Source organism: Aphelocoma coerulescens, chromosome 3 (assembly GCF_041296385.1).
Source record: "Aphelocoma coerulescens isolate FSJ_1873_10779 chromosome 3, UR_Acoe_1.0, whole genome shotgun sequence".
In the NCBI taxonomy this organism is placed as follows: domain Eukaryota; kingdom Metazoa; phylum Chordata; class Aves; order Passeriformes; family Corvidae; genus Aphelocoma; species Aphelocoma coerulescens.
In genome coordinates this window covers 73896651-74040829 of record NC_091016.1, presented here as the reverse complement: position 1 = coordinate 74040829, position 144179 = coordinate 73896651, and the positions used below count along the sequence as shown (strand labels likewise).

Here is a 144179-nt window from a genome sequence, read left to right as displayed (position 1 = left end):
TAAGGTTTGCTCTTTAAAATTAAGGCAGCACATAAATAATCTTGTGGCATTAAATCAAAGTAGTTGTCATGCTTGTCAAATGTCTGTAGTCTGCACAATTAAAGGCCCTCTAAGGGAAGCAGGGGTGGGGGGCAGTAGGGTTTGAAAGAGAATTTACAATGAAAAAGAATCTCCTCTTAAACAATTGACAGGATGTTAATGAGGTCAGAACAAGCAGAAAAGAGTGGATATTTTTGCTTGGTAGCTAATGCAAGAATGCTTAAGCTTTATCAAGAAGGAAATGGGAAGATTAAAAATCTGCTTGTTTCATACACATGGAGATTGGTCCCTCTTCAGTACTCTGTCCCACTTTCCCCGGGGTAGCTGTTAGAAGGTGACCTGTCCCTAGAGTTCTTCATTAAGATTCATCCCTTAATCTGAAATCTAATATTATATTCTTCAGAGTTTTTGAGAAGAGGGAGAGGGTTTTCATTTTTGTTTGTTAATGATCTGGGGTTTTTTAAATCTAAATCTAGAACTAACTTTCAGAAATCATTACAAAAAAATGTATTTGATCTTATTGATGAAAAGCAGGCAAATGAAATCTTTCATGGTTTGTCTTGAAAACTCATGTCTCTACTGGAAAAAAGAGGGCTTTCTTAATGTGGCAGCCCATTTTTCAACATATAGAATGAGCAATGAATATTTGTTCTTCTCATTTTTCTTGCCTCAGGGATGCTGGATGATAATACATTATGGAGCTGTTTTATGATCTTTTAAGGTGTTCGGGGACAAGTACATATTTAATCATTCAGTTGTCTGACTAGACATGGCAGAATTAAATGTGTTCCTAGAAGACATGCCTTCAAATACCTACTGAGTGTTAAACAGGAGAGTCTGTAGAAGAGGTGGTCATCTTATTAATAAATAACATCTGAAGAGGATCATCTCCCTTTCATAGGATTGACTTTTATCGTGTGGTCCCCTCCACTGGGGTTCTTACTCTTTGAAATGGCAGAAGAGAAAAGCTGTGTCTTCCATTCAGATTTTATTCTCTTGCTGGCTTGTTTCTTAAAAATTTCTCCCTTTCTTGGGATTTTATGAGGCAGACATTTCAAAATACTTTTTGAATCAGATAGATGGAGAGGAACACAGTATCTGTAGGAAAAAAAAAAAGGATTAAGTAAATACAGAATAATAGTTTGCATGTACAGAATTCAATGTTAGCTTTTAGGCTTTTCAAAGCACTATGTGAAATTGTTGCCACACAGGTTCTGTAAGCAAAGCTCTGCATGACTGATAGAAAATACTGAACTACTGCTGCTGCATGAGGAAAGGAATACTGTTTAGGTTTAAATATGCCCTTTAATTTTTTTTTCTTGTTTTCTCAAGAGGTCATATTTCATCTAAATATTCAGAAGACAAAGAAAAGAGAGAACAACCAGTCTGCAGTTGCAGATTTGGCTTACTAAAGCATAACTATGTTTCTGAAAATTGTTTCATGCTTGTTCAATTCCCAGGTGGCTTACTATACCTGTAAATATTAACACAGCTGTTTCCTAGGGAATTATACTGCTTTAAATCAGGTAATAAGACAAAATGTTGCCTGTGGAAAGGTCTTGTTCAGTACATTTGTACCCAAATGCCTACCAGAAGTTTGCATTAATAAATCTGCTTATAGTTGGAATGACTTGCTCACTCATACTAGCTCAGTGTTGTCCAATGTGGGGTAAGACAATTCTTGCAAGCTAAAGTGATCTGGTCAAATACAACGTAGAAAGCTCATTACTTTTTCTCTCAGATTAGTCATGAGAAATAAGTGGTTCAAGTCTGTGCTGTTCTTTGAGAATCCAAACCCTTTTTTTCAAAGCCCAAAGGCCTGCAGTGCCTCTGAACTAATTTAGCAAGAAGTTGTGTCATCTACCAAAAGATTTTCAAAGACACCACTCTATCCCTTCCCATGACAATAAGCGTCACTCCTACTTCATCTGGAATGAACAAAGTTGATTTAATCAATCTTAATCCTGAGACAATCTGAAAAAAAGAAATTAGATTGTCAAATGTTATTGGATTGAAAAAGAACACATGCCAGAGTATCAGTCTACAGATGTCACTGTCATCAGCTCATTGTCTTACAGTTCTTCCAAGCAACTTTTTTACAAAGTTGAACACAGAGCCTGTAGCCCCCTTTGGGACTCCTCTCTGTAGGACAAAAGTTTGTTCAAACCATCCTCAACAGCCCTTTGATTAGAGGCAACAAGGCCATCTGCAAGTTAACTTCAGGTCTGTTTCCTCTTTAAAATGGCTGCCTGCTCCTCCACAATGTTGGATAAAATGGTAGGCAGTATAATTAACTTGATCAATCACTAGTCTTTCATCTAAGAGGTCTTGAAGAGGTTTAGTTTTGGTATCAGAACATGAGTAGTTGTTTAAGAATAGCTAAATGTGTTTTTCTAAAAAAAAGGCAAAATCCAAGAAAACTTGTTTCAGATGAATGCTTTATGAAATACTTTCTACTAGGTAAGGTAGGGGAGGCTGCAAATGTGAGTGGGGAGATAGACAACCGTAGCTAAAGTGACACTTTTGTTGGGAGCATATTTGAACGTTGTTTATCTTTTTAACTCAAGGATTTATATATCAGGAAGGATTACCAAGTGGTTGTTTTGTGATGTTTCAATGCACAAATAAGTATGACTTTGAACTTCTGCTTTTTAATTTTGGCTACCAATCACTTTCTATCAAAACTGACTGTAATGGAAAAGTGATATTTTCTAAAATGAAAAATTTCATGCTTGTTTTCTTCTGTCCATGGCACCACTTAAGTGATGAAAATCTCCCAAGGATATATTCCACTACATTTTATCTTGTACATGAGGAATGCATCTTCAAGAGATCTACTTGAGCTTAGAGGGGCATATGAATCACAAAGTCCATTCTGGATAAGCATTTTTATTTTACTTAGGGGTTTGTTTTCATTTGATTGTTTATTTGTTTTGCTATGTTTGTCACTAAGCTTTCCTAAAGAATATGCTCTTTCTCTATGGTCAAAATGCATATTCAGTGTTAAGAAAAAGGGGCAGATATTTTGGAAACATTTTTAATTCAGGCATAAAAAATTACTTCTGGTCATCTATCTAAAATAATACAAAATAGAAAGCCTTAGGAAACTGAAGTTGTGAATTACCAGCAATTTGAATCCATAGGCTGCCTTTTTCAGGCTCCAAGGCCTCTAATCATTCTCCAGTCTCTCCTGGCATTGGCTCCTTTCTTTTCTTTTCCCTTCCTTTTTTGTCCTTTCATAAGTTATTTGAAGAGATCACCTTCTTAGTTATTTTCAAGTGCTGGTATTTTTAAAGGCCAAAATTTTTCTCTGAGGGTAGGGATTTTATCTTGAAAATATGGTCCTAGTAGAAGTTCTAGAGGCTATTTTTGTTTTCATTGTGTAATTACAGCTAGGCTTGTGGGCATGTTTAAATATGGTCCTGAAAAAATAGTTATCACTGGGCTTGGTGTATGAACAGCTGACACAGACAAGCACAATCTTGTGTCAGGCATATTGACATAAATTTTCTTAATTAATGCAATTTTTTAGAACTGGACAGGCCCATTGGGGATTTTCAACAGTATGAGATCTGTACTCTTAATTCCTAATCACAACTGCATTCTTCCGTGTTTGATGACAGATTGTCAAGTGAGCAGGTGCAAAAAAGCAAAAATAGATTATGTACTCTGTGTTTGTAAATGAGTGGATGTGTTTTGTCCTTGTTTTGATTGATGAAAGCTTTATTCCAGGAAAGGTTATTCTCAATTTGTTACTTATACCTTGGATGAGCAGCATAGACTAGAAAATGCTTTTCCAAACCAACTTTCTCTACAACCAGGGCCTGTACAAGTGAACTTTCAGGCTTTAAAGGGAAAGGGAAAGGGAGACAAGTGTCCAGCACAGATGTTCTCATCTGTGTGTTTTCAACCAGGAACAACCCCCTCCTTTGCAACCACACCTTCACAGGACATAGATAAACTCACTGGTTTCTGCTCTATGTTTCACCTCGGCTTAAGCTCTGAATCCATCCACAGCTGTGGTCTATGCACAGATTTAGAGGTTTATACCTCCCCATGTCAGTCCACTGGAATGAGGAACTTCCTAAAACACAATAAAAGAAGTAGGTCCATTGTTTGTGTTTTTGTGTAGAAGTAAATTAAACTTAGGACTCTGACTTTTTTTTAGTTTTTTTTTTTTTCCTGAAGCTGAAGAGATATTTTTTATCATTATTCATCATTTCTATAACCGGCCTTTTTGTTTTCTTTCTAAACACTGACTAAGTGCTCAGTCAATGACTGCAGTAAAACCACTTAATTTTGAAACTCAATAAGACCATAAAATTTAAATATATTTTTGATACTGTAGTAAAATTACATTTTATGAGCTTTCTGGAAAAGAAGGATGTTTCCTCAAGGTCCTTACCTCAGCTTCGTATTTTGACTATAATAACTTTTGTTCTCAGGATTTATTTTCACTCATACATGTTAAGTGAGCCAGTTCAAAGGATGGTTGTGTCACTGAGGTGCAAGAGTATGTATGAAGGGGAACAAGCTCAAAATTCCTGTTACTGTTGTTGAAGACCTTGTATCATGGGGCTACCACCCTGCTGTATAATTGTTTTCTTTTAATTGGTGTTCATCCCTGTATGCAAAAGCAAAAGGAAGTGGTTGAACTTGGTTATAACCAAGTATAAAAGCTATAGAAACTAGCAGCTCTATTTAGAGGCAATGTAGTTCAAGTCTAATTTGCAAAAAACCACGAAACCTCAAACATTTGCTCTTGTGCTGTATCATATAAACAGCTTTGAAAGATTTTTTTGTGTTCTGCTTTTGGCTTTATTTAGAGTATCAGCTGTTCAGATGCTCACTTTCAAGTCAGGTGCTTGAGGTGGCATTTTCCCTTTCTGGTTTGCCACGTCAAGCAGCTGAAGACTTATGTGAAGATGCTGTTTTTCCAGCAGGAGGACTCTGACAGTCTGGAATTCCCATTTATGCCCAGCTGGCTGCCTTACCAGCTGTAGTTTGATGGTTACTGCAATTAATTTACACATAATATAAAGGCTTCACTGTGCACTGCTGGGACAATTTACACCTAGCTGGCAGAACAATCACCTTTGTATTTACAGTGCTATTCCTGCACTGCCATGTCTGACCTTGCTGATAAATCTGTGTCAGACAAGTGTACAGGAACCAGTAATTCACCAGCTGTCACCATTGTCAAACTGAAATCAGAATTGATACCTGGATTGATTTAAAAGGGAAAATTCTTCATCTTAATGACTCAAAGTTAGCTTTTGGTCAGGGAGAAAAGAATAACATAGGGAAAATTGGCCTTCAAAGACATAATTTCCTGTGGAAGAGTGTATTATTTTTTTGTCTCCTAAGTATTAGTACTGGTTTAGTTAATTATAGGTTTATAATTAATGGCTTGAGCCTGAATGCAGATACACACACTTGTAAACTACCATCTACATGCCCATATTTAAAACAATCTAACTTGCTTTTCTCTAATGTAAACATTCTGGATTTGGAAGGAAGAAGTGCTGCAAATGATCACCTGGTGTCCTATAATATAATTAGCCAAGATTCAACAAGAAACTTGTGTGACTATATGGATTTGAAAATGCTTGTCTGAGAAGAATCAGTATTACAACCTGGTTTCCAGAACATTTGGGTAAGTTATAGACCATATTTATCAGCACTTGATCACTATGCAAAAAATGTAGAGCATCCTGGAAGTGAGAGAAGCAGCAACAGCTGGATACCTGACTCTATTCGTTAGGGTACTTGCCAAAGATACTCTTCATTTACACATGTGCTTCTAGAGTAGCTCTCCCTCTTCAACATACTTCTGGGACTTTTTGATGCAAACACTACTAAGGGAATCCCAGATGTATTCCTCAGGGTATGCCTACTGGATGCCCTCAACAGATCAGGCATCTTAAGAGGGTGGTTCGACCCACATATGATCTGCACTGCTTTCTAGATTGTATCTTACTGACAGGAAAGACCCTGATTTTCTCATTTGCTTAAATTTCTAACTTCTATGAGATCTCTGTGTGTTAGACATTTAACCCTGCATTTAGCTTTCTACATAATGCCCTGACAGAAACCTCAGAGGCATAAAATGTTCAAGAATCAATTCAACAGTGCTCAAAAAGGAGTTAAGTCTGACCAACTAGAGCCAGTTTGTGCTAGGTTTCAGACTCTTTGAGAAAAAAGCTCTTTCAATAGTTATTTCAGTGTTACCTAGCAAAAGGTCTGACCTTTGCAAGGGTTTCTAGATCACCTTTAAGACCTTAAATGTCACTAAAACCATTAAAAAAATCACTAAATACAGATGCGTAATTCTATTCTCAGAATCAAAATTCTGGAAAAGTGCTTGTCTGGGTTTCATATACTGGGAGTCACTGCTTTGCTATGTAGAATCTTTAATAGCTGACTTCAAAACAGAAGAACTGAATTGGTATAAATTATGAACAGAGTGGAAAAGCTATCAAAAATGCACAAAAATCTTGCATACAAAAAATGCATATTAATTTAAAATGCATTAAGTATTCAACATGTTTCTGATGGGAAATTATCCCATTTTATCCCAATACATTTCTGAAATAAATTTTATTTTTAAAATCATAATGCATGAGGATGGAGACTATTTTTGTTATAAGACCATGCTATTCTGAGAATGCCAGAAGAGGCAAAGTGCCTGCTTTTAATTTTCAATCCACTTTTCTGTTTAAGTGTGTTATTGCAATTATAAAATAGTAAATGGTTTCACAGAAAAATTTGACTGCAAGTTAATCCATCAAAAAAATTCAAAGTATTTCCCAGTTCTAGTAATATTCTTGAGTCTTGATAATACTATTTCATTCTTTTATCTTGTGGATGAATGAATTAACTCTGTATAAAAATTTCAAGTTTTGAAATATGTGCAAGAGAATCCCCAGATAACTGCGGTAAGAAGAAATATTGTGATGTAAGGAAAAGTTGTGGAAGACAGGTAATCCAAGAACAATGATATTTGAAATTATAAAGATGAAACAGAGATACTGTGTCATTGGGGAGAGGTTTTCTTTGCAGTCTTATTAGTCCCACACTTTGCTTCCTGCTATCTGAATAAGGTGGAAATCACAGAACTGATAGGTTGTCCTGCTCTTAGTTTAATTTCATAAAAATGCCTTTAAAAAAAAAAACAAACCCAAACATATAATGGAGTTCTATAGTGAAGCCCTTAAACATGATAGAAAACTTATTGTCCCACTGTCCCATTAATCAACGGTCACAGGTAGTATCTAGTATTTACAAAATTGAGCATCTTATAGAAATGTTAGAGTTCTGAAACCTCTGTAGAAAATTATAGGGATATTATTTTTTATGAACTTCCAAAAGATGGAGTTTTACTCTCCCATGTACAGACTGCATGAGTCATAGGGCTTTTAATTAATTATTGAAGTTCTTTCTTCAGAATTTGCTTTTCCTCTAGTATCTTATTGTATACTGGCTACCATGACATTTTTCCATAATGTACAGTAAGGATGCAAATTGTATTTCCTAGTCTCAAATTGCCAGTTTAAATTAAGTTGTAACTATGTGCCAGCCAACAGCTATTTCTGTTTTATCTATCAAATCACCTGTCTAAGGTCCCATTCAGCAACCACTTCCCTCAACTTGTTTTACATAAGCTGTGGAAAAGCTATCAGACACTGAAGTGTGATTTTTGCTGCTGCATTTTTGACCTCAACTAGTTAGTTGGATGCACCACACCTGTTCTGACAGAGTATTCAAAGTATTCCAAATGGAGCAAAGAGCTCACAGACTTCAGTAATGTAGCTAGCAATTATCCATTAGATGGTGCAAACACGTATTTTGTAGTGAAGAGAGGTTTCCTGTGCTATTTCTTGCAAACATTTTTGATCTAAATAAAGCCAGTAATTGATGGCTTTCTGATCAACTTGTGCCATCAAACTCAAGGCAAGAGCTTTTACTGAAACTTGATGAGCTGTTCCTGACTACACCTTGAATCTGGGGAGAAAGGAATGCAAATTCTCCCATGCAAATGGTGAGGGAACTGTCTGACTCACATTATGCTCCCAGTGAGTTGTACAGGGTCTCAGTGTGATGATGGTCAGACACACAGTTGTGACAATATATACATATATATATAATATATTTATAAACTAACGTTGCAATGTCCTGCACCTGGGTCAGAGTAATTCCAAGCAGCAAGACAGGGTCGAGACTGAAGGGTTTGGGAGCAGCCCTGAATAGAAGGACTTAAGGTTACTGGTGGGTGAGAGGCTGGACATGACCCAGTAAAGTGCCCTGGCAGCCAAGAAAGCCAATGGTGTCCTGGGCTGCATCCAAAACAGTGTGGCCAGCAGGGCAAGGGAGGGGATTCTGCCCCTCTACTTCACTCTGGTGTGACCCTACCCAGAGTTCTGTGTCCAGCTCTGGGGTCCTCAATGTAAGAAGGATGTGGACCTGCTGGAGCAAGTCCAGAGGATGTCCATGAAGATGCTCAGAGGACTGGAGCATGTGTTTGGGAACAGGCTGAGAAAGTTGGGGCTGTTCAGCCTGGAGAAGAGAAGGCTCTGAGCAGACCTGATTGTGGTCTTTCAATAGTTAAAGGGAACTTATAACAAAGAGGGAGAGATTTTGCCAAAGCCTGGAGTGCCAGGAAAAGGCACAACAGTTTTAAGCTCTTGTATTTACCCTATAACTGACAGTCTCCAGGGGACAAGGTGGTTTTGCACAAGGTTTATACAACCTCAGATGCATCAAAGAGCAGGACTGTCTTTCTGATGCTTGAGGATTTGCAGCTTCATTATCTTTGTTCTATCTCACCTAAGTACAAACTTGACTAGTTGCAATAGAATAATTCTGTTTAGAGTGATGTAGATGAAGTTTTGAGGCGTTGACCTACACACCATTGAGTCTACACTTTGAGTATACATTATGTGGAGAGGTATTCCCCTGAGAAGTACTAAAATGACCTCTTTAGGATTGTACCAATTTTTTTTCCTTGTGTTATACAACTGGAAAAGCTGAAAGGACAAAGTGATCACTCTCAAGTGTTAATTATGAACATCTTAATTGAATCTCCATTAATTTGTCTCTGTACTCACCATCTAATTCTCCAGGTTAGAATCTCCTGGCATATGTAAAATATGCACAGCAGAAGAAACTTCTGCAGAAATTTGCAGATAAATCAGGAGGTAAAGGTTGCATTAAGCTTTTCAATTAAAACAGACATAAATTTCTCTATTTCACACTTTAATGATCAAATGTAATCTTCAAAGGTTCTAATAGTTGTTAAATTTTTCTAGAACATTTATAAGCTAAAACAAACTGTTCCATTAGTAGCAGAACTAATGAAACTTGCTTTCCTATTGTCACCAGTCCTTGCACACCAGCCCACACCTTGTATATTTTGTCATGAAACCACCACAGCAAGAATGTAGCTTGTCTGGAGCTATGCACCTGCTTAAAGGATAAAGGATTTCTGTTTTTCTTCCTGTATGTTGCCTCCTGCCTCTTGGAAAAGACTTGGACTGAGCTCTTTCTGATTTTTCATTACTAAGGGGATAAATAGTGTCTTTCTTCTCCCTAGAATTAAATTTCTAATGGGGTGGAGGAATAATTTAATATCCTTAAAAACTTGTCTACTTTCAAATGTGAATGAAATAAACCCATTGAGGGGACAGTGAAAGTATAACCACTTGATTTTTATTTTTTTAAGAAAGCTCATTAAATTTGATATGGTCTTTAAAAACTTGAGTTGGAACCTGGTTTTGAAATGCAGCTTTAGGGACATCGCTTTACTTTAAATATGGTCTAAGAATTCCTAAGGTAAAATTCTAGCTTGTGAAACTTGGTATAATTTTTCTGTTCTTTATCAAGTGGAGAGAATTGGATGCCTTAGGAGGACTTTCAATTCAGATATTTTAATGTTGCTGAACATTTGCTTTGAGATGGAATTAACTCTGACTTGCTCACTTGTGACTCAAAAGGTTGCCTGTGTTGAGTGATTCAGATACTGATATTTAGTCAAACATATATATCCACAACCATTTAAGAGCTGTTGTTTGCTTTTTAAAATAACATTTAAAAAAAAAAAATTCCACTTAACCTCATCGCTGTAGGCTTGATTCAGAAAGATTTGTGTAGCAAATTTGTAGCAGTTAAGGTCAAAGCTAAGTTCTGAATTTGGGAGACATAGTTAGGGTACTGTTTGAGAACAGATCTGTGAGTGAGGGGACTTTACCACAGGTATTTTTGTAGGAAGGATTTCTTGTGCAACAAGTAGTGCTTCTGTGAGGTCTTCATGTTAGGGTTGCATGATTCTTGGCAATGATTCCTATTTCAGGTTGGTGGGGCTGCATTGATGATTAGTCTTTTTTACTAAAACCCCATAAAATCTGGTTTTGGTTACATTGAGAAACCAGAGATGCCTCTGACCTTAAAGAGTAATTTTTAATTCACAGTTCAGTTCTATTTTTTTTTATTTGAAAATACAGGATTTTAAATTAAGCGGGTCATAAAACTACAGTGATATTCCAATTTTTACAGGGATTATTCCTAATTTGAAGCAATCATATTATTTACAGATAAAGAAGATGCTAATCCTCTGCCTTCCTGCTAATGAGTGTGGTCTTCCCGAATATTAACTTAAGGGCTTCTTTTTGTCTTTTTTGCTGTGGTCACATGACTTTTTCTTTTTTGCTGTGGTCACATGACTTTTTCCTGTCCCCTATTTTGTCATGTCCCACCTTTCCACTGATGGATTTAATTATAACTGAACAGAAGCTTATTTCAGTTGCTTATAAAAATCACAAGGAAGAAGGGTTATGGTCTGAAGGAAGGGATAGGAGGGAAACTACTACACCTGGTGCCTGGCAGCACACCTGGGGAGGAGCCACAGGGATGTGGATGCTGTTGAAACTCTGGTTTCTCCAAGAAATTTATTCCTGCCTGAATCAGTGACTCTTCTAATTCAAATAACAGTTTGTGCTGCAGTAGTTACTTAAAATCAACAGTGACTGCATATGAAGTAAACTGATAAGAAAACCAAGGATTTAAAAGACAGAAAGATGAAAGAATCAGTTTTCCTGAAGCCTCTGCATGGTGAAATACAAGTGCTGGAACAATTGGCTGAAGCTTCTTGCAATTAGCTTCCAACAATTTGTAGATACACAGTGCTGTATATGCAGTTGTTATTTTCTCTGTGAATTTTTGTTTCTTGAAACAATACAGCAATTAACAGTGATAATACTCGGGGGGGGGGGGTTCTGTTTTTGTTCAAGAGAAAGCATCCTTTATTACTCTAGCAGGTGTATGAGCCATTTTGTCACAAAGTTTTCTTTGAAAAGGAATCAGCATATTCAGTTGCTTTTCAGAAGGCAAGTATGATTTGGAAGATAAAAGCAGTTACATACAAAAGACCTTCATTTACATTCGAGCATCATTGCTTGTACGAGTACGTGAAAGAAATCCTCTTTTTAATATGTATTTCAAAACTGAGGGAAGAAAAGCAATCGTACCCATGCATTTAAAATATGCTCATTAGTGTTGAGGAAGGAAGTAATTTAAAACAATGATGAAGTTTTAAATTCTCTTAAACCTCATTTGCTGATGCAATCTCTAATGACAGTGCTCAGATGGGACATGGAGATTTTAAAACTTCAATATGGATGGGATATGAAATTTTGGGTTTCTCACAAACTTCTGTCAGAGATAGATACAAATGAGATTGGAAATTTAGATCATGAGAGTGAAATGCTTGAGCAGGAGATATTCCAGACTCTGGAAGGAGAGAGATAGGAAGAGATTTTGACTTGGATGCCACTCTCAGACAAAAATATAGACTGTGATTTTAAGATTTAGGACTGTGTGTGATTAAAGAATAGGAACTGTATTTTCTTTCAGCACTTGCTAGAAGACAAAGATTTTATGTTAGGTGATGACTGTTTTTCCTTTTACTGCTGATGATGTTCTGATGTGGTAGTGAATTTTAATAGCTTGCTTTCTACCTTATCACTGAAGGAAGGAGCTACAACAGAGGTGGTGACTATCATACCACTCCAGTTGTTGACTCACCAATTCTAAGTGTTTATTTTGAAATAAAAGTCTCCTATCCTCATTAATATTCTACTTAGATATTTTAAAAGATGTCTTTCAGTGTCAGAAACTAATAGCAGTATAAGAAAACACAAAAAGTATCCCTTTTACCTTTTAAGTGTTCAGCGTTGTTAATATTGTTAGCACTGCCACTTAAGAATACACTGTGAATTCCTGGGCACAGGTTGGAAAAGGTGCCTATTTCCTTGTACTTTCCAGATGAATCAAAGTCTCACTTTCATCTGGTTTTATCCAGTATTAGCAGACTTTTAAGACATTGTGATTTTGGTTTGAATTAGCTGCTGCCACCTTACATTGTCCTCTAACTCAAAGCATTTTTTAACCCTCTTTCATTGCCATGCATATATTCAACGTCTTGATGATAATTTTAAGCCAAATTGAAAAATGATTTCTTATTTTTCAGCTTTTCCTCAAGTCAATGTGAATTTTGACATGGACCCTCAAGGTAATTGTTATCAGGTTATGTGTAAGGAAAGCTGCAGTACTATCCTGACAATATTAACAGGTAGATGAAACCTTTTAACTTTTCTTTTTACATAAACCTAGTTAATCTCTTTTATGCAGAATGTATTTATAAAGCTGACTTCTTAACCTTCTTTTCCTCTATTTGTGAGAAGAACAAGGTGTCTCATAAAATCTGGTTAAAGGAAAAAACTAGTGAAAGTACTGGCTTCAAAATGTGTAAGCATTGATATTCAGCATCTTTATTAGTATTCCTTTGCAATTCTTAATCAGTTTCTATTGAAGTAATGGAAAAATAATTTATTTCCCTAGAGGTAATCTAATATCTGTGAGCTCGCATAACTATTAACTAATAAAAAAGTGCTTGGCTGGCTAATGTAACACTATAATATGTTTATAAACACTATATGTTTGTATAGTTCAAATTCCAGTGTGATTGTCCTAATTTAAAATAAGTAAATTATTATTTTGTCATGCATTTTGTAACTGCTTTATATGAGTAAAATACTTTCATATAAAGGATGTTTGCATGTTAAATATGGTAATAATTTATCATGCTACAGAATCAACTCTTCAGATTTTATCTTTTGATTGAAAAATTTACTGCTCAACCACAAGAAGTTTAAACAGTGTTTCTCCCTTTGAAAAATGCAGAACAGGGAATTGCAGTGGTCTCTTCTTTAGCTAGAATGGATCTGTGCTTTTATGTTTCTTGGGTCACGTTTCTCTAAGTGGAAGGTTTACTGCTGGCTCCATAAGTGAAAATTAATATTATTCATCTGCTTTAAAGACAGTTTAAAAGTGTTTGTGCTATACATAAATGTGTACTCTTTATTTTTAGTGTGAAAACAAGAGAAACAATCTAATCAATTTTAAACTTCTGCATGTTGTAATTAAGGGAACAAGTCTTTCAATTAAGTGCCAAAATTTCTCGTGGTGTCTAACGTAGTAGATACAAAGTTCTGTTTTCCATACAGTATTAAAAAAAAAATTCAGTTTTACAGTTGAAACACATATGTAGTTTTTTATTTTTATTTCTGTACAGTACTATTATCATCTCCTAATGTATAATTCTTTTGAGCCTCTGCATAATAATTCAAAAACCTCTGTATATTCTAGGCCTGTGTTCAAATTGATTAATAGTTGCATCTTTGAAGAAATTTGATACCTGCACCCAACTTTTCTCTGTTCCAAAAGCTCTTAACAGAATACTAAATATGTGTAAAGCTTTTAATATTAAAAAATATTAAGGTTAAAAAACCCAAAAACCAAACCAGATCAGAAAGCATTTAAATAACAGAAACAGAAAAATTATCCAGCGTTACATCCGTTTACATGGGCATGCAACAGTTAAAATATGTAGTTCTGGGTATTTATAGCATTGCAATATTTTTCCAAACATACTTAATTTTTTGACCTGCTCCCTGGGTAGTCAAGCAGTAGAAAATTTCAGTTAAATTTAGTAATTATTGCACGCTGCATTTGTTACCAGTAGAACAAAGTAATTAAGATTTTGCTTTTATGTCACAGCTGAAAGACACCCACACTGCTGCTGAGCACATTTAACAGCAAACAACTGTGTCTGAAGCAGGCAGAAAACTTCCAGGAATGCTCATTCTCTTTGTATTGGCTCTTCATTCATCTTATTGCCTTTGCATTGCTCTACTTAATGCACTTTTTTGCACTGAGTGCTACTTAACACTGAGATTGTGAACTCAACAAAATTTATGAGAGAATACAGAAATGCACCTAAAGTAGATAAGACATAACATAGCATATTTGTACATATATAAGACAAATATTACTAAGTATTACATTTGTATATTCTATTTGTTAATGTTAATGATGTTTAACATGTTATAGAAGAGTGTTACTTTAAGACGAGTTAGTGTGTTCTGAGACTTGTGACTACAACACTGTTTTGAGGAACATTTCTGAAATGTGTGCATAGTGGGACTTTTAAAATAGCCTTAACTTAAACTGTGAAGTGGACTTGGTATGCATGTCCCATTACTTACAGTCTCTACACAATAAAAACATGGTTACATTAGTCTATTGGTTTAGACAACCAGAAATCGTCTCTGTAGAGATACAGCTTATTAGCTAAGCAGTTAAATATTTTCCACAGCTATTTTGTTTTTGTTTTTTTTCTTATTCTCAGTATTGACAAGTGGAGTCCTGAAACACATGGCACCCCCAGCTTTTTTTATGAACCTTGCGTGGATGAGTGATCTCCCGACTCCTTTTAGGTTGGATACTTAATTGCACAATCTCTAAAACATTCAAAAGACTTCCTTGTCTCAGGAAGAACCAAGTGGCACAGCTGATACTACAGGGCAGAGTATTTTCCTCTCTCCTCTCTCTTTTCCTATCTCAGTGCATCCCTGCACTGTCACAAGAGGAATTGGATAAACACTGGAATCTTCACTCTTGTTAAATGTTTCTCTTAATGTAAACTTAATTTTGCTCAGACTGGAAGCATATGTTTGCTCTTTGAAGACGTGGCAACTAAATCACTTTTTAATGTTAGTACTAAAACTCTGAAGTCAGTCAAGTGAGCTGTGTTGCACTGTCTTGAAAGCTGCTGTCACCCATTCATGAAGGTCAAGAGCTGTGTCTCTACTTTCATCAAACAGATTTTTTATGTTCACCAGGTGCTAAGTTAAGTAAAGTTCAGAAGTGTGAGTGGCAGGCACATGGGACAGACAGAGGATTTGGAGTACTGTACAGGCAAAAGTAATTTTGGATGACCTTTTGAATCTGTGTGTGTAAGCATACAACTTCATCATAAACTAGGAAAGGACTGTTCAGAAGAAGACAGTGTTAGTAGGTCTGAGATCAGGTCATCAGCCAAATCTGAAGCCCTTCAGCAGAGGGGAACATCTATTATTTTGTTTTCCTTTCTCAAGTGTTTTACTAGCAAGGACTGAGTAGTCATAAAAGTAAAAATATCTATGTCTTCGAGGGGAGTTTCAGTAATTTTAATAAACTGTCAAATATCTTGTAGAAAACTCTGTGTTGCTTTTATGACAGATAAAGCTTTTAGTGAAGCTGAGTATTTGTAAAATTTATTTTAAGAAATGCAACTTTTTCCACTTTATCTTAATAGCTGGAGCAGACTGAAACTGTTTTAAAAATAACTTACCAGGAAATAGTAACATTTATTGAATTTTACAGACTGGTATAATCTTAATCTAAACCACTCAACAGGAAAACTTTTATTTTCCGAAGTATAATGGGCAAGTACATTTAAGCAAGTACATCATTTGGTGCAAAACTCTATTGTTCCTTGAAGACTTTCACACTGGCTTTGTCTCTGCTCTTTTCAAAACTTCAGTGCTTCACTGTTAACAATGAAAAAAGTCAGACTTTCAGGAAGGGCAACTGAATAAATTTGATATTTTCATGTATACAGAAAAAGGTTCAAACATAGATCCTGAAGTTAAGCCTTAAACTCACTTTTGTAGACATCTAAACAAGGACTAGAAACATAATTGATAATGAGATTCATGGTGTGTTACATCAGATGACAGGATTCTGTCTGTTCATTCATATTTCACAGGTCACTGACTGACAGCAATTCACTGAGCTCCTTAATCAGTATTTAATAGACATGTCTGATCAAGAAGGCATAAAATATTGATGTGATAATGTTAAGAAATCAGAATTTGCCACATATTTGGTTAGCTTGTTTCAAGTCCTACCAATGTCTGATTTAAAAGATGCTTACTTTTAAATTGGAGTACTTTGGTATGTTTTTTAAGACTACATCAACACTGAAAGCTCAAAGTGCTGAGGAAATAAAGGATGATCTTTCTAAAAGTCATCCCTAGAAAAAATAGAGTTGGATATTTTGATGAGGATGGGAAATTTTGAGAGCTGGGTCTGCACAGGTGTAGAGTATCTTTGCAGAGCATAAAAACTTGATCCTAGATTCTGGCACTGAACCCCTGTACAAATACATAATCATGTTGTTTTATGAGGCAGTTTAGAAATGTTTTTATGCCGTCTTTAGAAGGGACCCCATTGGAAATGCTTTTTCTTTTAATGTAGATACACCTTTTTCAGGACAACTAAGAAATATTTTGCCCCTAGTTATAACAGGATATTGCATGTCCTGATGTTTTTACCCAGTGCTAAAAAACTGGGGCAGATTCTCAGTTAGATCAAGGGCAACCTTACCAAAATTATTGAGACTGTCTGATCTCCCAAAGAATTAGCTATTTGATTTGAAAATCTGACTGAGTGTCTAACCTAAAGATGTTGGGTATTTGCTTCTTTTCAGACTTCCATTTTTATCAGATTATGATTTTTTCCTATCATGTCTTTTAAATGATTGAGAAGCTCTGGGGAAAAAACCAACCAAACACCAAACCAAATAACTCAATACTGTTTACAGTGCTGCTTTGCTGATTGTTATCAACATTTTGACAACATGAGTAATATATTAGAAAATGTTTAGGTAATAACAAAGGGAATATTATAAGAAAACAAGAAAAAATGTCTGCTAGTTCACTAGTTGGAAAGGACTTTTTAACTTACTTCAAATAATAGAAAAGTTTAATCTACAAATTACAAAAACCAAGATACTGACTATTGGTCAGGTTCATTACATTACTTAATTTGTTCTGATTTAATGACAGATTTTTGAGTCTCAGATGTTAGACAACTACATCTCCTGTTTTCATTGTAAAGGAACAGAATGTTCTTGTGTACTCAAGGTATAAATTTGCCATTTGTATAGCATAGGTTAAGCAGTTTCCTGGTTTTGAGGGTTCCATAAATCATTTAAACCAAGGTACTGGTGAGCCAGTGTCCTTACGTGATTGTTTTAAAGCTACTGCCTATTGCTAGCTGTAATCTTTCCATTACACTGGGAACTAAAGAAGCTTGTTTAAAGAATGCTTACTGCTATCTTTTACCACAGAGAATACTAATTTGCCATTGGAAAAAAAAGATTAAAAACTACAGTGATTTGTCACCATCTTGGGATTTGCAGTTAAATTAAGTTTTGTGAGAAGAGAAAGGGATTTGGGGATAACTTTGGAAGACATGTAAGAGCATTAAATGGAACCTAAAGCAATCAACGGTGGAAGTTATATATGAGACTTATTGGTCACTATAAAGTAGGATGAGGATAATCTGTTATTTTCACATGTAGCATCAGGAGTTATTAATAATGAAATGGTGACTTATCTCCCCAAAGATGCATCAGTGAAAGAAATTGTCTTAAAAAACAGCCTGAGACATTTTACTAGCTGAAGGCCTAAGAGCAATCCTTTCCTAGGGAAAGCTGTTTATTTGCTAGCTGAGGGATTTCAGACAAAGGAGGAATGTATGTCTTTGCACTAGTTTCCCTGGCCAGCTACAGCTTTGCTGAGAGGTTACAGAGGGGCCCTTGTCAGCATTTTGTCTAGACTTCTTTATCCAGTTCTGCTGCTTGACAGAGGCTTAGAGATGAGGAGGTCTCTATTCTCAGGTTTTGCAGTTCTTAGATACCATTTCAGGAGGTATTTTAATGTTTTCTATTACTCTTCTGAATAAGACAGGTAAAAACTTAATCCACTTTTGATGATTATAGTTTTCAAAGTTTCAACCAAAGGCAACAATCAAGATACTTTTAGTACCATTTTGGAAATTTTAAAATTTTACTCTTGCATTTCCCATCCTTGAATCTTTACTGAAAATGTGATTTGGTCTTTAACACACCTTTACCTAAAAAGCTAGTTATGTGTAAGAAATTTGTCCTGTTACTCAGATAACTAATTGCTTAGATCAAGGCAGTTGGCCTGAAGGAATTTTTGTCTGTGGCTTGTGTTTTTCTTTTTCCTGCTGAATTTTTTAGTTTTCCTCTTGCTAGCTTACTTTATATTAAATTAAGTGGGGCTCTTATGCTTCTTTCTGTCTCTACTTTGTTTCTCTCAATGTTCATCAGTTTCATCAGAAGATGTTCAAAGAATCTTCTGCATCTTTTTCAGGTTTCCTGAGCCACTTTCAAATTAATTAGGCAGTGTAATTTCTCCTTGTGTATCTCAACACCTGATTCTTATTTTGAAATTTTTACATGGGCTGTGTAATACCTTTGAATAAAAGCATAGAACAATTTTAGGTTGGAAATATCAGGACAGGTTGTCTAGGAAAGGAAATAGGGCTTGCTGACATCTTACTTGTCTTTTTCTCCTAGAATGCTTTTCTTTTTGATGTAGCCCTAAGATATGATTGATGTTGGTTAGCTGAAATGCCTTAAATCATCTGCCTCATTTAAATGCCATACTCTGGAAATACTGACATCCAAAAGACAGAGCTTTTTTGACCTGAAAGCTAAAGCATAATATTTTATTTGTTGGCCCAATAAAAGGTATTGCATTATCTACCTTGTCAGTAGACACTGCTGTTCATAGTGCTTGGCCCTTATCCTAGCCCACATAAAATGCTCTTGATAAATTACTTATGAAAAGGCTGGATAGACAACAGGCACAGTGACAGCAGCATATTTCTCCTCCCTGTCTCGTTCAAACAGGAGAGATGGTATGTTTTGTTTCTTCCAGTATGGGATGTTTCAGGATGATTACTGTAATTGAATCTGGTAGCAGACGCATTTGTGGCTTTGCAGATGTTGTAAAATAGCGCTTAATTTTTCTGTCTTGAGTCTCTTGCAAGCGCCCCCCACCTCTTCCCATCCAGAGGAATACCAGCTGAGGTAATAGCTTTTATGTTTGTGAAGGAGTTAGTCCTCAAAGTGCACAACAGACCAGCTTTTTTATGTGTTCATTGGCTTCACACAGAATGTCAAGACAAAGCTGGGGATTCAGCACTGTCCAGACTGTGTTCTCATTCCTTGATACCTGGAGTTTCAAGGTGAAGATCTTGTCCCAAAAGTTGGCTCAGGTAAAACAGGGATTTCTACAGGAGCACAGAGGAGGAAGAAAGAGCTCACTGTCTCTGGCCCAGTGCAGTTCAGGAATATTCTGAACTGGTCATGAGCAGGGCTTAAAGTTCATGCACCACTCACTGAGGAAAACCCAAATCTGGGGCCCACTAAAATAAAACATTCTGTAGCCATTCCTCTGGAAAGTGAGTGAAAGATTGGACACTGTTTAGGCAGCCAATGGTTTATAAATTCAGAGACTGTGAAAAATGCTTGGATGCTACAATGAACTGCATTTTTACAGGTCCATGGAAGAGACGTCATTTCAGTATAGGCTATGCAGATTTGAACTGATACATGGAACTACTCTATCCTCATCCCTAAAGATTTACACCCTAACCAGCAAAATCTGAGGGCATAGGATGATATGAAAAAAAACAACAACCTGTTAGCTGCTAAGAAACCATGCACTTCAATAGGTTACAAAGAATAGAATCATTTAGGTTGGAAAAGACCTTTAAGATTGGGTCCAGCTGTTAATCCAGAACTCCCAAGTCTACCACTAAACCATGTCCCTAAGTGCCACATCTACACATTTTTTAAATACATCAAGGAGTGGTGACTCCACCACTTCCCTGGGTAGCTTGATAACCCTTTTGGTGTAGAAATTTTTCTTAATATCCAACCTAAACCTCGGCGTTCCCACTGGAGCTCTGTCTGGACAGCTGGATCAGTCATGGTGGGTGCAGAGCTTGGAGAGGCAGTGGCTTTCTGCTGAGTGGATGCTATTGCTCACTGATTGAGCTGTCTAGGCTTCAGTGCCTTTCCTGTGCCCCTTTCTGCTCAAGCTGTCATTCCATGCCCTTGCTGACACACCAAACCGTGTCTATGGGTACTCCCCAAGGACTTCTTTTATAGGGTTGGAGTGCTTGGTTGACATGGTTTCTGGCCTCCCCCAGGCCTCATTTGCCACTGTGGCACAAGCTGTGGTCTTCTGGCAGGTGTCTCTTTTCCCCTGAGGTTCCCCTAGATCAGGAAACACCCATGTGCACCACACTAGAGCTCCCCACTGCAGCACCTGAGAACAAATCTCACAGGGAAAAAACAAATCTACCTCCTTAAATCCCTAAGGTTTTTAAATTTGCGTATGGATGATGTTTTTCAGAAGGTATTAGTATTACAGGTGAAATATTGTTGACCTCTTCTGTGGCTTTTTGTCGTTCATTTGTTTGGGTTTTTGCTGACGATATTTTTGTTTCTTTCCCCCCCTCTACATATTATAATTAAACAAATGAAAAGGATGCAGAACTTTAAAACTCACCCTGCACTCACAGAAACTGTCTGAACATGCATGAAGTTGTGGGCCTCCTTGGGTTGGAAATGCAAAAACTCTTTTAGTACACAATGTGTTGATTTAAATGACATGAGACAGCCTTTAAAATAAGGCAGGTGCTGTATAAATGATTCTTACGTCCTGAAGTTCAGTATTGAGTTTTAGTAAGAAGTTTTTATTAAGGATCTTAGGGATGAAAGAAATGGGAATTAATTAAAATACTACTAAGAAAACATGACAGAGTGAGTTCATATAATAATGATGGGAAATAATCTGATTGGGTCCTGCAGAAACCTTGATGTGCCTTCAAAGAATCTCTGATCTAATTCAGTGTTGTAGGTTGGAAAGTCATGAACATTAAAAGGAGAGTACCTGTAATCTATGGGTATAAATGGGATACCATTTGAATACAAAAGAAAGGTTGTGACTTTCCTTTTATCTTCTCTTTCAGGCCTTTCTCAATTACTGTGCAAGAATGCAGAATGAATTAGAACACAGTCATTTATATTTCATTTGATTGTAGAGAGTACGTTTTGTGCTAAAGCCTTGGACTTACCTCTTAAAGTGGAATATAACTTCAGAACTACTGTACAGAAAAACCAAGCCCGTAGTAGGTAAATATTAGAAAATACTCATCTGCTCATGTTTTATTTCTTCAATCCAACTAGCCATTCATCTGTTTTCCACCTCTTGCAAATTTGGGGGAGAGTTTCAGATCATTTTTACTCAGAGAAGTAAAATATTAGCTATTACTCTTCTTTGGTGCAAGAAATGTTCTAGGGAGAATTTCAGTATGTATTTTAACAGACCAAAATCTTAGCGAGGAATGTTTATTGCAGAAAGTTCTGTCAAAAGAAAAGTCCTTTAACTGCACTACATAAAATGCCTCTTTCTGGTAAGATGTTGGGAAATATTTATTTTTTACAAAAATACATACAGTCATCTACCATGTCACATAACAAGTATGGTTTGTTTTTTTCCCTCAAAACTTTCAAATGCCTCTTTTATTTTTCCTGGAAATTATACATTTGCACTTATCTGAAAGATGTTGACGTTACTTTAGTACCGTAACTCTCTTACAAGGCAGAAGTGTTAGCCTTCTGTTGTGGGCAGGAGAAGTGGGCTACAGTGTAGCTATAAAGTGTCAGTAACTTCTATAAACTGAGTCACTGCAGTGTCACCATGATGCAAGATTGATGAATATATTCTTTTATTTTCATCTGTTGTGCCTATTCTCAAATACAGACCATATTGTCCTCAGGGATCACAGAGATGGATGTATCAGTGGTAAGGTTTTTCATCTCATAAGTGGCAGATGAAATTTTGAAAAATATGTATCAGTGGGTCATTTTGCTTCACTGTGAAGGTGGAAAGGAAGAAGATGATATTTTTATCCTTTAGAACAACCAAACAAGATGTTTGGCATATCAGGAATCCTATGACTAATTAAAACCAGTGATCATTTATGTAGAAGTTTTCTTTTCATGAAAGAAAGACAATTTTGAAAAATGAAAAGAAAAAGAACAAAGCTAGGAGCATAGTCCAACCTTTCTGATGCCTGAGTAGGAATAAGAGGTGTGTAAAATAAGTGCTCTTTTAAAGGGCAATTCTGTTAGTGTTTGGATTTAAAAAAGGATTTCAGTTTGGACAATGATTACAATTTTATGCTATTATGCTTAACAATTTCATGCTGAAAGTCTCATCTTATAAGCTCATGTATTTATAAAAAAAATTAAAAAAAACCAAAACCAGGTTACTTCTGCAAAATGCTTCTGAGGATGGGTTGTGGTAGGTTATCAGTCCACTGTGAACTATTGGTTCTCTCCTGTGCTAGAACAGACATGGCCTGTGGGTGCAAGAGCAGGGATCTATCAATGAAGAAGTTAAATGTCCACAATGGATCACACTGAAAATTCGGTTTAAAAAAGAAATCAGAAAATTTTAGCTCTTAGAGAAAGAGGGGGAAAAAAAAAAGAGAAACTCAGCAATAAGAGAAAAAAATCCTTAAAGTTTTCCACTTTAGTGAGGGATCTAAGAAACCCAGTCAATTCAGTGTTTATTCTAATTTGAAGCAACTGAAAAGATAAATCAATTCCCATACAGAGGTACTTAGAAATTGGGATTTCTGAAAGCAAGTAGCTTATTAAAGTAGCAGAAAAATGTAAACTACTAAAGAAAGGCAGAGTCTAAGCAGCAGTATTTCCATAACAAGGAATACACTGCTGCTTTTCAGTTTTCTTAAGGCAGGCAATTAGATATGGCCATCAAGAAGCATGACAACCCTTTAATGCTCCAGCCTTATGTTAGGATTTATAGATCAAATAGAGCAAGGTTGGACAGTTGAGAGAGGTGTGTGGCCTGCATTTTGGTCAAGTACTTGATCACAAATCACTTGTTTAGCCTGAAGATTTGTGGCTTTTCTGTAAAAGCTGTTTTCTTACTGGTGCTTCAATCTATACTGCCAGTGTCCCTTAATCCTCAATTTACCTACAGCTAGGCTTGTTCAGAGAATTTATGTTGTCCTTTTAGGAATGCTTGAACACTTACATTGTAATTCCCTCAAAATAATCCATCTATCTCATTGGCAGTTTTGAAGGTAAGAGTGTATTCTGTGTACCGCTAGATGAAGTTGGGATGGTTTGGGATCAAGTTGCATGGCTCTTTGACTATGGGGTGGTTTGGGTTTTGGGGCAGAAACAAGGAACAGCCCTCACAGAGCAGTAAGGAGACAAGTAAAGAGTTTCCTGGATGTCCAGAACCAGTGCATTTTCCCTTAGAAAATGCTTGCTGTCAAGGTGTTTGATGTCATATCCGCTATTTGGATCTCAGCTAGCAGTAAGTAGATCTTTTCTTACTATACCTGCTTGTTGGCCACATGAGTCATAGTCCATCTCTTTGCTGGCAACGTGGAATAGAATGGCAGCTTTGTGGATGGTGATCCATAGGTAATCACTAAGCAGAGCACATGGACTGACAAGCAATGCTAACACAGATTTGTCCTCATATGCCACATTTTGTCCTTACGGATGATAAAGTCTGTTTGCCAGTGACTAAACAGGACAAAACCATATGCTTTGATTGATGTATTTATTACTCAGTTGCAACTATAAAATTGCAGACAAAGTTTTCTGTGGAAGTGGGTTTGTTTTATACCTGGTATTGAGGGTTTCAACTTAGCAAGGACATTTTTGTACACAGTTGGTGTGTGTCTGGCCATTGATGGAGTCATTGTGGGCCTGGTAGGTCACAGATTTAGAGACAGTCAAAAGTCTATTATCATTTAATTTCATCTAGCATGGTCTCTATCATCATTTAATTTAGCTTCCAAATGAGGAGATTTGGCTAGTTTTCATTCCAAGGTGAAAATCTTTTAACTACACTTCAAGCAGAAGAAAGTTGCTCACTTTGTTTCTGACAGAAAATCCATCAGGGGAGAATGATTTTTGAAGTGGTGAGAACCAAACAGTCTGTGCCATCTTTACTCACCCTAGTAAGATTAATTTCTTGCAGATCTGTATGTTACACATCCCCAGGTGGAATACCAGTTCCAAAGGAAACCAGAAGCAATGAGTAAATCAGCTTCACTTCCTTGCAATGTTAGCAACATTTGGGTTTATGGCGCCCTTGTTAGCTACATCAGAAATGCCACATAAGTCTGAAGTCATGACATTACTTCCCCTAAAAACTGGAGAAAATCATTTGCTTTTGTAATGAAATATAATTTGTGGTGTGGGCTGTGCTTTCTAGATGTGGCCTAAAACAACTTTCATAGCACATAAAGTGTCTGTTTAGTGAGTGCAAGGGAACTAGAGGCCAAATGCATTACATCTTTTCAGCTGAATTCACTTTGTGATTCTAGAATGGAGGCTAGGCTTCTACTAACAAAGCTTGTCGTGAAGCTAAGAACAGACAAGATAAGCCCTTTGCTCTTTTTGCTACTCATTTTTGGGACTGAAATGTGAAGTCTGAACTTTTACAAAGGTGCAGAACAGCACTTCAGGATTTTTTGAATAGTCTATTCTTCTTAATGGGCTTTTAAAATACCTGTTTTGGGTGTTTTTCAAGTTGCAGCCTCTTTCAGCTTTTATCTAGCACTTCTGCTTTTACTCCACTCCTCCACTGTGATAGCCAGAGACTCTATATATCTGTGTTTCAAGGAATGGCAGACGAAATATCTGTTTTTCTTTTTTTTCTTTTTACCTAAGGCTTCACATTTTTTGTTAGAGTACCATGGCATTTACTTGTTTGTGTATCTTCACATTTCTTATTGCTAAAACCACTGTTCAAATTTAATCCTCATTTTGCACTCTTAGTAGCAGAGCCACATATGGGTTACTTTTTTTAATTGCCAGATATTTTGATGAAGCACTGACCACTTTTTCAAGAGAGCGTTGTCTCTGCTCAGGTTTAATATTCCATTCATCCTGATGGGAGTTTTCTCATCTCTTCTTGAAGGAAAAATGGAGTTATAGGAAAGAGACAATATCCTCTGCAACTGTAAATCATTGTAGGATTGATTTTGGAGGGAGGAGGAGATGGGGAGACAATGGTATAACGGTATTAGAGGTAAGACATTTGGCCATAAAAGGCAGACAAAATGGGAATTCTTTGCAGTGCAGTCTCATATATTGCTTCTTTCAGGAAAGATCTTTCTCACACAAAGGTGGCATCTGTAAGGGTTTGTACATGTCCAGCCTGCAGGTACTGCAGTGGGTGAGGAAACTGTGGCAGGAGTTGCACTTAGACCTGTTTGCCACCTAAATTCTGCCCACAAATGTGCCCCTGAGGGGACAGTGAGAGCTCAATGCATTAGAAAATGCCACTGAGTTGAATTAAATTCAGGAAAGGGTGATTTTCTCATCAAATTGTGCCAACCTGTACAGAAAGGCATCAGTATTCAGCCTGAGCTGATAACAGGTTTAAAAGATGTAGTATAATCAGCACTGCCAGGAGACAGCATAGACACATCATTCCTTGTGTGCTGCTGTAGAATAGAAATTACATTGTCCCAAAAGGCTCTGTTGAAATAGAACTTTGTGCTTTCTGCTTTATGAAAAATTTTGATACTTGGAGATCAGTGGACCAAAAGTTTCTTCTTTCTTATTTAATTTTTTGTACTTATCTGAGGAAGTAGAAATTTTAGTATAGCAATATTTGCTAAAAGGAGCTCTTGAACGTGTCCTCATACTCTAATGCCTGCAGCAGGACACAACAACTTAAACAGCCTCAGGGAAGGCTTTTAAATGGACTCCAGGATACCCAGTAGGCTCTGTTTTGAGGGTTTCTCTTGATTTTACTGAAGCTAAAGAAAGGAAAGTAAAAATTTAAAGGAAATACTTTCCTAGTATAGGTCTTTGAGAGGACCTTACATATGTGTCACTCTCCAGTCTCTGCTGAATGGATAGCGAGGGGATCAATACTGTCAGTTGGGATGCATGCAGAAATAAATAAATAAAAAAATGTGGAAGAGAAACAGTTTTATATACTTTAGTTAGAGGATCACAAAAGTTACAGAATCACATGAGGTATGTAGAAATCTGCACTGTTTCTTGGAAGAAGCATTGGCTGGGCCCTTTTTTCATTAGGTCCATTTATACTTCTGGTTAGGTTTTAAGAGTACAATAATCTAACATTTGAAAGCCACAGTCACCTCTAAATGCTGTGTTATTGTGAAATATCACTTTTGCATAAGTTGATGTGAGAATTGCTGAAAAGTTGGGAAATGCCTCAGCTATGAAATTTGGATCCTTAAATGGTGATTCATAAATTTTTGAAGTGTCTGGGAGTCTTTTATAGTTTTGCATAGAATCAGCTCTTGTAATGAGATAACCATGAAGCCATAATTATTCTTCACTGTTATTAAAAAATAAATCAGAACTTAACAATAGTGGAAAAGGGTATGATTTCTCATTCTACCGAAAATACAAAAAATGTATAGAAACTTTGCCTTGCAACTTCTGTTAGAATTGAGGAGGGTGGAAATTTTTTTAATTTTTGATACCTTTATCCATCCATGAATTGTAATGGTTTCTGCTTGCACTGATCACGAGTCGTTACTTCTATTCACAGAAATGTAATCTTTCTACATATTTGCTAAAGAACAATTTGATTCTGAGTAAGGATAAGGAGGGCTGAGAAAATGAGTGTCAGTTATGTTGACAGAAAATAAGGGACAACTTGTAAATGAACGGTCCCCAAAGCATGACATCAGTTCTTACAGGGACAGGGAAAGAAATATGAACAGTTCCTTGTTTTCCTCATCTGCCTTTTTTAGTTGTCTGTGTTAGTTTTGCATCAATTTATCAGCAATGGCATTCTGTAAGAAGTGTCTCACTGCCTATCAAAGAAAGCTATTGCTCAAGACCACAGTGCCAGGCAAAATGGACATATTCTATTTCCCTCCTTTCTCAAAGTGATGCCTTGAGAGGCCTCCTAGAAACAGAGACTAGACAGGAGTAAGGGAATAAGAGGGATTTATTTGAAAGGCCTTCACAGGTACACCCTGGGGAAGCCTGAAGCCATTCTCAACATGGACCCCAAGATGGACCCCAGGTCACGAGTTCTTCACTCTTTTATAGGTTTGGTTCATTTGCATAGCAGGGTTAATTCTCCAATTAAAGCTTCAGTTTTCCCCTCAGCTTGCCCCCCCTTAGCGGCTCTTGGGTTTATACTTCTGGCCTAGGACAGTCTTGGTGTCCTTGGAAAGCAGGGCTGGAGAGGCTTTGTTATGTCTACCCAGCATGAGAGAGCAGAAATCAACAGGCTACAAGAAGCTTCAGAGTCACACACCAAGGAGCACAGAATTTGAAAAATATAAAGGTTAAAACCTAAGGCATCAAAAGTATGAACTTCTGATGGTGGCTGTTACTTTCTTAAAAGGGATTATATTTCTGATATTTCTGGGAGCCCAGAGGATGATCCTACATACCTCAAAGAGGCTCAGACACCAAGTCACTCTCTATGAGTTGAAGAGCGATCAATTCTTGATCAACAAGAATCACATGTCAGTTTTCCCTGATGCAATGAACACACACAAAATTGACACCTGCTCACAAAGTCTCCCTTCTTTCTCACAGCTGCTATTAGATTACCAGGCATCCTCAAGGAAAAATGGACTATTTTATGCCATATCATGGCGTGTTAGAAAACTTAGCTAGGATGGCATTTAAAAGCCTGGAATGAATTAATCATCTGGGACCTTCAGAAATCCAACTGCTGGCAGAGATGACCTTGTCCCAGGTGCAGGTATGGCATGTTAATGTCTGGTTCAGAGCTTAGGACTGAATTAGAGCTAATCATTGCAGACAGCTTTGCAGTATAGAGAGAACAAAAAGTGACATACAAATAGAGTAAAAGAGAATTGTGCTAAGTAAGGAAGGAATGGATGACTGGCTGGGTTTCTTTATTATTACCTTGTAATGAAAAATTTGAGTTTGTTACTGACCTGCTGCTAAAGCCAGTACCATTAAAGTGGAACTGGAATGTTAATAGCATAAGTATTTCTTTCTGATGCTTCCATCTTAATGCACCTTTAATTAAATCTTTTGGAACTGCTGCTTTTCTTTTCTTGGAAAGGTGAAAAAATGTTGGCAATAATCCATTGTTAATTTAGGGATATCATTTTTGTAACTATCAATGCAATTAGTAAAGGTTGCTTGGACATTCTGAAGCAAAATTAAATGTTTGAGCTTTGCTGTGCACTCTGTAATCTTTTTACATGTGTACCTCTTAGCATGCTGCTAAAACAGCAAGGAGATAACAGTAAGATGATTGTTCTTTTTTGTAATTTTCTCAGTGCTTTCCCCATAGCAAGTACTGCTGAGCATGTGAAAGATATGCCACCAAATCTTCCCTTTTACATAAATATAAAGGTGGAAGAACAATAAGTGTGTTATCGATGCTGTTAAGTAGATGAGAAAATTACCCTGAATTCATCAGAGGCCAGTGTGACCTTAGAATGAACTGCAAGTGGCTGAAAGCTCAGTTCTGGCAGTAGGTACTGAAAGCATGGCTGGCTGGCTGATACACCTCAGCCTCTCACCAGTGCCCATTCACTTGCCTGTAACTTGCAGTCACAGCTCAGGTAATGGTGATAGAAGGGTACTGAGCTTGGGCACAGGCTGCTCCAGAGCATGTACATCCCACTCATTTGCTACTTGCATAGGAACAGTGGGGAAAGCAGAATTAAAAAGGAAGGAATCTAAACCTTCTGAATTTTCTTTTTCTAAGGCGGAAGAAGAAACGTAGTGCTTAATGGATGATGGTAGACTCCTTATGAGGTCTAAAAGAAGAGCCTGTCTGTTTCTAATACAGAATATAACTGGGGAAGTTTATCTACTGCTCTGATATCCATGGAAAAAGAGAAAATTTGCTGGGAATATTGCTGAGGCAAAAGGAGTTCTGTTCTCATTAAAATTCCCACCATGCTGGTATATAGCTCAATTTGCTTAAACTTTTAAGTCTTATTTCAATACCTGACATGATGCATCAACTGGGAAAGAATCCTCCTGAACTGCAATCACTGGCCTATGGCAATGGATGGTGGTAATGGCTCCCCTGAGGCTGTTTGTAGACAGCATTCAGGTCTGCCATGGTGAACCCAGTAATGCTTTACTTAAGACAGAAGAGTCCGCACCAGTAAAATACCTTTAAAACAGAATAACTGGTGTCCAATGAGACAACATTTGTAAGATACTTCTCTTTTTTCCAGACCAGTGTGGTTGGGTTGACCCCAGCTGGATACCAAGTGACCAGCAAAACTTCTTTAAAACTCCTCCCCTCAGCTGGACAGGGGAGAGGAAATATAACGAAAACCTTTTGGGTCAATAAAAGGACAGGATGCTTTGCTGAGTGTTTTGCAAAACAGAAATACCAATGGCACATCTCCTTTCCAGGTACTTTTTTGGTCAGGGACATCAAATGTTGCTGAAAGCCATTTGTGGTAGCCTGTTCAGCCTTCTCCTTAGTATTTGTACTGGCAGTTTCTGTTGCCACTTCAAAAAATTTCAGGACATGGGACAGAATGTATGAAGAATTCCTTGAAATACGGTAGCAATCTCATGGTTTGTGTTTATGAAAAAGTTAGTCACAAAAAGAATGGGCTGCTTACAAAGACCAAGGGACTTAGCTGTACTTTATCACTGTAGCAAAACATTCGACTCTGCCATGTAGTAAAGGCCAATGTTGGCACGTTTTTGTTTTATTTAATCCCAATGACAATTTCACTAAGATTGTATTATTTGCAAATCCTACCTCAAAAGTTTCATCTGTGAATAGAGAAAGCAGTGCTAAGACTCACTAAATCTTTCTCAAAAAAAAAGGTCAATTGATGAATTTAGGCTAGATGTGATGGATAAGTTAATATGTAGCAGTCATTAACTGCTCATGGGCTGGGAAAGTTTTTATCTTTGGCAATCTATATTTTTCCATGAAAAAATAAAAGATAATAAATGCATGCTTTGTACTGATAGATTCTCTTAGTGAATCACAGCTATAAAGAAGAAATTTTCAGCTGCCCTGTAATAAATGTGCATACCAGTCAGAAATAAAGTCTGCTGAGTTTGCACCTCAGGGCAAAGATAATTTAGAACCATCAAGGAAGTCAAATGACAATCCTGGGATGGTAACAAAAGCCTATTGAAAATATAGGACTATGAGGATCCCTAAGACCAACAATAAGCACAAATGAGTACTTATTGATCAGTCTGGATGCAATCTGGAGAGAAACTTGTTTTAGGGCATAATAAGAAATGTTGTTTGGCTTACCTGTGCTGACTGAAGAGGCAGTAGTGGAACCAAGGTGTGTATCCTGAAGAGTGTTGAAAACAGGCCTCTCCTGCTAGAAGAGTCTATATATTGTAAAAAATGGTAAGGAAAACAGCAAATGTCTGTTAATTCTTTTGCCAAGTACTGTATGCAGGGTTCAGGTAGCTTAATCATAAATAGAATTGTGCATCAGCCTGTGAAAATTGACTATAACTCATTACACAGCTGTCTTTGGATTGTTTTTTTGCAAGTCTGCAAGACAAATCTCTGAGTTCACTGTTTCTACACTTCAGAAATGGAAATGCAGAATGGATCAGTGTGATATTCTCTGCTGACTGCTATACACACAAGTATCATCACTAAAGAAAATTCTACCCAGGTATTCGGTTAAGGTTTGGTTGATTATGTTTTGATCAATTACTTTGGTTATATGCCTTTGAAAACTGGGGATCCAGCATGAATGCAACAAGACTTTGGGAAGAGCTTCAAAATTTCAGTCTGTACTCACTGTCATAGACATATTTTTCTCTCTACATTTGGAAATAATGCCCTCTTAATGCAACCACTGTAGCAAATCCTGCTCTCTGTTCAGCTGATCACGCATTACAATTTGCTTTATCCTTTCAAGTGGGTTAGAATAAATGAGATTTTCCACAGCAGAATTCTTAAATTGCCTTAAGCTCAACTTGGCCATTGATGATGCTGTGGAAATGGTGAAAATTGCATGACACCATTCCTCAGTATACTGGGAAATTAACACCTGAAATGATAGGAATGAGGTAAATGCTATCTGTTAAAAAAAAAAAAAAAAAGGCAACAAAGCCCAAAAAGTTACATTATTTACTCCTGTGTTACAAAAATGTGGAAAATACCAGATAGTTGTTCATTTTCTGTGTGTAAGAAAAGCAAAGAAGCTGTAAGAATTAGAGACAATGTATTTGATTTCCTCTTAAAGTACAGGAAACAGGTGATTAGCAATATCAGAAGAAACCAGATTGTGTTGGGTTGACATTGGCCAGCTGCCAGACCATCAAGTTGCCAGTTTTACTCTGGCACAAAAGGGATGCTGGGAGGAACACAAAAATGAAGAAGAAATAAGAAATAAGAATTTTTAGCATATGCTGTAGAAGAGGGGAGTAAAAAGGGAGGCAGAAAGAAACTGTAGTGTTCATTTATCCAGACACCTAGAAAGGATTACCAAAATATTCTTACTGCTTTGTTCTTGGTGTGGTTCCCACACTAGGCTGCTGGAGTACCTGCTTTGCTGCTCTTTGATTTTTAAAATATTAGCTTTGGATGCAAACTACCAAGCTCACTTTTTGACGAAGGTCCAGACAGACATTATATCAAAGAGCCTGAAGAGTTCCATGTTTCAAATTATCTGCTGGGAACTCATGTTGGAAGTAGCATATGTCGTCATGGAGCCATAGACAAACTGGGCCTCACACAGCCTGTGGCTCTGCGTGCTCCTGCCTGACTCCTGGAGATAAAGCAGAAAGAGAATGAGGAGAAATGCTACTCAAGTGTTTGTCAAAAAGCTAATATAATTTGGGGTGAGTCATTACTTATAAGCTTTATGTTGGAGAACTTTGGCCAATAATTCATTAATCTCTACTGCTTTAATCCACAGGTATTTATGAGCCTGCTGCAGCTCTGGTGTCATGGGCAAACTGGACTTGAGGGGAACTGAAGCAGTACTAATAAGGATCACTGCCATGTGCACAAACAGTACAGAAAAAGAGGTGAAGTTGAAAAAGTGTTCCTAGTAAACACAGAGGCCTTAGGTTGTGAAATAACAGATACTGACAGTTTCTTTGGAAATGTTATACATGTAGCAGTAGTAGCTGGTATAAATTTCTTTTACTGACCTCTTTTGTGCACAGGCAGGCAGGCTGAGATTATACTGAAGATTTAGGTATTATATCCTATAGCTCTAGGGATTATAGAAGAGCCAGGTGTAAATTTTAGAGCTTGGGTTTGGTTTGGAGATCTCCCTGCCTGAAGTTTCACAGGCTGAAATGTCTACAGATTTAGATCAGAGAACAGCAGTGGATTTTACAATATCAAAGGCAGATTAGTCAAAATATTCTTAAGTAGTTGGGTCTCAATTCTTTTGGTGTTATGGGAAGTGGCCTGTATTATAATTTCATCAATATCATAAATTATAAATAGATTTCTCCTATTGGCATTAGGCAGATGCGTGGAACTGAAATTTTAAGTTGTATTAGAAGACAATCAGCAAAAGATCATTGTCTATCCTCATTTTTATTTATTTGTGGTGGTTTGAGGATTTTTTTTTTCTTTCACTCCTTCCTTCTCCAATTAAGTTTTGGTGTTTATTTGGAAATTTGAGAAACCAAAATATTTTGTAATTAATTCCTCTATAATTTCTCTTTTTCAAACTTCTCATTGATATCAGGTTCTAAGACTTGTGTTTCACTTTCAGTCTAACATACAGCAAGGAATATGTTGTCTATCAAACTGTGCATGTGTTTAATCCCTACATTTTTGTTAGTGAAGGGTGTTAATTTTTTTCCAGTCTGAATTCTTTCTCTTTGATGAACAGCCTTTCCTCCTTAAGAGCTTTTGTACCTTTCATCTCTATACCAGGTGGAGTGCTGCATTGCTGCATTTCTGAACAGATTTTCTTTAAGTGCATTCTCTCTTCACAAGGAAATAAATAGCTCTTGCAGAATGAGATGGGTTTAGTCACAGTTTGAAGAGAGTGAGAAAGAAAGCAGTCTCCTGAATGAATGCTTGCCTACTGTATGTGGCTAATTAAAATCCATTATTGCTTCCTTCTTTGCAAAAAGCAGTTGAGATATGGATTATTAGTGGCTTGTGGATAAAGCCTGAAGAAAATCACATTGTAAACCAGTGAACAATTTGCAGCTAGATAGTGAATGGAATGTATCAGTGATGTATATCTGAACTGACTGAATGACCAAAATATTGTAAAGAAACTGAGCAAATTCTTTCGGCACATACTCCTGGTTGGCAGTGAAACACCCAAACAACATCTTTAAAGGCTTTGATCCTTCTAAAGATATGAACAATATCTTCAGAAGGATCTGAGTACATATGGAAATTTGAATGCCTACACAAGGAACTGGATGCCAGGTGTTGAGTGGTGAGCCAAACTTGGAAACAAATATGTTTCTTTGAGCTAGTTTCCAAGAATTACTATCTGTTGTAGTGCTATTGGAATAAATATATCTAAGCAAATGTGTAAAGCTGGGACTTCCAGCAGATTTTTTTTTTGTCTGATTGAAAAGCTTGGAAGTATTTGAGCACTTCCATTTTATAAGAAGGTGTTCAGGGTTTGCAGTTTTTCAGTGAGATTTGAACTGGCTAGGCTGACATGGAGATGGGAGAAGACGTGCTGATTCAAAGTTGATCACTCTTCCCTGAAAGATTGCTCTTGGTATAGTTACCACCACTTTCAGAATAGCCAGACTGGGAGGCAGGAAGGAAAGAGCTTGATCTTGGGAAAGGCAAGTAGGCCATGTGTTTATAGGGAACTCTTCACTGTAAGATGTTTCAAAAGAGCTGTCTCAGGTCAATACACTGGTACTTTTTAAAAAAAGGGTTCTGTCAAGAAATTTTTGGCTGTGTAAACATAGCAAGGCATTGCACAGAAAACATAATTCTACAGTAAGGTAGGAGCTCATGTACCCCTAGGGCTGATTGTTGTTGCAGGCAGATGATGCTTTCATATCCACTGAAACTGCAATTTTAAATTCAGATGGTCTCTGTTGTGCTCTGATTATTTATGAAGGGCCTTGCTTTCCAGCTCCATGCTGGCATACTAATTTGATAGTTATTTCTTTTCTAATTTCTTAGTCTCAGACCTAATCTTTACACTCATTCTAATTGTTTTTTATTATTACATTTACTGGTTTAAGTTCTGGTTTCACTCTGTACCTTAAGTAGCTCGCTGCCAGTGCAGCATCTTTGCTACACCACTGTGCACAGTGTTCATGGTCTGTATTTGCATAATGAGCTAATCTTTGTTGGCTGATTGCTTTGTGGAAAGAATTGAACTTGTATCTGATAATAATTGCAATCTATCAAACTGCACAGTCACCTCACAAATGATCAAAGTATGTTTACTCAAAGTTCTGCTGAATTTTATGAGCTCTCCCTCTCCATATTTAAACTCGGCTCAAAACTTTACCTAATATTCAGCTCCATCAGAAGAAAAACGGAGATCTTATTAGGTCAGTTGCTCTGGAATTAATAAAAGCAAGATATTTCTAAAAAACTCCCAAGCCTGTTCTTTGTATAGGTAATGATGTATCTTAATATAATGTTAGTTTGAGGCCAACAGAGAAAAGCATGTACTTTTCCAAGCTATAGTTTTAAATTGAGTGCCTTGCCTTGTGCACTGAGCTTATAATGCTAAAATTTTCTCTGCAAGCAGAACACATAAAGCTTTAATTTCTTCAGGCACATTAAATAACTCTAAAGCTACATATTAACTTATCCATCACATCTAGCCTAAATTCATCAATTGACCTTTTTTTTTTTGTGAGAAAGATTTAGTAAGTCTTAGCACTGCTTTCTCTATTCACAGATGAAACTTTTGAGGTAGGATTTGCAAATAATACAATCTTAGTGAAATTGTCATTGGGATTAAATAAAACAAAAACGTGCCAACATTGGCCTTTACTACATGGCAGAGTCGAATGTTTTGCTACAGTGATAAAGTACAGCTAAGTCCCTTGGTCTTTGTAAGCAGCCCATTCTTTTTGTGACTGACTTTTTCATAAACACAAACCATGAGATTGCTACTGTATTTCAAGGAATTCTTCATACGTTCTGTCCCACGTCCTGAAATTTTTTGAAGTGGCAACAGAAACTGCCGGTACAAATACTAAGGAGAAGGCTGTTTCCTGAAGATCTTGCATGAGCTAAGGTGGAGGGGGACCAAACATTCTTCTCCATGTTGTACTGTTGTGGATTTGCAGCACAGAGAACTTGATTTGCATGCCATTGCCCATGAGGAGGGATGTGGAATGAGGAACTAAGCACAACTCTTTCCTGGCAAAAGACATTTAAAGATATATTTGTAGAGTTCTCCATACTGCTCATACTTTTAAGTTAAAGAGTAGCAGGCTAAACCAACCCTTGTGCAAAGAGCCTGTGGCTAGTGTCAGAGAGGCTAGAGAAAAGCTAAAGCTGGCTTATCTAAAACCACATGGTAAGTCTCCAAAATCCACCCGAGTTGACTGTATTGCCATCAACCTGGAATATGCAAATAATGGTTCAAGTAGCCCTTTAGAGTTACTGATTTGAGTGCACCCTTCTGCTTGAAGATAATAAACATTGAGTTTGTGATCTTCTACTATTGCAATTGCTGTGTAACTTTGCTGCTGCTTTTTAAAAAGGTGTAAGTGACATGGTGTTAAGGACCTTAGGGATAGACACTGGCAGCTGTGGTAGACAATGGAGGAAAAGGACAGTTCAATCAGCAAGCTAAAATAAAAGCGATGTGCCAAAGAAGATTTGCTGGGCGTCTCAGCTGAGATTTTCCCAAAGGAAAACATTTGTTTTGTCATAGGTGCTGAGCTCATTTTCTTAGTTAGAATCAGAGGTAACATTTGGGGCTTTTTTTCTAGTTTATTGCCCATTTCTATCTTCTGAAAGGGTCATTTGGAAGACCAGTTCTGACATTTACCTCCTCTGCTCTTTCAAGTCAAGTCAAACTGGCTGCTAACAATCCAGACCATGTTATACCATAAAGAATGTTAATGCATTTCTTTAAATCTTTCAAACTTCTTCAGTGGCTGAAATTTATAGCAGAAATAAGTTCATGTTCGGGGAAACAAACTATTCTTACTTTGGAATTTTGACAGTTTCATCTTCTCTACCGTAACAAACGGCAGTTTAAGTGCTTGTGACACAAGTGGAGGAGACATCTTTCCATGTGTACACTATTAGTCATGTTACAGGTTCACCTAGTGACGCGCTGGGTGTGGGGGGCTCGCAAGAGCGGCGCGTCCGTCCCGATGGCGTCCCGCCGGAGCCGCTCCGGAGGTGCTGTGCGAACGTGCTCAGACACACTCTGACCCTCCGGAGCTGGGGAATACCCACAGCCACTCACACACACAGAGCCGGACAGCTCCTGCAGCGCCGCCGGGGACAGAGAGGAGGGAGGGGTCCTTTACACGGAGTTCCGAGGGGTTCATTGAGCTCCCCGCCCGAAGGGATCCAAGAACAAAGGACAGAAAGCTGAACGGTCTGGGGTTTTATCCGGATCGGCACCAGGGGAGGGCAGAACATCAGAGCCTATCCTTCGGGGGCCGGAGGGTGGAGAGGGCGTGGGGTGACAGGGCAGTGACCAGTGGGAAAGGCGAGGGGTGGAACGAGGTATCCGGGAACCAGTGGGGTATCAAGGAAAAGAGAACTATCTAGAACACTAACTTAAAAAGGGTAAAAGGGGGTGGTCTTAGACCTCTGAGCTTGCTCACCAGCGGGCCTCCACTGTTTTGGGGCTTTGTGGCTTCTCGGTTATTCCTGCAGTGGATTCAACCACGGCAACAACCTAGCAACTGTGATGGGGCTCCCACACTCCACCTGAGCATCTAGAAAACAACCCTCACAAAATAAGATCATGTCCTTCTGCTTTTAAATTATATAAACCAGCTAGGGGAAGGATCTGGTAAGAATCAGAGTGGTGCAACCAGTGAGAGTATTTATCACAGAGGCAGGGATTACAGAAGGTAGCAGCTTGTTGTTTTAGCTGCCCAAAACATCATGTTCCAGGGTTTATTACCCTCTTTCTGTAATGAGTATCATATTTAAAATATTTCCTTGTAATTTTGGGGGGCAGTGCTGATAGAGAGTGGGACTATTTTTTATGGGAGAGATTTAAAGCGATTGGTCATTCTGAAAAGAACCACTGTGCTTTTGGAAAATATTTGATAAAATCTGTTGTGAAGATTTTGTTGAGACAAACAGTCCCATTATAATTCACCACAGAGGATGAGCTAGTTGATTCAGGATGGAAGATACCGTTGTTTTCCTCAGCACAGCATGTTAGTATTGTGTGATGTTGTCCATAGCTGTGTGAAACAGCTGGCACTAAGAATAGCCAGAGTGGTAGCTGCAGCCGTGTTGCAGGCTAAAAACAGAACAATGGTTGTTAAACACTACACTGGGATTCTCCCACTCCTTCAGTTCAGGATGTTTTGGAAGCTTCAAGTCTACTGCATGTTGAAGGTTGAGGCAATTATTCAGGATATAAAATTAGTTTCTCTAAGGGAGAAAGCTGCACGGCTCCAAGTGACTTGGCTGAAAATTCATCCAATTTAATTTTCATGGGAGTCTGAAAGGGTTGGGATATCTAGAGACCATGGTTTCCTCTCACTTCCAGGTTCTGTACAAAATTAATTTCCTACAAATATCTGAATGACTCCAGAGTGATTTAGACAGATGGTCTAACTGGCTTCATGGGTCTATAATTTCCCTCAGAAGGAATTCCTTGCCAAAACTGTATTTGTTCCAAACTTTGGTTTCCTATTTTCTAACAGGAGGCTTTTCTCTGTTGATTTAGAGCTAGAGGAAAAAGGGCATTATAAGCAAATACCATCCCGAATCAACATGGGGAGTAAGTTCTTTTGGAGCAGAAATCTTTACCTAGAAAATCCATGACAGAAATTGTGACAGTATACACATCATGGCATTGTTCACAACAGTGGGTTTTACAAATCAAGAAAAGGTTGATCAGAAAAAAAAAATTTGTAATTTGCCTTCTAAGTGAAAATTATGTGGCAGCAGGTAGCCTGGATAACTCCAAAAGATTAACCATATCTAAACTATCAAAAATTTTGAGGAGAGGGATGTTCAAATGTATTGTTGTGCTTGTGAATGTCTGTATTAAAACTAAAGCAGCATTTTAAAAGCTGAGTCAAATTTTAAATGAGTTAATTTCCACAACATCGATGAATCTCATGCCATGACAGGCTTTGAGTTAGAGTGGAACAAATACCAGGAACAGATGAAAGCTTTTGAGAGAGTAAACACTGATTTCTTTAAAAGGTTAATTTCCCTTGGTGTTTTTATTCCTGTGGTGTTTGTTTTCTTAAAAACCTACTCCAAAAAAGCCTGCTTTCCTCATTCATCATTTTAAGTGAATTTCATGTATTGTCTTTGTCTTGTTCTATTTCTGAACAGGAAACTGACCTTATGAAATATTAGTCAGGTGTCAGTTCCTGATTTAACACAATCTAAACTAATTTTTCAAACCATGTTGATACCTCCCTATGCACCACTGCTCTGTATATTATGCTTTAAGACCTTTTGTTTTTTGTGATGAAACAGAATCAAACAACATTATGCTCTGGAGCTGTGGGGATTTTTTAATTTACTGGTGTTTTGGTAAACAGGGAAGGAACAGGGAAGATGTTTTTTCCCTGATATACTGCTGAGTATACAAAACTTTTTGAATCAGTTCTTGCTAGGTGAAGTAATATAACTGGTACCTCATTCACAATCTGAAATGTAAAGAATTGTTCTCCTTTAGCTTAGATCTTGGACAAAAATGAACTCTGAAAGGACAGGATCTGCGTATATGGAAATGTCATTTAAATTATTGGAAACTAGCTTGAGTAATCTAGCTTGGAAGAGTTGTATCTTTGTCTACTTATGAATGATCAGTTAATAAACAAAATGCCAGAAGTGTCATAAATATAGTCCATTGATCTGCAGAAACAGTACAAACACTGCAGCTCTCCAAATGACTTCCTCATGGGAAATAAATGATAGTTACTTCTCCTGGCACAAATACGGTTACAAGTTTAGCTAGTTTGAGCAGATAAAAATTCAAAACTTGTTTGAAATGTATCTTCAGTTCTAGTCCAGTGTGATATATAGGTAGATATTATAATTTGAAAGGGAAAATGTATGCTGTCATTACCATCTATTCTTGAATCTATGGACAAATGCTATGGATTAGCTAAAAAGTATTTTAACACAAAACGGTTTAGAAAAGCTGAGACTTTTTATCTGTTGTCCTAGTGATTGAGCTGGACATATTAAAACAGCCAAACCCAGAATTTATAGTGCAACTATTTACCGTTGATCTATTTTTTTTCCCTACCACATCTAAACTATTTTGTTTTAAAGTTTCTAGTTGCTTCCACTGCCAGTATTTCTCTTGTTGCATGAACACTATATATAGTAATGAAGAAAGTGTTTCCACCTGCAGAACTGTCATTTTGTACAAAAAAAAAAGGTAAGCATTACTGTATTTTTTTAGAAAAGTACTCAAAAGTTTCCAGAAATAAAATAATTTGGCAAAAGGAAACTGGGCAGACATGAAGATGAGAAAAATATTTTTGGATATTACTGATTTTTATCCCGAAAGGCTGACTCATGCTGCATAGCTAGGTGAAGGAGGTAGTTTGGAAACTGCATATCTTTTAGAAACAACACAGATATTTCTATCCAGCATGGTATCCCAGCTGATGGTCAGGGGGATATGACAGACAGGCAGAGGCAGCAGCACTCAATTGCCTCCTGTAGGAACCTGGGTCAGGACTGCTGACAGCATATTTGGGAGGGTCATATCTTCCTACAACCAGCTTCTCAGTTTTTCCAAGCTGGGGATTTATTTAGTGTTTTGTTTAGGGGGTTTTGCACTATTATGTTTATTTTAAATCAAGTTTAGTCACACGTTAGGTACAAGCAAGGAAATACTTCTTATCCTTTAGTGCTTGGGCTGTCCCTGGGGATTGGGAACAATGAGACAGCTGAAAATAACAGAGAGAAAAAGTATGAGAGGGGTAAATACAATCATGATGGAAGGCAAGGAAGAAGCAGCTGGAAAAGGCAATGAGAAAAATACAAATAGATTTAGAGACAGAAACTGTCTACATCTCAGTAGAATAGCTCCCTGAAAGAAAATAGGGAGCTGAATGGAGAAATTTATATACAAACCAGCAAATCTGGATAAGGGAGTCTTCAGACTGGAGGTAATATAGCATGTGAGCATGTCTTCAGGTATCTGTTGCTAAAATGGTCATTTGTTTTCAGACTGTCACTGATCTAAAGAAGATGCCATTGGTTTCCCCATCACTTCAAGCTTTATTTCAGTCTACTTGTAATATGTGTCAACGTCCTGTTTCTGTCATAGGGCACAATGGAATTTAAATTATTACCAGGTATTAAGATTTTGCATTTACATAAAATTTTCATGCACTAAATGTTTTATGGATGTTCTCTAATTAATCATCTCAGCATATATGGACTGTATGAAAATGTAGCTGTTTTGCAGATGGGGAAACTGCAGTTGACTGAATTGCTGGAAGCAATGCAAAAATTGCTTTTAACAGTAGCAATGCTAGGTATTCAGGCTGTTTGCTTTCTACTATATGTATTTGAGTTTTCTTTCTGATCATTGGGTACTGTACCTCTTTGGATTAATTTGATGCAATAGTGATGAAAGTTGTTAATATTAAGGGTCAGCTTAGCAGTACCTCTCTCTTCTTTGTTGGGGGACAAGGAATAAAAAATGACAGCTATTTATATGGCAAGAGTCCTTGGGTAACTCATATGCCTATCACAAGAGCCTATTTTTCTGAAAAATTTCTGGTGCTGCCAAGAGAACTGATGACTTACTTCATAATGGATATTTAATCAACCATGGTCTGTCTAGAAACGTGTATATATTAGCATTCTAGTGTTATTCACCACCTGGATGTTTGTTATCTCAAACCAAGAAACAACAAATATATGCCAAAATAAGGTTATTTAAAAATTAGAGACTGCTATTAAGGTTAAAAGAACAGATATTATGGGAGTCATAATACTCACTGGCCTCAGTGTCAGGCAAACACTTGGTTCTATCAGTTCTTGTCATAATTCCTTCCTCATACTTGCCAGCCTCTTTTATTCATGTAGGTGAGCTAACACAGTTCACAAAAGTGCAAAAATATTTAAAACATATCTTTGCTAGACAGGGAAAAAAGCTAAACTTGTGAACTTATGAAATGCAGAGTCAGAAAAGTAGAAATTAGTGGCAAAACCTTTGTCAGTGTTCACTCTTAGGTTGCATATAATTTCAGAAATTTCACTGCAGGTTCCAATGTGTTTTATAATTTGAATATGTGTTGAATTCATGTATATATATTCATTTTATCTAGCAAAGTTGTTTTCCAGGAACTTTGCAGCAGTGTTTAGTTTGTCTCCCAAGGATGTGGTAGTAATATTGGATAAATCTAAATTCAACATTTGTGGTTTCTGTTGGACTTCCAAAACATTTATTATATCATGAATTTCTAATCAAAATATTTGAGATTTCAGACATTCTGTAAAGAAATTGTTATTGCAGGTGTTGACAAAACATAATATTTTCTCTTCTTTTTTAACTAAATAATATTTTTTAAAGATTCTAATTTCATTCAGGCATGAAAGCTAATAACGCTTTATTACCTAAAATTATTTATCTTATTTAAAAAAAAGACAGGAACATCAAGTCTTTTTTCATTGCATGTATTTGAACATCCCATTTTCTCAACATTATCCACAAAGTCAGAACAGAGAATTTGGTTTACATTTGTTGACTTTGCACATGAATACACACTAGCAGTTGTTTCTAAATATAAAAAATAATCCCTTTGTCACACCCGAGCAAAATAGGAAGGCTTTAGGATGGTGCTACAAGGAGATGACAAAGAGACAATGAGTTGAGAACAGGTTCAAGGCTTTATAAGGAAGACATTTCAGCATCCTACAGGTGGCTTCTGAAGCTGCCTTGTGCTAACCGAAAATGAGGCTGTGCACATAACCTATCTGGGAAAATTCGGTTATCAAAATTAGGTTATGTCTTTTTGAAAAACCATATTCTGAAATCCCTTCTTATTTGTTTTACAGTATGTACATTTCAACAGCCTGGCTGATTTTAGGTGAGATTGATCAATCAATCAATCAGCATCCTTTTAAAGGACATAACCAGAACTGTAAAATAAAGTGCTTGTTTGCTTCATCTATGTATTCTGTGCTCTTATGGTCCTCATGTCTTTCAGCAGCATCGGTCTGTAGATCTCCTCCAAGGTTTCCATGTAGTCTAAATAATCACTCACTCGAAATCCATGGAGTGCTTCCTCCTGCACAAATACACATAGAAATCACTTATTAGCTAGACCAAAAACATGTACAACTCAAATGTATGAATTCCAAGCTTCTAAAGATAGCTCATTTTGTTCTGATTGTCACTGTCTGGCTGTTTAAAATAGATTTTATTATGTTTTATTAGAAATACAGATTTGGCAGTATCTGCTTCCAGACAGTTTTTTTTCTAATGACACACTTGGTATCAGAGAATTTTATTTCATGGGGACATTGTTTACCTCATTTTTGGAGAATATTTCATTGAAGATTTTTAAGAAAAATAAAGAAATTTTTGAGAAGGGAAAGCCAGGTACTAAAATATTTTTTTGAAAGAAGATTTCTACACCAGCACATGACATAAGTTTATTAGTGTGGCGGAAAACAGTAGATGTATATTTTTAAAATCAATGATAGAGGAAGATGTTCATGAAGTGCTTAAACAAAAACAGAATAAACTGTTCTGCACCACTGCAAGCAAATAACTCTTACGAATTCCAAAACACAAAGTAAAAGAAAGTGCCCTCAGGAAAAAGAAACTAACAGATATTGTTCCTTCTCATGGCTACTATATTACAGGGATAAGGGGGATGCAGCACAGAACACAGGATCCTGAAGAACAGTTAGGTAAAAAGGGTTAATTTGTTGCTGTTGGGTACTCATCATCTACTAATCAGTATTAGCACTGCTGGCAGCATGTGCTGCAAAAAACTCTCGGGAGCCAGACAGTCTCTGTGGACACAAGTTGTACCTCTGGTGTATTAACTACGAATCTCTGCTAAAAAGAATTCTCCTGAGAATGTCTACTCAGGCTTGGAAAACTGCACTTTGGCATTTGAACAGGAATTCAAAATAGTCTTTATATTTCTTCTCCTCTACGTAGAAGCAAAGCAAAAGTGAGATTTTACCTTCCAAGTTGCTCCTCATGCACTGTGAGAAGGCTATGGTGGAATATAATATATATATCTGGAATTGAATGGCATATAGTGACAAGACAAGGGGGAATGGCTTCAAAGTCAAAGAGGGTAGGTTTAGGTTAGGTATGAGGAAGAACTTTACTGTGTGGATGGTGAGGTACTGAAAAGAAGTTGTGGATGCCCCATCCCTGGAAGTGTTCAAGGCCAGGTTTGGTGGGACTATGAGCAACCTGGTGCAGTGGAAGATGGATTGGAAACAGATGTTTAAGGTTCCTTCCAATCCAAACCATTCTACAATTAATTTTTTTCTTTTAATTTCAATTAATTAAGATTATCAAAAGCAGCAGTACAAGTTAAGTATGCTCCTTCTTCTTCTGCAGTTGTCACTCAATAAATTGCAGATATTCCAGTATTGCATTAATTTACATTTTTTTCTCATTAATTAACATCTTTTTCTCATTAATTTAACAGTTAATACCAAACTGTTTACAAACCAATACAACTTAATACCAAACCTTTAGTCTGTTTATACTACATGTGGCAACAACAAAATTCTCTCTTCTGTAATTTACATATACTATCCAATAATGCCATCAAGATGCAGTTTTTAAGCCACCTTGTCCAAAACCGTGGAAAACAAAACAATACATGCATTAGACTGTGTACCAAACATTTTCAAGCAAACTGATTGGGCTGAGATATTTTTCATATTTAAGAATATGTAAGTTGGATGCAAACTAGTCAGAAAACTATTATTGTTAGGACAGACTAAGATGCAGATATCTAGTTCTCAAAAGAAGTTTGACAGGTGAAAAAAGATTAGAGAAAAAGACAAAAATGTCTCTTTGAAGAAGAGTAAGATACTGTATCTATTTATGAATGCAGCTACAGCTAAGCACTACCCTGCAAAAACCCCAAACCCAAACATAATTTCTAATAGGAAAAGAATATGAAATTGCGAGGCTGGTTGTATAATGGCATCTCTTCAAAATACCATCTCACTCAGCTTTGTGCCACATCTCTACAAGCTTCTGCAAGAGACCACTGTGCAAACCCACCTTTCTGGAGAGCACCTCATTCAATGAGACTGAGCCCACATATAGAGAACTGAATCTAATGCTCTCATGACTTAATGTGGCTATTTTCTTTGCTCATGAAGGGAACTGCTCAGTGCAAAATGCAGGAAAGCTATTCTCTGGAAAATACTACACACAATTTCCTGCCAGGAAGCAAGTAAAATTAAAGTGTTATTTCACTCACTTAAAATCACTAAGTGAAATTCAGTCAGAGTGTCAGATTAAGTAATGTATATATCCTCAGTATTCAGAGCTTTGCTTCTCCCCAGCAGTTGAAAAAATAAGAAAGCAACCCTTACTTTAAGAAAAACCTGAAGGTCTCGGGCTTCTGTGTGCTTCAGGATGTCTTGCTGTAGGTGTCTGAACACAGAAATACACATATATATTTGATAATCGGGACCAAGGAAAATGCATATGGCAATGTAGTGACAGATCTCACTCCAGTCCATGTAATTCCAGAAACACTGAGTTATCCATTGCAGACAGATCTAGATGAGAATGAAATTATATATAATTAAATCATTCCATACATTCCGTCACAATTGATCAGCTTTTCTATACTACAGAACCTTTTCCCTGTAACATTACCCTAGCTGTGAAAATAAAAGCTATAAAGCACAGTTTTTAAAAGCACAGCCTTTGAATAGAATCCTAGTGAGTTTGACTAAACATAACACCCTGTACCCATGCATCTCACTTATATGAGTATGTTCCAGCACCTCCTGACATTGAGACTCAAAAGTCCAATGAAAGCTAAGGTGATTTTTTTCAAGATTTTGTTTTAAATGTGGCCTAAAGGGTAATGCAGTGATGAAGGCATGTTCAATGTGGGTTTTCCTTTCAATTAAAGAAGTTCTCTGCATTATAAATGAATGTCAGGCCCTTCCCTAAGACACGTTTCCATTTAATGAAGTGAGTATGAACACAGTGACTCCTCTTCTCTGTTCTAAATTACAACGTATTAAGATGTATAATGCACATTTCATTTGGTTCTAGACCACAAATCTTCTGCTAATCAGTCCTTTAAGTGTTCAAAAATATGCAGCAGAATTACCAAGATTCTAATTAGATGACAACAACCATGGTCTGGCAGTAAATCTGTTTTGAGGTATTTATTGATGCACGCAATCACTTAAATACATCAGAACTGTTTCCACAGTTCAGTTTGTTTTCAATGCTGCAGTAGAACTGCAAAATCACACAGAAGATACAGTGGCACCCATGAGTGGCATTTCACTTGTTAAATAAAGGAAAAAATCCTTGTTAGCAATTTGGAACAGTATCTAGTCTATTACTGAGTATACACAATTTAAAAAAGCATATAGTGCAACTTGTACAAGAATAGCTGAAGGAGTGACTGTCCCCATGTGTTTTCCCCATTCCCAAACAGGAATCTTACTGTAAGTACCTTATTCCTATGCTGAGATAATTTCCTTCATCTCCCACTCTTCTCTCCTCAAAGACCAAACCGAAGCTGACTACTTTAAGCAATACCACATTGACATCAGCCCCCATTAAGAAGTCACTTCAGCTGCAAATCTCACAGCAAAAAGGAATTTTGAAGGCAAAAGATGAAAAATATTTTTCTTGTCTTGGCCCAGCAATATGCTTTCTCACTCTGGCAACATGGCCTTTGCATTGGCAATCTAACTCACTGCATGGAGCTCTTTATCCTTCTTCATGACTGCAATCTTTACAAACAACGCTTCATCCATAGCTTTCCATATGACCAAAGAATTGTTGTAAGTAGGCAAAATGAAAGCTGGAATTATAGATAATTATTCTTCTGTAGTAACACCTATTTAATATGAAAGAATACCTGATTGTAATAGTTATGGTAGCTCATATAAAATTAATTTCGCTCTAATATCACAGGAACAGCTTTCTATTATATAACTACTGCAAATTACTAATTTCCCTCCTATTTCCCTCCATTTCTTAGATAATTATTCCAGGGAATAAAATACTCTGTTTAGTTTTAATGCTAAATCTGAGGATTTAATATATATTATTTTTAGCAAATTTTCTGCAGGAACATGTAATAAAAGGTCATCAGCTCCAGTACACTGGTGTTATTCTGTGAGTCAGCTGCTTTCTATTTTCAGATGCTCTAAGTCACTATCATATCTGTTACCCTCAGTTTTAAAACCACCACACAAGTGCTGTTTAGAAAAAGCGCCCAGTAGTTCCTCAGTGTTCTTGATTTTGTAGATTTAAGTCAACAGGTTGATGATACTTTAATACACTTTGATCAGTTACCTGGGATGGAGTGAAACCAGACATGTGGAAAGCTGAACAGACAAGGGGCAACTCAGCTTTCAGCAACATTTCAACGTGGTGAGCACTGCAAAAATAGACTGGATGGATGCCGTATTCCAGTGTTGTAACAGGCAGGTGCATCTGGTTAACAACAATATCATCATCAACAACAAAATTGAGGAACAGGATTACAGACTACAGAAATGTGCTATTTAGTAATGCCTTGCTGAGAGCAATATATAAAAGTACACAGTTTTTTGTGTAAGGTAAGTCATTCTGATTATTTTAGAGACAGGAAACAGGATAAAGAAAATAGGTTGTACTTCCATGGAGAAAAACATGTAGGTAACTAAAGAAAAGTTTTAACAAATATATCCTGTTTATTTCTGTGCATTAGCAGTCTAGCTTCTTATTGCATATAGGCTTTAACTGTCGAAGCAGGGATGGAGAAACTGTTGCTATATATTAAACAAGAGAAGAGAAGGGAAAAAAAAGACTGATTTCTGTTGGATTTTTTCCCCCCATTTAATGGTGGAGTGGAACTTCCATGATATTTGAAGTTGTTTTCTGTGTGCAGGTATCTTTGTAGTATGTGTGAAACACGTGAGTGAAATTCTACTTTGTGCAGCAAAAGGAGCAGAGGTTTTATCACTATGGAAGGTTCTGGATATCAATGCCAGTTAATGAATCCTTGGCACCAGTAGTTTTTCAGCACTCGCACAATGGAGCAAATTTCAGCACAAATTTCACTATGCTGTAACAACCTCAGGCCAGACTCAGTGCTGAATGGACCAATACCATCATCACTTCTGGTGACAAAACAGATCACTTGGTATTACTACAGAAGCCTGCATGCAGAAGTACAGAATCTAATCTGTGCTTCCTACACCCCAGAGTTCTCTGGTAGAGACTACAGTTTAAGGTTTACGTTCAAAACATTCAAGACAACATGACAATGTACAAAGGGTTTTATTTTAAACACCCACAATGAAAGATAGAAATGATGTTTCCTATTTTACAACCTCAATCCAGAATACTTACTATTTAAAATTGTCAATCATAAAGTATTTGTGCAGTAATATTTTTTAAATTTACTAAATATACTTTAATGTATTAAGTAAATTTCAAAGCTTTTACTAAAAAAAAAAGTCAAATGGATGAACTTGCTCTCTGCTGGACTCTAATAATTAAAAAAAAGGTCATTCAGCAGTATCACAGCCTTCACACAGAATTTAGTGCCACTAACAAAGCTTGTTTTACTGCCAGCTTTAAAATTCATTACCATAATCTTCAATATCAGTCCATCTGCTACTTCTCTCCTTTTAAACAAAAATGTGAGCAAACGTCATATCTACATTTTTCCAAGTGAATTTTTCAGAGCCATGTATTTAGTTAGGGGGCCTTAAGGAAAATCTAATGCATTAGGAAAAAAAAAGGAAAAACAAAACTAAGGAAATTAATCAAGTCTCATTTGTAAACTTTCAAAGTAGCCTTTCAGAAAGAATCAGGTTGTAAATTCTTACAGATAAATGCAGTCTTGGTAGCCAGAGAAATGCTGAAACAAGAAGACGTGAAAATTGCTGAAGAAACGTCACTGTCTTCTCCCTGTCCCCTGACATTATAAGGAAGATGGAAGATGCAAACCAGTCATAGCCAGCATAGTGCTCCTGCAAGCAGCCTGAATGGGAAGGTTAAGGAACTTGGACAGAGATCTCCTCCTCACTCTCCTGCAGCAACCACAACTTTCCTCCTTCCCAGGCCCATGCAGACAGAGCCAGGAGCTGGGTTGTTAGACATGGCCTAGGGGAACAGAGCTGCACAGAAGGCAGCATCAAGGCACAGTTGTCTCTCAAACAGAACTAAGAGAAACAATTTAAGCTGTTTTCCCCATATACTAATTTTTTTCAGTCTGTAAGTACTCAAACTAAACCAATAAAAGAAAACAAACAGCAAGTAAATGCAAAAAAAAAAAACCTAAAAACCTGCACCAAAACAAGCGTGCGTATAAAGTGCAAGAAAGGAGAATTGTGGGGAACAAAACAGTTGTTAAAATTATGGGAAAAAAAACAAAGTAAAAGAAATGAGTAAAAAATAATTAAAAGCCTTAACAATGAGATTAAGCACATTCTGACTAATAGACCTGAAGTATAATTTAATAATGGTATGCAAATGTAACAGAAACGAACATAGAAAAGCTTTTTGGAAAGCTATTATCTGTTTTAATTTTTTCTTTACAAGAAGTTCCACAGTAGATCTAAAAGAGTCAAAAGTCTGAGCACTCCTGTTGATCAGACTACATCCACTTATCACTCTTACCACTACATGGGCAGTATCATTAGCAGTGCTGGTATGTGGGAGTACCACAAATACTCATTAATGTTCAAAGGTACATTGCTGCAGGCTCTTTCTCACATTCAAAGATGTGATCCCACTCCAAAACAGTTGATGACAAAAGTGAATGAGATTTGCACTTCTAACAAAGTATAGGAACAAAAGGCTGAACATTTTCTTGAGTGCATGGAGTATGCATTGAACTTAATAAAATTTCAAAGTAAAAGTGCAGCTTTTAAAAATCTTTTTCTTTCCATAAGTATTACGCACCTACACCTCTATTAGAAGTGAAAACCAAGAGTTCAAATTCCACTGAAATTTTTAGGCTATGTAATTTATAAGATCAGGAAAGGATACAAAGTGAAGATACCACAGTTCTTTGCTGTTGTTTCAGAAACTCCTCACAATTCATTAACACAAAGCACAGCCCATTTTCAGCATCTTCTTTTAGCAAGTTTAAATATTTTCCATATCTATTTCAAAAAGTTAAAAAGCAAAACTGTTTAAAGATTAAATATTTTTTTAATTCCTAAAAAGGAAGAACTCATATTTAATAAGCCCATAGAAGTTAAGCTGTCATAACGTTCTTCATCACTAAAACTATGCTGTAGGTATACCCATAAATGATTAAATAAAACCTTCTATGCTCCACCTAGAAAGGATACACAGCAAACATCTGCTGCTCATTGCTACAAATCCTCACCCAAATTCCCTTTAGTTCAGTTTTAGAGACTGTGGTGGGGAGGAGCAAATACTCTAACACACGACTCAGTTTCTTCACGTACAATATTTAGAATGTGACATAAGTATATTGTACGTGTAATTATTATAATCAGAATTCAAACATTAATGCTAAAGATAGCAATCTGTGGAAGTACAGAAATCTTAGCTTTTCCTTCGTCACAGCTCTGCAAATTACCAGCCAAATAAAATGTTTAAATGGCACATAACTAAGCTTAGCTAAACAGAACCATTTAGAGAAGTAATGTGAGGAAAAAAAAGACACATAATTCAGGATAATGCCATTTTATGGTAAATCTTACTAGCACGTTACAGTTAGTCTTTACAAAAATAGAGGATAATAACATACATAAACTGTAAAGATAATTAAATTATGTACTAATACCTTTTTCAATTCCAATTAGAATTCATTTTCCTAAAGTTTATCTTAGATTTAAATGGTATAAAGCAACGAGTTGATGGATTAAGTATCATTAAAGTCATTCCATGAAAATCAAACAAATCCTAGAAATACTCTAGGGAAATATTTCAATACGATGTACCTGACTGTCATTTCAACACCAAGCTTCTGCACAGATGAAAGGTTTTCTTTCTTCACATCTGCATCCATGGCTAAAACAAAAGAAAATAAATTAAATAAAGTATCACAAGAAATATGATTTGAACTGAATACTAATGTAAAGCTCCTTCTGTGTATGCATACCAATTTTGGAGAATTGTTTCCTATTCAAAATTAATTTGGTAGTGTTTGGAAAGGATACATAAAGAACCTGCATTCTTCATATATTTTTTAAATGAAAATCACCCTCTTTATAAGGACATCTTTATGGTTAGTATGGTTATCATGATGGTTATCATTAGATTTACAGCAAGTTATATCTATTTCAGCCCCATATCTTAGCAGAACTTTATCCTTTCTGGCCTTGAAATCAGACAAGGCAGCATATTCTGATGCACCTTTTTCCATTCCAGAAGCCTTAAACTCTCCTAGCAGTAATTCTAACTTTTTAAACAAAAATTCTATTTTGATATGCATCACAGAAAATTTTATAACTGATGGATTTAAAAAATCCTGTATTTCTATGCTTTTTTCACACAGTAAAATATACTCCATTTTCTGCAGTTGTTTGAAGTAAAAATCCAAGATAGAAAAATTAATAAACAATATTTTAAAGCAACCACTGCTGCAGCATTTCCTTAAAATTTTAAATTCTAAATTAAATTTTAAATGAGCATGTTCCCTATCAGGTACATGTATCACTATACCGCAGAAAAAAAATTCAGTCTAATAATATTATGAGTTAAAAAGCTGAGGGAATAAACCTTTAATCTACTTCTTCGAAAGTGCTACTTAAAAAACAGCAAGAAATGAAACAAATGAAAACCCCTAATAACTGACAATATTTGTTAAAAATATAAGTAATATATCTGGCAGCAGAAGTTAAAGTATATTCATGTAAATGATAAATGTAAAAATCTAATTAAGCAGATCACACAGCAACTTTATATGTATTTTTTCTATATCCTCAGATGGACAGAGAAATCAAACCGAAGGATTCCCTAGCGATTCATGTAGGTAAACACTCTATGTTCCTGGCACAAAAGTAGGGACTAAGGTATTAAGGATGAAATAGTTACAAGTTCAGGGAGGAAAGGCCTCAAAGGGAAAAAAAAATTAAACTAGTGACCTGAAGGATATCAGAATTCTCTAGGAACTGATTTACAATTTTAAAAAATTCTTAGCACCTCAATGGGCAGCGCTTTTCAAAATGTTTTGTAGCATTCAGGAGCACAAAAAGAGACTCCCATAAGGCATGATTTCCAAAGGCAACTATGTATTATTATTAAACTCAGTCTATAGCTGTAAACACTTCAGAGTAAGTTAACTGCCATGCACAGTCCTGTGGTATTCTTTCTGATCAGCCTAGACTTCAGTCAACTTTGCAATTTATATGAAAGATTGCTTTCTTACTCAGTTTTCCTCTTACCATGACAAAGCATTTATGTGTTTAAGTCAGAAAATGGGCCACATCCGAAATGACAGGACGACAAGCTGAAACAGCTTTACAGAATATTTCATGCAACTTGCATGGTCTTTGGATAATATATAATTTATTTCCCTGTTTAAAGTGCTGCCACGGCAAAGAAACCACTGGCTTCCCTTTTGTCTTAAGTGAAGAAGATTACTAAAGCTGTCAACTCACATTATTGGTTTAGCTCTTCCTGGTGCCCAGGCCAAATGTTTTTATGTCTATATAAATAATCTTTGGAATATGCTAACGGATGCTAAATTTTAACTTCAGTGATGGTAAGAAATTTTAGGTTTCTTTCTATGGATGAAAAAGATTTTTGATTCAAAGAAAATATGTAAGTAAAAATTCTGCAAACAGCTGAAAATCCCATGACAGCCAGAGCCGCCTGCATAATTCCCATAGACACTTCAAAATACTTAAAAGTATATAGGTATTTTTGCTATCAGATTTCTAGTCCATGGCTTTGTCCATATAAACTGAAATTATGGAACTCATAATTTTTTGCCTATGATTTATTATTTTTCTTAACAAAACAGCAGGTTTTCACTTACTCTTCAACAGGTACCCAAACACTGACACTGTCCATTGGCAGATACCCAAGCAGTCAATATTAATTTTTACATTTTGTCAGTAACTATCCTTACTCATTCTGATGTTCTTACAAAAGTTTTCTATTTTAAACATTACTTGGACTTGGGGCAGAGTAAAAATTACGAGTTTCTCTCCAGATTCTGTTCTGTCACTTTGCTACTATTTCTTGATGATGTCACCTCCTTCACCAGGCTACTCATCTAGAATACTTCTGACAGTCTGAACCTCATATTCATTGTTAGAATTGTCCATAAAAAAAATCTTTTTTCAAATAAAAGTATTACTTTTTCTGGATTTGAACAGGAAATGGAGACAATGTAAACAAGATCCAAGAGTAATTGCTGGAGAATGCTGCTGGCTTCTCAAAGCTAGGTAATCTCATTTGCGATTCCACCTTGACTCTTGAAAGTATCTGTCATCAGTACTCTTGTCATAACAGTACAAGACTAAAATATTCATATCTAGATCTTTGTTATGTAATGGTCATCACAAATACTCAAGTAGTTTCTGGCAACAGCTTCATTAAGAATGAACTACATTTTCAGTCCAGTTACCTTAACTGGCAATGGGTAAAATGCTTCCTGCTAACAGCTTATTTAAAATGCAGGACAGTTGGAAGAAATGCATTTATCAAATGATGCAGAAAGAATTGAAGAATGCCCTTCCTTCTCCTTCCCTTTCAGCCCAGTTTGAGGTTGCAATCCTGTATTTCTCATTTGCTGCTCCTTCTGAAGAGCTCCTTCTGAAGGTATACTGATACCTTCCCACTGGGTTTTTAAAATTTCTCAGTTTGTTACCCAACCCACCTGACCCTTCAAAAAATTAAGAGCTCATTAAATGGTAGAAAGCTCCTATGAGATTTTGTTCAGTCAGAGAACTAAGCTTCATCTAGGAGAAGGAATGCACCATGACATTTGAGTTTTATGGCCAAGACCTGAAATCCCTGAGGTTCTGTCCCTTTGGCAGTAAACAGCAGAGCTGTTTCAGAGACAAAGTCCAGTGGAAACCAAGGATTTGACTGCAAGGTCATCTGAAAAAGCAGAGCTACCAAAAAAACCTGCCGATCACAAAATATTGCAGCATTCCCAAGTTCGGGGAGTCTGCAACTCATGGTGGAGATCAAGCACAGACACCAATATATTAGACAACTTTACATGTAGAATTTCTCTGATAAATGGGTTTGTCGAAACCTTGAGAAAACTAAAAGATTTCCACAAAGTGTTTCTGTTGCACTGAACTGGAATTTGCTAATAGAAAGAGCAAGAGGCTATTTTAGGAACTTCATATCCCTAATATATAATGCATGGTATTTTACTACTACAGCAAATTTCAGTTTCTTGCCATTTTATTACCTATTACAGCTAGGTACCAATGATTTGGTTTTCAATGTTTTGGGGTTTATAAAAGAGAAAGAAAAAATAAAAGCAAACTAGAAAGTATTAATTCTAGGAAAGGGGACAGACAGAGCTCATTAACATATAATACACAGATTCAGTCATCTGAATACACATCACAGCAGTATCATTGCTGCTGGCAGAAAGTAAACTTCATGTAAGATTTGTGTTACTGTTTATAATTGAACATTGTAACTGCATAGTGTTTTATCAGATATTTTTTCCTTCTCTCTTATCTTGAAAATAGTAACAACACAATCTAATTTAATTTTTCCATATTGGCAAGTTTTATAAGAGACTGAAATCCTGAGGGGTTCCACAGCAGATGGATGACTTTGTTATTCTAATTACAACTAGCTACAGGTTTACAAAGCTGTCATTTTTTTAAGATAATCAAATTCTCATTTCAAGAAACATGATAAATGCTGAATGTCTATGTGCTGTACTGAATCCACTTTCATGAAAAATGTGACTTTTCTTCATTGAAATTAAACAACTATTGGAAACTGGTTTTCAGTTCCTCAGACCCAAATTTAAGAGAATGGTGGACACATGCAACTGCCAATTTGGTTTACTTAGATGTGGAGCTAGAAAGATGTTACCTTCTAACAACTCATCAGCTTTGCTTCATACAGAAAAATGTCTCTACAGTAACTAGTTTTAGGATTTAGGTTAGATGGCTCTTACAGGAGAATATGAAAAAGATACTGTGAAATAACATGGCATTCAATAATTCTCCTTGAAGAAATTGCAACGCTTCATAAAGACTACCAGAAAACCGTGGGAAATGTACAGAAACCTGACCAATCATTATTCAATCAGTGAGAAATCTAATTTTAAACCAAGATGGTCTGACAAAGATTTGAGTGTGTTTTGTTGTCCCTTTGGTACAAACATAGGAAGGCCACACTGTTTATTTAAAGAACCTGAAATGAGCATGAATTTAGCTATATGACCAATTCTTAATCATGCCCTTTTACTGTTTTAGTGTAGAAGATGATCACAGATTCAATTTTAGAGCCAGACTTTTGTTTCATGTCAATCAGCATGAATTTATTGGCCTAAACTAACTTCCCTGGTCAACCCTTATTGCTACATCCATCTGAAAAAGGTGCTATGAAGTTTTAATAGCTATTTTCCTATAAAAGTTAAAAGAAACCTTTGATGACACATGTGCTGTTTGCCTGAGCAACGCTTTCCTGGGCTGGAGACCTCTTCAAGAAGAGTCTTGGAGAATGGTGTTGCTGACAGGGAAAGAATTCAGTAAAACACCACCAGTCCTTTGCCTACCTCTTACCACCAGATTACTGATTATCCCTGAGAAAACTTCTTACTCTCCCATTTCCAAGCTTGTCTTCATTAAAGCACATAAAATATCAAAAGCATTTGCACATGAGAACTGTTCATCAGACAGCCCTTTAAATGTAGGAGCCTTTATCCAATAACTGAACAGGCAAACTTACCCAGAATTAATTTCCAATAGTGCCTTTATAAGACCAAAAAAAACCCCCTCATTCAGAAAATACAAAAAGAAATATCAGGCAGACTGAGTTGGTTTATCATTAAAAGAAAATCAGTAATGCTCAAGAAAACCAAGAACTGAGGTTTTTACTATGTTATCTTTGTTTCTGTATCTATTCTTTGGGATTTTTCATTCTAAATAATTAATTGAATGTATGCAAATGTCACAGAATTTGCAAACTTGGTCTTTCTTCAAAGTTGACAATAAACTTTAGATAAGTAATGCAGTGTTGTTGCCACCTCCATCTAATCAGTGGTTCATGATGAAATAATTAAATAGAAGATCTAGGTTCAACCTTCCTGAATGTGATTTAAATCCCAGCTTCGACCAAAAGGTTGAGAAGAGTGGATTAAAATGAATGTACCTGACGACTAAGTGGACAGTGAATACTGCTTCTCTTTAGAGATCTTTCACATTGGATGGAAGCACTTAGCTATCATGATTAAGGAAGAGCAGGATTGCTGTCTTTGCTGGGAAAGGCGTCCATTTGGAGGATGCATGGTCAGATATTCATTCTTCCTCTAGTTAGCTTTTGAGCTTTTAAAGGAACTATCATAATTATTATTTGAATTAGGAAGTCTCAGAAATATGTAATTAGCAAGCCTTATAAATACATGGAATTATTTTATTGCTTATTAGGCCTCATGAGAAGTTGAAAAGTAATGCAGGACAACACAAAACGCTTTCAGTATCTTTTAAAAAGATAAAGTTGTGATAGAAGTAACTCTCCCATCAGCAACTCTCTTCATAAAGCAAAGAGACAGATACTCAAATGAAGTTAAGGATATTCTGTTTGCAAGCTTTTGGAAGCTAAATGCCACTACATAAAAAGAAAGACAGCCTCTAAAATTACTAAAGGGGTTTTATGCTTTGAAGCTTCAAAGGCAAGCCCCAAGTCTCCAAGGATACTATATTTGCATCCTATGAATGGGAGAGTAAAATATCAGTATAAATAACAGACTCTTCCCAAAGTAGGCTTGATTCTCCACAGTTAGTAATAGAATAAGTACTCTAAATGGCTGAACTACAGCCTGAGAGAAGAGTCCTGGATAAACAGCGAAGAATGGAAGTGCAATTTCCAGCAGATATTAACATTGCTTCTAAATTTTCTAATTTTACCAGTGCTTCAAAGTATTAAAACAGATTACTTTACACTCAGAATAAATCAACTTTATCATTCATCCTTTATTCTTGGCTGTAAGCACGACATCTGTACAAAACTAACACTCAGATTACTCTGACAGCAATAACAGTTCTTTAATACATATCCTTTAATACACTATAAAATGTATACCTTTGTGGGGCTTTCAAAAGGGGAGCAATGATTGCTTACACCATCTTAAATATTTATGCCATCAGCTTTGCAAATCATATTATAATAGGTGTCAACAAATACTCTGAATCATACCCTCACCTGTTCTGCATCTCCATCTTTCCATTATACACAAAGAAATGTGAAATCCCATCACTAACAATTATCTGTTCTGTTCACTCGAGCACATCACCTTCTGCTCCCAAGTCAGGTATTTCCCACCAGTGAAGTATTGAATTTCTGAGCTCTTAAAGAACATTTTAAACAACCTCCAAAATTATACAGATATATTTAGAAGAAAAACAATTTAAATATGAAGAGACTGCATGGCAATAAGTTATTAGGAGACTGACCTTTATAGCTTCCCGTGCTGAAATAACAATCCATTCGGCTTTCAGAAAGATGTGACACGAACTTTTCAATTAATTCTGCCAAAACTGCAAGAAGTAAAAATCCATTAAAACATTAGAGACAATGAACAAAATGTGGAACTACGTCACCTAACTAAATGACAATATATGGGAAAGTAAAGCTATTTAAATTCCTGCATATTTATTCATGTTTTTATGGGGGAACAACTCAAAACCTGCACTGCACTTTTACATTCCTAACACCATTCCTAACTTAAATTAAATTTTAATAGCTTTATTGAGAATATATTCAGTGTAAATGGAAAGAGAATCTCATATTATCTTCATATCCTCCAAGGATTACTTCAGGATTTGTTGCATGGTTTCAATAAGAAATTAAAATTAACTATAATTAAACTATAATATCTTACCACATTTGTCTGTGTATGGAGACAGGAATAGAAAAAAAAACCCACAAGCCACAAAACCAACCAACCAATCAACCACCAACCCCAAATAAATCCAACAACCCACACAGAACAAAAAACTGACACCATCCCAAAATTATGCTAACAAAAGCACATGAAGTTTAAGGACTGTTTTCAAAAAAACTCGATATAAAACCACCTCTGCTATCACAGGATAAAAATTATTCATTTAGATTTATGCAATAAGAGTATTTTATTTGGGAAATTCTGTATTTAATGATGACCATAATGTTGTTCAGTTTTTCTTCCTTCTGTGGAACTTTGAGCCTGCAGATACTGCATAGATAAGTCCGATGCTGACATCTGTTCACTATGGAGAAAAGCTCATCTCCCATCTTAATAGGATTTAGTCAGGAAGTTAGCAAGAACTCTCAGTGACAAATTACTATCCAAACTGTCCTTGATTCTTCAATTCTGCAAGTTTGAGGCTATGGCAACTGAACACATGACACCATACAAGTTTAAACAAAGCTTACAAAGAAGCCTTTACACAAACTGCATGGAGGAGGCCTATATGAGGTAAGCCATATTAAGAATTTAAGATAGCAACAATGAACATATTTTTATAAGTAAATGCTATCCTAAAACAGCCGCTGTTGTCTCGATAACCAGGATATAAAGCATACAGATGTGCATACTGATACTTCTTTTCATAAGAAGGCAAAGCAAGGGAGCGTATTTAGAGAGTAACAACTGCTGCTACCTGTAAGATTTCCTGTTTAAAGACCATGGTACCATTTTCTTGGCAGCATCTCCATTTAATAGCAACGAAGCTTCAGCTCCTGCTCCCCCATTCTTGCATATAACTCCATGCATCCACTGTGCAGGTGGGTTTGCTGGTTTTAAACTGAATAGTTCACAGAATCATAGAACAGCCTGGCTTGTAAGGGACCATAAGGAATACCCGGTCCCACTACACCGTTTAAGTGGACAGTGGCAGGAGCAGCTGCAGCAGCACAAGTGAGGCAGAGCAGCAACACATCCTGGAGGTAGCAGTGGAGAAAGCCAGAAAACTCTTGAGCTAGCCATGCTGACAGGAAAACTAACACAAGCAGTTGAAGAGCTGAGCAAGCTCTTTCAGGAATGAGGAGGAGGAGAAAGAGAAAACCACAGACTGATGCTTGTTATGCCAGAAAAACAATGAAGAAAAAGATATAATAAAGACAATTAACTCTTCTTCCAATTATTTTAAGCTAACATACCGACATTAAATCATGGGGAGTTTTGTCTTGATTACTTCTCTAAAACATTTACAGAAATTAATTTACACTGAATAAGTCCAAAAAAAGTTTTTATAAAGTTGATTTTTGGTAATGCTAAAGAAGTTTCACTACAATAGCTAAACATGAATTTACAGGTAGAGTTCCAGCTTCAACAGTAACAAAATTAATTCTGAGTTGCAAAGGACTATTAAATTAAAACTAAAAACCTATATGTGTAATTTATAATCTGATGCACTCATAGTAAAAAGAGACTGCTAATTAAATATAACATAGCTACCTTTAAACATGGTTAATAAAACACATGGGGCTAGAAAAAGCAATTTACTGTACAGAGGAGTGACAATTTATTCTATTTTGAAGAATAAAAAAACTCACTATCTTCACTAATATGTTTAGTGGAATTTTGCCCACAAACAATATAACAAATATTTGTGTAAAATGAGCAAATGTGTATATTCCTGAAACTGTAGACTGCAAAAAGCAGAAATTAGACTTAAAATTTTTAAATAGCTATATATTTACTGTATGACTATTAGTATGGTGATTACTGAAATACGCCATACTAGAATAATAAATGGAAACTATGTTAAGATTAAAATATTCCATAATTCAGAAAATTTGCAATCAAGTTGAACATTGTACATTTCTTCCCTTTTTGTCATAAGACATCCACATGCTTGACCTAGTAGGTGAATACTTCTGTTCAGTGCTTGAGTTAATAGAAGTGACAGCTCAACTGCTAAGCAATATTTTGAAACTCAAACACTAAATTGATTTCAACCATTTGAAGGTATTTATCTAAGTACCTATCAGGATCTTTGAAAAGATTTTAATGAAGTTTGAGAGAGGAAGACAAACAAGAATTTATCAAAACCACATTTGGTTAATACATAAATAGAGGGTTTTCACAGGACAGTCTTTTCCAAAGGAATGTCCATGTGAAATGACAAGTAGAAAGTTTTTGTCTTTTAATACTAAATCATTTAGTTGCCATTTGGACACTACTGGAGAAACTGGTTCAGTGATTTAACTGGAAAACTAGACAGAAGACATTTAGGCAGGTTCATTGTGCAGTACAGTCAGTATTGCTGTAAAAGCGCAAATTTTCAGGTAAAGTTGTTGTGGCCTACCAACACAGTGAAAATGTTGATTTTCTTAAATTATGGTAGCTTGGCTGTATTAGTACTGAAGTTTTTAAGAGTCTGGCAATCATCTCATGCAAATTTAATTAATACACACAAAATAAAGAGACTTTTTATTTAGGTGTGTGTAATTATATACAAAATAAATGGAAGCGTTTTTAAATTTCTTAAATTACTGCAGTATGCTCGCAGAACACCTACATTCCTGCAGGACTTTCTTTTTCCTTGAAGAAGTAGTTTACAAAAGGAAGGTAACTGAAATAGCTTCAAAACTGCATAAGAACATTGCTTGAAAAAAACCATGTGGTTAAAACTGTTTTAATAGGTAACAACCACGAGCACTAACCTAATTGCTACTCTGAAAGTTTTAAGCCAAAAAGGTCAAAAAATGTAAAAAGCATCAGATTTTTTTTAGATCCTCTAACATAACTAGTGTTACTGGATCATATTCTATGATCCAGATGTTTCAGAGGCGTTTAAAAGAAAATACAAAGAACTCTTTTAACAGCAGTTCTGCTCTCAGGCACAGGGTGTGACTCTTGGAGATGGTGCTGTGCAGGGCCAGGAGTTGGACTCAATGATCCTTGACGCTTCCTTCCAACTCAGCTGATTCTGTGATTCTGTGACTTCTGTTAGAGGTTAGAAATTCAAGAGTGAAAATCTTGGACAGATGAGTTTTTTGTAAGAGTAGTGTCAGAAATTTTCAACTCCATCAACCATACTTCAGTTTAATAAGTATATGAAAAACAGAGTTAGCAATTCTATTCTTGATGGCAACAACAAGGACGACTTTCAACTATTGTAAATTAAAATGACAAATGAACAACCTACATTTTCTCTGAAAAGAGGAGAACAAGATAAAAATTCTGACAGTGCTTCCATTAGAGAAGAACATTGCATATCTTATATCAATATACAAGTATTTTCTTCAAAAAACAGCCCTTCAAATCCAAACCAAATGCAATTGTTCTTTCTGCGTAACATAAAGACCCACTGTTCCACTCGAATTCTGACACAAGCTTCCTTGGAAAATCAAGGACATAAAAAGGTAAACACCTATTTTGTATTATTCTAAAAACTACTTTTGCAAATACAGTATCAGCATTTTGTTATCCTGAACTGAAACACAACAGTCATGGGTTCTTTATCCTATGGGAAAAGTTCTGCAGTTAATTTCAAATTTTTGCAGCAATTACTAAAGGCTGCAGCACACATACATAACAAACAATGACACTGCCTCAAAGGCTCATTGTATTTTTTGTCAACATGTTTGGGTAGAGCTATGTCAGATGATGCAGAGCTCACAAAATATTAAAGGATTCCAGAACACTGTATTGACTGTAACCACTCTGCTTCCTTCAAACATTTCACTCGTAAAAACTGAAGAAAATTCCTGTGTTTTATGGTAAGGTCTCACATGCAATTTCAAGAGCTGCTATCTTTTCTTTTCTTGGTTGATTGGTTTTTATAAAGAAAAAACAAATTAGAGGTAAATTAATAAGCCCTAAAGAATACTGGCGATCTAAATCCAGATCCTCAGGGAGAAAGGTGATGGAAAATCTGAAAGACCCTATGGAACAAGTAATTTTAGCTGAGTTTACTATCCCTACCCACATCACATATGGATATAAAGCTTGAGAAGAACTAACAGGATTTGGAGACTGAATATCTCATTATGAAAGGAAGAATGTGAGCATATAACTGACATGATCTCTGCAACACCCTTAATTTATTTTACTTTGGGTTTAAAGTCTCCCAAAAGGAGAGCGGAATAAGGGTGCTGAATCTGCCCAGAAGTCAGCTGCTGATACAACATTAACTGCAAACAGATGAAAAAGGAAGTTTATGGAATGGAAAACAACAGAAATGCCTTCTTCCATACCTGAAGGACAAAAGGAGGAGATAATTGAAAAAGGTATGGCTAAAATAATCAAGATGAGATTCTGGTTCAAGAGGAAAAAAACCCATCTCTCAGTCACGTGAACTATTTGAACATGCACTATACTAAGCCTAGATTCACACAGACTAATAATTTTTTACATAAATCTAAGCTATTGCTCAGCAGAGTGGACTTGCCTGCTTCTTCTCCTGCCAAAGCCTAGATGCCAATACACAGGAAGCTCTTATCTAGATGTACTGAAGACACTTCAGGGAGACCACAAGTACTGTAAAGAGTAATCCAAAAGAAGCCAAGACTTAACCTGACCAAAGGCTCTCCCTGTGGTTCTCTAGCTGATAAGTGACCCAAAGACAACAACCAGCTATACACCTAAACATCCACAAATCCATGGCACCTGTATGGAAGGAATGACTGCAAGAATGTCTTTGTCATAGCTTATTGTGCCTAGAACAATAGACTGTAGAAGCTGGTTGTCAACAATATGTTACGCTTTTAGGCAACAAGATAAAATCCCAAACTTTCAGTCCTGATGCATTAAAAGACATGCAAGGCTAAGGAAGGTTTTATGTCCTTTTAGTAGTTCAATAAAGCCTTTCAAAACTGGATCTTGATGTTTGAGCACAGAAATTACTTTAAAGCTACAGTCAGAGGTGATGCTTTAGCAGAGAAAACACCAGTCTAAGGACAATCCCAAAAGCAATGCATTACCAGAGCATTTAGCACAAAAGTATTGACCAAGTTGATGTGAGAGTAATCAACATGGGAAGGGTGAATTAGAGATATTGATACCGTTCATTTTGCTCAAGAATTTTTTGATGGAGTTCAGGCAGGTTCTATAGATTCAGCATCTGGTAATCCTGACACCACATCACAGAATATTTTTAACAAATCAATACACATTACACTATACAGTCCTTTAATCTAATAGTGTCTTTGCTCACTATGTTCTGGTTCAACTCCTGTTAATGTCAGTCCCCCTTAGAATGGGCCCAGTACAGAAAGCACAAGTGTGCATCTTTGTTCTGTAAACCTTGGAGACTGCTCCATCTGCAACTATAGAGAAAGCTTTGATTTCTGGGCATCTGGACTGAAGCCTCTCACTCCTCTGAAATCTGGGAGAGTTTTGCATGCTGCAAAAGATACACAGCAGCATAGCTGTTTCTCATAAAGCAGATTCAATGAACACGATGTTGTCTCAAACCACAGAGGTGCAGATATTTTGCTGCTTCTGAAATATCTCCAAGCAGATACAGAACATCTGAAGAGCTTTGCAACTGCCAGTTGTATTAAGTGCTTATTTAAATAATATAAAGGGAAATCTTGGGCACCTGTAAGCAGCAAGTTAGACTACATACTGACCATCTGACCATAATCAGAATTCCTATGGGAATGGAAGCCAATTTCTGAGAACACCTCCTTTCTTTAAGGCTACACAAGTTTATATGATGTCACAAGGGAATTATTATGTCTGACTTCTGATGATTTTTGTCATATGGATGGTAAGTGTTTTTGCTTTGGCTGCTTTTGTTTTTTAACTATAGCAATGCTCCTGCATGATCACACTGTTCATTAGAAAATGCATATGAAAATGAGGAAGAACCTGAATGAGTGGGTTCTTTGATGTTTAGTATGGCTTAATTCTGATATTTCTTACTGAAATTGCCCATTAGCATGATTTCCCAACCCATATTAACTCATTCGCCAATCACTGAGAAACGTCTGTTTTCTTTCAAGCTTTCTTTTACATTTTCTCGGTATCTCAGTAATGGACCCTTTAGAGATCTGGAACAAAGACTTGTATTTGAGCCCTCTTACTCTGTCAAATTTCACTGACAACATAGAGGGATAACAATCATAAAGAGAGAAATAGGACATAGAAGCATAACCTTGTTTTCTTGGGAAAATCCCATTGAAATAGTTTTCATAATCAACACAAAATTACTGACTACTTGTACAGATAATGTACTTCTCAATGAAAATAAGAAGAAGAGTTGCTTACTAGTGGTCTTTTGCCCGCTTTCTTTGTTAAACTTATTAAGTCATACTCACTTGATCCACTGATACTATCTGGACTGGTTTTCATTACTTTGCAGAACTGTTTTCTACAAATTTCTGCCCACCCGGTTGGTTTGTCTGGGCTTTTTAAGAGTGTTAAGAGCTTGTCAAGATCTTTATCTAGAAGAAATGAAAAATTAATGTTATTCTGTAATGATCATACAATGACAGAATAGTTTTGAGTTGAAAGGGACTTTAAAGATCACGTAGTTCCAACTCCATTGCAACATGTATTTTTGGCAGACCTCATAAGAAAAGACTACATAAATATGCCTTTTCCCAAGACAAACTGGAGAAGCAGTCCTAAAGCTGATGACATTCTGCTTTATACAAAACAAATATTCATTCTACTTACTGATGGGGTTTCGTGCTTATTTTGGCTGGGGTAGAATTAATTTTCTTCATAGTGGCTGGTATGGGGCTATGTTTTGGATTTGTGCTGAACACAGAGTTGATGATCTAGAGATGTTCTTGTTACTGCTGAGTAGTGCTTATACAGGTCTGGCATTTTCTGCTTTCATATTGCTACCCTGGCAAGGAGGCTGAGGGTACGTGGGAAATTGGGAGAAGATACAGCTGGGACAGGTGACCCAAACTGACCAAAGGGATATTTTACACCATATGATAAGCTCAGTATATAAAGTGGAGAAGAAAGAGGAAAGGGAGGAACATTCTGAATGATGTTGACATGATGAGTTGACATGGTGGTGTTCAGTCAAAGGTTGGACCTTAGGATTTTAGCTTTTATATTTTTCATATATTTGGAATTCTGAAATTCTTTAGTGTATAACTATAAAATCCATATATAGTGTTAGCTACTGTTCTCCCATTTTAGTCAGACAAAACAATTCCTCTCTAGGCCTGAAACTCAAGGACACTTTACTGTTGCAGGCCCCAAGAAATGTAAACAATAGTGAGCTGGGGGAGAGCAAACTTGGGGTAAATTACTTCATTACCTGAAGCTGTAATTGGAAGATTAACCTCTGATATACAAATGGACCAAACTCATAAAAGTATGAAAACCCATGACCCTGTCGTCCATTTTAGGTGTTGTCCAGCCTGGGTGGGCTTCGTCTGCCCTAATGTACCTGAAGGCCCTCCAATAAATATAACTGCTTTTTATTCTCTCAGCTTTGTCTAGTCTCTGTTTTTAGGTAGTCCCAACAAGGCATCACAATGATATCTAAGGTCTTTTCAAATCTTATTGATTTTCTGATTGCATTTGTCTCCCTAAGTAACCATTACAGGTGATGGGGCCCTGCGCTCCTGCAGATGGCTGAACACCTGCCTGCCACCAAGATGCAGTGAATTAATTCCTTGTTTTGCGTTGTCTGTGTGCATGGCTTTTGCTTTTCTATCATAGAATCATGTGGAGTTGGAAGGGACCCATAAGGATCATCGAGTCCAACTCCTGGCCCTATGCAGGGCACCCCAAGAGTCACACCATGTGCCTGAGAGTGTTGTCCAAATGCTTCTCGAACTCATAAAGGCTTGTTGCTATGACCACTTCCCTGGGAAGCCTGTACCAGTACCCAACCACCCTCTGGATGAATAGTTTTTCCTGATATCTAATCTAAACCTCCCCTGACTCAGCTGCTTACCATTTCCTCAAGTCCTCTGTCATTGGTCACGAGAGTGAAGATTGGTGCCTGCCCCTCCACTTCCACTCATGGGGATGTTGAAGACCACAGTGAGGTCTCCCCTCAGTCTCCCCTTCTCCAGGCTGAACAAACCAAGTGACCTCATCCACCCCACATAAGGCTTCCCCTTCAGACTTTCACCATTCTCGTTGCCCTCCTCTGGACACTCTCTAATAGCTTAATGTCTTTTTTATGTTGTGGTGCCCGAAACTGCCCTGAGTACTTGAGGTGAGGCCACCCCAGTGCAAAGCAGAGCAGGAAAATCCCATCTGTGCCCAGCTGACAGTGCTGTGCCTGATGCACCCCAGAACATAGCTGGCCCTCCTGGCTGCCAGGGCACTTGGCAACTACCAGGTAACTTGGTTCCCAGAGTACTTGATGCTGCTATGAAATACTTTCTGGCCATCTTGAGGGGAAAAATAAAGATGGTACGTGAGAGAAGGCAAATGCACATGCATTCTCTCCAGCTGTGTACAACCCCTCTGCTGTTGGACCATGCAGTTCCCATCATATGAAAGGATTGCAACCTACACTACTACTAAGTAGTCACTAAGGCAATGAACATTTTTCATACCTTGCAAGATCTCCTTTGTTCTGTTTCTACATTTTGGACACTATAGAAATGAATGCTGCCATGAAAGGTGACTTCTCATTGAAGTGTCAACAATTGTTTGAGCAAGTCTATGGCTATTTAGAATATTTGCTGTTACTTTTACTTCAATATAGCATTTGTATTTCAAAACACTATTTTCAAATGATCTTACTCTTTTAAGTGATCAGAATATTTTCAACAGAATTATGATTTTGCATGTAATTTATTTTAAGCTCATCTAAAGACCTTAATGATTTATAATTAGCAATTGTATCCCTGTCATTGGAATTTATTATACAATATATAATATTTCAAAACAAGCTTATTATAGTAACTTAATTATTATCATTAATAATGACACCAAATTAATTAACCTGAAATTTCTTTGTTATCCTCAAATAAATAAGTCCTCAGTATCTTCCCAAATAACATGCAGTGATGCTTAGAACAGCTTACTTATGAAAATTTAATGTGAAGAAGGATTTAACTCTTACAGTATTATCAGAAGGATTTCTAGTTCTTTCTCTGCCCTTGTTATTTCTATAACAGGTGGGTATTGAAGAAAATCCTGAAACTGCAAAGGAACACTCCTTGTAGTACAAGTTAAACAGTTATTTTACTTCCTCAAGGATTGCAGTAGTTCAGTTTGGCAGAAAAGGATCAGAGACTACAAGCTGAGATTTAATCAGTCAGCTTACCAGAATCCCATGCAACCAAGATACTGTACTGCAGTCATGTATTTAATATATCCATTACAAACTGCAACTGGTATCATATTATGGAAACCTACTGCAGCTTATTTTCTTCCAGGTAAACCACTTGCTTGCCTTAACTTATCATTAAATGTGGTTTATCACTTCTGCCAGACGGTCATCACAGCACAAAAAAAAAAAAAAAAAAAAGATATAACCTTGGGGGGTTTTTTGAATGAAAATTGCTTACAAAAACCAAAAACTCATGATACTGAAAATTGTCAGCTCACTTTCACAGTTTAGTATATATATACTCAACTATAACCCGCCCAACAGTATTACCACATAGATGAAACCTAAGCAACCACACAGTTCTGGGCTATACATATTACATGTTACTGAGGGCAGGCTATCACACTACCACTACAGGTGTTCTAAACACACACCAACACCAAAAAACAGAAGTTCTGGTTTTATTTCTTCTCTTTTCTGGTATGTCACTAAATGAGTTCACTAGTTATCCCAAATTAATGACTTGAATTTTATTGTTTTTCTGGAAAAAATACCAGACCCGCTGAATGACATGAAGGATGGAAGGTGAGGGAACAGCAGGAGGAGAAAAAAAATAGGAAGAAGAGAAATGATGAGAAAGAAAATTACTAAGACCTTCCTCTACTGATGCTAGTAAGCTTTTAAATATGGTCATGATTGAAAAGAAGCTAATGTAAATTTAATTAATCTGCTGTACTCCTGCTCCCTTCTTCATACGTGGCTATATTTTGCCATCCTATCTCTTACTCATACTTACTTTGTGCTAGTATTGGTTGTTCTGTGTAATCCCATGAAAAAACCCAAACCCCCACATTTACTAGTTTATGAAGCTATGAAATTGCACTATAAATATGCTACCATTACATGTGTGTATGAAATCTGAACCACTACATCAAAACTGCAAGTTTAAATTGATCTCCCTTTTCTAAAAGATGCTGCTTCATTATTCTTCAAATAATTCTTCAGCTAGCTTGTTTAGGTCGTCTAAAGCAGGTAAGACCTGAAAAAATTCATCAGTGTTTTAGAAAACATAAGAAATGCAGCAAGTCCTTTCTCATCTGACAGTGCTTTGTGGTAGAAGTGTTCTTCTATATTAATAACTAAGATCTGTAAATCCATGTGTATCTTATTCAAAATCTAAACTGAGAGATTAATAACCTTACTACAATTTATTTGACTAGTGCATAGAAACAAATCCATATAGAGATATAAATTTAGGAAACCTCATGTGCATTTCTTAGAGACCTTACTACTCTTTCATCCTTTTTTAATTGAGTGGATTTAAAAGCACAAGGCAACAGACTCATACATGAATACCAAGACAAATATAAAAAGAAGGATGAGTCAAAGAAACGTAGGTGATAAAGACATTTATGTGACATTTTAAGGGATAACAGGAAAGATAATACAGCTGATTCTTGGACAGAGAAAGTTTAGAAAAAAAATTAGAGCTTGCTAGTAACAGGTATTAAAAAAAAAGGCTGAAATCAGATTTAGAAAATAAAACAAAACAAACATGCAAACAGACAAGAAACCCTCAACAAAACCAAACCAGAAACATGGCAGCACGTTTCCATTCAAATTACAAGTATAAAGCAAAGAACTCAGAGAACAGTGGCTGAGATAAATTATCAAAATACTTTTGATAAGAAGTAACCACAGATTTTTGGTACCAATTCTGGACTGTATGAGTCCAGAAGAAAGTAAGATTAATGAATGGTGGAGTACCCAACTTTAGGGAAATGTGTCATTGCAGGACATTTATGGACAATATTTTTCAGCCACACTCACTACCAACTGTCATAACTGCAGAGCTAGGAGTAGGAAAGGAAAACATATTCAGTGTAAATAGAAGAGTGAATATTAAAGTTTAATTGACTGCTAAAGAGCTTAACTTTTAATAATCTACACTATAGTTAACATTACAAGTAAAAAAAAAAAAAAAGAAAAAAAAATCTTTTCACAGTTGTATCCTGAATATAAAAGGACTATATTACTATTGGAAAACAACTTAATTGTTCTTCCTCTAGTTACCTTAATGAAATAATAATTGAACAATTAAAACAAGAAAAGCAACAGGGTATCTTGCTGCAGTGTAAATAGGTGGAAATGGAATAATTAATTTTCACATGTAAATAATGATCCACATATATCATTTGAAGTTTCACTATAAATTATCTTTGACAGCAGTGAATCACTAATATACTGCTATCCAATAGTTTTCAAACTCTAATTACTAGCTGAAATGATGAGTGCATATTAATATACAATCAACCCAATTTATTTTTCCATAAATTCTTTCCTACAGACACATATACCACACAGACAAATATCTAACATCTGCAAAACCAGGACAGGTATTTGTAAACACTGACACACTACAAATTTTCCTCAAATACAAATACATTTTTTGGGCGAGTCTGCTTACTCAAGGTGTCCTCATGAAATGGAAGAGATACTCCACTACTCCAGTGCAGTTACCAAATTTACCAGCATAATTTACAATGGAGTCCTTTTTTATTCAGTGAGTCAGTGAGTGCCGGTTTCTGTGATCACTGTAGTAGCACAGAATAAAAGCACAAGCGCTAAAAAGGAGTTATTTTAGATGCAGCCTTCAGGCCTTGGTACTGGGAAACACGTTCCATACATTGTCAGTTACCACTGCTCTACTTTTTCTTACAGATCATTAGCTCTCCTCTCTTTGCACCCCAAACTGAACCAAAAAGATGTCAGTGTTGCATGTTTAGTACTGTCCTTCAAAAGAATTTATAGAATAAAAACCCCATCCATTTTTTGGGTTTTCATGCTAGAAAACTCCGTCCAAATAAGTACTTTTAAGTAATCACCCCTTATAAACTACTTTTAGTTTTATCCATGGTTTCCATTATACCAGATAGAGTCATAGGCTAAATGGAGTCCAGGGATGTGGAAATGAAGCTTCCTGTTCTCTGACCTCTGTTTGGCCACACTAAATCCAAAATGTTCTGTTATTGCATCTATCATTCAACTCCATCTGAAGGGAGGGTTAGAAACAGCAGTATCAGCAGTATCATGCTCAAAAGCACATCTGTAAACCCTTTTTTTTTTTTAAACTCTCACCATCCATCTCCAGTATCTGTTTTATAAATATATTAAAAAATCAACTCAGCTTATGTTTTTACACCTGACATCACAATAATGTGATGGATACAGGACACATTTTCAAAGTACAAAGAAAAGGTAAGCTTCTCTTGAGGTGTCCATATCTCTTGAGCAATAAAAGAGGACACAAATAAGAGGTCAGGATAGAATAAAACCTACAGTCACAGCTTTTTCGAAAGAAACTATGCATTCTTTAACAGTATTAAGAATCTACTAGTCTTAATTATTCATGTCATAGAAACACCCAAAATAAGAGGACAGGAATGATACCTCACAGGTTACATAATGAAACACCACAGCATGAAATTTGAACACAAGACACGTTCAGGGAACCAGAGACATTGTGCTGGCCTTTGATCCAATCATTCCCACTCATACCAGGGCTGCAGAACTCTTGCCAGTCAAAAATCTGTGTGAACCCTGTACATCTCCTTGCACTAAAGCAGAATGAAAATTTAACAAGTATTTTTCTGAACTTCAAGCAATCTGAGTAACACACAGCATGAATTCTGAATATTCACAACAAAGAAGTTGTAAGATCTTGTATAAATGTAACTCATAGATCGATCTCATAATCGTATTTTTAACCTCTCTTATGAAAGAAGACTTCTATCACTGTCATATCATAGTGCTTAAGAATACAGTTCAGATATTCTCCATTTACTATTCGTGCTCCTGATTTCTTTTTTTGCAAGTGCTAGAATAGCAATTTATGAATTTCATTCTTTTAATTTTTAATCAACTTATTCTAATACTTTCTTTCAAAATAACTTACGCATCCTGAAGACCTCAGTCTGGCAAATCATATGTTCACAATTTGGTGATTTGTTTTTTTGGTTTTTTTTAACCTGAGTACTGAAATAGAACACTTTCAGTGTTTTGTTTCACTTTTATTTTCAAACAACAAACACAAAATATTTTGACTCCACTAACAAACGTTCTGGTAATTTTGCAGCTATATAATCTTTTACTTCAGTTACCTTTAACATCAAAAATGCCATTCCAAATTAAAATATTTCTTTGATACCATTATTTCAATTCTTCATCAAACTCATTCGCAAACCTTTGAAACTTCCTCTCATCCACAAAAGTGACAACTGTAATATCTCTTTCACTAACCCACTGGGTAATGATGAGCAACAGAATTATTCTGAACAAGAGAACAGAGCGATCCTTTGAACATGTTCTGAGAATAATAATAACAATGCAATATGCTTTTCCAACCCAAGAGCAATACTATTGCCTTCTTGAAGACACCCACTTTACCATTATCTGATTGTTGTCTTATGAAACTTGCCTGGGGAAGCCTGGAACAGTAGTACAAAAGCTAAGATACAGAAAACTCCCTTCTTTTTAACTATATGGCCTTTCCTCTGGTCAGAGCACAGAATCACCTTTTAAAATTTTTTTCCCCAGATATTTACAAGCAGACTATTTTATAGTCCACAGTTAATGAAGAATTTTTATCACTTCTGTAAATCTGTCTCTGCTAAGGAAATTCACAAATAATTTCCATTAAGTTCATCTCAGGGATATAGTCAACACGAACAAATACAATGAATGATTTATTTACCAAAGCATTCATTTGCATTGTCTGTGCAAACTAAAACCTTAAAACGGTTTCTCTGTGTGAATTAAACTGCTGTGCCTAGGTAGTTCTTCAAAGGATTTTTCAGTCTGCTCACATTCCAAATTGATGTTCAGTGTGGAAACCAACTATCCTAAACGCTACCTATTTCACACACCACCAAGCTCTGTAAACACAGGGATGTGAATCACGAAAGTAGTGTACAAAAAACTCTGCAGTTTAAGCAAACTGTCTTGCTTCAGTTACTAGAGAGATGATATAAATGCACTTTGTGAGTCACCCACCCGAGACAAGCCAGGAGGTTAATCTTGAAGTTTGTATAAGAATTAGATTACCAAACAGAGCTTTGCAGATTGACAGTTGCACAAAGCCAGACAAGCAAAACCAAACCAACTTATTTAGCTACAATTGTAGCTAACACTGAAATAACCTTAAATACTTAATGAGATTATAATCTGTGGGATGTGAGGGTAGGAAGCAGGGTGCAGGGAGGAAGGAAAAAGAAAATTTTAAAATTGACTAAGATGCTTGCATGAAATCTACACTGCTTGCATGCTTTCTATGTACCTTGTCTGAATTCAGCTTTCCTAGGAGTTTCTGAGAGATAATACTTTGGCACAGGGAATGATGAAAACATTGGCCAAGGATATAGACCACTGCCCTAGAAACAGGACCAGAAATAAATTAATTTAGCAGAAAAAATAACAGCTTTTTCTCAATTAATACACAAGGGTACAGTTCCCAGAATTACTGCCTATGCACCAAAATTATGCTTGATAGTACAATTTTCAATGAGATGTGCCATAACCAAAAAAAAGGAATGAGAATCCAAAAAGCATCTGAGAATATAATTTTTTATGGTGTATATACCACTGACAGTTTTATTTTATGGTTCCTTTTTTCAACCACAAAGAAAATTTCAAGTTTTAAAAAAAGTTATGAAAAAAATCCCCAACAACCTACTAAACTGTATTTCCAATTTTGTACGTTGATCTAGGTGTCTTTGTTGTGCTGACAGTAATCTGCATTTCATCTTTATGAGACTGACAGCCAGTGAGAAGAACATTTAAAGAAGTTGCTTAACAAACTGTCCATTGTTAGAACATCGATGAAAGCTCGAGGTTTTAGATACTGCACATGAAAACTCAAGCATGGAAAAAATACCAAATAAAATGAAGATAAATGGAAAGCTAGTAAAGAAAACACAGAAATATAAAAATGAAAAAAAAACCCCTGTATTCTCTTAAAAATAACATTAAAATGCAACAAAATAAACATGTCATCTGAACAACATAGGTACATGACAATCCCCAGATAGTGGGAACAATGTGTTTTCTCAGTGTTATCACTTCTTTAAAATGTTAACACTTTATAAAGCTAAATGTTAATGTTTATAAAGCTGAATGTCTTAATGTTAAATAATTTTGCACATGCCAAATTATCAGAAAAAGATGTTAAGTTAATGAAGGCAGAAGTTACAGAAAAAGAAACTGGTACAGCTTAGGTTCTAACCTTATCTAATTCTCTCAAAGGCAAAATCCTTTCCTGTGGTCCTCCAATCAGATTTATTCTTACAAGAACATGGTTTCTCTCCACTGACAGACCATCAATTATAAAAACTCTGTGGAAAAAACCCAAACAAAACACAAAAAACCTCCAAAAATCAGAACTGATTTGATTTACTGACTGTTTAATTCAGAAAACTTTAATAAGCAAGAATATTTTAAGAAACATACTTGAATTAAAGCACAAGCTGGAATACACATAGGCATAAATAAACAGAAACACGAAGTATTTTGAGATGTCTCCAAGCATTTTTCTAACTTTGTGCTTCCCTACCTACTACTGATTAGAAACATCTGAGCAATTACTAGACTCAAAATTTTGAGTAGAAAATATCACAAGTTTTGTTATTTCACATAAAAATTATATAATTAGGACAGTGACAGTTAATGGACCATCAAAATTTCCTCCTTATTTGGCCTACCAGTATACTTCTGCTGCCACAAATAAGCTGAGTTATTCATTAGTTGAAACATAGCCAACTTGCTGTCTGAAGTCACTGTGTGGCCCAAGGTACAACATTTTTGAAAGCAGTAAAATCCAGTTTTTATTTACCAAGTTTCTTAACAGAAGTTTTGCCTGAGTAGGGAAATAGGAGGTTTCATCTTCAAATAGTAAATAACTATTATCTTCACCCATACTATTTGACTTACATTCTGTAATGGTCCCACATAACAAATAATAAGAGGAAAGTACTTAAAACACTGCATTCTGTGAGAAAGGAAAAAAATTGTGTAACTAAATGACTTTCTGCTTCTCTCCCAAAAATGCTTTTTTCCTTTTGAAAGGATGTGCTGTGCAATTTTATTTAGAAGACAGCAGTGGAAAGTCATAGAAGCTGGAGAGTTGTATCTTAGTCAAACTGTTGGAGAGTTGACAAAGCTACAAACCAAACAGTGATAACAACAAAAACACTCTCCCACAAAAATCCCCAAGTACTGATGATGCCTTTAATTCATGAACATTAAAACAATACCCTGATTTTATATTAAATACATAACATTAAAAAACAATATAAATTAAAAGGCATACTTACATCCACAATTTTTGAACACTTTTCGTTTAAAGAACAACTTAAGAGTAATACAAATAAAAAGTAGTAAAATAATTGCTTTTTTATTTCTTTTATTTTTGGGGTGAACATGGGAGAAAGAGAAGTCTATTTTATCTTTTCATAATTTAAAACTTCTGACAAACCTGCATGTAAGGAAACTTGGACATTAGAAGCCACCTTAAGTGAAAGCATTTGTATGTTTAAAGCCACTAAGGCATTCATGTGTTTGCTCAGAAGAAGAGTTTGATGGCTAAAATAACATTTACATCAGTCACTTCTTACCCATGTCCTTCTGAAGTTTCTGTGACATTTTCCTCTTGAGCAGTTAGTAAAACTTGTGACACTTTATACTGAGTCTCCAAGAGTAAAAGGGTATTGAGCTCACAGCACAGCACATTCAACAGCCTGCAGAAGGACACAATGAAATGACAGCACATCAGTCAGGACTCCAGTAACGCACAGTAAGACAAGAGTGAATGTGTTTATGAGATCTTGCAATGGAAAGCAAGGGGAGAAATACACAACAAAAAAACCCACTTGAAGTGTCTGACAAAAACCCAGACATTACTAGGTCAGGAGCACTCTTTTATATCTTTTTTAGCCACTCAAGTGGCACAACCTTAATCAAACAGGGAATGGATCCCAACAGATTTTTTTGTGTGCACTGAACAACCAGAGAAAATACCCACTGGTCAGCTCAGTCTGCTTTTGAGTTTACATCACAGAATGACAGAAATGACGCAGGCTTAGTAAGACACTCCATGTGAAATGTAAGGAAATTATACAATAATAGGCTGGTAAGGCAACTCAGAGTCAGGTTGTCTGAAGGGGGAGGAAGGCAGGGAGGTAAAAAAATATCTTTCCTTTAGAAAATAGGCTTTTAAGCCCTTCTGTATAATCAAATTTAACACAGTTCAAAAGCAATAAAAGATTTAATGTGTAACATAACCAAAAAATCTGCTGGGTTGGGGTTTTTTCAGAGAAACACGAATGGTAAATGAAATTAATAATAACAAGTGCCCAAGACAGTGCCTTATATACAATTTTCTTTCATAAATTTGGGGCAAATTAACAGGTAAGTACTCCAATATATTTTCATATAAATCTGAAGTAAAGCAATCCAAATCATACTACTTTTTCTTTTAACTAATCTATTCGTTCTAAGACCGCAACAGAATAATTTTATTCAGGGCTTCCAGTTCAAGGAAAACTGTAAATGTAACTAAACATTCTTGTTACTGGGTTTATTTCCTGTTTTAACACAGTCATAAAATGAAACATAAATTACATCTGATGAGCATTTTATTTTGTATTCACGTAAGATTTGATATGAACTAGAAAACACACTGTTTTAAATTAATAGTTTGTTAGTCAAAGCTTATTTTCTTCCCTGTAATTCCCAATATGCTTCTACTGACAATAGCAAAAATTCATAAGCCATTCTCCCAATAATTTAACACCTGCAAATTCATACAGTTGTGGCCAAGGATTAAACAGTCAAGATGAGAATATGTCTCTTTAGGTTTTTTTCCTGTTGTTTTTTAATACAACTTGATCTGTTCAGTTTCAGTATTCTTCAGGTTTTATTTCTTTTACATTATCTATTTTGTGACATCAATTTGTTCTCAGTACTTTTCAAAATCACAGAAGAAGCAATGACAATTCAACTATAACTTTTATTATTACTATTATTTAGAAGAAAAAAAAACAGAAAAGAGCACTGAAACCATCATGAAGATGGACAATTTCTTCTGTTAAGTACAATAAATGGCAAAGACCTAATCACAGCAGTTAAAAACCAGTTCGGAGAAGATTGGTATCTGAGAATGCTTTATAACATCTCCTCTGGTAGGCAAGGCAGGGCAAAAAACAACCATAAGCAAATAAAATTAGGTAGATGGAATAGTCATAAAATAAATGACAAAATATGCAAGATCTGATGTGAGCAGCTGCTGCTTGGGCATCCAAATGAAATTTTCACCTATATAGAAAAATACATTTAAAAATGCTATTATTGAAGTACAGGCGTATTTAGTTAAATGTAATAGTCCATTAATTACCTTCCAATGTCATAAATGTATAGACTAAGGTTTGTAATTTTTTTTAAAAAACCACATTTTATAGTGTATATATTTGTAACCATGCTTGAATACAGCTATGGAGATTTTTCTTTTTTGTTTGCTTTTAATTGCATTCGGAACATAAGAATTGTATCAGACTCCCCAACTCAATATCTCATATATAAGAAGCAGATGCTTGTGAGAATGTATAAAACTTTTACAGACACAATACAACAAGATAAAGCATATCTTTTTGAGACATATTTTAAAATTTTCTTTGGAAACCGGAAGACAGAATTCCCAACCTGAATACTGCTGAAAATTGGAAGACAGGCTTTGATTAAGTTCTTGTATCTGGGGAGAACCCAATGCAACAGCACAGGCTGGGGGCCAGTCAGTCAGAAAGCAGCTTTGCAGACAATGACCTGGGGGTCCCAATGGTCAATAGGTTGAACATGAGCCAGAAACATGCCCTTGAAGGCCAGTGCCATCCTGGGCTGAGTAATGAAGAGTGCTGCCAAAAGTCACTTTGAGGGAGGTGACCCTGCCCCTCTGTTGGCACTGGTAAAGTCATACCTGGAATGCTGAGTCTAGTTCTGGGCTCCCCAGTAACAGCATGACAGGGATGCACTGGAGCAGGTCCAGCAAGAGGCCAAGAGGATGATTAAGGCTTGGGCCATTTGACATAGAGAAAAGCAGAGAGCTGTGAGTGCTCAGCCTACAGAAGAGGATCCTCAGGGGAAATCCTGTCAATGTGTATAAATATCGAACAGGAAGGTTTGAAAATTGAGTCAGCCTCTTCTAAGTGATACCCAGTGAAAGGACTAGATGCAATGGGCATGAATTGAAAGACAGGAAATTCCATTTTAATATATTGTGACGGTGGTAAAACAGTGGAACAAATTGCCCAGAAACGCTGCAGGATCACCAGCCATGACAATATTCTAAACCAGACTGGACACAGCCTTGAGTAATGCTCTGTAGTTGAACCCATTTTGAGCAGAGCAGTCGTACTACACAATCTTCCACCTCCCTTTCAATTCTGATTATATAATTCTGTGATCACTACTAATAAGATATACCATACACCCAGGAACAAACTGCAATGCATATAAAATACAAGATTATCTGAAGGCAGTCCTTTATAGAAGAGTAATTTTAAAGAAATCCAGAAATATCAAAATACATATCATAGTTGTGAAAGTATGCTAGGAATAAGTAGTTTTGTTCTGAATTCTGCACTTCCTGCCCTATCTGTCTTTCTTGGAAGGTGGTCCCTGGATTCTATCCCTTCAATACAATTTCACAACTAATACTTCACTGCAGAAATCCCTAATCTAAAAAAAAAGGCATTCTAACTAGTATTTTGTTCCACAGACTATCTCCCCTGCTTTTGGTATGTGGAATCATAATGAGTTCTTTAATTATGACAGAAAAAAAGGTCCTTCTTGGGATATAAGTCAGCTAGTAAATAAACCTTGCTAATTTTTATGTTGCCTCTCTAAATTTTTTAGCCTGAAAATAATATAATTAAACTGCCCATGATTTACTCTGAGTTGCTAAAAACGCATACAATGAGGATAGCTTATTAACATACTTCTCAATATTTTTTCTATGAGTTCCTTTTAAGAACACAAAGCAATATATCCTTTGTTCTTTTTCGCAACGTCAAACTATGTTTCTCTCAACAGGACCTTTATTATGGTAAATCCAATTCTATTTTCCTGCAGTTCCCACTGCACCACCATATACTGTTCTTCCTTACTGTCATAATATATGTTCTTTCCAAAGCCACTCTGATGTTCTGTCCTCACTTCAGGGATATCTGCTAATGCTCAGCTGGTGGTGAAAGACGCAAGACACTGTTCTTGAACACAGCAGCTGTAACCATCAGTGGTGGGTTGACACCAGTCAGCAACTAAGCACCCACCCTGCTGCTCACTCCCTTGACACAGTGCCTGGCCAGTCTACAACCAATGAGACCTGCAAGACCAACCTCCAAGCCCTTCAGTTTTTATTACTGAGTGGGATGTTACACGGTATAAAACATTCCTCTGGTCAGTTCCGGTCAGTTGTTCCAGCTGTGTTCATTCCCAGCCTCTTGCACATTCCTAGCCTACTTTCTGGGGAGTGGGAATAAAAAAGAAAGCCCTGTAGCTGAGCAGTTGCTTGCACAATTTCAGTGGGAACATGCTTTGTTACTTTTACTCACAAATTCAAAACACAGCATCCATGTGGGGTTCTATAAAAAACTTAACCCCAGTCCATATGTAGTCCAGTGAAACAAGATAAAATTCCATAAGCAGCACGAAATTTCCACCATATAGAAAAAAGAATGCAGCTCAAAGTAAACTATACTACAATCTCAGTAACAGATGTGTGCATGCAGCATAAAATGGCCAGCTAAACACAAAATGCTTATATCTATGCTATAGACAGTGACATGACGATGAAATAGAAGACTAAACTGGTCTTTAGTAAAAGGTTTTCTCTTGGCTTGCAGTTACTGCCTTCTACAGCTATAGGCATGGCTGAATCAGGTCAGTGCAAAATACACAGCATGGTATTTGTAGAGAGCTCAGTTGTGACAAGGTAAGGTGCTTTTATCTCTCAGGAATAAATATTAAAAACTGAAGAGCAATAAAACAAGGACTGGAACTTCTTTGCAGTAGCAGGACCTCCTTGTCACTAAATGAGTATGTACAACAACAGTGAAATCCAAAGCAAAACTTTCATTAAACAATTTCAGTGTCATCATCATCAGGGGCAGCCTCAAAACATTTAACATCAGAGCATACATTAACAATTTGATTTATTCTTTATTATGCTTTGAATAAGAGCCCAAACTTCAATGAGAACGTGGATCCAAACAGTGAGTGGCAATTACTATCAAGTGCCAGACCAGTAGATAAAGGCTATGGCTAACAAAAAACCCCCAAAGAAGTCAAAAGCCACTCAGCCAGTGTTGGAACACAAAGGGCATGTGGAAGCTTCAGCCAAGCAAAGCTTTGCGCACTGCCTTTGCACACTGAACAAAAGGCATTAGCAATGAGCAGATACAGGATGCCTCTGCACTTGGTCTAGCTAAAGGATTGAGGCTTCTAGTTGTTCCACTGAGGGCAGTGCATGGTTTTGAAAAAAATATGAGTTTCTGGATACAGAAGTTACACCTTTGGTGCCTGGGGCACTGGAAGCTACTACCTTAGGGCAGTCATGTTTCTCCCAGAAAACTCAGTGACTAATGTATTCCTTACAATGTTTGCCACATGAAAAGATTTTCAAAAGAGCAGCTACACCTCTTCAGCTACCCAATGTACTGACAAATGACATGTAATCTCATTGCTAATGGTAAAAAGTTTCCCTAGCTAAACAAAAATGCTCCATGAGCATCACTTGCCAGCCTAGAGGACTGAGAAGTGAAGTGCTTTAATCTCCCTCAGCTAAGAAAAAAAGTCAACAAACAAGTGACATCTGATCACAGAATCTACTGATCTATTTTATTAATAATGATTTGTTTTAAATTAATAAACCTAAAAAACTTCTATTAATATATAAATTAGCAAAAAATTGAATAAACTGTGTAACTACATGATCACAGATAATGTGGAAGCATTCTCACATAATCCTGTTGCAAATCCTCATCACTAGTAGTCACTGCTAACCCAGACCCTTTCCCCTTTCACCTTTGGGTTCTGCTAATCATAATGCTTTTTAATAAAGAGAAAGAGCCACTAAATATAAACAGCATGCTGTAATCATTAAAATCACTCATTCTCTTAATTAACAACACACATAATGCAAGAACAACTAAGGAACAATCTACTTTATATGCTGAGGCTACCTCACTATTAAAATGCAATTATGTAAGGGGGCTTTTCACAATGCAGTTGACAAAAGTAATGGAGAAGAATGCAGGGGTGTTTATTATATGTATTTCCTAAACTCACAAAGTTATCTTTTGCCTATCACTTTTCATTTAATTCATTCACCTGGATTTCACTGGAGTGCTTTAGATGAAATTTTGACTACTCCGTACTGCTTTAAAGGCAAATTTCAAGATGCTGATTGATTTTGATGGCAGTATAGTATGAGCCATTTAAATTTTCTCTGCTAGTTTTTTGGGGCAACAAAAATAGATATAATGCATTTTTATAATTTTCTGCACCCATTTGGTAAGCAAGAAAACTAGGATAATAAATAAAAAAACATATTTACCATGATATTTTATATGACAAAGAAAATGTGACCTAACAATGTCAAAATATTTATTACACAAACCTGAAAATAACAAGCCAATATTCTTTTCCTATTTGCAGCAGACAGTAGCTTTACAATCCTGAAGCTGATACAGATGAACATATGACTTAGACTAATATTTACAATTTTCTATAATTCCGCAGAAACAGAAATGCATTTATTCACACCGGGCATTGTAATAAATACTGTGTTTTCAGCCTTGCCTTGCAGAAGCTTAAAATAAATCTATTTTTATTGCAGTTCAAATTACACTTCTACAAAATAGGTTATCGTCATATATGTCTAATGCTAGGCAAAGCACATTGTGTCTTTACAATTAAGCAGTCACAATTAGCATGTCTGAAGGAAAAGGATTTACCCTCAGAATTTTCCAGGTATTTCCCTGCAGAAAGCCAAACTCTTGAACAGGCTGCTTTCCTTGTCGCCTGATGCCCACTAGCAGGAGGCATCTCAGTGAACAAGTGGGGAGCTAACAAAGGTTCTTCTGATTCAGAATGTACATACAAAAGATCTTTTGACTTCACAATATTTAGGAGTTTTATTGATCTATGGTCGAAATAAGCCACTGGGGAAAAAATAAGATAGCCAAAGAAAGAAAGGGTCTCGTTTTCCTCTTTAAAGTATTCAAATGCCCCTACTATCATTTTACCATATATCCACAAAACAAAATGATTCCAGGAACAGTGTGTTATAAAAGTACTCTATTAAGTAAAGGGAATTTTTGCAAAGCTGCCAGTAAACCAACTCTTATCCCCTCCCACTGCCCACAGTCTATGCATATTCCAGTAATGTTGTTTCTCCTTTTTTTTACTCAAGCCAACACTAATGGAGTATCTTTGGATTTATTTTGGGGTATTGATACTGTTTAGAGACAGGAACCTGATTATCAAAGGTACAAATTTTGACTCTGCCACACTTTAATCCAGCTAACAAAATGGTATCACTAACATTCACAGAAAACTAATTTTCTGAATAGAGGGTACAGCAATATGTAAATGCCTGAATAATGCTCTAGGCAAAGACTTTGAAAATATATATATTATGCATATATTTTCTTGGCAGGCTGTAAAAACTCAAAAGTCATGAATGTATTTACTATACTGAAATACTAGACAAGTTGCCTTGATAAGGCATAAAGCCATCAATCTGAAAGATTCCTTTATTAATATAAGTTACAGAGATTCAAAGAGCTTGGCCTTAAAAGGAGGCTGGTGAAGACTTCTAGTGTTACATTTTAGGAAAACTGCTATTTCTCATATGCAGTATCTTTTCAAACCAGATCGATGGGTACACTTGTATCAGAGAAATAAAGCTGATAATTAAATTAAGAAAATACTCTGTGTTTAGTATGTTAAAAAATATTGCTTTAATTACTGCTTTGAATTTCCTTTCTCTAGGATTTGTGCTCTGATGGCAAGTTCAGAACCTTCTAAAACAGAAAGACCACTGAGAATTCCTGCATTAGTTCCTGTGCATCCAGATTTTCAGGCTGTAGAAAAGAGTGTCTGAGACAGCCTTCAGTGTTCTTTTATCAACTGATATTGGCCAACTGGGAGACTTCTCAATTCTAAATAAGTGTAAATCTGCTTTGAAGCTGAAAGCTGAACTGACAGTTTGAAAATCTTTCTATACACAAATTAGGAACTGTCTATATACTTGCACATATCTATTCCTATCTCCTACTTCTTGCCTAAGGTTTTCCTTTAATAAATAAATAATAATGATAATAATACCTTTTTTTTTTTTCCAATTAGCTTAAAAGGACCTTCAAATGAATAAATCTCATCACAGAAACACACAATAGTGCAATTAATGGAATACCAGATCACTACCTGTGAAATTACTGAAGAACCACCCTAGGCCAAGACACTCCCAATAACTTAAAAATAAAAAAAACCAAACAAACAAAACCAAAAACAAACAAGCAAATTAAAAAAAAAAAAAAAGAAAGAAAAAAACAAAAGAAGAAAATCAAAGATAGCACAGATTTGAACTTAGCTACAGCTTACTGTGGAACTGTTTCACCCTTGACCACACAGGTCCTCATCTATAGGAAAGCACCATGGGGAGTATTCTTTAAAGACTAACAGATATTGGCTATGCACACCATATCTAGCTTCCCTGTGTTTTCCCTTTGATTTCTACTGCATGCACACCACTTTACAGAGTGCTTAAGCTTGAAAAGGAAAGTTGACAGAAGAGCCTCTACCAGTCTGTCCTTCAAAATTATAATTCAGAGTTCATACTTATTCAAAATGAAGTAAACTATCCACCAGAGAATGCAATAATAACATTACAAACATAAATATATACATCCGTGCATTTTGGATTAAACAGATTGTGGAAATACCTATGTATTAAAAGTTTTTATATGCAATTATACAGCTAATAACCAAAATAATTTAAGACACTGAAGCTCAGTATACACCTAAAGGAAAATTTGGTTCTAAACTGCAGAAGTTGTTTAACATTCAAGTAAGTAAATATGTAACTGTTTTGAACAATAAAAACAGGACCTTACAGTATAACCTGTAAGTTAAACAGATCTGAAGTTCAGCACTCAGCTCTGGGCGTCCCACATGTACAAATATAAAGTGTATGGCTGTATAGATCTGTGAACAATTAAAATAAAGTGGGTTTGGCTGTACTACTGGTATTGAGTCTAGCAGAAATGTTTCTAGACAAAATCTTCAGAAAATCATACTGTTTTTCAATGCTGCAATTATCACAAACACCTAAATATTTTATTTCTACATAACAGCAAAGTGAAATGTAGATCTTTTGCTCTAATTTCCACATTTTCAGATCTGTTAAGCATCTAATATTATTTGATCTAACTGCTGCTGAACTTAGAACTCTTGATGGAATTTGGTCACGGAGGAAACCAACTACACAAGGCAAGGTTCATTTTACAGAACATGGATGTCTGCAGTCAGTAGCATTTACAGGAAAAATCACAGAACTTTAACTGTGTGCCTCCCACATTCAGATAATATAGGCTACAGTTTCTTGAAAGTCTTAATAATCTAAATAAGTCTTAACACTGTAAATCCTGATTTAGAAGGGCCCCATCAGGATCAAGTCCAACTCGTGTTCCTGCACAGGACACCCCAAGAATTGCACCACAGGCTGAGAGCATTGTCCAAATGCTTTTTTGAACTCTGTCAGGCTTGGTGCTGAGACCACCTTCCGGGGAGCCTGTTCCAGTGCCCAACCACCCTTTATTTTAAGCTGTAAACCATCTCATTTTCTCTTGATCCTAATTAAATCAATGGAAGGTCTTTCAAGTTTTCTATGGAGTCTACCTAATTGTAAATGAAGAAAAATAATTTATTTTTCAAATTTCATCTTAAGACTTCTCATTCCTATATAAACTAGTGATTTTCTCCAAAGCAGCATTTATAACTTCTATGTCAAAATCATGTATCTCCCAGTTCCAATCTCTGCCATTGTTCATCTCCTCCATGCTCATCCTTATCAACAAATTGATATCTTATGGTTATTCATACACAGTATGAAATAATTTTACAGTGATATCAAAGTACAAATATGGCTGCAAAAAGCTAGTGTTTCCAAACTTAATCAGTTGGGCTGTATCGTGCTCAAACAAGGTTATCAAAGTTTGCCATATTATGAAGTACAACACAATAGATCTTTTATTTCAACTGCATAAAATAAGTTCATAACAAAAATGTGAATTCAAGGATTTATATATTCAGCCTTGGAAAACAGAATAAAAATGCAGAAACTAATGTCTAAGTTAAAATTATAAGGCGCTGAATATTACAAAACATGAGCATAACAGTGTGAGCATCTTTTAAGTGTACCTTCAGGTTCTAGAAATATTTGGAATCAAATGCTACTCTTCTCAAACTAAGTTTTTTGTGAAATTGGTGATAATTAAACAAATACTTAAGAAAAAAATTTTAAGTACAGGGAGACTACATAAGCCAAACTGACATAAACATAGTAAAAATAATTTATTTTAGTATTTTGGTGTACAGTGGATGTACAACTTGTTTTTTCCAGTCAAACAGGAAAAATCACATGCAGTTTCTATCACTGCTTCTCATATTACAATATATCCATTTACAGATAATAAGATTAGATTCAAACTGTTCTCATTTTGTAGGCCATTTTTCATTTAATCTACTTATGCTAAAAAGGGGGGGAATTTCACCTTCATACATCATAAAACCCAAACAATGTTATCTTGTCAGAAGTAACACATCCAAGCATGTTATATCCTATTTAGTTAACGTGACCAGAGAATAAAAAAACATGCATCTTACCTCAGACCAAATATATGGGATTGTTCGTAATTGAATAAGGAATGAATTTTAGCTTCTGAGTTCAAAATTATAAGCCTGTCAATGATATCCTGCCAAAGGAAGAGAAATGTATGCTTTTGTAATTCATGCACATCATTGTTTCATATGGATATTCACTAGTGAATGACAGCTATTATTAAAACACACACCAAAATTATTACTGTAACAAGAGGTGTTTTCCACACAAAAGTCAACGGCAAAGAGAAACCATGTAGAAGGTTAGGAAAAAAAAATCTGTTAAAAAATATAAGCATACAAAAAGATCCTTGCATAGCAACTATCTTAGTTCTTCTTCAGTATTAAACCACAAAAAAAAAGTTAAACTCTTTTTTGTATGTTTGAATGTGTACATGTCTATTTCAATGAAGAGAACAGCAAATCCTTTAGTATAATAACCCTTTTTCACACTGGTTAGTAGTACATGCTTCAAGTCACAGCCATTTATTCTCAGTTTAGCAAGGCTTGGCTCAGATGTTGAGGCTTACACCTTTTATCTTAGAGCATCTCATGTAACAGACCTGTGGCTGCTTCCCACTTCTTCCACAAATCTAATCTAATTATCTTCCTCTGGTTCACTGCATATGCAAACTGCTTCTGAAGGAATAATTTCATTTAAAAAATAGGAAAGAACAAAAACATTCAGTGATGTTATCATCTCAGAGACAGACTGCTGTGCTATGGTCAGAGGAAACAGATTACAAAATCGTTATCAGCTTTATTTAATCTCTATTAAATACAAAGTTTTATTTTCACATTTAAGAAGTACAGTTTCAGAGACAGCAGAGGGAGTTATTATTCACCTAATTAGATCAATGAGTCATTTCGACAAGATTTGAGGGGAAAGTTAAGACCCATACTTTCATGAAATCAACTAAAGATCTGGTTTTTAACAGAGAAAAGTAAAATTCCTGAGTAAAACTCACAGTAGCAAAAAAAAAAGTCTATAGCTTTTCAAAGTAAACTGTCTTCATAAAATGCATTCTTATTTAAAATGAAAGCATATTTTTCCTATTAGATTTTTGGGGCTGTGGGGGAGACAGCTTTTTCCACATAGTACATTCACAATCAAATTCTCAATTAAAAAACTCAACTTGTACCTCAAGGCTGTTCATAAAATTGATAATGCAAGCAGTCGATTTGTATGGGATTTAAGATTTTTTGATATATTTGTACATTCAAAGAGTTAAATGATAAGGGATATTTCTCTGGTAACAACCTCCTCTCATTCATAAATCAAAGCTTGGAGCTGCAAAAGTGTACAAAGAGCAGGCACAGTGAGAGGACTACTGAGAAAGGAGACCAAGCTCCGATTTGGGACTTTAGGAAGGAAGATAATGAATGAGGTTTAACACAAGATTACATCCAAAAAATGCGCAGATAGATCTGCACTGCTCAGCTATAGAGCACAGCTTAAATATTATGGTCAGATGCCATCTACTTTGAATACCTAGGACAAACCATCTAAGGCTCTCCAGAATCACTGAAGAAATTTACCTGTTTTAACGTCTTTCAAAGCTACAGATCTAGAGGGTACTATCTAAACTAGATTTCCCTGAATATATGTACTGCAGAAACCCTCAAAGAGTGAAGGCAGGGAGAAGAACCATCATTTATATGTTCCATTTTCTAAAATAATTTTACATGCCAAACACAGGAAAGAGAAATCTTGCATATATTAAGAAAAAATTTCCAAAGGGCACAAAATAAAAACCTGATTAGTCTACAGTTTGAAGTAGTAAAAGCTCAACTGACAATCTGTTCAGTCAATGATGCAGCTAGTCAGACAAAAATACAAAGGAGGTAAAAATGTTTAAATCCTGGGTAGTCAAGAAATACAAAAATGAGTAAGTTCTGTGCATTAGCAAATACAGTTTAGCATAAACAAGTCAGATTCTGTGGCAATGTAACACAATTCAGAAACAGAGAAAAAATAAGGAACACAATCAAATCTTCTAGTGGCATTGAAATTGCTTTTATTTTGCTTTCTATAGTTACATCTGGCCAAAATCTTTTATCTTTTGCTTTCTGCAATCACTGCCCAAAGACGTGGTTATAACAAATCTGTATCTCTGCTTAACTTCAGAAGTTTTCTGAGTACTTAGACTCAGCCATTATATGTTAAACTAACATTAGAGGATCTGACTATTTCCTTTCTGTTAACTACATAACCTTGGATGCCTGTCTTACATAGCTAGACATACCTCTATCCAATCTTGGATGTCTAGGCTTACAAAACCATGGCTGCACAGCAGTTAAGTGAGACAAGTCTCATCCAAAACATCTTTATCTCCTCAGGGAACTTTGCACAATTGTACTAGTATTGGCATTTCTAGAAACTAGAGAATGTCATAAAAATACTGAAGTGCCTCAAAAGCTAAAACAACACTGGCTTTCAAAAGTTACAAAAATCATTCTTGAAATCTACCACAATTTGAATGCTCTCAAATATTTATCATCTTCAGCATACATCTATCTTCCTTGCTCCCAGTGCCTTAAAAAACTTGGTAACTGAACGAAGCTATCCATCAGTGAACACACTAACATTGAGTAGATTGGAAAAATGAAATTTATCGTGCAATTTCCTTCTGAAATCATCAAAACAGTATTGCAAAAAAGCACTCAAAAATCCCTTCCAAACATAACATACACTATTATGATAAACTCCGTCTAAACAACTTAAACTATCACCAATCCAGAGCCTGTGCTAAACAAACACTTCAACACAACAGCAATTTAAAGTGCTAACTCATTAGAAAAAAAATCTGACTTTAACTGCCACACAAGGTCACAAATTACTTGTCTGTGCTTTGTAGATGAGAAAAAAGCCGTAATTGACTAAGTTGGATGATTGAATACAAAATAATACTAAATACAGAAATGGTGAAGCTATTTTTCTGAATTGTGTCTTAATCAGTAGCTTTCCCATTACTGATTTTTTCCTTTGTGTGAATCATGTGTCCTATTAAAAAAATTGCCTGAGGTATGGGGATTTTGTGTTTTCATTTTGTTGGTTTGGTTTTTTTTTCTTTTATTCCGTTTAAATCCACAGATAGTGTGATAGAGCAATGCTGTATAAAACACAAGTATAGGTACTTACCAACATTTTCCAGTATGTAACTGCATGCACATACAAATGTGTTTCTGCATGTTACTTTTTTCCATGAAAAAACACAATTCTAACATAATTCAAGAAAGACGATCTTTAAATTAGGCATCAAATTTTATATTATCTTTAAGATTTCAAAATGAAAATTTAGGTTAATATGAAGTCATATGTGCATATACTGCCCTCATGCTGTATATAATACAAAATGCAGAAAAATTCAAAATCTTTCAATAAGAAAAAAAGTTACGTCTTTCATAGCAATAACATTTTCTCAGGAAGAAACATCTTAACAGAAGTATTTTTCTTTCACAATACTTACAATTATATCTGTGGGTACTTCACGGAATGAATACATGGGTTTATTTGGTATATCTCGTTTACTCAGGAGCTCAAAAACTGCTGGGTAAGTGAGCAAGTTTACCAGAAACAAAAAAGACTAGAGAAATAAAAAAAAGAGGGACAACAGGGAACATTAATCACTTAAGTACAACCAAGTAAGTTTTAGAAATTACTTGCCATTTACAGTAACTTTGTTCTTATCCTTTACAGGCTGAACTTGACATAAATAGACCTGCCTAAAATAAAACTGCATATCCTGGTAAGCATCTATATAATCTAAAAGGGCAGCAGTGTCTGAAATATCTATCAAATTGTACAAGCAATTTTGAAAATTACAGTATTCATTACCACATAATTCTAAAATTTATAGACAGAATACTCTAAAACACATCCTTCTTCCTGGTCTTATTACAGTAATCTGGACCTAAACTGATGGCCAGCATTTAAGACTTAGTTTTGTCATGATTGTTACTCATTATTTCACAGCTAATCCTTTGCATTGTGAACTGTCATGCAACACAAGAATTCTTTATCAGATATCATTTAACTAGTGTATTATACAAATTTTGACACATGTGCCAAGAAGCAAGTATAGTTGCAATAAAAATCATCCTGTCTGAACCATGGCACTCTTTATTTCCAGGCAAAAACATAAGATTAAATAATTTCTCACCTTCTGACAACTTTGGTCAATAGCGTCAACTGGAGTAGATTTGGGTTGGGTTATTCTCAAATCATCTTTTCCACACTCCAAAAGAGCCCATAATTCAGTTACAAGCGCCTTTATAAAGCCTAAAACAAATGTTTGTTCTAATCATGAGTTTCATGTTAAAAATATTTTACACCAGAATTCTAACCAAGATTCTCAGAATTCTCTATATTGAAGGCTGAAATTTCACATCACAGATTGCGTGAGGGTTACTATCCCTGTTATTCTCAACCCTTTAGTAAAAATTACCTTTCTAGAGCAGTCTGCTTATGTTCCATCTACAGTCTGCAGCAATGGTTTCCAAAGACTGTTACACTAGAGTAGGATTATATTTCTTCTAAGTAAACGAGCTTCTGACCTTCTTTAAAAAGTTAATTGTAACAGATCAAGGCTTAGCTACTATTGTCTCTGTGGTTCTAAAAATACAGATTCACTATAACTCATTAATAAATTAAAACATACCACAATGAAAAGGACTAAAAAAAACCTTTAAGAGAAGCACTACTAGCTGAATTTAAATTGTTAAAATTTAAAATGTTAAATATTTAAATAGAAGAGGAAAGAGCCATCTAACTCTGAAATCTTCAAATGTACGTTATAGGCTTAATAGAAACTTTACATACATTACACAAGCTGTGAGGGTTGAAAATCAATGCTGATTATTTTTGGTATATCATTTATCTCTGATGCCACAGGGCATAAAAGGGCCATAAGAAGCAATTTGGCTGAAAACCTTACAACAGGACAGATGGGTAACTCCTCAGTAGATCTGTTGCCTGCTTTTTGAAAAAATCCCAGAGGCATAAATAGTAACTAACAATCAGTTTCCTTGACTGGCAGAATTTGCCTGCCTTTCTGACAGTCTTTCAGTCAACGCCAGCCACCTCTAGATACTCAGAGAGATGATTTGCAACTTTTGTACCTCATGGACTTCCTTGGCAACTTAAGATATTACCTCTATTTTATTGATGAGATTCTAGTTTTAATATAATGAGTACCCAGACTGTTGATAATATGGTAACAGTTGGGTTATCTGAGATTGACTCTGCAGGGACTTTGTCTGAATTGACAATTCTTGTAGCACAATCTCATCTACATCTCACTAATGTATAACTGCACCAATGACACTGGGGCCTTTGCAGTTCCTCACCCTTTGAGTACTCAGTAACCATGGAAATGTACAGACAAATTACAGACATCAACAGTTATTAATTCTGAGCTTCAGATCAATAAGAAATACCTGAAAACTTATTTTTAAACAGTACAAATGTCTTCATACACACACAAGAAATTTCTGGAAATCCAAATCAGTGAAGTAAAGATTTTGCATAATATCAGAAGAAAAAATAAAACAAACCCTAAAATTCTGCATCAAGATTAATGAATGACTTGAAAGCTGGAGAGAATTAATTTCCATCAAGAAGAAATTAACAGACACTTAAGAGTCTTTGTTAATACTGTGTAATTATTTTACACAGTTGATCTTTTTTAAACATCTTTCTCACTGTCTTTTTCTAAAATGCAAGACTACAGCATGTAATTATTCATAAAAACATTATTCTTCAATTTACCTGAATTCTGCAGAGCTACTGCAGCCATTGGTGTTGTTGCCATTTGTGTAACAATGATTCTATTACCAAAGTCTTCATATTCATTTGTCTGTTGATAAGAAGTATAAAAGTGCAGTGTTAGTTATTCAGAAGGCATGAAACTCTCAAATGATCTCTTAAATATTGATCTTTCTTACACTTGTTTACAGAATTTAATCCACTTCATGTTTAGACTTGAACAGTTCATAGATATTATCCTCTACAGACTTACCAGGGTCAGATTCCAAACCAAACATCTTTATCAAGTATCTTTTAAAAATTTAAACACAAAATACTGTGGTTGAGACATGCTATATGAACAAATAAAACCATTAGTGTTATAATGTTTTTGTACACATTCAGTAGGATGCCTGTGGCATTACTTTTCTTGTCCTAAAAATGCATATTATCTGATTTTTTGGTTATATTTCAAGCATGTTTAGATTTCAGCATGACCTACCACCATTGTCTAAAAAAAATTGCACTTAGAAGAAAAGAAAAACAGCATTTTTTCTAGCTTTTCAAACCTTACAGTAAAAAGTAAACTGTACAGACTGCAATGCTTACCTGGATTTTTTTTGATAAACTGTTAACCATAAAGTTCACACAGTCATTCATGGCACCTGTACTATGAAGCAGAAATAGTCCTTTGGGTGTAGTAGAAAAAATTAGCAAGGCATCTAACAAAGTCTCTTCCCATAACACACTGCAAGAGTAACAAAATAGTAATTAAAAATTATATGTAAAAAAGCACAGGAAAAGAAAAAGTACAATTTCTAGCTTTGAAAAACAACAGTACTTTACTCACTGGACTCTATGCCGAATTTATAAGTTTATGTCAGCTTGAAAAAAGGATTTGGGAAAAAGATAACATACTAGACTGTATTTTGTGTGAACATTCAAACTCAGCATGGCAAAACTAAGGTTAGGTAGGAACACAGAAGAGAAAGATGATGTAATGGGCAACCCAAAAGACTTTTGCTATCCTTAAACATACGTAGGACTTACAATCTGACTCTATACAGTCTTAAGATATTAACATGGCATTTACACGTTGGCAAAACAGGCACCGAATTTCTCCACAATGTAAAAACACTATGAGGAACTCATCTAAGGAGCTAAAGGTTCCTGCAAGAAATTAGTACAGAATTATGAAGAAAGGTGCTATATTTACACAATAGCTTCATATACGAAGAGCAGTAAATGGAAAATCAACATTGCCCTGAATTTTCAGATTCACAAATACTTGTGTATTTCTCATCTTAATGCATGCAAACTTCTATAATAGGACCTTAAGTTTCAGTACAAAAGGAAGGACACCTTTCACTTGGTATGTATTAAGCTTTCAGTCAAAATGCTGCCAATCATGCTACACAATATTTTGAAGGTGTAAATATGATTCAGTAGAACAGCATTTTAAATTAGCACCACATCAAAGGCCTAAGATAAACAGACAGCTATTTTGTTCTGTGCTTTCCAATTCACATTTTCCTCAAACCCAATTCTTTAGTCAGAGAGAATAAACTATAAGTCAATTTTACATAGATTAGACACCACTCTCTAAGCCATGAAAGTTCTCAAAGGTGAGGAAGAATTTTGTAGCTCTACTGAGAGCTTTGCTAGGATGGCTTCTCTACCTACCACTATCCTTTTGGCAAAAAGACAGTCCTGGGTTTGGCTGGGATAGAGTGTGTTTTCCTCTAAGTAGCTGGTATAATGTGCTATGTTTTGGGTTTAGGATGAGAATAATGTTGGTAACACACTGATGGTTTAGCTGTTGCCAAGTAGTGCTTATCCAAGTCAAGAACTTTCCAGTTTCCCATGCTCTGCAAGTGAGCAGGTGCACAAGAAGCCATGAAAGAGCACAGCCAGGACAGCTGGAACAAACCAGCTAAAGGGAAAGTCCATAATATGGGAAGTCATGCTCAGTACATAAACTGCAGGGAGTTGGCCAGAAATGGCCAATCACTGTTGAGGGATGAGCTGGGCATTGGTCAGAGGGTGATGAGCAATTGAGTTGTGTCTTACTAGTTTCTCTTGTGTGTTACTTCTCTCTCTCTCCTTTTCATTACAATTAATGTTATTATTACCATTAGTAGTATTACTATTATTAGTATTACTATATTTTACTTTGTTTCAATTATTAGACTGTTCGTATCTCAACCCATAATTTTCCTGATTCTTCTCCCCGCCTCATTGGGATGCAAGGGGCTGTGTGGTATTTACTTGCCAGCTGGAACCAAACTACAACCAAGTCATAGGGTTACAAGATGTTTCAACTGTGGTTAAAGTAGCAGTGTTCACACTTATACACATGCATAAATTAAGTACCAAGTTACCTGTTTTTTGATTCTTGACTTATTGATGAAATGGAGTCTGCATCAGTTACAGGAGTAGGTACTCTTTCTGAAAGCCAACTTGTCTGTAAAATGAAAAATAAGTAAAAAGCTCCCTACTGTTTATATACACCATTTTTAAACTTCAGATTTTGTTCATTCTCTTGTTATATACAAAAGAAAAAACCACAGTGATCAGGCGGTAGTCTAGTCTTTAGCACAGAATGCACTATTCCACTACATTTTTTTTTCAGAAAAACTTATTTTTTACTTGTTTGGGTATAAACAATTTTAAAGCTATTACTTAATTTTTTTAAATTGGAATTCTTAAATAAACCTCTTTGTTTTCCAACTGGAGACTCCCAAATCAAAAACTGTCATTTAAAAGAAAAAAAGGAAAAAAAAGGAAAAATTGTAATACAGCTCTGAACTCAATTTCTGTCACAGGCAATGGAAATAACAGCCTCTGGAGTAAACAACACAATACTGTTTATTAATTCTGCCACTTTTTATTTTATTTATTTATAAATTATATAAATTTCTCTGTATTGGTATGGATGTGATTAGAGCTACAAACAAATATATATACATGTTTTCATATCTGATTTAGTTTATAATTTAAATTATATTTGAAAATAACTGGTATGAAAGACTGAATATTTAAAATTAATCATTTAAGTTTTTTTATGTTTATAGGATAAAAAGCAAATTACCCCATTGAAATAAAAGTAAGCAGTTATTACTTTACTGCCTTATACATGTGATGTACTAAATCAACAAAATAATCTTCTATTAAACTAGTCAGTTGTATTGGATCTGGTGTTCCCCTTTTATTATCATATCTATAAATTCTGTATCATCAGAACCTGCCAAGAAAAAGAAAGAACTACTTTCTCCATTGGTCTTAAAACTCCAGGAGACATGTAAAAGAAACGGATACAAATTATCAGTCCATCCACTAAAAAATTGACACTACTGCTTGGAAAGAGTCCACCATACTCCACCATTTTTGCTACACAATTAATTGTAGATTATTTTATAAACTTCACGTGTCTTAAAACTGAACAATGACAGAAAAAAAAATTAAAAAGTAATAAGATGATGGAGTTGACTTTCCTGTAGTAACCTGTTGATTCTTGAAGTCAAGAATATATTGATTCTACTTCAGTTTACATCTCACTACTAAAGTGATGTGAAGAAACTTTTTGTTAGTTAAACTTTGCTTTTATTCAACACATTCAGTCTGCATATCTTGTACATGTCAAGACAATGTCTAAATTATGTTTTATACCATAATAAGAGATTTTAATGTGAAAAGAAGTCTTTTGTATATGTGTAAATGCTGTGGTGTTTTAGAGGAAGTAACTGGAAATGCCCATCAAAAGCTTTCAACAGTCTGCCTGTGATAAAAACTCCTGCCTGGCACTTCTCATTATGGTCTCCTGAGAATATTTCAATGTCACCTCATTATTTAACAAATGTTTGGCATCTTCTTTTTTTTTTCCTCTGTATCTTCCACTGAGAAAACCAATTTAACTAAAAATTACTAAAGGACATCTCAGAAGTCTTTTCTTTCAAAATATCCCAAACGAAGAGTGAAGGAAAGATCTGTGGTGGATAGCAGTTAACATGACATGAAGTGGCTTCTATCATCAAGGACAATGAATGATAGGTCTACCAATGCATCAAGAGTTCCTGTTTTAATCTTAGGCATGGAAGACTCAAATTAAACTTCAGCAAGGTTCACATTCAGAAGTAAAATTTGCAAGCAGAACTTCACCTTTACAACATTTTCAAGCACTACTTCACTATGTAAATATGATCAACCTGTAAGAACAACTATTACACAAGCTGAACGTCTCACAGTAAGGTTTTTCCTCATCCAAAAGCGAGATTTACCTTTCTCCAGGCCTCTGCAATAGATTCATGCAAGGCATAAGGAATTAGCATCTGTAGGCCTTCACAAGTTCTGTACATCTGACGGCATACAAAAATGAAAGCTCCTTTAACAACTGGCATAAGCTCAGATCCAGATAAAAGAGAAATGTCGTCATGTAGAACTTTCTTTGTGAACTGAACAATTACATGAGCGGCTGTAAGACTAGAAATAAAATAACACTTTTTAAATGTTGTCCTACAGTAAACAATAAACCTTAAAGCAGATCCTCTGACTAAACTTACTTAATTATTTTTAGGGGAAAAAAAACTACAGAAAGAGACAATGACCCACTATGGAGGGACAAACTATATTATATCTTGTAATACCAGTCAGAAGAAAAGAAATGTACAAGTGATTTTACTTTGGGAAATATATCTATGCAATGCAAAAGTATATCCGTTGCTTTCCACGCAGCCCACGTGACCATGAACTACACAGACTCTATGTTTTATAGGAGTCCAGTTGGGAAGAGTAACCAGACAATCATTTTTGTTTCTGCTTTATCACTGTTAAGGATATCAGTATAAGGTAAAATTTGTCCTTGTTTTTTTCCCTATCCAAGATATCCTTCTGAAATATTGTAGATTCGTAATGACAAGGACAACTCTTTCTCCAAAAAAAGTAACTTTTACTTCCACCCCCCTTAAAAACATAGGCAATTCTGAGATTTCTCCACTTAGAAGACATACATTCCAAACATTTTCATGACCTGCAGCTTAGCTGTTTTCAAAGGCTCATCTCAGTTTTACTGCTGTTTCAAGTGTTAGCATCAGCTAACTATATTCTACCCATAGGAACACACAGATTCTAAATTAGGTACAGTGTTACACATGGCAGCTTCTTGTACAAGATCTGTTTCTACTAGATGTATTGAAATGTGAATACTACATTAAATCTATTCTTTCAATAAATTTGGTTGATTTTACTATTTATTCTAAAAAAAAAGAAAAATGAAGAAGAGAGGCCTTTGGTCTATATACGAATATAATGGAACTACATTCAGAGAAAGGAAAGCTCTCACATGAATTAGAAAAAGAAATAAACCACAAAAACCTCCCTAATTATTTCTTTACATTGTCATTTCACCTCATACTACACATAAATATCTCCCTAATACATTCTCTAAAACACTTACTACTTTAATTTATAATCAGGTATTTTACTCCAAACAAAACCAAAATGTATCACATTATAGATACATCAAAGAAGAGAAAATGAGTCTCGTAAGAGCAATGTAATTCACTGAAGTGCTCACTAATGCCATTCATTAATGCACTATTACCTGCCTTTGGCATTTTTTTCATTTTCTCCATACAGAAGAAGAGAAAGACCATCTTCTGAAGCAGCAATCCTTGCCAAAATATCAGCTACATCAAGTAAAGCAGTTTCAAGACAGTTTATAGACACCTATTTGGAAGAGGAAAAAAAAATCATTGCTTTTGTGAAAGCTGTTTGTTCAAGTCTGGCTTAGGTATGCAGAACCTGAAGCTCACCTTTCTGATGATTCTTAAATAGCTTAATAGCCTATGTTCAAATGTCATCACACAGAAATCTTCATCACAGAGGGCACTAATTCCCAATATTTTCATAATCCTTATAGAAATGTTTAAAATATAAAAATAAAATTTAAAAAACCCACCAGCCCTTTTTCTTTTATCAATTCAGAAAATAGTAGCTTCCCATGGAGAATTATATATTTTATTATACTCATTATTGAGAAGACCTAACTTCCAAGTTGCCAACTGAATTTAAAAATAAAAGTAGGTCGCCTTTCAAATAAAAGGTAGAGCAAATATTCATCCAAGAAATATCCCAATGACATCAGAAAAAAGGCAAAACCAATCAAAAAAATTAAGCAGTGTGTTTTTTCCCCAAGGAAACAATCTCACTACAACACAATTTTTTGCTACTATTCACAAGACTTCAATGTCAGACCAATCATAGTAACAGACTAAACTACTCAATGCACAATATGATAGCTAATGTATAAAATACCACAGAAGCTACCATATTATGTAAGTAAATAAACCTTCTACATAGCAAATACATAAAAATTACAATATTCTACACGTGTAAAAATCATTTGGAAGATTATTACAAACCTCTGTGCCACTCAGCAAACTTTGAACAGGGTGAAGTAGGGCATCTATCACTGCGTCTGTATACAAACATTCAGTAGCACATCCTGTTTGATCACAAAAAACTTGCAGGATCTCCATAACAAGACTTTCTGGAGAATAATTGTCTGGTGAACACAAGAAATATGTATTTATATTTTAACTTACACAAATATCTCTATATAATTTATGTAGTTGCTTCTGAATTATTATTAATTTTGTTAAGTGGGAGGAAGAAAGGGGAAGGGCGGAAGGGAAGAGAAAAATTGCACAAATAACAGACACAAAAATTGTAAAAGAAGTTATCATATGCCTCATTATAACTAAATATATTAGCATATAAGGAAAAAAAAGAGCATTTACCTGAATGTGCTGCCAAAGCTGTCTTTGGGTAACTTGGAGAGTAATAAATAAGCTGAGTAAATAATACCAACACATCAGTTACGGATACATGATCTATTAAAAAAAAAAAAAAGGAAAGTACTTTTCAAATTAAAGTACAACTTTAATTTTCTAAATAAAAAATGGATTTTGTAAATATATGTAAAGAATGCTTTGCTGAATAGAGGAAATCAATCACGTACAAATGATAAAGCAAAGGACATGCATGTCCTTGTGACTCTATTAAGGTATTTCATGATTAACTTGTAAGATTTGATCTTGCTATCAATTTAACCAATTGAAATTTTACAATGTCTTTCACTGTAACAAATGGCAGCTAACATTTGAAAATACCGAATATACATGGCTATAGAAAAAAAGCATTGCCTTACTATTAGATTTAGTGAAACTACTGGAAAAGGGAGAGGCTGTCAGACAACTCTTTCTCAGGTCTGAAACAAAACCAAGAAATGTAGCAAAATGCAAGATAGGAACAATTGCTCCAAGTTTAATGTAATTATCTTAATAAATCAGACAATTTGTGAGAAAAAATTGCCATCTATGAAGCTGAGAAGGACACTATTAAGAAGAGAAATGGCAAGATTGTTACATTTGTAAGGAAAAGAACAAAACAACCACCACTCCTGGATCTCTGCTGGAAGGGTGCTACACAGGTAATGCATAAACGACAAAAGCACTTTGTTAGTAGATGTTTCTTACTCACAACTGCCCTCACTGGATCTATCAAATCTTGATTCTCTAACCATAGGGACAAAAGACAAGTCACAGAACTAGTATCCAGTAATGCTTTGAATTCTACATTGAATTAATAGACACTAAAGCAATGGAATGCTACAATTGCCCTCACACACTTCCATCTGCCAACCCTGCACAATGTAGATTTCTTTGGATGTCCAAGAGCTTTTCCATCTTAGATCTTGTGTCCCTATTAACACCTCTGTTCCACAGGTACGGAACTTTTCTTCTACTTTTATTTTATCGCAATTAATAAGTTAAACTCACAGCACTTGTTTTCAATTTGCAATTAGCTTGAAATACTGATTTTTCTTTCACACCTGAACACCAGTTTTGGTCCCTACATGTCTCTCTTCCAACCAATTACATCAGTTGGTTTGACAGAAGCTATTACTCACACCTAGAAAAACTGAATCACTTGAAGGACTGATCCAACTGTCCTTCAACATGAAATAATTATACTAAAAGTAAAATTCATAAGCGATCCATTCAACCACATCCATCAAAGAATAAAAAACTGCATAGATGCTCATATATAGATATATATAGGTATATACACACACCACCTTTACAAAAGTTTCCAGGCCCAGAATTGGTGAACAAAGTGTTGTTCTTCAACATCCACAATATTGCAGTGAAAATATATAAATGTATACCAAGTATGGATACAGTATTTCTCAACAGGTTCCATTTTCCTCAACTCTCCCCTTACCTTTTTTATTTTTCAGCTGTACAGGAAAGAGACTCTGGCCTTGCTTATAGATCAACAATCTTCCTAAGAGGCACAGTGAATGAACAAAATAGATGTACTGCAATTCTGGTCCAGTGTAAGAAAAACTCTGCATATCACCTGTAACAATAAAGCAAGAAATTAGAACTTTTCTCTTGTAGTTTACTTTACAGTACCTAGCTACTACCTGCAACACAAGCGGATCATTTTGTAGATAAAGACAGCTGAAGTAATTAACCACCACTATTCTTTTTCTCTTGAAAGACAGTCATACAACATTTGGGAAATAAATGGTATAGATAGAATGTGTTCCTCTTGAGGTAGTATGCTCAAAACCCTAGAGAATGTGGATGTATGAGCATATAATGCGAGACATGCAAAGATACTCACAACAGTGCTGCTGGGAAAAGTTGGAATTTTTATTAACTGCTGCTTTGCAAAATTCAAAATAATCAAGACATTGCTGGACAGCTGCATTAATCTGTGGAATAAAGCACAAAAAAAGAAAGTACCTGATATTTCACAATAAACTCATTCTCTCTTGTATTCAAGTATTGTCCTTTAACACAAGAACTTAAATACCCACTTCACTTCCATGACTTGATTTTTCAGTGCTTTGGATGGATTAACCAACAGAAGGCAAAATTTAACAGGGCTACTAAAATATATCACCATTGTTATTACATTATCAAACAACCAGCTCTATACACATAAAGATAATCTATGAAGAAGAATAGAGAGAACATAACATGCAAGTGTTTTGAGAAGTCAACAGCAATCTGTGAATGCCCCATCATCATTAGTGTGGAAGATTTTTAAGTTTACACATGTGAAAAACTTTGTCTTGAATACACTTATTAAACTGTAAGTTTGGTTGCCAGGTGCTGTCAGTGCTATTACATTTCTTGGTGGTGTATCAGTGTCATAGCATCATAATCTAATCAAGGTTTATAAAAGTTTAAAAATTATAAGCATGGTTGTAGCAAGGAAACACAAAGCACATTGTCCTGGTTTCAGCTGGGATAGAGTTAATTTTTTCTATTTTCTTATGATCTGAGAAGAATAGCTAGATTTATTAGAGCTTGGAGCTGCCAAGATTTATTCGCAAGTGTAAATATACAGACATACACAATAAAAAAAACCCCAACCTTAATCGGATGTTTACCCTATACTTATAAATTAGATTAGACTACCTTGCTCATGGACTTTCTACTACAAACTCTTTGTTGCATGGATCATGCTTTATTCTATGCTCTGTTCTGTGCACACAGATAAAAAAAAGATAAAGGTCTCTTATAGTTGTCTGTGTCCTTTTCTCCATCTTAAGGTTTTATCAGTCCCATATATTTTACATTTTATATCATTTGTATTACAAGATTTTATAAAACATAGCCAAGTCCTGTTTATATGAATAGATCCCACATCTACCTTGGTCTTATTGAAAACAATGAAACCTCCAACCCAGTAAAGAGATCTGCCCGTACAAAATATATGATAGGATTAACAGCTATATTACTAACAATATTTTCCCAGTTTGATTTATCTTGCTGAATCTGTACCCTTAATGCTTCAAAGAATACAATGGCAGTTTTGTAGCCTCTTTTTGTCAAAAATCGAAATTTAGCACAGAGTATTTATGATATTTTTTCATGCACCATTTTCCATTTTTATGCATTTCTGGAAATAATTCTAAATATGAATGCAACATAACAAATCAATAAATTATAATCCCAAGTAAACACCTGCAATAAAATATCTAAATTCCCCTTACTCACAGCTGGCCATATGCTTCTTTGCATTTATCAATGATCCATTTAAGCAAAGAAAAATTAAAAAAAAAAATTAAATCCAAAAGGCTTTTCCAGCTGAACAACATGGAATAGCTCCAACAAGAAAAAAAGAGGAAAAAAATAGTCGAAATCACAATGTGCAAAAAAAAAGTTGCAAGTAAACTCGTGTTGGTAATTCACAGAATCACAGAATGGCCTTGTCTGGAAGGGACCTTAAAAACCATCTAGTTGCCATAGGCAAGGACACCTTGCACTAGACCAGGTTCCTTAGGGCCCCATCCAACCTGGCCTTGAACGTTTCTGTGGATGGGGCATCCACAACTTTTCTGGGCAACCTTTTCCAATGTTCCACCACTCCCATAGCAAAGAAGTTCCTCCTAATATCTAATCTAAATCTACCCTTGTTCAGTTTGAAGCCATTAGCCCTCGTTCTCTCAATAAATTTTATTTACAGACTACTGTTGAATATATAATCAATAAAACATGTTAATAGAAGTACTTACCAAGGATTTATATTTCCTTTCCAAAAGCCTAAATACCACTCTTCTGCTGTAATATGCATGCTTAAATGACAAAGAAGATGTAATATCAGCTGCAAAGATATGTTCTGTTTTTTAACTAAAAAAGTAGAAATTATCCCTGATTCTGTTCTATTAGGCATCCCATGTACCGTATGTATTCAATGTACTGAATTCCAGCTCAAGTAAACCAGTATAATACTCAACGGAGACTTTTGTACATTTATGACAAAAAAACCCTACATCATTAGAAAAAAGTGTAGTAGAACATGCAGTAAAAAACAGAAAACCAGTAAGTACACTGAAATACTAAATGTAGTGTTTTGACATTGCTATGTAAATTCTACATTATAAGTTTATAAATGGTAGTCTGAAAGAAGCTCTAATGTCCACTGGAAGTTAGCAAGTTGTGTGTAATATGTCATAATATAATATAATATAATATAATATAATATAATATAATATAATATAATAATGTGCAATAATAACAGTTCTTTCATGCTCATCACTTCTTCCAAAAAATTACTTGCATCTTTTGATGGCTGTTCAGTCAATTCTACGAAAGGGACTGAAGTCACAAAGCACAGAAAATACTCAGAAATGTCATGAAAACTAGTAACTGAACAGAAATTGAAGTGGAGGGTAGTATTGGAAAGCAGTGGACATAAAAGTCTAAAATGACCTTGTACTTCCTTAATTACATTTCTCAGTATAGGTTGTTATAGGACACAATAGGTCTGCGATGTCATAACCCAAACTTTCCAAAATACATGTCAGACATGAATAAATCATGCCTTGTTGGGTTGTGGGTTTTTGCTTACCGTCCACTTCTTAAACCACACTGCTTTGATATCTAGCAGAGCCAAGAAGTGCATTGGACTCAAGAAATCTGGAGAGGCAGGATGATTAGGCTTGTGTTTTACTGACAAAAGTGACAAGGTACTCTCCACTACTTCTTCCATGTACCTTATGACACAAATAGGAAAAAATGGACAGAAGACAAAAATATCACTGAAGTCTTTCCACCAGTAATATTCAGGAACAAGCTTCTCATAAAACCTTGTTCAGATAGATCATAAATATCAACAGCATTATCTTTATTTTGATCTAGTACAGGTATTAATTCTTTGTAATACCACAAATAAAACTAATATGCATCTATATTCTCCTAAGTTATTGCATCTTTTGTTAAGTGTTAAATATTACACTTGCTACACTTGAATCCAAACTATTATTTTGTTCAAAAGTACTTAGAACACTCCAAAAGCTAAGTAAGCAGCTTAATATGCCTACTCTTATGCAACTTCCATATTTGACTTTTCTCACCCTCTACTTTTATTTCCCTTGTTGTCACTGACCAGCCACTGTGCATCATATAATTAAGCCTTTGCTAAAATTACATGCATCCTATTTTATGTCAATAACTATTAAATTAAGAAACAGTTACAGGGTTTTGAAGATTACATACTTTTCTGGATGTCGAATCCAGGAAGATGGCGCTTCCTTTTGATACTCATTTAAAAGGCGAACCTGAAAACATAATTATTAAAAAATAATTAATGCATGATGTTTCAGTAATGATAGAAAAGGTACAGAAAGTTCATTCATACCTTTTTAAGTAAACGATTTACATCTGAGTTAGATACATCCAGACCAGCTGAAATATGAAGAGAATATCCTCCAGAAAGAAAGTACAACTCCAAGTGTCTTGCTAAAAAAAAAAAAGAAACTCAACAACAAAATACGATTCACCTCCATGGCAATGACAGAACAGACTCTTATACAGTCTTCATTATAAAACTTTTCAAAAAGTACATGACTCATGAAGTCTGAAATGTAATTAAATGCACATACCTAAACTTGTATAGACTTCTTTTGTCATATTAAATGGAGAAGAAGAAAAGGTTTTTGCATAGAATCTAAGGATTTTCTCCTAAGGGTGAAAGAGCAAGCAATGTATTAGTCATTAACTGTGTATTATAATTGCAAAATAATGAATATGTAGGGACATTATTCTCAATATTACATATTATTCATCTAGACATCTGTGCAGATGTTAAGCATGTTTCATAAAAATATAGTTTCTGATTACAGAAATGTACAGTTCAAAGGAAATTTTATTCAAATACTTGAACTACAGCACCAATGCAAAGCCTCACTGAGTTACAAAGTAGACCATTACTTTTCCATTATGTATCAGTGACTTCTAATTATCACTGTTTTAAAAGAAATTGTAGAAGTCAGGTGAAAGAGAAATGTATGACAGCAGCTGGAGCAACTTTCCTATTTATTTGGTAATCACTTTAAAATTTGAAGAAGAAGAAAAGAAGTTTAATTGACATAATAAATAATCTAAAAGCCGTTTAAGCAGCTGTCATTTTTTTTTCCTCATCACTGCCTGTGTGATATTACTATGTATCACTTTCTCATCATCATGGAGCATAAACCTGACTTGAGTAGGAAATATTAACATGACCTATTTTACAGAACAGTTATGTCCATTTTTTAACGTGTGTTTTTACTAAAAGAAATTCAGACATTTTCACTGCCATTAAAAGAAATGCAAATGAGTACTTTGGTATCTAAAAATCCTATTGAAAGCCTGTTGCAGTCCTTTAAACCAAAATTTACTGGAATCCTGTATTTCTTTTACTTCAAAAAATTGTTTATGTGATTCATATGCAAATAATAAAATGTCTTGGAACCTTGCTGGACTACTTATAATATGTATGTAACTTCTTACATCTCTTCAGTACTCCTTTCTCTGGATACACATCTGATAATTAGATACAAAACATTCCCTTACACTGAAGGTTGCATCAGGATCTGCCAGAGAGATCGTCAGATGCTTACGCAGACTTGGCCAACTCTCAGAGCTCAGGATATCAGAGGCAGGGGCCAAGCACAGCGTCTGCAAAGCTTCTTGGCGAATCTGAAGCAGGCAAAAGATAAAACACCAAAAATCCATTCACAGCAACCTCTGAAATACGTAATTTACAAGTCAGAGGGAGTGAGGGAGGGTAGGGAAGAGGGAGGCAGGAAGGAAGGAACAGAACCTGGCTGCAGAACAGATAAGAAATAAAGAAATACTTATCTTCTGCTATATTTTTTATGGTTATTTAGACAAAACACTGCATCACTGAGCGGGGAAAATGTGTGCATTCGAAGAAGCAATAAAACCATTTTAAATAGGTTTTCAATACTGGATGCAAGGTTTATGTTCTACTTTCTGCCTGTAATCAAATATTTTGTTATTGGGGAATATAGCTCTCTAAAGCTCTCAGCTAGGAAAAGTAGACACAGATATTGGATATTGTGTTATACTGCTGAAATTTTCATCAGCATTCTAAATAATTTCAAGTAATTTTTTTTTCTATTCATAGACAACTGCAATCTCTAGCAATTTATTTCATCTTACTGAAAGAAACTGTAGGACATTTTAATAACACTTAATAGCATCAGACTTTTTATCTGGTTTTCTAATAAAAGTCCATGACTATGTTTGTACCAGTTCCTACCTACCATGGCTTTTTCAACTGCCAGACAACCCCCAACAAGTCTTATCAAGACAGCACACTCAAACTGGTATTTCTCCAAGCCTCAAAAATATCAGCAGCTGGTGCTGATTGCTGGTTAGAGGCACAAATTAGTACTGCCATGGATATGACAGCAAACATAACTTGGACTTTGTATTTTCCATTTGGCAGGATGTTGTTGGCAAATCAGCACACATCTATCTCTCCCAACAGGGAAAACTCGAAGGGCAATACAGACGCTATCAAACAGGACAAGGGACATGTATAAAGGGCAAATAATGTTCAGTTACTTTATTTATCATAAATCAACTTTTTTTTAAACTAAGAATGATCTATAGCACACAGACTTCTCAAAAAAAAATAGATAGTTTCTGCAACACAAGTTTTTGAACCAGATTGGTTACAAACAATGAAATATTGCACTGCAGAGTAATTTCTGCACTGAAGCCAACATATATGAACCAACAAAGACAAGTTTCCACTTAGGTACACAGGAACTCTTAAGAACATACAGGCTGTTCTCCAATATGCCATAAACATTCATTTGTATTAACATTTCATTTCTGCTTTTAAACTTACTTCCTTGGGCTGAATAGGGTCAAGCCTTTCTGTGAGCAGCTGCAATTGTTCTTGACTCATGAACGCATAACTCTGTAATACACATTATAAAATGATCATTAGTATATTTTATTAAACTGAACAGCAGAACATTAAAATCATCAGTCTTTCTGATACCTAGTTTATTTTTAATAATTAGGACTCCAACATTTATACTAATTTAACGACAAAGTCAACATTCCAAATGTTTTCTACTGTTTGCCCAAAGTTAAACTTAAGATAATAAAATTACCATGACATATTTTGTTTGCTTTACTTCAAAGTTTTCCATATCTTCAAAAAATCTTTATAATAATTTATTCAGCAAGCAATCTAGCAAATTACGGTGGTCTGGAAATGAACTGCACATTATTTGGCTTCTACAGTAAAATTACAAAAGTTAGATGATGTTCTGCTTTTATCATTATCTTATCTTTTTCTATACCACACTTGGATAGGTACTTTGAAGCATACAGGCATCATATTAATCTCATCCAGCATATGATGCCTAAAGTAGCTAGTATAAGCTTAGTACTTAAATCCAAAAGAAAAGTAAATAATTTGGGTTTAGGATATAAAAAAAGAAGGGAAAAATTAATCATTCTCTAGGGCCATTCTCAGTCTCCACTGACAGAAACTTAACAATTTTGCAGTATCATGCTTATCTCATAACATAGAGAGAAAACCCATCGTACTTGGTTGAAGGAGGAGTCACTGTCAGAACAGTTGTCTGTGTAATAGCCACTCTGACGTTCTTTCTTTGCTTTACTATCCAGCTCCTTATCATGCATCCGATCTTCTTCAAACTTGTTAATCAAAGATTCTACCACAATCATCATGACATTCTTCAAGGCATGCATCATTTCTCTGTATCTTCAAAGTTAATATGATTTTAATATTAAAGAACATATAAATCACTATGTAGAAAAACGAAAAAATCGCTACATCATGAATAACTGAATATGACATAATGCTAATTGAAATTGAACTCACTGAACTTACAGAAATGAATGAATATTAAATCCAAATCCAAATTGAGCAATGAAACCTTACATGTTTCAGTTAACGATATTTTAAATTACAATAAAACTCCTTTTTTTTCCTTCCAGAACCATTCAATTAAATACCACTAGCATAATTCTATTTTGGGATTTTCTTAAGAAAGAACAACGTGAGTCCACCGAAAAGGAGGATCTGTCCCTGAGAAAACAAGCCAGTTCTCATCCTTGTTACTCTTTGTTTCTTGTAGTTCAACATCCAATTTTTCTTCTGTTATGAAACTCAAGCAGAACCAGTAGAAGTGAACACATTATCCCAATTCAAGATCTTGAATACAGGTCATGCACACAAAATAATTTTCTTTCAACAAAACCAGGGTTTTTCTAATTTCCATTAATAGAAAAATAATATCCACAGGGAAGCAATTCAAGATTAAAAAATGCTTCAGAAAAGCATCCTGTTGTAAAATGTTGATGTTTTATTTCAAATTATTTTTTACCTTAGTGATACAATTATTTTACAGTCATCAAAGATACAAATTATCATATTGTGCTTTAATATCCTCCTACACGTCAAATTAAAAATATAAGACACATATTTAGTTCATTGGAGTTTCTTCTACCAATTTTAATGAGCACAAGAACCCTAAGGTCCTGATCCTTGAAACAAAATTATACAAGCATAATCTGAAAAATGGTGATCCTAACATCTGTTTTCCTGTTTTCTTATTTTGCAGCATATAAAAATGACCACTGATGCTAAAATCCTAAATACCTCCAAAATGTCACATATTTGCTACCAATCTTTTTATGTAATAGTTCACAACCTTAATTCCAAGGTGAGAGAAAGCATGACAAATTGCAGTGTAGGCTGGCATTATCTGAACTGCTTAGCACTGTCTTTGGTTACAGGTTCAGAATTGTTATTGGTTCAGATCTTACTTTTTCAAAACACATTATGGAAAAGAGAAAAGATTAAGACAAAGAAGAAACAGATGTGAATTGCATGTATATACTCACTCTTTCGATTCACAGGTCTTCTTAGTAAGATGTTGGACAAGTGTGTCATAGCCAGATATTTCACCCTGATTTTGAGCAGAGGTACATTTTTCTGTTTCTTCTTCAATCACAGGTCCCACAGTGTTTTTTACATACTGTCTAAGGTATTTCACAAACTCATAGCTGCGAGAAACAAGCAAAATTAAAATGTAACATCTCCTTGAATTCACCATGAAACATTTTCAACATGATGTATCAACAACCACTACCTTCTCTCCCAGGAGACCTGTTACTCTGAGGTAAGAGTTTATGACTTGCATAGAATAAACTTTAGGAGTGTGAAATAACATGTTACAGTTTGATTTTCTTCAATATGGTCATTATCAGCATATTGTAGGAAGAAACAATACCAAATAGAAGAAACAAAACCAATAGCTAGTTTACCAAATAGCACAATTCCACTTTGTGCTTCTTCTAGAAGTAAAAATCCACTCAGAAAAAAGGTTAAGGTTTTGTAGGTAGAAACCAAAGAGTATCAAGAAATTTCAAATTCCAAAAGAAACATTCCTTGTAGCACTCTGAATATAGCACTGTCTTAGAGTATAAACTGTCTGGTATTATTATTTATGCATTATACATACAAAACGAGAAGGTACACAGAAAACACAGTTTATAAATTAGAGCATGTGAGAATACCTATGGCTTATAAAATTCTATGTGTCAGTACACAGATGTCAGTCAAATTGACAAAACAGCCATCTGTGATTACACAAACACATTAAAGTCAAGGATTTAGCCCTTTGCAGACTAATGATCAGATACCCACAGATCCTTGCTAAAAGAATAGAATAATCAGAGGGAGATTTCAAACTAAAGACTCTCCCTGGGTCCTCCAACTTTGTATTAGCTATAGAAATTGCTAAAGAGTACTGCTCAGAATAAATCAACTTTTCTTTTTGGCTAGTTTTCTGATTTGAATAAAGGACAAAGCAAACAGAAACATACAAAAAAAGTAATCATATATTAACAGTAGATGCATCATTTTATTTTGTATTGTATCAAATGTAGATGTGCGACTACTTCATGTTAACTTGGGTAAAAAACCCCAAAAACCAAACAACAAAGCACACAAAATTGTATCATGATAGATACTTCCTCACTGGATTCCATCAGGTTCTATCAGGTGTGTCAGAATTTTTTTCTCCTACCTTTCCATTCTTGTTCTCAGTGAAAGTAACAGAAATACACCTCAAGAAAGATGCAAAACATGTTTATTTCTGTTTTCATTTGTGAAATTGCACACAATTCTCCACTGCATGAAAGCTTTAATGAAACTTTTTCCCCTTTGTTTTATAAGGGCAACATTTCCAGCATATATATATATTTTCGCAGTGACTCCTTCACTCTGAAATATACAGCAGCCACATCTCTATTCAGACCACTACATATGTCTAATGTTCTAGTCTTTATCTTCTGCATTATTCCTCTACCTCAGAAATGATTTGTAACAATTATGTGTTTCAGCAATGACAGTACTACTTCACAAGCAGAATCAATTCAGACTGATCTGGCAGGGCTTACAAAGGATTCACGCTTGGGGTGGTGTTAAAAACACCTCTAATGTAACAGAAACATCCTACTTATGTAGTTTAAAATTCTGATGTCTACTACTGCACAGAAGTTTTGTACTTGATTCAATTTTCCTTTTCATTAGCTTTCTGAGGATCCTGCATTTGTCTTTTCTACATCGAAGTGGGAACAAAGGATAAAGTAAGGTCTCAAAATCTGGTAAAATTACAGAAACAGTACTGCTCAAAATGCTGAGCTAAACTAGAGCATTGGACAGTACAAAAGCACACACTATTAATAATGGAGCCTGCAATCTGGATGGATGGGTTAAGAAGAAACTTTCTTAATGGCCTCACTTATAAATGACCATATGACCTCTCTGACTTCCCACGAAAACCAGTCTGTACTGCCATGGGTCACAAACAAGACAAGAATACCTCCAGAAATATTACAGCACCAGAGAGTAATCCTCATGTTCTGCATTTAAAGATCACTTGATTTTCCATTAAATGTAAATTAAAACTGTTCTCATGAAAAGAAAGTATCTTTAGGATCACCAATTTTCTAACATACAAGAGTAATGGATGACAAGGTTTCACTGTTGTAAAAGAAAAAGTTATATAGGCATTGCTTTAACTCCTTACAGACTTTACTCCCTCACCCTGGGTATTCTATTAAGTTCTCAGAAAAAATGACAGAAATATTTTCAATATTTTTTTGAGCTTTATTGTATAAATCTTCTCTATTTTTTTTCTTTCAGAATTACATGTATCTTTCATCTTTCATATGTTTACAACCAAATTCTTTTACCCTCATGCTTGTCACCCAGCAACCTACTACTCAAAATTCACAAGAGTACAAGCAACAGTGTAATCCAATATAATTCGTAACAAAAACTAAAACTGACCTAAAATACCTTTTAAAAAATCTTCAGAACACATGGAAGTTTCAAAGTTTTAAAATTACAGTAAAATGCTAGATAAACCTTAGTTCTATTTCACTTATTTACTTTCACCTAACTCATACCACTGACAAAGCAATGCCAATACCTAGGTAAATTTAAGAGATTGTAAATAGTGCCACTTCTGAAAAAACTGACAGGGAACCAGCTTTCTCAGAAGAAGTCAGGTCACAGAGCTCTGTTCCTTATTAAATGTCTTCAGGTCATTTCAGCTTGATATTCTCTTGGCTTGTCATAAAATGTGTACTAAAAATCTCCCATGTAGTAAAAATATAATCAAGTTATAACATCATGGAAAGGAAAGAGAAGCGTGGGATCCGGAAATCTAGGCTGCATGTAAGTGAGGTCACATTGTCAAGTCTGATTTTACAGAAGTGTGACTGGGATACATTTCTGCTTTACTTAAACATAATATAAAAGAATGACTACCTGATAAGATAGACACGTTCAGTAATATAGGCCAGAGAGAACAATCAAATACGGAAGCCAAATAGCACTCTGAACAAGTACTCCATTTCGAAAAACAAGATTATCTTGTCTAGCAGGCGTCAACTGTACTGAGAGCCTTCAGTGACTACTTCTTCTAGCTCCTTTTCATGTGTGCATTTAGTACATTCCATGTGCACATGCATCAGAGCTTTGTAAATTCCTCTCTCACTAACAGCTCATGGATTACTACTACAGTAAAAATATATTAGGAAGAGTGGAGGGAGAAAAAAAAACAGACCAAGAAAATGGCAACATTAATTTTATTCTTTAAATTAGCATCACCTGAGAGTTGATTAGTGACAGGAATATCTATTTATGTATAAATACACACATATTTACAAAGTAATATAAAGTGTAGACTTTTCCCAACTGTTAATACAGTTTAACACATACCAATTTCTTTAAAAGACTAAAAATAGCAAAAAATATTTTTACTTGTGAAAATTCTCATCTGTTTCCTCCAAATGCAAGAGAATTTCTTCTGCACATTCTACTGATGGGGCTCCAGTGATTTTTTCCTTCACACTCTGCAGCAACTGTCTAAGCATAGACTGCAGTAGAGCTTCATCTTCACTTGTAAAGTGAGACATCTGTAGAAAACAAACAGAAGAATAAGAAACTCTCACAGTTTTGTTTTTCCTCAAGATGCTAAGAAAAGCACAAATCCCTTACATTGCCACTTTTTTACTGTTATGAATAGGATTTTCTATCAAAAGACACAATCACAGACAGGAAATATTTGATACAGCTTATCTTCAGATAAACTGAAAACAAAACAATCAAATCAGTTTCAATAAAACTCCTGATATTGTAGCATAATATTCTTAAAGGAGATATTACATTAAGAAAAGCCTGAATATTCCTATTTGTACTTGCTTGAGAGCTTGCCCATCATACAGGCACAAGACCACACTGTAAGCTAAAAAAACAAAAAGGAGGAACCGTTTTACAGATATAATGGCTGTATCTTGACAAGAAAATTTTATAAGTCCCTCACCTGCTTCTCATCCACTGTTACTACCCAGTTCTGACTTTGGGATCCCTCTACTCAGTGCTACTGCTGTGCCCACAACTGCAAGTGCTGTGAGCTTTTGGAAGCGCCAGGTGGAATTATCAGAACTGTTTAATTTCCCTGTGCTAATCGACTGCAGTGACTAGACAGAGTCCTGTCAAATTAAACTGAAACTGCTGGAAAAACTGGGAGGAGCAGAAGCAGTGAGAAACTGGAAACATCTGTCAAGTCCAGAGGACAGACTATCAATTAAATTTTCAAGGGCTGTGAAACAAGACAAAAGCTCAATTGTGATCTTGATTAATTAATGGCTTAAAAATCTTTATATGCCATGGAATACTTTCAAACCTCAGTGGCAGTTCTAGCTTATATATTTATAGCCTATTTAAGGAAAAATTACTCAGAGATATTTGACGTTTTTGTCAAAAAAATTAAGGACTCTTTAAGCACCTGTGAATAAATACACACACACTTGGAAGAGACAATATAGTAAATTACTGTTTAAGAATCAAACAGCATCAACAAGCAAAGAAAAAAATTTAAAAAATGAAAAGCTGTACAGCACTAGCTGGAGATATCTTTTATGAAAGGTAACAGTTCATCAAGTTAGCACTTCTCTGTTGTAAGTAGCAGAGTTACCGAACATTTTATTTTGATCCAACATAATTCAATACTAATTCAGTCATCTTACCAGAAATTTCATTAAAGTAAATTCAGAGCAAACAAACAAAACACCCCAACTCCCTTGTAATAATCTTAAATTTGCAGCCTTCTTTCTTATAGAATCTCAAGATACTTAACCAAAGTCAATGCATTTTTAGGTCTATATACACATCAGATAATACCCTAATCACCAAAAAAAAAAAAAAAAAAAAAAAAAAAAAAAAAAAAAATATCACCTAGTATTTTGGTATAACTAGGGATTTTCAAAAGCACAAGATATCCAGATACTGGCTGGCAGTACAAAGCTCCACTCAAATTATTCATAGAGAGAAGTCATGAGAACATTGCAGCTTCATCTCCAGTTTGCCTTGGAAAGTCATACCTGACTTATGTAACCACTAACAAAGATACGTATCTTACATTCATTCATAAAGGTGTGTGGTTTGTTGTGCTTGTTTTTTTGGTAGTTGTTGGTTTGGGGGTTATTTCCCAGCAGGCTTATCCCCCACTCAGCTTCCAGGCAACATTTAAACAGTCGTTTTCTCCCTAAAATACATCTTTAGCCAAAGCCCAGTTAGGGCAGTTCTTTCAAGGCCCCGGCACTGTCCCAGAATGCAAATCCTGCCCCACAACCCAGGGGAGGATTCAGAAGCGGCCTGTTGTTGCCAGCATTTATCTTTACACAAGCCTTCGCCTGAGCAGGCAGGCAGTTTTAGCAACAAACCAAGGAGAGCAGTTCCCAGAATGCCAGCAGGGCCAGAATTCCTACCCCTTCTCGCGCTTTACCGCCCGTCCTTCGGCTGCGCACCAGTGCTGGGCGGCAGCCGGGATTCCTGGGACAACCCTGGCACGAGGAGAGCAGTCGGTCTCTTCCCAAGCGTTGGGAGAGGCTAAACCTGCCCAGGTGCTTCCCTCAGCTATCGCTGACAGCGCGGGCGAGCTCAGCCCGGGCACCTCGGATGCGCTCTCCCCACGCACCCGCTCAGCTCCGCCATGCTCCCCGCTCCCCGCGCCCCGACAGCCCCGCATTCCCAGTCCAGTCCCGTCCCGCCCAGCCCAGCCCTAGGGCGGCCCCGGCCAGCTCCCCGGCCGGACCCCGCGCCGCTGCCCGGCCGCCGCCATTCACCTTGGGCGGCCGCGGCCCTTGGCAACCGCGGCGCCGCCGCCGAGTCTCGCCGGGCCCTGGAAACATCGCGAGAGGCCGCAGCGGCCGCCCGCGCCCCGCCCGCGCGGGGTGGCGCTGCCGCGGTGGCGGCGCTGTGAGCGCGCTCGGCGGCGGCGGGGGCGCGCGTGCGGCAAGGGTCAGCGGGCCGCGCTCACGGAACGCTCCGCTCTCCCTTCAGGCTCCTCTCTGCTCGGCCCGGGGTGGTGGCCCCCAGCTTTCCCACTGAAATCAGAGGAATACAATCATGCCGTTATTCCCAATTTACATCAGCAGGGGAGCAGATTGTCTCAATAAATGAAATTATGAACGGCAAGGAATTTTTCAGTCCTGTTTTTAACTCTCCATTCCCTCCTGGGATGAAGGAAACATTACAAAAATAACTAATAGTATTTTTTTCTCTCCAACAAATAAATGCATAACACAAAAAAACCCCAGCAAAAACAGTTTGATTTGAAATAATTTCTATTAGTTTAGCTATAATAAATCAGAATCTAGCTACCGTAAGTACTCATAACAATGTTTGTCAGTGACCTGCAGTGCATGCAGGGTGTTACATAGTTCATTATTATCCTTTCCTCCTACATTTTTCTAGTGATTCTGATGGTGGGGGAAGCTAATCTTCCATGATGATGTGTCCTTTAATGCTAATCTTCCATGTAACACTAATCTTCCATAAGGACTTGTTCCTTTAACTGGACCTGTAGCCCCTTCAGTTAATAGAGCTCTACCTAAGCATGGGTATCTAGTTGCACAGTAGAACTAGGAATGTAAACTGCAGTATTTCTATCGAAAAGGGGTAATTCAGGAATTGAAACATAAACCTATCTTACTGCCAGTTCTCAGAAACTAGATTTTGGTCAGTTGCAACACAATTTCTGTGAAACCTTTAGCACTGAGCTCCTCAGTCCTTTGAAGGGGCCCATGCTTGCAGGTATCCACAAAATAAAGATGGGAAAATTGTCTGCTGACTGCTGCTTGCAAAGGGTCTCCAGTAAATTAACCAGAGTCCTGTTAGCTTGGCCATGCACTCTCCCCATCTTCTAAGTGCACCGTTTGGAATAGGCTACAAGTGACAGCAGTTTATTCCTCATCCATGCTAGGCTCTTCCTTCACAGGCAACCAAGTGGTTTGCTTTTTTTCTTTCCCCATACCAGCTGAGAGGCGCTGTGGTGCAATACTTCTAGTTCCTTTATCACTTCACAAGCACTGATTCAAGTGACAGCATCTCAGTTTCCTAGCTGATAAGGAATAGAAAAAACTCAATGTACATAGTGTTCAGCATTTGCTTACTTAAAGAACCTCCACTTTAACAAGCCTTACCTATCTTACACAACACCTTATAAGAAAAGTTCCACTTGTAGTGGCATCACAGAAAGATGTCCTCATGATGCCTGTGGTGTTTCTGAAATCCTTCCATTCCTTTCTACCCTCTCCCACCTTCTGTATTTCATCCAGCTTCTTTAGCCACGTTTTGCAGCCATTGGAACCTGGAGCTCTTTCTCATGAGCAAAGGTGGCAGAGCTCAGATGCCATTGGCCGTGATTATTAGGATGCATCCAGGCAGACACCCTCCAAGGATGATACTCCAGAGTGAAAAACATTGCTCTGAAATACAGTGAATTTACATGGATGGATGTCTGTCACATGAGAGAAGTTGCAATCACTGTGGAGTTGTTCACAGTGGTGAAATTCCACTCTCTCTTATACTAGGAATTCCTTCTCCTTGCTAAAAATATTCCAGATATTCTCTCTTGGTTGTACAAACAGGAAAGCCTGGCTCCTAACCCCAGTCCAGGAAGACATGAGATACAAATAACTCTTCATAAGATCCCATCCTTGTTAGAAAGTCACAGTGCTGGCTTCTATAATTTTAGAAACTTAAAGGAAACAACAAATACACAAATTCTTAGAGTGTGTAGCATATAAGGTAAGCAGAGTTTCAAACTTTGAAACATAGGAATGTGAATAATTTAAGTATTATAGAGAAGTTTAATTTAATTGATACAGTTGTCTCCCCATACCTTGAACACATCCCAAAATTTAAATTACCAGTTTATGCCAAATTCCTGTAAATTTATAATGTTTCTGCAGTGTCTTCAGTGTGGCAGACCAGATAGAAGTAAACTGTGAAAAACAAAGGAATCTTCTTTACAACTGATGGTAGTAGTGGAAATAGCTTGTCTTGGTGCTCATGTCATTACATCAAGGACATAATTTCTCTCCCCTCTTTCTGCTCTTTCTGACTTTTCTCTTTTCCTTCATTGTAACTTCCCACAAGAGAGCTCTTTTTCCGGATGACTCTCAAAGGTCTGGAGAGATTTTGATTTTATGTAGGTGATGTACAGCTGTTAGTTTCTCCAAGACTGTTTAGCTAAGACTTTCACCAGCTCTGTAGATAGAACCTACTAAAGGAATTGGCATTTACTGTCTGATTGAATAATTTAACATAGCCGGTATCTATTGAAATTCCAGTTTATCAGCCTTTCCTTGACTGATACAGTTTTCAAAGGAGTATATAATATACCAAAGAACTAAAAGGGAAGCCAAACTCCACTTGACCAAAACAAACTCAACCAAAACAAAAGCAACTTTCTATACTCCCATTTCAGAGCTAAATCAAGACCAGAAGGAGCCAAGGTGTTGGCTTCTGTAACTCACTTTAGAGTTTCCCAAACTGGGACTAAGATAGGAAAAGGAAGAAATAAGTTAGGAAAGCAGAAATAAGTGTGAGTTCTGGTTCTGGTAGTAGCACAAGAAGTCTGTACCACCTTTCTGCACACTCTGACATCCCTTAACCAGTTCTTGAGCTTCCAAATAAAAGATGAAGACACTTCATCAACCCTTGTATGAACGCTGTGGCATTTGTTGCCCTCTCACATCATATTTATGGCAGTTTCCCAAATTTGAAGGAACAATGAGCATGTTTTAAGACATCATTAGATCATAATCTAATCATAAATATCAAAAAGGAAACTGCTTAAAATATTACTGTTGATGGGAAAGTCTTTTTAAATGATTTCCAAAGGAAATTTTCTATTTTGGAGACCATCTGTCCTTTCCTCCCTGTACACTCTAGGGAAATACTAACCCATGGCTAGATGTTTCCGTTAAAACAAACACTAAGGAACTGGGGGGTAAATGGTCACGAGGGTTGCAGGCTGGAGCACTTATGCTGTCAGCTGCACTTGGAAGTCTTGTGTTAAAACACATGCAAACAGAATGTATATCAGTTCCGTAACAGGTAAAATGTAAAGTGTCCTGACAGGTCTAAAGTTACATCAGATGACTTTGTACATTCCTGTTGAGAGCTAAGCTGGTATGAGATGCATGTAAGCAATTACAGGAATCAAAAAAATTAATTGGGTCAGTTTGCTTATTTGGTAATTAAACTTCAGTGATGCTGACATTTCAAATAGACTGAAGATCTTACTTTGCTGTTCCTGATCTCTTTTTTTCTGAAAAGTGAGAAACTGGCAGGAAATCAATAGGACTCTTGCATAACATTGTAAAGCACCAACTTGGAACCAGCCTGTCCAATAGCAATCAGGAATGTTATTGATTAAAAATGTAACTTGGTGAATATATACGTACTGATTTTTCCATCTGTATTTTATGACGCACTTTTCAATAGATGCTCTGCTTGAGGTTGTAAAAGTAACTACTGGAACTGAAGTGATAAAATCCATACTGCAATGCTAAGTAACTACCTCAAAGAGTCAAAGACAAAATAAGCTTCAATGACAATATAAATATCCAAATGCCAATAAAATAATTTTTCGATCCACAACTTTCTTTTGGTGAAACTTCAAGGAGCCAAGGACATGTGTCACTAGCTCTGACTGGCCTTAGGCAGCTCTCTTAGCATCAGATTTAGGTCTTTATTGGAAATTGAGAATAATAAAATTATCGTTATATGCCACTGTGAAAATTAATCTCACAGAACTACAACATAACAACCAAGTGGCATCATAAATCTTGACTTTATTTTCCATTTTTTATCTAATTAATATTTTGGTCTTTTTTTATCCCGTGTTTCCTGAAGGTGGCAGCAATATTCAGGAGTTGCGTGAATGTCTGACTTTTGAACCTATTGACCTGTAATACAGCATTTCTTTCAATGTAAATGTATTTGTGTTTATGGATATTAATCGTATGCTAAAATCAAAATTTGATTACATAGATATTTCTGTTGTAGACACAGGATGTACAATATCACTAGAACATAGGAAGAAACTATGTTGGCCTGGAGCATTAGAATTGCTTATTCTTTCATATGATAAAAATTCGGAAGCTAAAGGAGTATTCCTAAAGTATTAAATATTTTTAACAATGTACTGTTGCTTACAGTTAAAGTTACCCATTTCATTGTCTTCAGTGAAGCCTGTATCATACACATTTTCTGAAGTAATCTGTAAGCTCATTTTTGGGCACTACATTAGCAGTTCAAAACACTACAAATGTTGTGTGAGATCACTGAAGGAAGGTTAGAGCCTATCTATAGGGTTCCTTTCAGTTCCATTCCTCCATTTGATCTTAATAGTTTAAAATCACTTCTAGAGCCACTCAGGCCAACTATCTCACATTATTTGAGGGTTTTATGAAAAAAGAAACTTTAAATCTTCTCCTTTTGCCCTGGATGTGGTACACTGCATTATTGTGAAATGCTTTTGCTACTGAGGCAAGGCGATTGCATCGACATTAGAAATAGGAAACAATTTAGAGAACTTTTCTCTCCTTTCATTTTGCTAGCAGTTGCCTGGTCAGGGAGTTGCAGATCCCATGGCAATCTAAATGGAGGATCGTGGAAGCCCACAAAGACATCTCTGCAACAGGGCTCTCCTCCCCTATGTCTTCTGCTAATAGAACTGCATTATGCCAGGTGATTCTCCTGCCTGCAAGTCTTCTGTCAGCTCCAGTGCTGCTCTCACAATGCATCCAGGACAAGGGCCCAAGTTCTGGTACTGCTATCCCAGAAATTCCACTTTGATGCAGAGCTCCTCAGTACAAGAGAGTTGTGGAGCTCCTGTAGTGGGTCCAGCAGAGGGCTATGAAGATGATGAGGGGACTGGAGCATCTCTCTTGTGAGGAGAGGCTGAGGGAGCTGGTCCTGTTCAGCCTTGAGAAGAGACAGCTGAGAGGGGACTTCGTCAATGTCTGTTAGTACCTGAAGGGGGTGTCAAGACAATATTTCCAGGCTCTGCTCAGTGGTGCCGAGCACTAGGACAAGAGGCAATGAGAAGAAACGGATACACAGGAAGTTCCACCTGAATATGAGGAAGAACTTTACTGTGCACGTGGCCATGCACTGGGATAGGTTGCCCAGGGAGGTTGTGGAGTCTCCCCCACCAGAGATATTCAAGAACCATCTGGCCACAGTCCTGTGCCAGGTGCTCTAGGATGACCCGATTTGAGCAGGAAGCTTGGAGCAGACGACTTCCTGTGGTCTCTTCTATCCTTACCTATTCTGTGATTCTGTCAATTGCATAGCTGCCAATGGCTGTGCTGCCGAAGGAAGTGCAAAACATAGGCAGAGGCTTCCTTGTGAGTCTTCACTGGTGCAAATGGACTCCCTAAATCCTTTTATGACTTCAGACCTGAATGTTTCATCCTGAGAGAAAAGTAAGGAAAAAATTGCAGGTATTATTACAAAAGTAATCTCCTGTCCTAAATATGCATGGAACACAAATGCTACAATTTTAAATTACACTGGCAGAATTTATTACACTGTACTTCTGAAGGAGTTTGCTCAGCAAACCCGGTGGCCTTTTTAGCAGTTGTATGTGAATATTCCTGTGCCTTGAAATTTTCTATCTTTCTTCTTGTCCTTACCAATGACTGTTTGTGCTACCTCTCAAACAAGTACTTTGATATCCTGAAATTGAATATTTTTATAATTGCTCAATTTATGTTCATCCTTAGTAAAGTATTGCTAAAGTAACTTCCTTCACATTCCTCTCAAGATCAGCATTAATTTCTGCACTTACCACGTTGACATTTCAGAATTAATTTATCAGCTCATCTGAGCTGCTGATGTGGTATACTTTTGCAGACATTGACTGCTATTCCTTTTTGCATTTCTGCTCCGTCTTAGATTTCCCTAAAATGTGTCATTGCTATCACTTCCTTTATAACACCATTATTACTACAAAGCCTGCATAAGTGATTTTATCACTTGTGGTTTAAGTGTTGAGCCACCACACCTTCTCTTTCCTGCTTCCCATTTGTCTTCTGAAAATTGTACCCGTCCAGATAAACTACTGCTTTCCTTACCCAATGGCTTATCCTGCTGTAGTTCTGAATCCCGGCCTCAAACACAATACGGTTTCCTTCCTGCATCATCAACCAAGTGCTGTCTGTAATCTTAATATTTGCAGGAGTCAAATACTAGAGACATTTGCTATGTAAGCTGTTGGCTTATATTCTCTTGTTAGTATAAGTTATGGTCTTCTTGTAAGAGTCTCTTCTACAAGTACAGATTAATCTAGCCAGATGTGACGCACAGATAACTTTGTTCTGTTCAGTTTTGGAATGTTGTAAAATGCTTGAAAAGTAAGCAAGTCGTGCTCTTTGCTGCTCGTTTGAAGCTGTAGTCTTTGTAAGACAGGCTCAGGAAGAGAGAATTTGGCCCATCCTTTGCCATGCTTTATTCCTTTGTGTACTTTCAGCAACATGAACTGTGTGCTTTGTTTTTCAAATATTTTGTGTCCTAGCAAACTGTGACCTCCTCTTAAAAGTGATGTTTTAAAGAAATAGTAAAAGCATTGCTTGGTAACAGCACTGTTTATTTAAATTACAGAAAACACTTGTTTTCGCTTTTTCTTTTATTTCACTCAGATAATGTCTGTGATCCTAAGAGAATTTTATATCCAAAAAAAGGACTTGGAGCTTCTCTGAGCAAATCCAGTGTCTGAAATAAAGATGCATGAAGAAAAACACCAGTCCCGAGTGTCTTCATACACAAAATATGGTCTTTTAATAAAAACTTACTTTAACGTTGTTGTGTAACAGAATCTGTGGCGCAAGGGAATCTTATTAATAACACATATTCCTTAAGATAATGAATCTAATTTCTTCAAAAAAATTTTTAAAAAGTGTTACAGTTTTGCATTATTGAAGTCAATATGCTATCCTCATCTCAATATAATTCCAGCGAATTTTAGTGTTAAAGATGAATTTGATTCAGTAAATCTGCAAATACATTTCTCTGACATGAAAAATAATCTCTAAGTAACAAGAAGAATATTTAATATTTTCACTGGTACTTTTTAGTGCCCTCATGATGTGAGTAAAATTCCAACAGAGACATGACTTTGTCAGTCATATTCCTTTCACTGAGGAATAAGACAAATACTTCTTTATCTTGATACACCAGCTCACTGACTCTTACAAATTTTGTAATGCATATTTTATTGATACAGCCTGTAGTTGTTGTGACCCAAGGGCACAACCTGCACATTGCTTTGTTGAACCTCAGACAACTGGCCTTGGTCCCTCAATCCAGCTTGCCCAGATCCCTCCTCTCTTCTTCAGTTCAGAAAATTCATCTTTTCAATTCTTTTTTTTTTGGGGGGACGAACCACCTTCTCCATCCAGGCAGTTGTACTTACGCACCTGTCTGGGGCAACTGCCAGAATAAACACACACAGAGTCCCTGTTTTCCTGAGTTAGAAGTTTATTTGAATCCACAAGATGCGACTCAGGTTTCTTGATTCAGAAGGTATCTTTTTTTACAGACTTGTGAATGGTCTTGTTTTCTACACCAGACCTGCAGTATGCAAGTCAGTGCTGCTGAGGGGGAAAGAGCTGTGATTCTGAAGTAAAAGTAACCCTTGATGGGGGTTGGAACTTCATAACCTGGCTTTACAGTCAAAGCAAATCGGAGCATTTTCTGTTTTGATAAGGGTGAGGGTAATCCTCATCTGTCAGATGGGTTTTGTGAACATGTTGTGATTGATTGGAGACTGATTATTCTGCTTCGAATTTTCGGAGCATTCCTGTAGTATGCAAAGTATGCTAGTAATGTGATTATTATTATTTTAAAGTCTGTTTCCCTTTTGGTGCACTCTTTTTTGCTTAACTCACGTTCCTGTGCTTGCATTGAAGAATAATGCAGGAGGGAAGAGTCCATGTGGATGTAGACTCTAGGTTGTTATAGGCTGATTAACTTGATTTATGGTGATGGATCTATCTTGAATTACACCAGTGGAGAAGTCAACCCCAGTTTTAAGGTGGAAGGAGGATATAATCACAGATGAGTAATTCTCGGCAAAGCTCTCCAAAAACTTTAAAAATACATTCCTGCTTAGATTTTAGAATAATTTTGCTAGCTACTGTGATGCTTTATTGTGTTTATAGCACTAAATAATTGTAATGCCGTTGTGTTTCATACTCTTTACTTTACTGCTTATGCAGCATATGGTATTGATGTGTATTATATTGCATATAACTCAATACAATAAACATAGTATTACAAAACAGAATTGCTGGATTTTTATTATAGGTAGGTTACCTACTGTGATGAAAATAATATAAAATTATAGGGAAATTATTATTCCCTTTCTTCCTAGTTTTTATTCAAGAAATAACCCATGGTAAATTAGGTGCAATTCCACAAAATTTTATAGAAGCATAGACCTTGGTATAAAACAGTAAATAAGCTGCTAGAATTTTATGGGTTTTACACTTGTCTTTTAAAATTAGTGTATATTTGTAATGCTTTGCCTCAGAGGTTACTTGAAGATCACTCCTGAGTGTTATTGCACATTCTCAATTGTTTCTGAAGGTAATGGATGCCAAGAATCTCACTTTGCAGAACAGAACCATTTATTCTTTCTGTTATTTACTCTTACGCAGATTTTTTTTTTATGTTAAGCGCGACACCCCAATTCCTGTCCATCAAAGACTAAATACTTAGCTAAGAGAGTAAATTCAGAGACTAAATAAATTTTCTATTATTCTGATATGATCCTAAGCTTAGTGACATGAGCTCTCCTCTGCAGAAATATACTGCATGGCACATTTTGTTGACTTAATTCCAGAATGGAACCTGAGAGCCAAAAGGAACCACGGAAATTGCATTTTTTAAGCTAACCTTCCTCTCTCAGTTGTTCGTATTGTGAACTCCACAGAGAAGGGAAGGGAAGGAAGGCATTCCTTTCCCAAAGGAATTGCAAATTCCTTAAAAACCTTACACAGGGATGAAGTTTGACTGTAGCATTGTGGTTAAATACTGATGCAGGACTGTTGGTACTTTTATTAAGTCCAGTTACTGTTTAATATAAAATGGATGATCAGTCCTGACAGTAGAGACAGTCCCACACCTCACTCCTACCCATGTGTCTCTGCAGAGCCAAGCTCACACTTGTTGGCTTTCCCTTCCTCTTTGGCAAATCCCGACCTCCTTTACAAATCTTCAGCAGAAGAGGAAAGCCCTGCTCAGGCTACTTCTCAGCCACTAAAAAAGTTTCCTAGGACCAGGTTTGTTTTGAATTCACAGTTTATAGAGCTGAGCTAAATAGTGTCAGTGGGCACTGTGGGACTGAAGTGTAAAGAGTTGTGCGGGCATTTGGGGTCTTCAGAGCCAAACAGGAGGCTGCACCCTAATTTTCAGTTTCAGATTCTGAATCTGGTCCTGAAGGTTTTCAATTTTTCACATGTGCCTCTTTTTCTAGGTCAATGACTATTCTTAAATCAATTTCTGTTTTACAGGGTAACATTATAAGGATAGAATATAGAAGATGTTTGTATCTTTATATAAGCATAATGCTCTTTTGCAAATTTTCACTTACTTTGTATAAATTTAAGACTTTTTATCAGACAGATGTTACAGCAAATTAAAACCTGCATGTGGTACAGAAGGAAGTGAAAGGCAATCAGGATCAAACATATAAAGAACTGATTACATTTGCTGTATGTTTAGAAGTTTTATCTGAAAGAGGCAGCATGTGGAAAAATTTCTGTCAGCCTTTCACATCATCTGTCTAAGATGATTTGTGTTTTATTTAATGTTAGTTGAACCTGTCATCTCCCAAAACTACATATTGTTTGTGTCAGAGCACCAAAGCCTTGCTTTATGTTATGCAGATTCATTTGTCCTGAATAATTTTTCCAGTGTGAATAACACAGACTTTGTCTTAACACTGTTACGATTTTACAGCAGTACAAGACCAGTGGAGCTACTTCACCTGCATCATCCTCCTCTTCAGTTTTATGCTAGTGTAGCACAGCTATCAGAAAGAAGTCACATCTATCTACCTTAGCATTAGTGTCCTAGTCATTCTCAGTACTATAAAAGAATATAGTGCAGGCCCCATGAAAAGAGTGCCCAAGCCAGGCTCAGGCTCCCTGCAATCATTTCTATTCATCCTGCTGCAACTGTGCCCCCCTGGAATTTTAAACAGAGACACTTCAGAGCCTCATTGGGAACAAGCGAAGCTGTTCAAGTGATGATTATTCTGGCAGAGCCTGAGCAAATTAGTTAATAATTAGGTGTGAAATTAATGTACACCTTCTGTTTTCCTTAGTAGATTTCCCATGTTGTTAATTTGCTTCTGCACCACCAAGGGACAAAGTACATTTAAAGAACATATGTGGCAATGAGCTGAAAGTGTCCCCAGGTAAACCTTGTTGCATTTGTTATCTAAATTTTAGTATTGTATAGAGCTTTGTTTGAACTCTTTAAAATGTCTCACTCCTTAAGTCCTAACTGTAGTGCCTGTTTGAGCAAGATTTAATTGGCTGATGAGAAAAATAAAATATTGCTTTGTCTTTATGTTATATTAAGCAATAAAATATTGCTTTGTCTTTATGTTATATTATGTTATATTATGCTAGTATATTATTTCATTATTCCTTATCCTGTATGTTTGCATTTCAAATGTGATATTTGAGGGTGTTTGTATAGAATGTACTAGATAAAAATTGTGTGACATGATGTTAGACCTGCAGTGTGGTTCCTATTGTAGCAATGTGTTATTGGAGGGGGTTTTATGTATTTCTGTATGTTAAGCAGGATGTTTTACTCAGAGGGAGTGTTTTGTGATTCTTTACTATGAGAAATACATAAATGAAGTTAAGTAGACCTGAAAGCCTCTGTCGGAGTTTGTAAATGTAGACTGCACCAAAATACAGAATGAACATCGTCAACATTTCAGTGAAATTACAGCTTTACTGTCACCCACAATGTAGAGTGTGGGAAGATCTCTTAGAAATCTGAGGTGATGCAAGATAAAGTTTGAATCTCTGCTCCTCTTAAAAGGTGAGGTTAGAGACATTTTGCTCTCGCAGGCCATTTTTGGACCCCTCACTATATTTAAGTCTAGCTATGCCAAATCATTGTCTCACTGCTTATCCTATTAACTTAGACTGTGACTTTTGCTTTCTGTAGTCTGTCTGACTTTTTTGACCACTCCAGTTTACTGGACAGGGATGAAAATATCTGTAGCACAAGGGAAAACATGTAAGTGTGGAAGCTTCTATGGGAGTAGGTAGAAGCAAATGTCTTAAGAATTTTAAGAAGCACACATTGCTGTAGCACACATGGCAGAGAGGAATATGAAAGGTTCTTTCCCTTTTTCTAGAACAGAAGAGAGTGGGAAGTCCTTCTCTCATAAGCAGAAGGATGCCCACAGACCTCTTCCTAGTCTTATCTCATCCTGCATGAACCTGACCTGGTACAGGAGATCAGCAAGTCTTTAAGAGATTGTTTTGTTGCCTGTTCTGAATTTTGTGCTGTTCGGGTGTCTCACTTCAGTTGGAGCTAAGAGTACCATTTTGGTCAACTGGGAACATCACAAGATGACATGACTTTTGACAAACTCTAGCAGACTTTGAAGTAGATCATGTATAATGTAGGTAATCTCCCAAACTGTTCTTAATGCATATGCTAAGCAAAAAATCGGAACAAAATTGAGGTAACCCATGAGGTTCAGATTAGCCTTCTTGCAAGAATGTTAACAGAGGGAATTTTTGTGATGTCTAAGGCTTTTTATTGTAGTGGTATACCAAAAGGTAGCACTTTCCTTTCTTTGGATGCTATTTACCATCAAAAAATCTAGGAATAATCTGAAGGGTAAATAGTTAGGCTACTTGTAAACGGTGGTAGGAATATATGCCAACATTGCAGTTTACAAAGGATAGTATTTGCATATAAATCCAAAGAACAGTTTACATAAAAATTTTTAAAAGGCCGATTCATCAAAAATCAATTACAAAAATGCATTAGGATTAAATAGAATCTAAATGTTATGGCTGGACTTAAGTGGCTTGATTATACTCTTAAATATCTGGCATTGAGTTTCCATAGTCCTAATAAACTGAATTTCTATTTCTTCCAAAAATTGTTTCTACTGTTTATCCCATTTGAATAAATATTAGTGCTTGGACTGGCTGGCAGGGGGAGAGAGGCAAAACTCTTCCACTGAAGTCACTACTGGTGAAAGCTCTGAAAAGCATCTGCCTTCTGGACCATGACACATGCCTGGGTGAGGAACTGTGTCTTCAGCAATAGCTGAAGCTGGTCTGGTCACCATCTCCCAGGAAGAAAAATTTTAAGGTTCTCTTAGTGCAGTCTTATGTTAAATTATTTTTAATGAAAGATTATGGATTTCATCAGTTTTTCTGATGTGAGTGTTCTGTTTTTTCCTCATCTCTTCTCATAATCTTGTTCTAAGGCCACCCATTCTTCTTCATGCATGCTCGTGGAATATCCTGAGTAATAGAGGACCATTGTTACCTTGCCAATAGCTCTTCATCTTTTTGGATTATGTGTCTTTCACTTTAACCACAAAGTGTTTTTCTGAACTAAAACCTTCTCTTCAGTGTTAACTTATGAATGCAAGAAACTGTATTTTATAGGTCTGTCATTTACTTTCTTTCTTTTTCTCATAACTGGTGTACTTACCGCTTCTTGCCACCAAAGCAAAAGCTTTCCTCTTTGTCTCCTTTGCTTTTTTGCTTTCAGTTTTGCTTGAATTTGCACTAGGAATAGGGAAGTGGGAGAGGTACTTGTGAATCCTTGCAGCTCTAATCAGAGCTCCATGAAGGGGCTGCCAACTGTGTTATTCACTTCTCTCTGCTGTCCCAGGTTCTTCTTCCTCCCTCTTCCTTGACCCAGCTTCCTTTGGTCATCTCTCTTCCTTTCCCTATCAGTTTCTCCATGAGGTACATAGCCCACAGTTGCTATTCTCTTTATGCCTCCACCATTCTCCTGCCTGTCCTCCTCCCTTACTATTTTTTTCTTTCCACTTGTTAGGCATAGAAAGGTCAGGACCTTGTCCTCTGGGCTTTCTTGAAATTTGGATGCTAACCATAAGCTCATTTCACTATGGAAGAATGTCATTGTCTATTTAAGTCAGTGGAAAGACTCCAATAATTTCAGGGAGGTTTCGGTACTGGCCATGAGACCATGGCTGTGTTGGTCAGAATTTCTTTCTGTAGCAGCCTTATCCAGGAATCCAGGGGAATGCCATGGCTCACCCTCATTCTCCAAAACACTTGCTCACTGTTATAGGCAGTGGTAACTATAGCAGCAGTGAGAAACTTTCTTGACCTGTTTCTTGAGCTATTGGAAGTATTAATTTTTCAGTGATTGCCATATTATGAATTTTTGTGATTGCAATATTATGAATTTTTGCTCCCTTTCCACAAAAAAACCCTTTTTTTAAATTAGAAAATCGCCAACTGATTCATACAATCCATCTGCACTTTTACAATGATGCCTCATGTACCAAATCTTCCTGTGGTATGCAATTTCCTTAGTTTTTAATAAAGAAAACCAGAAAATGCTTATTCTTAATTTTTACTGATACTTACCCAATTGTTTCCAGTTTTACTTTCTCTATATCATATGGAGGTTAACATTTTTAAAGAAGTATCTGTGTCTGGTTAGATTGCCCATCAGTCAACCCCGTGCTAAGTTTGAGGTATTCAACAATTTTAATTGTATCTAATAATTAGTCCCAACATTCTGACCATTTCTGTAACTCTTCACTGAACTTCTTAATTTTTTATTTAAATTTATTAAATTTATTAAATTCAATGTTTTTCTACTTCTTGAAAGTAGTTTAAAAATTCTCGACCTATTAGCCAAATAGTCCTATTCAAAGTTCAATATTTGACTGGTAAATTTGTGTAACAAAGTGGGCATGATGTATTAATATTTTTTTAATGAGCTATTGAAGAAATTACTTCACGTATCTTGGAACTCCTAATTTTCTTCTTGGCAAATAATATATGTGCCATAATATGCACACCTGAGTATTCATGAGTTCTTGGCTTAAGTTACACAAGATTTTTCCTTTGTAATTTTCTTTTTTTGACAATTACTTCTGACCTCAAGATGCAATTTTTCCAGCCTTTAAGACAAAATCAGAATATCCTCTGGAGTCCTTTATTTTTTCTGATAATTAGAATTTTGTGTGTTTTTAAATCCTTGGGGTTTATATGCTGGATCTGTGCTTTAAAGTTATGTCAATGAAAATAGTACGAAATCTGCGCAAGTTGATCCACAAATTACGTTTTGTTGGTTGATATTTATAATCCTTTCCTTTCATTTTACTGTGATTTCTCAGCTGCAGAATTTTTTTTTCTAATTTCTTATCCCTGCCAACTTAGATGTTCAAAGTAATTTAGTTTATTTTTAAAAAATCAGCATGATCCTTCATCATGGAGAAAAAGAGATCACTGCAACATTGATAATTTTGCTATTTTAGACAGTCAAAGAATGGTAGTATGAGGCAGATAAACCATTTGTTCAGTGTTGTCTATGAATTGGAGCCACGACAGAAGATAATTGCTCATGTTGAAACCCAATCCTCAAATAATTTATCAAATCTGATTTAGAATCCAAGAGAATTGTAAAGAGGATGAGACAAAGGAGATAATAAAACATTTTGGAGAAATCTCTGATGTTATCTTGTTCAGGCAAGCAAATGGTAAATTGTCCCATCTGCTTCTAAATTTCAGGCTTGGATGGAATTCCTGAATTAAAAAAAAAAAAAAAAAAAACAACCCAACAAGCCCCCCCCAACAAAACAAAACAAAACAAAAAACCAAAAAAACCGCAGCAAAAGTAGACTGATTAAAAATGGATGTCCAAATACTAGCAAAAAGTAGTAGATTGGGTCATAGAATAATAGACTAGCCTAAGTTGGAAAAGATAGGGAGTTCATCTGCATAAAACTTTTGTGTGAAAGGGAGCCCTAGTGACATTATCCTGTCCACCTACAATGATGGAGACTATCAAATAACTGGGAGATTGTTCCAATTCACTGTGAAAAAATAATTTTTTATATCAAGATGAAACCTGTCCTTATGGAGCTTGAGCCCATTGTCCCTCATCCTCTCCATGTGGGTGTGGTCACTTGCAAAGTGACCTTCTGTCTGCTTTGTAACTACCCTTTAAATACTAGAAAATTGTGATGAGGTCACCCTTGAGTCTTCTCATGACAGAAAAGGCCAAATTCCTTCAGTTTTCCTTGTAAGTCAGGTTCTTCAGCAATTGAATCCTCTTTGTGGCTCTCCTTTGGACTCTCTCTAGTCTTTGCACGTCTTTTTTTGAATCGAGGAGTTGAAAACTGGACACAGTTTTTGAAGCACATCCTCATGTTTGTTGGCTAATACCACTGCAGATAACCTTCAGAGATGTAATTAAGAGTTACACTCCTTTTACTATCTTGAAACTCAGCTAAATCTTGGCTTTTATATACTTTGCATTAATAGTACTTTTGTAACTTTTTCTACAAGACTCTTTACACACGCACACACACACACATATATATATATATAGTTTGCAGGAGGATTTTGAGAAAGAGGAGTACTAACAGTTGATGAAATATTTCTTCTTCGTCCTGTTAAATTCTGGTAAGCCTCTGCTGAGATGTAAATGCCCTGATACTGCCATTTTCCTTCTTTAACACATGGACCACAAGAAAAGACTATGATAGCAAGCTGAAATATTCACAGACCATGAAACTTTGGCTGGGCTGATTCAGAAGCCAATGCAGAAGACTGTTATCCTTTCTAATGGAATCAATATGCAATGCCAAAATACACAGTTAAGACTGGAATTAGCTCTATCTCCAAATCTGCTGCAGTACCCCCAAAATTTGTGTGTTTCCCTGAAGTATGATATAGACAGCAAGGAGGGGAGAAAAAAATCTGAGTTCTTGTTAATTGTCTCCCAGACAGACCAGGCAATTGCAATCCCCATTTCATCATGTTAAACTACCTGGCTATGGAGAAGGGAAAGAAGGAAATAAAGTTATGGCAAAACTGTTTTGGGCAGTGACACAGAACCTAGAAGTGTCTCAGAACTTAGCAACTAGATATATGTTACAGATCCTTCCCTTTCACTATTGCCAGGAGCCTCAGTCATTCACTAGGGCTGCAGTGCCCAGGTGCTGTCTAAACAAAGAAAGGACAGTCCCTGTCAGTTTACAATCACAGAATAAAAATAATAGGAGAATGCAAGAAGCACTATGCTTAAAAAATATGTATTTTCCGAGTCAGAATTTGGAAATGTCAAATGAACTTTTCTTTCAATACCAGTTTTCAGACATCTTAGTAGGCACTCATATACTGGGATTGGGCATATACCCCAAACACAGGTTTTAATACACATAGTAATGTATTTTCTAGCTTACTTGGTGTTTAACTTTTCAAAACATAACTCATGTTTCTTTAACAACAGACAGTTAAAAGTATGCAAATAAATGTATAATAAAAAATGAAAATGGCATTGTTTTATACTGAATTCAAATGAATTAATTATGGTCATCACTTGTGTCCTGGGGTGATGCTATGAAGCTGCTTTATTCCTTAACCATCCCCTCAATGCCCAAGGACGCTGTGCCTTTGGGATGGGCCCGGGGGGCAGGGCCGGGGATGAACGGCTCAGCCCAAGGGGGCTCTGGGGGGGCTCGGCAGGGCTCGGGAGGGAGTGAGCCGGGAGCGCTGTGCTGCTTTTTGGGTTTCCTTTGTGCTCCAGCTAGTGGGAAAAAGGTTCTGTTGGCTTTTTCTTGTTCTTCTTTTCCCTTTCCTTGCCCTTGCCTCAATGCTTCCCTTCCCTCCTTGCCGGTCCAGGGAGCCCGTGGGGTGGCCCCAGTGGGCCCACAGGGTAGCCCTGGCTGGTCTGAGCCCACATGTCTGTTCCCTCTCCGGGAATTTGTTGTATTTTGAGGGTTTTTTTTGTTCTACCCTGTTTTTTTTGGTGTTAATAAATAGCTTGTTTTTTTTCACTTTCACTTGCTGTGACCCACTTGTCTTATTGGTGGAGGAAAAGGGGAGAAGGCCCTTTTCCCTTCAGAGGAGACACTCACTCTGGAGTGTTTCCTCCTGACGTTTTGTCTCCAAAACCGAGACATAAATTTGTCTTCTGGATAAAAAAACTTCCCTCACCTATGTTCATAGGTTTCAGCTTTGATGGGATTTTAAAAACTAAGCCTTAAATTCTGCTGTCAAGCAATGGACAAAAGATCTTATGAAAGAAGTAGAATTTAATAAATTGGACTCTAGAAGATATCAACTTTAAATGAAGTTCAGTGGTTAATTAATGTATTCACTCTGAAAATTTCAAATCCATCTAGTAGTAGAGAAGGAAGTGCAATACAATCTATTTTACATGGAAGTTGGAACAATTTCTACCAGTTAGAGTAGTCTCCAGAATGCTGATCCCAGGGAAAACCATGGAGCAAGTCCTCTTGAAAGACATTTTGGGGCAAGTGAAGAAGGAAGTGATTGGCAAGAGACAGCATGGATTTTCCAGGTAGTGATCAATCATACCTTACCAAGCTGACAGCAGTGGATGCCGTTTACCTTGACTTTAGCAAGGCTTCCAACAGAGTCTCCTACAAAATTCTTGGAACTAAGTTGAGTCATTACACTGTGAATGAGTAGACAGATAGTTGGTTAAAAAGCAGTTGGATGGTTGGGCTCAAAGGACAGAGAGTAATTAGAGGATTGGGTTTACCTGGTGGCAGTGGAAGGCCACCAGTGTCTCTGACCTGGGACCTGTTGTTTGACATCACAGGAGCACCCCAGCCTGACCTCAGCACTGAGCCTTCTGTAGCAGGGCTGCATCAAGGACCTCCCAAGCAGCCCTTGCTGAACCCTGAGCATGTCTTTGGAGGGCAGAGAGAACAAAAAAAAAAATTATAGCTACACAGTGATTTCTCAATGCATTTTAATACAAGACTGGATACAAAGAAAACAGAATCTATGGCTTGAGTGGCAGGAAAGAAGTGGTTGCATCAAGGATAAAGGAAAGGCAGGGAGGCTAGATATGTCCTTGAATTGAGAGGTTATTTCTGCCACATGGATTTTGCAGTGGTTGCTGGAGGCTTGAATCATATAGCCGTTGTGTAAATGTCAGTGTCTGCATTCTGTAAAGGATATGTTTAGAAATTATACTTTTTTTCCTTTTAAAAGACTGTTCTAATAATGTAAGTAAATTTTTAAATTGCTTACAGTAGGCACCAGGCATGACTGAGCTCTCTTGAGGCTGAACAATATGTTACTTACACCTAAACATTTAATCTGGTCTAGAATCTAAAGAGTTCTTAAAAATGAGGATTTGATTTTAAAGGTCAGAGAAAAAGAAAACAAAATCGAAGTAGTAGGAATAGATCTATTTACTAATAAAAGATACTTACTAAGTGGCAACCCTACTTCCTAGGATTTGAACTTATTTGCCAGAATGAGCTCTGAATCAGAAAAAGTCATTGTGAAACCAGCTGAACACAAAAAGCCAAATTCAGCACTCAAATGTATTCACACAGCTATCATTTACTGGAACAGGATTGGCTCAGAGCATAGAAGTGAATAAGCCTTTGCCAAGCAAAGAAAAACTGAGACAAATTTCAGAAACCACATCATAGGAACATTTCCCCATTGTGCCTGTGGTTGTGGTCTGGTGGTCTGCTGAAGTGAGGGAGAAGAGAAAAGCATGAAATCGGACAGGAAAATGTGTCTGCAGGCACCAAGCAGCAAGAGGGCTACAGCATAGTGGCAAGGTGCCTCACTGACTGTAACTCCTTCTTAAAAAGCTGAAACTGCATTTTATAAAAGTTTATTAATTCTTTACAGTCATTTGAAGAATTATGGATGGATGTGCTTTGTAAATTGATACTCTGCTTGTTGAATCATAGATATGTTCCTCCTGATCAGGCATTTTGCTTTACTGTACTGTTTTTCCCTCTCCGCATGTGTGACAATTGATAACTTGTGCTACAGGAAGTCAATCAATAGACCTGTTTTCGCTACATTACTGAAGGTTGCTTTAAGTGGTTTTATTAACAGTAAGGAAAATGAAACTAACTTAACATGAAAATATAACTTTCTGTGTGATCAATTAAAAGTTATTTAAAACATTTTGAAGATTATTGAACTGAATTAGGTTGTATAAATTTGGAAAGGCCAAAAAACCACAAAGTCTAAATTTGCTTAGATCTTCAGGACAAAACACTAGATCTAAAGCAGTTATTTATCTAATGAATGTTTGATTCAGGTTTTGGGGGGACAGTGGAGAATAATTTTGAAAGAAATTCTTATTCTGTAGAATTACTAAATTACTACTAGACAAGCCAGAGTTAATTTCATTCACATTCCTGCCTTTTTTTTTCCTAGGCTGCAAAAGATTTTTCTGGTATTTACAGTGAGACCAGATAGTTGTAAAAGCTTCTCTTAGTAGTGCTCCTGAGCAGACTTACAGATAGCACTTAACAAGTGTAATGGACCTGAGGAGATGGTGCTGCAGTGTAAGCCATTTCAGTACAATCAACAGGGAATTCCTTTCCTTACTACTTTTTCAGTGGGGAAAAGCCCAGGGTCAGCAATGTGAGTTTTAAACTGTGGAACTTCATTATTTACTCAAAGGATAAATGAAGCCATTCACAATCTAAATCCTCTCTGCTCTGTAGATGCAAGGTTTCTGCAATAGGAAGCTGGTCCCAGGAAACCAGAACAGGATCCCTGCCTACCCAGCAGGGGCTGGAGCGTATGTCCTTTGGTATCGAGCTCTGCCTAACAAAGTGCACAGTGAACATCATACAGTCTGCATGCCAACGCCTGTGGCCACGGATCTGGCTACAAATAGAAGTCATTGGACCCACACTAATTATTCATGTACTGAGTAGGAGATTACCAGCAAGAGCAACAGCAGTTCTATCTAGTAATACAATGATGTGAGGGTGGCAGAAATACAAATAGGTGTTTCCATTGCTTTAGGCTTTTGCTTCAGCCCAGCACCATAGTGCCTCATATTCTGAGCCCCACTGAACATTCAGCTTGTGTCTGACTCCTACAAAGAACAGAAACCCACAGCCCACTGAAGAAAGCAAGCAGGCAGCTGTACAGGGTCCAGTGAGCCATATGAACCTCTGTCAGCACAGACAGACCGAACATTTGAGCTGGCCATAAAGTTCCCACTTTTCCACCAACGAGGACAGTGTTTGGCCAGTGCTGCATACTTGTTAAACACTGGCTGTACACTTTGCTATGTGTGCTGTGTCTGTGTAGGCAATTTAATGAAAAGTCACAGCATCCTCTCTTTCTCCTTTGTATACTGATTATACATTTCTGTCCCATGTTACAACTTCCATTGTAATGATACAAAAAAAATTAGAAGCATGAAAAATTGATGGGGCTGTGTGTTTGCTTTAAAAACCTGGCATATTCAGTTATGTTATGTTTAATAAAATGCGATGTGAAAAAACTCTTTTTCTTTGCTAATTAAAAAAGAACTGTACAGATACTGTAGTTATGGTTTGGTCTGCTCCAACACAGATCCTTGATGGTCTTTTGTACACTTCCCTCATTTTTGCATTGTGCTTCTAGCTAAGATTTCCTTTAAATTCTGAGTTTTTGACATTGTTTAGTGCTACTGTAACACTTGAGGAACACTCAGCCCTTGCTGAACCCTGAGCATGTCTTTGGAGGGCAGAGAGAACAAAAAAAAATTATAGCTACACAGTGATTTCTCAATGCATTTCAATACAAGACTGGATACAAAGAAAACAGAATCTATGGCTTGAGTGGCAGGAAAGAAGTGGTTGCATCAAGGATAAAGGAAAGGCAGGGAGGCTAGATATGTGCTTGAATTGAGAGGTTATTTCTGCCACATGGATTTTGCAGTGGTTGCTGGAGGCTTGAAACAAAACACCACCTGAATTTGGTCATTTAAAGTGATAGTGGCAGCTCCTTTAATGCAACAAAACACACTGTGTTTCTTGTGTAAATTTTGATTACTGTGTAAGTGACTTGACTAACTTCAGTGAGGTAGCATATGGAAGAACGTTCCACCAGGAGGAGAAAGAGAAGGGCCATTCAGAGCTCCCTCCGAGTGGTTATTCAGAGTGACACCCTGCAAGAATGCTAAAAGGTAGAGATGTAGGTTTTCAGAAAAGATAGTTGATTTTTGGGGTGTTTAAGTATTTTTCAGAAAACTTTGGTGGGACATGCTTTTTAGGAAACACTGTGTATTCATGCCCCACGCAGCTCCTTTGTGTCTCCTTTGCACACATCACTCAACTGCCAGACCCTGTTGAAAATCTCAGGCTACCTTCTTGCATCAGTTCTAGATGATGGGAGAAGCCTCCCAAAACTAATTAAGAGAGCCACCTTAGCATCACAAGAATCCTCCGTGAATAAAACATTCCAACTTCTGTTTGTGTACCCTTCCTCTCCAGCTAATGGCATCTGTTCTGTGTGTGCCAGTTTATCCTGTAGTGCTTGTCCATAACAGCAGGAAGTTGAAATTTGAAATTCCTATTTAAGAAAGCTGAATAAAGAGTTTGCATTCTTCCAGTTCAACCACTTTTGAAAATAAACCCTCAGTATAAGGATGCCAGAAAGCACAGTAAAACCTGCAGCCTCTCGCAGACTCAGAGCAGATACTTTGGCTGGAGTAGGAGCTAGGATTTTTGGCAGAAAGAGAGAGAAGGACCAACATGAAAGACCAGGAGAGAAAGAGAAAAAGGGTTGGAGAACTACAATGAAAGAGGTAAGCTGAAGACAGAGTCACAATGAAATTAAAGTTGGCATTAGAAATATATAGACATTATTTTCCCAGTAGTGCAAAGCTGTGAGCCTGCTGATGGAATAAACTCAGTGCTTAATGCCATCTGCTCTTGCTGATGGAAACAGTGTCTTGCTGGATGTAGAGGGTGGAACATTCCTGAACATGTTAATGCTATAAGCTGTTCATAGATTAGCATGGTCTGTTGCAGAAATGCTTGAACTAGAGAAGGAAACAACTCATCACAGCAACTTTACAAGAGTCCTTGATGGTCTGTTGCAGATCTACTGCACGCAAGTGAGCAACTGACACAGCAGTGCTCTGAGAACACTGAAAAATCTTATCTGCAAGCATAGATCCTGTTTGTGCCTGCAGGCAGCATACTCAATTTACAGCCAAAGCTGAAAGCCCTTTGAAAGTTGGCCCTTAAGGTCATACCCTCTCTCCTAAAGTCTGTCAAGGAATTTTCCCCTACAAAATATTCCAGGAGTTCTGTAGTGCATGCTTGCCTTGTTTTGTTCTCTTTTTGATATGGCAGAAACAGCAACCTTTGTGAGAGTTCATATAATCAGATTTGCATTTTGTTTAGCCAGACTCACCGCTGCTATTTTGAAAATAACTCTCAATATAGTTTTATACTCCAATTCATTATCACAGTATTTGGTCATCTTTCAGCTAAAAAAAACAGCAAAGAAGTTCCTGCAGGAATTCAGAATCCTTGGCATTTTCTTTACTTTGGCATTTTTCTTTTCTGTCTGATTTTTAACTTTTGAGATTCTTTTGATTTGGTTTACTGATTTTTTTTCTTCAGATTCCTGCCATACAGGTTGGGGGTTGGCATGGATTAATATTTAGTAGTACAAAGCAGTGTGGTTCTTAGATGAAACAAAGAATCTTTTCTGTTTAAGGTTTTGCTGTATTTCCTGAAAAAAGTGAGGTTAAAATACTTTCTAATTTTTTTTTTCTTTCACCATTACTAGATTCCTTCAGTGAGGAATGCTTTGTCTCCATACTCTCACAAACTTTTTCCTGTGCTTTTCAGCTTGGGACTGGTATAAATCAACTTTCTCCATAGTAGACATTTTACCCTATAAATTTTTGCATACACGTAGCACCTCTCTTCAAAAGTGTCACACTGTTAGTATTGATTTTTTTCAATTTAATATTTTCCCATGACTTTCTCAACCTTCAAAGTTCTTTAATTTACCTATTTTAACTCTGAAAACTTACTGATTTGCATTCTTCTTTTATTTTTATTAAATATCCTGCTGGGTAAATATGAAGCCATTTAGAACTGTAAATCTCAAACCTGATAAAGGCAAAACACTTAATTTGTTTACAGTATTTGCATTAACAAAAATTGTTCAGTGGAACTGGATTATAAACCATCTAGTTTATACAATAGTGAAGTCAGTTCTTTTAGATTATTCCAAGGGCCTAAGAATAACAAACAAGGCAAAAACTAATTCTTTAACTGAGCGGCTGCTAGCTAAGAGAATAAACAAAACAAAATCAAAAAGGATTTAGTAGCATAGTGGTAAATGGATAGAAGACATGTAGGCAATCCAAAATTTTTTGATTTCTCTCCCTGTTTTTGCTTATTTTACACCACTGAGTTAGTCCATTGAAATTCATGCTCCATGTATAATATTCTAAATGATCGGTGAAGCTGGCTAAAATGACATTCAAAATCTTTGTAAGTACCGATCACGGGATTGGTAAATTGGTAAACCAATAAACGGGAGCCCAGAGGAAACACAAACTGAATTGCCTAGGGTGAGGACCATGTTAAGAAATGGAGTCATAGACTCCATGTTAAAGTTCTCTTCTGCCAGGCCTCCTTTGGAATGTAACTGCTTACCTCTTTTCCTTGACAGACTGCAAGTGATAGAAGTGCTCCACTGTTCAGGGCCTCTTGCAGCAACCGTCAGCATTTGCTTCAGCTCTGTCTACATATGGGTCATTAATTTCCACATCATCAGTGTTGAGAATGAAAGTACAATTGACAATTGATTAAAACATTCCGTTTAGTGAACTCAAAGGAATCTCATAAATTTGCTTCCATCCCTGTCTGGGCCCTCAGCAGTGACGTGTGGGCAGATGTTGATCTGTTGGCATGTGAAACACCCTGCTGTGCAGAACTGGGCAGTGCAAAACCATCTTACTTGGTGTTTGTGAGTTTTCATTGGCAATGAGGACTGTAATGCACCCTGCAGATGTAGGGAACATGAGCTGGACCAATGTAAAAATAACAATGGGAAAATGATCCATCTGTTAACAAAATCCAATTTTTATCGTAGAGCAATTCTCAGGAAAATTCCTGGGTTAAGTGTGGCCTTCTTTTGCTATATTACAATACATTATTGTGGGTAATTGTTTTGAAAGCTTTTGTGGGACAATAAGCATCAAACTCAGTTATCTATAAATGGCATGTAGTTTGAGATATTCTTGGGCACACTGTATCATATCCAGATGTTCCAGAACAGTGTAGGCATCGTGTTTGTCCTGTGTCACATCTGCCAGACACATGCAAGTGTCTGAAATGCCCTAAGGCATCCCAAATGGCAGTAGGTGTCTGTTTTAGTCTGCTGCATCAATCCTTTTGTGTTACTTTCAGGTGAGCTCAAACTGAAGCTGAATTTAAGCCAAGTAACTTAGGAACTAACTTCAGTTGAACTGAAAGGAAAGTCTTGTTAAAGGGCTGAGCATCTCCTATATTTCTATTCTATCTTTCACATAGTCTCATGAATATCCTAAGTGCACCAAATGGCCCTAGTCACCTGTAAATATAGGCAGTCTCACCATGTGCAATTCATGCAACTAAATTTTATCCTTAACATCTACTTAATTTCTGTTTAGGCTCCTACATCCTGTGTATGAAACCATACCTGTCACTGAAGTCTACTGTGTTAGTTCAGTCTATTTGCTTTTCACCAATACACTCATCCCTCTTAACTCTGAGGCACTTAACACGGAATTTAATTACAGTGTGGGAACAGAGTGGTGAACACAGAAATTAAACAAATGAAAATGAAAGACAATAAATTTCTACTCTTTATATTTTAAATAAAATACAGTGGTTTATGATTTCTGATGGGAGGATCAATTTAGCCTTGGCAGTGTCTTATTTTAACGTGCTTTTTAACAGTGAATAAAACCCCTGCTGTCATACAAGCTTTTTCCTCCAAGTTACATCTCTGTTAGAATCTGCTATTCTTATCAATTTCGAATTTTCCCAGGTAAATTCAAATTAGAACCCATAGGTTTTTTTTTTTTTTTCCCAGGAATGACCAAAAAAAAAAAAAAAAAAAAAGTAAAAAAAAGCTAGTTTTCTATATCAGGAAAATACTTTTTCATAAGTGACAGGGAAAAGAGGCATGGATGTTTGGCATATTAGCATCTGACTGTGGTAATATTTTAAAATATAAATGCACAAGGTAGAAATGTGATACTTGTCAGGTTCCTACTACAAAAGCATATTTCAAAGCTGCACAGTTCAAGTCACCTTGAAGAATTCTTTACCCAGCCCCAGGAAGAGCTCCAGTTCAGTGCCCATCAAAAGGGTGTGAGTTTCATAGCGGGAGCACAGAACTTAGTTCCAAGACTCTCAAAGACAAATGGAGTAAGAGCTTTAGAATTTATCAATAGGAACAATTTTATAATATTGTAGTGAAAAATTAGGAACTGATTTCATTACGTGTTTTACTGAGGTAAATTTGATTGTTACTATGGACCAGTGAGCCACTCGTGCTTGATAATTGGGCACCATGCTGCTTTGGTCAAGGTCCCTGAGCTGTGTCAAGGATGGTCCACAAGAGGTATTCCATAAGAATAAATCCATGCCCTGCAGCTGCCAGAAGAGGTAGGATCAGCAGGAAGAGTTAGTGGTGGCTGAAAGGGTCAGACGAGCAGATGGATATCTCTGATAGGAAATCATAGTGCTTTGGTGGCACACCCCTTCAGTGCAGCTCCCCCTTACTAAAATTCCTGGTGTCCAGATAGAAATTTATACTCTTGATGATAGAAAATTACCATATAGACAAAGAAACTATTTGTAAAGAAATATTATCTTATCCCTCAGTTTTTCTCACCTTTTTGCTCCTAATTCATTCTCCGTAACAAAGATTACCAGCCTTTCTCAGCAAAGCAGTCTCTTGTCTTGAAGTCATCCCACTGAAACTCTGTAGGAGCTCCTGGGCAGAAAGATGTTATTCATTTCACTAAAATAATTTAGAAGATGAGGGGTGCTTTTGGAGCAGTCTGCATCTCCCAACAATCATTGAGACAGCAGCACATGCGGCAATTTGACTGTGACATTAAAACTGTGCACCCTGGGCTCTCAGGCAGGTGACATTGCTAGACTGATATTGCCCAGCTTCTGACAATTTTCCAGCTTGTGCAGCTGTTGAGAACATATGGGCCTTAATGTTTCTGTGCTTAGTGAGTCTTCCTCTTGCTTTCTCTTACATAAACACACACAGACCACAGCCTGCCTCTACTGAGCACACTGAACATTAAAATAGCAGATTTGTTTTCAGAACAAGAAAGTAATGGATTCAACTCTTAATTATTGAATAGCTGTGTTGTCTTTTAACAAATAGGAAACTACTGCCAGTTCCATGATCTACTACTTTGATACTGGTAAAGATCTTATTTGTGAGTGCATTCAGCTGCATAGGAGAGTCTGAAAACCCAAAACCTAAAGCACAACTTGCTTCTTCCTGATTATACTGAACATTTTACAGATATGGAAACATTGCATTTTAGTTGACTACCAGAATTTAGCTAGAAAGGTACATGCTACAAATTTCAGTGCTAATTAAACAGAAATTTTACAGCACGAGAAAGTAATATATCCTATTCTTCCAAATATGGGTTCAGTCCAATCTGTCTTTTTAATTGCACTGCAGATTATTAAATTATTCAAATAAATAATAGAAAAAAGCTTCAACTAAAATCCTGCTGAAGGGGAAAGTGATTTGTATAAAAATGGCTTCATATTATTTTGTTCTGCATTCTGATAAATACATAGCCATCAACATCCTTGCTTCAGTATGACAGAATTGTTCACAATAATAGCTAGCTATTTGGGTCTCAATATGAATACATATTTAAAATGTTGATAAAATTGCCATCGTGTTTTTAAATGGACAGACCATGATAAACTAAGTTACCCTGCAGCATTATTTAATAATTCAGCAAATTTAAATCTTGATAATTTTAGTAATTAAACTCCAAAATGAAGCACATGCATAAACCAGCTATTTCCTCATGCCCCAATTCAAGATAGAAAGAAAATTCAAGTCTTTTGGCAAATTATGATTTGGATGGAAGAACAATATCTAACAGATATTGAATGCTAATCCTTCAATAGCCAAGCTTTTTTGAGAACCACCTGAGAGGAATTCTTATGCCTCTGTTTGTGTTTACAACTGGAGGAAAAGTTGGGGGTAAGGCAACCAGATCTTAGAATCACATAGAGAATAACTGCTAGGAAAAACCCTGTCTCCACATAAATAGGAGTTTTGATCTCTGAAACTGGAAAAAAAAAAAATTTGAACACGTGGTACTAAGATATGGGAATAAGATATGAACCTGTTGGTTGTTTTGGCAAATCACGCTAGTGCACTCACCTGTGCAAAAGCTCAGCCTTGGAAGCAATTACTGCTTAACAATCTGGAGCACACCAAGGGCTAACCTACAGAAGAAATTAGATCAGGGATAACTAGAAGACTTGTGGAACTTCAGCTTTGGGAGAGAGCATTGAGACCTGCAGACTGGAATATCATTCCATATTTAGTTATGTGGTTATCTTATTCTCCCTTCACCTTGAAATAAAAGTTTGCACCTGCTTACAAAATGTCAATTATTTTGATTTTTCTAACTGGGAGTTTTAAGGCAGGCTACCCATCCCAGATGCAGTAGGCACCATGTGTACCACAGAAATTTTGCATTGAAAAAAGCTGAATCTGTCTTTTAATACAACCTCTTTCATAGCCATGTCTTTCTTCAATACATTGCCAGGGGTGGTATGTGTCAAATATAACCCTGGTTTACAAAAAGAGAATCATTTTGAAAAAAGGCAACCAAATGAGCTAGAATAAGATCTAGCAAAACCTTTAATGGTGCAGCATTGCATATGTGCACTCCACAACTTTGTACAAAATCCATAATGGAGGTACACTTCTTATTGAGTATATCCAAACATTAAATCTCACATAAATGAGACACTTTTAGAAATTATCTTTCAAAGTAAGCCCTTACAACTGAGATAATTCCCGTTTCCTACATTTGTCCATTGTTTGCTCCACCCTGAGACATGATTTAAAGTCTAAGTTATTTCAGTATTAAATCTGATTTTGAGAACTTTGTTTATGCAGGAAAGTTCTTAAAACTGAGCAGGGCACACTGGTTATTATGAAAGCAAATATAAAACAAGGTTAAAAGACAAACAAACACCCAAACTGAAAAGGCAAATTGAAACTCTGTCAGTGTAATGATCATGGTAAAAAAAAATGTCTTAATGAGGTTGTTTCAAGAACAAATCAGATTACATTTATAAAGCATAACCCATATTGAAGCATTAATCATATTACTATCTCTTTTGTACCATTAATATTTTGTACAGATCCATGTGCATTTTTCTACCATAAAAAACCCTTACACTTGTGAAAGTTGCACCGTTAAGAGCAACTCCATGGTGAGAGCTCCTTCCAGCTTCTGCAAATTATCAAATATATCTTCTAAAGAGAGTTTACTGGAAATGTCTGTAGCAAGATTGAATAAGTTTGTGCATACCCATCATGCAGTGCATGGCTTTCAATAAGGAGTTTTCATTTCTATGTGATACGTTTCTTTTTCAGGTTGTTTCATCTTCTTTGATTTGAGGTTTTAAAATCACCCATGCCTGTGGCAATATCTCTTTGTACTGTTCACTTCATTGAGATTGATCTTCACAGCCTTCAAAGAGGACACAAGAAGTGGACATCTTTGATTTTCCAATATGTCAGCTCTCCCCAGTACAATGAAGGAGAAGACCCCAATTGTTGAAATGCAAAATCAGAAGATTTAGAGCTGGAAATAGCTTTCATTATGTCCTATTATTTATGGTTTTGCTGTATCAGAACTGTTGTCTTTTGAGGGTTTGTGTCCCAGTTAGTTATAAACAACTCAGGCCATACAAAGACTGAGAATGAAAGGAAGTTTCCATTCCCTGGCAGTTGGAAAATATTTTCCTTCATTTAAGAGCATCTTTCTACCTTTTATTTTCATTTTTTGTATTTTCTCACTTTCCCCGCACCAAACCAAATAATCAGGCAAACAAGAGAATCACAAACTTTACCATTGTCCTTCATTTCTATTTGTATTTCTGGCTTGGAGTTTAGATGGCACTGTTCTGTCTACTATCTCCTGCTGTAGTTTACATTTCCTTCAGGACAGTCATACAGGATAAGTCTTATTATCAGTGATTTTTGCTGAAAATCAAAGATTAGAAACAAATTAATATGGGTATGTACATGTCTTTTTTTTAGGGGTGAACAAGTGGAGTACACATGTTCTGGAAGGTCCTTTGTGGGTTTAAGAAGTCAATCAATATAGTAACCACAAATTGTAGTGTGCAAATAACTCATGTTGGAAATAAGAGTTAGAATTATGTGTTACAGGAGCATTCCCAAGAGATTCCTAAAATACCTTAATGTAAATATTTAAATGGATAATTTTGAGCAATGGATACTTTTGTAATTATCAAACTGTGCCCGGAAATATCATGTAAATATGGCAAATGTCTAAATTAATTAAATATTCTGTTTACTATGGTTATAATTTACTATTGCATGACTTCTACAACACCTTAAGACTAATGGAAGTCTTAACTTTTTGGTGGAATTCTTGACTTTTCGTTAATTTATTTAGCCCAACATTAACTTGTATCTACAGTACAAGTGGAGAGCCTCCTGTGCTTTGATTATCCTATAAAGAGCAGTAAGAAAGCATTTGAACTCCTGCTGCTTACATTCACCAGTGACTCCACATATTACCCAAGGTTATTTACCTTGCAGAGCTTGTTTTGGTTTTTTCTCCCAAGCACATAGAGTGGCCTTTCTAGAAGTGATAACAGCAACATCAGCATCAGACGGGAACATGTCCTCAAGTATCATTACTAGTTGACACTTTTTTCTATTAACTTACTGTAAAGGAATTTCAATGCTTCTAGAGATAATTAGATCTCAAGCGATCTAGGTACTCTTTTTGTTTCTGCAGGTAAATATACTCTCCAGAGAAAAGCACTAAGGATTGACATACAGTCTCTGAAATTGAAATTGTTGTTAAAATAATTGCTCTAACGTATTTCCCAGAAGGAATTGACCAAATCAATTAGAAGTAATCATTCACTTCATGTGCAGCTGACACTTTTAATGAAAACTGTCTGTGTCGTAGGTTTATTGACAAAAGTATGCAACATATTGTTCCCAGAAGAACCAGAACATTTTAATAGAGTAATATGAATGTCAGAAAAGAACAAAGAAGACAATTAATGACAATTAATTAGTTGTACTAATAGACCTTGAAAACCCTGGGGTACTAGTCAAATCACTACACCGTGTAAATTGTAAATGTGTCCTGGGGTGCATCAGGCACAGCATCGCCAGCCAGGCAAGAGAGGGGTTCTCCCGCTCTGCTGTGCACTGAGGCGGCCTCACCTCAAGTGCTGGGGGCAGTTTTGGGTGCCACAATACAAAAAAGAGATTAAACCATTAGAGAGCATCCTTGAGCTGAAGCCATATGAAGAGTGGCTGAGGTCACTTGGTCTGTTCAGCCTGGAGGAGACTGAGGGGAGACCTCACTGCAGTTAGGGGAAGAGGAGG

General features: G+C 36.3%; 1 protein-coding gene across 7 annotated transcripts; it reads right to left on the bottom strand.

The window, feature by feature from the left end:
- Positions 1-42067: 42067 nt before the first annotated feature.
- Positions 42068-113343, bottom strand: TBC1D32 (TBC1 domain family member 32). Of its 7 annotated transcripts, none has more exons than XM_069010890.1 (34): positions 113262-113343; positions 110896-111050; positions 107463-107624; positions 106140-106317; positions 105427-105498; positions 104118-104243; positions 103166-103244; positions 102922-103022; positions 102780-102841; positions 102133-102277; positions 101297-101356; positions 99394-99484; positions 98986-99123; positions 97500-97592; positions 97122-97264; positions 96302-96426; positions 94980-95181; positions 93084-93166; positions 91312-91450; positions 90727-90814; positions 89120-89238; positions 88427-88543; positions 84963-85051; positions 74636-74758; positions 73249-73357; positions 72304-72397; positions 64027-64152; positions 57228-57311; positions 50565-50634; positions 49639-49754; positions 48474-48628; positions 46951-47091; positions 44991-45179; positions 42068-42697 (listed from the first exon to the last, which is right to left on the bottom strand). In XM_069010890.1, the coding sequence occupies exons 1-34, from the start codon at positions 113325-113327 to the stop codon at positions 42578-42580; spliced, it is 3960 nt and encodes a 1319-aa protein (XP_068866991.1). In that variant the 5' UTR covers positions 113328-113343; the 3' UTR covers positions 42068-42577. The 7 variants fall into 7 exon arrangements, with proteins under 7 accessions (XP_068866991.1, XP_068866993.1, XP_068866992.1 ...); XM_069010892.1 differs by lacking the exon at positions 113262-113343 and adding an exon at positions 112905-113122; XM_069010891.1 differs by lacking the exon at positions 113262-113343 and adding an exon at positions 112556-112895.
- Positions 113344-144179: the final 30836 nt, after the last annotated feature.

Bases quoted from the DNA above. Each gene is read 5' to 3' on its own strand.
- TBC1D32 (XM_069010890.1), bottom strand. From the start codon at position 113,327: ATGTTTCCAGGGCCCGGCGAGACTCGGCGGCGGCGCCGCGGTTGCCAA. The intron at 97,265-97,499 runs GTAAATGCTCTT...TGTGTTCACCAG, and splicing joins AGCTTTGGCAGCACATTCAG to ACAATTATTCTCCAGAAAGT. The intron at 91,451-93,083 runs GTAACTTGGTAC...TTACTCTTGCAG, and splicing joins AGTCAAGAATCAAAAAACAG to TGTGTTATGGGAAGAGACTT.